The following is a 142669-nucleotide window of genomic DNA, read 5'->3' as shown; positions in this document are numbered from 1 at the left end:
CGAGCTAGAGGGTGAGAGAGGATGTGGGAGAGCATGAGACTTGGCTTGAAGACAGGCCGAGCAGGGTGACGAAGTGGATGTGGAGGTGACAGGAAGATTGTGATGTCGTATAGTAAAGGAGGTGATCCGAGGAGATGGGTGACCAAGACGAGCATGCCATATGTTAGGTGAGGTACGTTCGCCAATGAAAGCATGTCGTGGAGGGAGAGTGACATCCGCATCATCAGTTGGAAGAACATACAGACCATTCTTAACGGGGCCTTGGAGAAGTACTTCCTGGGAACGTAAATCCTTCACAAAAAAACTAGAAGAATTAAATTCAAAGAAAACTGAATTATCCAAACAAAATTGTCGAACAGATAATAGATTTCGAGAAATTAAAGGAACATGAAGTAGTTGACGGAGAAGAAAATTGCCAGAAGGTGTCGGAAGCAAGCCAGAGCCAGAGTTTTGAATAGCGAGGGATGATCCATCACCAATAGTTACTTGATCTGGACCTTGATAAGGTGAGGATTCGAGATTAAGTTTTGGAAAAGTCAGAGGTGAAGTGAGTGGAAGCAGCAGTGTCTGGAAACCAGTTTGAAGATGGTGCTGATGTATTTGAAAAATTGGTGAAATTAGCTGAGAGAGAAGGAGGAGGTGGCGACAGATATCCATGATCAAACCGATGATAACAAGAAATAACTGTGTGACCAATACGATTACAGAGCTGACATGTGGGTCGATTAGTCTGAGAAGACGAAAAGAAATTAGAGGGAGATGGAGAAAAATTTCGACCACCCTGTCCATGCCGAAAGCCATGGCCACGACTTCGATTTGGAGGAGTAGACGAGCCACGCACAGTGGTGGAGTTGGCAGAGAAGGAATTATGGGAGAGAAGAGATAGTGTTTGATGAGCAAGATGAGATTCATGATTGACAAGAAAACTGTAGACTTGAGAGATGGAGAGAGGATCGGGACGCGTAGTGATGGAGGACACTACGGACTCGACATCTGAGCTTAAACCAGTCAGGAAGTAGATGATGAACTCAGAATCAGGGAGTGGGTAACCTACGGCATTGAGGGAGGCAGAGAGTGCTTTGGCTTTTTGAAAGTAAGCGGAGATTGAATCAGACCCTTTTTTCAGTGTTGCAAGTTGAAATTTAGTGTGCATGAGGTGGGCGGTGGATTGAGCCGAGTGCAATTCATGTAGAGTTTCCCAGATTTGCTGGGAGGTGGAACAATCGAGAATTTGAGAGAGGATAGTCTAGGTGAGAGAAGAATAAATGGCCGACATTATGAGTTGGTCTTGGGTGCGCCAGGAGATATAGTTCGGATTAGGAGCATTATCAACGATGGAGGGAGGCATGGGAGTGGATCCATCGACATAGCCAAACAGTTGGTTGCCGTGGAGAAAGGTTGTGATTTGGGCATGCCAGATTAAATAATTGTCGGTAGAAAGCTTAATGGTGATGAGTTGTGCAGCGGAGTTGGTGATAGAAGGATTTGGAGAAGAATTTTTGGGTGGTGCCATGATGATCGGAGAAGGAAAAGTGGGCGTTGGCCCTATTCAAGCTCTCGATACCATGTTGAAACCTAAAACCAGTGATACAAGATTGTAGCACAGGTGCTCGTAAAAATGCCTCAAAGACAGAATATATTCATAAAAGTGTTCTATCAATTTCATTACTTCCTCAGTACAGTAGCACTAGTATTTATAGCAGAAATACACAAGAGTCTAGAAGGTTCTAATTTATTCCACAAGGGGCAGAGTTGGTTATGGCATTCTGTTGAGAATCAATAGCAGAGGAAATGGAAATGAGATTCTGTTGATGGTGCGCTGCAGATGCATCGGTCTTGACTTGAGAGGAGTTATCCTCTACAGCAGGTTCACATGCTCTAACAGTTTTGATGAGTACCCTACTCCGGCATTCAGAAGCTAGCTCCAAAAATCAAGAAAATATATCATAATTTTATGTGTTAATGCAATTATTAGGGATAACTAATAATTTTACATTGGCTATTAAATATAAAGACCGGCCTAATTATATATGTAGTCATATATATTCATTTATCAGGTAATGCAGGTTCTGGTGGCCGAGCCGTGGATCCCGACAAGCCTATAACATGCGGAAAGCCTGACAATCCCGCGTATAGCAAATGCATAGGGAAACTGAAACCGAAGCCCACCAAGTGTACCAAGAATCAATACAATAGGCGCAAGTGCGCGCCACCTAAAGGAACTTGAATATTAGAGTCACTACAAGAAAACTGCTTATTTGTAGCCATTTAATTCCAGCGAAATAACTATTTACAGCCAAAATGAGTCTGTTTTGATCACAAATAACCTTTTCACCGCAATTAAATGGCCACAAAAGCCCATTTTTCTTATAGTGAGTTTGGTTTGATATCAAAAGAATAAGCTTTTTGAGCTCACTCCAACTTTGCAGTACTCATGTGGGGATATGTAAAATCATGTTACTGTATTTTGATATGATGTACGTGTGCCAATAATAAAAGAGCCGACTTGATTACAGCGAGGAATCATATATATATATATGGTACTTAAACGACCTGATCATCATGGCATATCTCTGGTCTTTTTCTTTTCATTTTTCTTTTGAACATGGCATCTCTAGTCAATTGCTAGGTCTTCTAATTGCATTCCCTTTTTCCTCATGGAAAGTTTCATCTTATCTGCCAATTAAAGGTAACTTTTTTTATTTTTGATACGTACCATGCACTCAATAATGTTGGCCCGTACTGATTCATGTGCGTATATAATTAAATGAAGAAAATTCCATGCACCCACTTGCATGCTATTCACACACGTCAGAGCCAACCACAAATCCAGATCACTTGAATGCAGGACTATAGCCAATGCATATAAGGAATGGAGCCCAAGCACAAGTGTAAGCGACACACCTGCTTGAGAATAAACAGGTTTGGTTTAATATCATGGATTAATAATAGGAGCTTATTTGGATCGCTTTGCAGTGTGGAAATGTATCTATGTAAAATATGTATTTTGATATATATGATCATGTATAAGGTGTGCCAATAAAATTAATATAATATATATAAAAGGAAAAACCAACTGAGTACCTAGCTAGCTAGGTTTGGTCGGCTTGTTTTCCATCTTTATTAATCTTATGGAAATCCATTAATTTACTCTACTGATCTCTTTGAAATATGATCATACACTACCATGCATATGAAAAATATAAATAACCTTTATATAGTACTGAAAACGAATTAAATAACAGATGATTTTATTAATTAATAATATATCTTGTAACACTTTATTAATATAATTCTTGTTGAGAAATAAATAACAAATGATTTTGTTTACGCAAACTCCTCTTTAGTTTAAATATTATAAAATTCTTCTATTCATCCGAGTATAAATATATATTTCAAAGTTTCTTCTGCCGTGAAGATGAGAAACAATCATGTGTGAGCTTTTAGCTAGACAATTTCTCTATTTATATATTGGCTTTTGCAAAATACTAGTCTTTCAAACACTACTAAATCACAAAATATTCAAACATCACACATATACAAAATCTTTTTTAATTTTAAATTTTCATCTAAACATTATCTAATCATTACAATTTTCCTAAACTCACAAATAGAACACAAAAAATAATACTATATTTTCAAATTTCAAAATAAAAGTAATATTAAATTTTTTTTTTAACTTTTTTTTCTTCTATTTTTCAAAATCCAATAAATAAAAAATCTACTTGAAAGTTGTTGGTTCACCGCAGCACACGACACACCCTTGTACATGGCAAACCAGGTCATGTGGCCACGTCACAGTTCGGTGTAAGAACTTCCCTCTTCTCTCTCCCCCGGTTGCTTCCCCCTCCGTCGCTTCTCTCTTTGATCTCCATCAAGTTGCTTCCCTCTACTCTCTCCAACTTTATCATTTTGAAAACTATTACAGAATGAATATAAAAATATGATTACCCATGAAAAAACAGTATTGAAGTACTATGATAGAACAAATGTCCGACGCTACAAGTGTTTGATATTGCTAAAAATGAGTCGATTTACATACATATAATAAACAGAGCCTATAGGTCCCGTTTGGATGGTGAAAGTGTTTCATCTTTATTTCATCTCATCATTATAACTTTTTCAAATTCTCACACAAAATATAATAAACAATTCAACTTTTTTAAATATCAAAACAATAATAAATTTAAAATATAATATTATAACAATATTTTATATTTTCATCTAAAAGCATCTTATCTTATTTCACTATCCAAATCGCATCATAATGATATCTTATATCATCGATGTGGTCTCCAAGAAAGAGCGAAATGAAATTCCTGAACCAGACTGCCAAGATCATGGATTAGTGCCAAATGAAATGTAACTTGATAAAATAATTTAGTGACTACTCTCATGAAAACTGGTGCAAGGACTCAAAAATTCTCGATGTCTATAAAATATATAATAAAAAGAAAAAATAAAAGCAAACACGTGATTAGACACGAAGAAGCTCCCATCATGGGGTCCGGTACTACTATTACACGTACAATGTAACAATAGGGACGAAGGAAGCCGAATAAAGGGGTGTGATCCCTTGCGATATATGAACAATAGCCATGAGCTTTCCTTTTGATCATTAAGATATAATTTAAGGACAAAGTGCATGACACAGAATGAGATTGGCTTCACGCTTTCACACTCTATTCTAACTACTTTGTCGAGCATTAACTTTTATTTATTAGTTTATACAACTTGCAATTGATTTGGATTACTTTTGAATATATAGATTTCAAAAAAGTAAAAGATGTAATACCTAAAAGATCACTGATCAGTAGCACTATAAATATCCCATTTAATTTAAAATTAAAAGAGTAATAAACTTAAAAATTTTGGTTTTAGCAAGATCGAGCAAAATTTTGGTTTCAATAGCGCTATACGTTGTTATATGTATATAATTCAATGGAGGATCTACTAAAATATTTACTGATTTTACCCAAGAATGTTTTCGGTGGCAAAAAGCATGATCTTCGTGAGAAATATTTTTTTCCCACCGACTCGTGTCGGGGGAAGTTTGTGGAATAAAATTGGCATGAAAAGCTATATTTTTCCACAATAGCTTCAACTCATAGCAAAAAACTTGTTTTTCCCACGAGAACATCCGAGGGTAAAGCTTAAATACTCGCGGCAAATGGTCCAACAATTTCGATGAATCTTGTGGAATTTAGTACTATTTGCCACAAGCTCTATTTGTGGAAAAAAGGAAAATCCATGAAAATTGTTGGTGGTTATTACCGGAATGGGCTGCACTTTTTGCCACAACTGGTACTCATCAGTATTGATGACTTCCCATGAGTCCATCTCATGGGTAAAAGCCTTTTTTCACATAATTTTGTTATAAGAAAAAAAAATTTTAATTTGAAGCTTTTCCCATGAACTATTACCATCACTATTTGAGCCATCTCATTTTCTCCTCCATGTACCAATGAAGTACTAAATAACTTCAAATCTTGCAAATTATACATCTACATATAACAGAATGGACCATTGAAAATATGTCTAGTAATTACTGTTTTGAATCTCATTAATAACTTTTATTCATTCTACACCAGATCTTGTTCGTTGGAGCATTGGACAAGAATGGGGGCATGCTCAGTGTAAGCCTACGCCTACACCAGATCTTGTTCGTTCGATTCAGTCAGTTGCCGGTGTTCCTCCCCATAATAGGAGTACTAGTCAACAGCCGATGGGTACATATGCAGGGGATGTGCGTCTTGCTTGGCTCGATGCAATAGTCTCAGATATTACTGCACATATCGACCGACAAATCGTGTCAATACAATAGAGTGTTAACGAGGTTGGCTATTGTTTAAATATCTTAAACGAAAAGGTCAACACATTGACTGAGGAATTTCATATGTTTGTAAACAATTCGTTCTGAGCTTTGCTGCACTTTTATCATATTTTATATTTATATTTTAATATATTTATTTTTCTATACTTTATGTAATGAACAATATATTTAATCTATCTAGTATTTTTGTATTTCAATTCTCAAACTTTTTTAATTTGAAATTCCATTTTTAATTTTAAAACAATTTACGTTCGAACATTAATGACTATCATTCGAATGAACGAATAACTTACATTTTCGCACATAAGTGGGCTTAATGTTTGAATGTACATGTATTGTTCGAATGCAACATTTTATATGCATGTATTGTTCGAATGCAACATTTTATATGTAATTCACATGTATTCATTGTAAAACGACATCGTCTAAGTTACATTCGAACGAAACATTATTACAATTTAAACATATAACCATTTCTTGTTCACCTTTAATGACAGTTTCTTGCAATGTCCTTCACAGAAAATGAGTTTTAGTGATTGTTTCAAGATTGTCACAAATTCAAAATTGTCACAAAAACTCAATTATGTTATAGTGATCATATATCATTCACATTTCACATGACATAATTTAATTTGTAAGATTTAAACTAGATCTTTAAAATAGAATTATTCGATAAGGATGACGTACGAAAGCCAACTAAAGATCTAGACCGCATGCTCGATGCATGGTTCATTTAGCTCTCTATAAAAAAATGTGATTTATTTATTTAATTTTCATGATCATGTGCTACCCCACCAGCATTAACCTTTGTTTATTTAATTTATATGTTACATATATAAGAAGATAAGCATGACCATTATGGTCTCCGAAAAGAGATCGGTTGGGGCCAATTTATAGTAATCTTAATTAATATATAGATCTGTATCTTCATGCTTTTCACTATATCCGGTAGGCACGAAATAATTACAAGTTTTTTTTTTTTAGTCGCAAATGAATTCATGTGTTTTTATAAAAATAAATTCATAAATTGATATGATTTGATATAAATATTAAATTATAAAATTATTTTTATTATAAAATCAATGTAACATATCGTGATATGTCAAATTATGAATTTAATTTTATAAAATTACTCTTTATTGATATGCACTTCTCTTTGACCATTCCCATAATTTAAACTTGGCCTGTTCTGATTACGTACTGTATTATCAAAGAAAAAATCTTCTTGTAAGTGATTTCGCGTACTAAATTATGCACTAATATTAAATATAAGACATTCTTTTATTTATTTTTATAATAAAAAAAATTAAGTGAGTGTACCTAGCAAATCCCATTATCAAATGACGAAAACATGCATCCCACTCCCTTAGGCCTTAGCTTACTATATATGCGCACGCGTAAAGGTCAAGATGCACTTGGAATGGCCTATAAATAGGAGTGTAGGGAAAGGGTCTTTGCACATACAGATCATCAATCCAACCAACAATCCTAAAATGAAGGCTATCGTTATCATCTGCATTCTGCTGGCTTCCCTTCTTTTCTCGTCCCCTTCAATTATTGTGGCTCGCGAGCTGGCTGATCGGGATGGTGAGATCTACCTCAAATTTCTAATCTGGTTTGATTTGCATGACTCATTCATTAATTAGTCATTAATTAATTTTACTTAACAAGCTGTATGTATATAGTAGTACTTGTTCATCCTGATTCTAGTTAATTAATTAATTTTTAAAAATATTTATTTTAATTTTGTTTTTAATTTGATGTGTTTAAAATCTAAAAAATATTATTTTATTATAAAGTTATAGAAAAATTGTAAAGGGGTAGTAGTAAGGCTATGATTGCTGAATATAATAAAGAACTAATCTAGTTATTTTCGATCGATGCAGGAAGTTCTGTCGGAACAAAGAATCCCAACAAGCCAGGAATATCATGCGGAAGGCCTAGCGATCCTAAATATAGTTCTTGCGTAGGAAAACCAAAGCCCAGCAAGTGTGATCCAAAAAGTAAAGTATATAACCGTTGCAAGCCACCTCAAGGACCTTGAATCAGTACTAGTACTTATTGTGGGGGTGAAAGTATGAATAAATAGTACTAAAGTTACATGAAGTACTAGTAGTACTGTAATGCTTTGAGAATAAATTAATAGGATTTGGTTTGACACCATGATTAATATTGTAATCGAGCTCGATCGATCGAGCTTCCTTTGCAGTATCCATGCAAACATATATGTAAAATATGCTGTACGTGTGCCAATAAATTAAAAAATCGAGCCGATCACTGACATAGTTTTGGTCGGTTAGTGATCCTAATTAATACATCAAGTATTTAATAAATTTTCTTAATGTTATAGATCTAATATATATATATATATATATATATATATATATTAATGGTTTCTACTTGGCATTAATGCAATACATATATAGATTAATCATTTATCAATTATCAATTATGAAGAGCAAGTCATGTAGTATGGCAAAAGCTAAAGTACTTGGGCTCGGATCCGGCCATCTCCTCGGCACAACGATATACTATTTAATTAGTAGTATTAAAGCCCTGATCTAACGTCCCAAATCTGAGCCTAGTTCTGATATTTGGTAATTCAGAGGATATGAAGGATATAAAAAAATATTATTTATTTATAAATTGGTGTCGGACTGTGGAAGATGCAAGGCTTGAAAAATCATAATCGTGTTTGGAATCAGGTAGAGGCCAATTCAGTTAATCAAGCGATTCAATAAATTGACTCGAGTGATTCATGACAATTTTAAATCGATTGTTTTAATGTTGATAAAAATATTAAAACTCAAATATAATATAATTCAAGCATTTAATACCATGTATAAAAGAGTATAAAATGTCAATTATTGACACTTTTTGCCTCATATATGAAGAAGATAAAAACCATTAATTAGTTATAAGCACATGACAAATGTAATATTTTATGCACAACCACAAATTTAATACAAAACACTCATTCATCTCCTAATATTTTTGTTCAACTAAATAAAATAAAGAACTACATGTTTTATCTTTTAATTTCTCTATGATTCTTATTGAATACAATGATGAAAAAATTAATATATGTTTAGTTTTATCATATTTTCGTACAAGACAATTTTGAATCCGTTCAAATCGGTCTAAAGTCAGTTAGAATCGATCTAAAACGGCCTAAATCGGTCGATTGAAACAATTTAGTGAACGAAAGTTTAGTAAAATCGATCCAATTTCTTACCGACTCAATTTGAACCAGCCTAAATCGAACCATTTTTACAAAGTTTTGCTCTTGAAACATATATATTACTAACATGACATATTAAAATAATTTTAAAATTAAATTCTTTAAAGTACTAGTTCTTATTATATATCATGTCAATGGGGTGGAAAATGATGCTATTTGTTATGTAAATGCGTATGGGTAGTTTCGTAGTTAATGCTTGAAACGTACACGTACTAAAGCGATTGTTTACGTACGTGTACATTTTAACCTATATATGTGTGTAATATTTATATTATGCTTTGAAAAACTATATTCTAAGAATTATACACGTAGAATATATAATTTGATAAATAAAAGGGGACTCATGTATATCTATATAATTGAGATCGATCACAAAAAACTCGAAAGGGGACTCATGCATCGAGTTTACAAGATATACACACACATATACACATTTCATGGTCACGAAGCAAATTATTAGGTGTGATTAATTATTCTAAGAGGGAGTTATATATATATATATATATATATATATATAGTATATTATATACACACACACACAATTCAAGCATGATCTTGCATGCATATAATTAGTAGATGTCAAAAGCTTGATCAAATGCTGTCCGTTAAATTAGAAGTGTTTTGCCATTTATAATTTGGTGCATAAAATACACATTATTTATATTGTGAAATTTATTAAAGTTATAAAAAAATTCAAACACAAATATTTTTTATGCTCGATACTATAAATTTTTACATCAATAATTTATTTGATGTATCAATAAATGAGCTTGAAAATCAGTTTTTACGTTAAATAACTAGTCCCTTAGACTATACTGATCTCAAGATTGGCTCAATATATAATCAATAAGAGTAATCGGATGTAGGAGATTCCAGGTATGTATGAAACATTTAAAAAAGAGTCATTCTACAGCCACCGATGTATGTTAGTGTATTTTATTTATTTACTTTTTTTCTTTTTTTTCATATATTTTTTTAAAAGCGTTAAATATCTAAAAAAAATCACACAAGATCTTTAAAAAATTATTTCTAAATTATTAAGTAAAAAGAAAAACCATCGAGACCCACCATTAAAAAAATCCAGCGGGACACAGCATTTCTCTTTAAAAATATATATATAGGAAAGCAAACGCATGATCATTAGAGACGAAGAAGCTATATACCCAATAACGGGATGTCGACCGCTTGCGAATTGCGATGAACTTTCGTTTTCATTATTAAGATTATCTTCCACTTCTAGCTACTTCTGTACGTGGCATGCTTGTGCATACTGATAACTTAGATTTCGATCATGAAGTAGTTCCAATGCATGCCAAATTTTTTCATATAAATTTGTATCGATTGTATGTTCATTATAAAAAGAATAATGAGTATTTGAAACGAATTATTTATGATAACAATATATTTATTTTAAAAAGAAATAATTATTTTAATAGAAAATAATTGGTAACAAATTAAATAAGTAGTTTTCTTATTGTGGTTTAAAATCGGCGTCCCTCAATGGATGATCGGAATCATTCTCTATGCAGCTCGATCGTTACTACTGATCTAATTTATAATTTGCTTTAACTTTCATATAGCTAGTCCACGTACCAATCCAGCATTGATTAACTTTAGCTCAAATTTTGCATAATCTGAAAATTATCATATATATATATATATATATATATATGGCCTTCATATCCATGAATGCATGGTCATGTCGGTTTTACTTTAAGACTTGGGGTCAACTAAACTTATAGTCTTAGCGATAATATCTAGATATCGCATATACGTTCTTCTTTCTTTTCATGATGTATCATATATAATTAGGTAAGTGTGGATTCCTTCTATAAAGCAAGAAAGCTGCAGAGAACTTTTTTTTTTTTTTTTTAAATCATAATGACTTGTCAATAATCCATTTATTTCTTGGCCGGGTTGGGTCGATAGTTATTAATTAGAAAAGGAATATTACTAGCTAGTTTCGACTCTTTCCTTATTGAAAAAGAAGCAAGTAATAGTTAAAAGGAATAAAAGAACGTCATTAGATTTAAAACAAAACGCATAAAAATCGGTGAAAAAATTAATGAGTTAGCATGGACTGTTGTACCACCTCACGATCATGGCATCTTTTTAATTTCTTCTTGTTTTTCCCTACGTTTTTTTTTTTTTTTTAATCCCTCTATCTAGTCAATTGCTAGGTCTTGTTGCTTTCACTTTTTATTCATAGAAAATAAATTTTCCATCTTATCTATATACCAAACTAAAGGTAGCCTTTTTACTTTTTGCTTTTTACTTTTTGATATATTCCACTACTTGATGTCGGGTTGCTCGATCTGACTGTATGTGCGTGTTATCAACTGAAGAAATTTCGAACCACATTCACACACTAACTACACATGCATGCACTTGAATGGTATTCTATAAATAGGAGTGTAGGAGGAAAATGGACTCTCAATACAAACCATTAATCAGAAATCAACAAAATGAAGGCTATTATTCTTATTTGCATTCTCTTTGCTTCCCTGCTTATCTTGTCCCCTGCAATTGCAGCTCGCGAACTGGCTGATGAGAGTGGTGAGAGCACGTACACAATTAATTAGTCATCTTCTATATTTGTTTGTCATGTCTGCTAATTGATTCAGAGATATTATTCTACATTAGAAGTTGTTCATGATAACCCCAATTTAAATATTATCCTCTTGCTTTTATATAATAACAGTTTTCATTTGGATTCTCACAATTCCTAATTTGTGACTAATTGTTTAAATAATTTTACAATTATATGTGTACCAATTTTTTAAACATCATGTCACGTGTTTTATATATGCATGTTCTACATGGCATCATCATGTTAAATACATTGTTGAGATTATATATATATATAAATATATATTTATATTATAACACATACATGAACTAGAAGAGGGGGTTTTGAGTACCCCGGTTCGGTATTCAGAAGCTAGCATAAAAAATCAAGAAAATATATCATAATTTTATGTGTTGATGCAATTATTAGGGATAACTAGTAATTTTACATTGGCTATTAAATATAAAGACCGGCCTAATTATATATGTAGTTATATTCATTTATCAGTTAATGCAGGTTCTGGTGGCCATGCCGTGAATCCCAAGATTCCCAACAAGCCTATAATATGCGGAAATGATCCTAAGGATCCCGCACCGTATAGCAAATGCATAGGGAAAGTGAAACCGAAGCCCAAGTGTTCTAAATACAATAGGCGCGAGTGCGAGCCATAACGGAACTTGAATATTAGAGTTTGGTTTGATATCATAAGAATAAAGCTTTTTGAGCTCACTCCAACTCTGCAGTGTGGAGATGTGTAAAATCATGTTACCGTATTTTGATATGATGTACGTGTGCCAAAAATAAAAGAGCTGACTTGATTATTTGGGTCAGCTTGTTTTCTTACTATCTAATTAATGGAATTCCAATAATTAATTTACTCTCTTGGAATTATATACGAACCTAGAGAGACTGGTAAAAAAAAATTTATTTATACAAATATATGGTGAAGGGAATCTAAGATATAAAAAGAAATGACGTGAAGTACAATCAATGAATTCAGTCGAACAACGTAAGGAGTCATATAAAACGAAATGATCATACACATTATCAATAGTTATAAAAAAATAAAAAAAAAATAAAAAAGAAAAGAGAAAAAAAAAGTGAATGTTAGCTATTGAGAATTCAGATGAAAATTACAATTGTGCACGGTCCCACCTCATTAGTACTCTTGAAAAAAACATACTTCACCAACTAGAAAGTTTTTTTTATTATATTTATAAATAAACAACTTATTAATTATCAATTAGGTAATATTATATATAATCGTAGTGTACGTTAGTGTCATGTAATTATTTTTTTAAAAAAAAGTAAGGTCTATTTTTAAAAAATTAATTTTTTTATATGAGTTCTGTATTTACTCACTTTTTTTAAAAGAATTGTACGATGTTTGCACACCTTATGACTATAAATATCATTTTTTTTAATAATTTATTTATATTTTGGATTATTTCATTCTCTATGTCAATGCAGTACGTACATATATATGATATAGTCGCGTTATAATTTTGCAGAGAACGGATGAATTTTCTGGTTGTACTTGAGAAATAATCATCATGTATGAACCTTGTTGACAGCTAGCCTAAATTATTTGCAGTTGGGCTCTGAGAGTAAAGTGTTAGATGAAGCTTATAATATTAATAAAAAGAAAAATATTTTAATCATAAAAAATTATATAAAAATAAATATATAAATTGAGTGACTTTATATCATAACAATGTGAAATTACTTTTATTACTGATACGGCTTAGGAAGTTTGTTTAAACACTCTCCAACATCATTGACACGTTCATGTATTGATGTTTAATATATCAATAAAAAAAACATGTAAATAATTTACTACAACTCTCAAAACTGGTACAGCGACCCAATAATTCTCTGTCTCTATAAAATATATAATAAAAATAAAAAATAAAAAGCAAACACTTGATTAGACACGAAGAAACTCCTATCATGGGGTCATGCAATGGGGACGACGGAAGCCGATTAAAGGGGTGACGTCCCTTGCGATGAAAAATAGCCGATCTCTTCCTTCGTATTATCAAAGCTGGAAAGTGGAGAGCGAAATCACAAAGAACACCCCACCATCAATAACTTTTAATATTGATCATTCGATCTACATAATCACTAACTAATATATATATATATATATATATAACTTAATTATAAGCAGAAAAAATGGAGGTTTGTAATTGATGAGCACCAAACCGGCCATCAAATTAAAGACCTTACTATTTAAATTGGATTGACATATATCGATCTGATCATGTGGAAGCTTTGAAAAAAACTAATATTATTACTATTTTCCTCTCCAAAAAATTGTAATTGATGGGTTAAACAGCGAGGAATCATATATAGTTAAACGACTTGATCATCATGGCATGATATGATCTCTGGTCTTTTCTTTTCATTTTTCTTTTGAACATGGCATCTCCAGTCAATTGCTAGGTCTTCTAATTGCTTTCCCTTTTTCCTCATGGAAAGTTTCATCTTATCTGCCAATTAAAGGTAACTTTTTTGCTTTTTGATACGTACGAGTACTCAATAATGTTGGCCCGTTCTGATTCATGTGCGTATATAATTAAATGAACAAAATTCCATGCACCCACTTGCATGCTGTTCACACAGTACGTCAGGGCCAACCACATGAAATCCAGATCACTTGAATGCAGGACTATAGCCAATGCATAGGAATGGAGCACAAGCACAAGTGTAACCGACACACCTAGTCTTTTGAGCGCCGGCGTACGATGCAGGCCGCCAAGTTAAAGGAACTTTGAATAACTACGTACTTTACTATACTTATCATAGTATGTGGAATGAAAGTATATAATTAAAATAGTAAACTAGAAGTTGTATGCTGGGATCGATATTGCTTCTCCCGCGTGATCACGATCAGGAGAATGTACGCTAGCTTGAGAATAAACAGGTTTGGTTTAATATCATGGATTAATAATGGGAGGTTATTTGGATCGCTTTGCAGCGTGGAAATATATCATTGTAAAATATGTATTTTGATATATATGATCATGGATAAGGTATGCCAATAAAATTAATATAATATATATAAAAGGAAAAACGGACTGACTTAGCTAGCTAGCTAGGTTTGGTCGGCTTGTTTTCCATCTTTATTAATCTTAGGGAAATCCATTAATTTATTCTACTGATCTCTTTGAAATATGATCATATACTACCATGCATATGAAAAATATAAATAACCTTTATATATATACTGAAAACGAATTAAATAACAGATGATTTTATTAATAATATATCTTGTAACACTTTATTAATATAATTCTTGTTGAGAAATAAATAACAAATGATTTTATTTACGCAAACTCCTCTTTAGTTTAAATATTATAAAATTATTCTATTATTTCGGGTATAAATATATATTTCAAAGTTTTTTCTGCCATGAAGATGAGAAACAATCATGTGTGAGCTTTTAGCTAGACAATTTCTCTATTTATATATGGGCTTTTGCAAAATACTAGTCAATGAAACACTACTAAATCACAAAATATTCAAACATCACTCATATACAAAATATTTTTTAATTTCAAATTTTCATCTAAACATTATCTAATCATTACAATTTTCTCAAAATCACAAACAAAACACAAAAATTAATACTATTTTTTCAAATTTCAAAATAAAAGTAATATTAGATTTTTTTTTTTCTTCTATTTTTCAAAATCCAATAAATAAAAAATCTATTTGAAAGTTATCGGTTCACTGCAGCACACAACACACCCTTGTACATGGCAAACCAGGTCATGTGGCCACGTCACAGTTCGGTGTAAGAACTCCCCCTCTTCTCTCCCCTAGTTGCTTCCCCCTCCGTCACTTCTCTCTCTCCATTAAGTTGCTTCCCTATGCTCTCTCCAACTTTCTCATTTTGAAAACTATTACAGAATGAATATAAAAATATGATTACTCATGAAAATAAGTGAAGTACTATGATAGAACAAACGTTCTATGCTACAAGTGTATGATATAGCTAAAAATGAGTCGATTTACATACATATAATAAACAGAGCCTATAGGTCCCGTTTGAATGGTAAAAATATTTCATCTCTATCTCATCTCATTATTACAATTTTTTCAAATTTTCACATAAAATATAATAAATAATTTAACTTTTTTAGATTTCAAAATAATAATAAATTTAAAATATAATATTCTAACAATATTTTATACTTTCATTTAAAATTATCTAATCTCATCTCATTGTCAAAATCGCACCATAATGATATCTTATATCATCGAAGTGGTCTCCAAGAAAGAGCGAAAAGAAATTCCTGAACCAGACGGCCAAGATCATGGATTAGTGCGAAATGAAATATAACTTAATAAAATAATTTACTGACTACTCTCATGAAAACTGGTGCAAGGACTCAAAAATTCTCGATGTCTATAAAATATATAATAAAAAGAAAAAATAAAAGCAAACACGTGATTAGACACGAAGAAGCTCCCATCATGGGGTCCGGTACTACTATTACACGTACAATGTAACAATAGGGACGAAGGAAGCTGCCGAATAAAGGGGTGTGATCCCTTGCGATATATGAACAATAGCCATGAGTTTTCCTTTTGATCATTAAGATATTATTTTAGGACAAAGTGTATGACGCAGATCAATGAGATTGGCTTCATGCTTTCACACTCTATTCTAACTACTTTGTCGAGCATTAACTTTTATTTATTAGTTTATACAACTTGCAATTGATTTGGAATATTTCTTTTTAATATATAGATTTCAGAAAATTAAAAGATGTAATATATACCTAAAAGATCACTGAGCAGTAGCACTATAAATATCCCCTTTAATTTAAAATTAAAAGAGTAATAAAGTTAAAAATTTTGGTTTCAGCAAGATCGAGCAAAATTTTAATTTCAGTAGCGCTATACGTTGTTATATATATATATGTATATATTTCAATGGAGGATCCACTACAACATTTACTAATTTTACCCCAGAATGCTTGTGGTGGCAAAAGGCATGGTCTTCGTGAGAAATATCTTTTTCCCACCGACTTGTGTCATGGGAAGTTCGTGGAATATTAAAATTGGTGTGAAAAGCTATATTTTTCCACGATAGCTTCAACTCGTTGGAAAAAACTTGTTTTTCCCATGAGAACATCTGAGGGTAAAGTTTAAATACTCGTGGCAAATAGTTCGACAATTTTGATGAATCTTGTGGAATTTAGTACCATTTGCCATAAGCTCTATTTGTGGAAAAAAGGAAAATCCATAAAGATTGTTGGTGGAAATTATTGTCGGGAATACAATTGGGCTGCACTTTTTGCCACGACTGGTACTCGCCGGTATTGATGACTTCCCATGACTCCATCTCAAGGGTAAAAGCCTTTTTTAACATAATTTTGTTATAAGAAAAAAAAAAATTAATTTGAAGCTTTCCCCATGAACTATTACCATCACTATTTGAGCCATCTCATTTTCTCCTCCATGTACCAATGAAGTCACTGTACAGTACTAAATAACTTCAAATCTTGCAAATCATACATCTACATATAACAGAATGGACCATTGAAAATATGTCTAGTAATTATTGTGATGAATCTCATAAATAATTTTTGGCAATATGTCCCAAGTCAACCATATACAAGGAAATACATCATGTTCATAAGTGAGAAGTACAATAGGAAAGCCTACATGCATACTCAAGTATTTTTCATAACATATATTAATATGTTAAATATACGTTATGAAAAATACACTGCAACCCACTACAACATATATTGCCTGTAACTACTGATATACAAATTCAGAGCTAGCCTCTGCCCAACATAATCAAACGCCTATGGCAGCATCTCATGCAGGGTGAGAAAAGCCACCATCACTCCACCAACTGAAATTAAACAAAGAATGAATTATTACAAGAACCATCATTTTGTGATCAACTAGGATGATGAAGCAATATTGATCATAATGCTAACCAGATGCAAGTAGGCCCTCAAGAATTTAAAGTTAAAGATATTAATTGTTGCCAAGAGTCGACACAAACTCACATGGGGTAGTGATCTGTGATGATACTTGATTATTTTAGAGCTTTTCACACTACTCTCATCCTTCGTATCTATATATAAATGTGGAAAGTGGAAAGCAAAATCACTAAAGACGCCCCCCATTAATAACTTTTATTCATTGATTTACATAACTATAACCTCCTATAATGAGAAGAAGAATCGAGGTTTTGCAATTGATGATCACTAAACTAAACCCATCAAATTATTAAAGACCTTACTATTTAAGTTGGATTGACATGATCTCAGATTCTCATGCATGTGGAGGCTTTGAAAAATTAAACTAATATTACTATTTTCGTATAATAAAAATAGTAATTGATGGGTTAATTAAACAGCTAGGGAGAGTTAAACGACCTGATCATCATGGAATCTCTGGTCTTTTCTTTTCATTTTCCTTTTGAACAGATAGGCCTGGGAATAATGATCTCTAGTCAATTGCTAGGTCTTCTAGCTAATTGCTTTCCCTTTTCTTCATAGGAAACTTCATCGATCTTATCTGCCAAATATTAAAGGTAGCTTTTGCTTTTTGATACCACTCAATGTTGGCCTGTTCTGATTGTGCGTATAATTAAATGAAGAAAATTCCACCCAGTACGTACTAATTGCCATTCACACACCTCAGGGCCAACCACAAATCCAGACCTGAATGGACTATAAATAGGAGTGTAAGAGGAAATGGCCTCATCAGCACAATTCATTACTCTACAATCACCAAGATGAAGGCTATCCTTCTTATAATTTGCATTCTCCTGATTTCGCTTCTTTTCTCACCCCCTTCAGTTGTAGCTCGCGAGCTGGCCGCTCAGGGTGGTGAGCGCACAAATATCTATTTATTTTGCTTCCATATTTTTCTTTGTTTGTCAATCATAATGGTGATCTGTATACTGCAAAACACATTTCATGTCGGGAAAAAATGGCACTAGAAAAGTTTTTATCTGCCGGTGCAATTATTATAATCTCATGTTAATGCAGGTTCTGGTGCAATATCTAAGCATCCCAATAAGGGAGCAGCAGCATGTGGAAAGCCTGGCACTCCCGCTTATAGCAATTGCATCGGAAAATTACCAGAGCCTAAGCACAAGTGTAAACGACACACCTCCTATGGGCGTTGCGAGCCAACTTGAAGGAACTAACTAATTAATTTGAATAACTACGTACTTTAATTATGGTGTGATCAAAGTACGTATATCATGATTAAAATAGTAAGCTATATATAAGTACTGGCCGGGATGCTAATTCTCGTGATCACGAGGAGGAGTTGTACCTACGGTACTTGAGAATAAACAGGTTTGGTTTAATATCGCCTTTGAGAAATTAAATTTCTACAAACTATATTTTTGTTTTACTGTAATCTTACTGTATATGATGGGGATGATATTATTCATGAATTTTTATTTTATTTTTTGTTTAAAAAATAAAATATGATTCAAGGATACTGATGAAAAATGCCACACCTTATATATATAGTAGGATGAAAAGGGAATAGAAATATATATAGTTTGTAATATTATTCGTCATGTGAAAATATGTCAAATATATATTTCGATATGATGTATGCGTGCCAATAATATATAATAAAAAAGAGCCTGCATGTCGACTTAGGTTTGGTCAGCTTGTTTTCATTTTATCTCTTGGAATTCAATTTATATATAATTAATTACCGATCTCCTTGAAATATGACGGTACTACATATATAGCATGCAGGTAAAATAATATTACAGCTAGCTACGTACAGATTAATGTACGTATGTTATTCGACATAAATCGTTTAAAATTAGAAAAATGAACTTCGAAATGAAAAATGAAAATCAACGTGTAGATCAGGATCATATATAAGTGGGTTGCTTGCTTACAAGAAGAAAAAGACGAATAAGAAGATCAAGAAGAAGCAACTATATTTAATCAACACGAGAAAAAAAATTATCATGACATTAAACTAAATTACTTTATTAATTCGTAGACTTACAAGTACTCAAATAATATTATATTTTATGATGATTGAGATCCCTTTCTTTCTCACTGTCTATGAAATAGCCACATATATTTTATTTAATTAATAACTTTTATATATAGAAGGGAAATGATATTTCCGTGATAAAATCTACCGATTGCATTTTTTTAACTTAATGATTAAAGAATTATTTTTTAATAAGTTTGTAATTTTTTTAATTGTTTAAAGAGTTTAAAAAAAATGTTTGAAAAAAAAAATTCGAGATTCAGACGTAACTCCCCTCGATGAGTGTAGCAGTCATGATCAACCACTAGTCCAAATCAATAAAAAAAAAATGATAGTTGCAATCATGAGTGCACAACTGTCGTATAATTATTTTGAAAAAATTGAATAAATACGAAACTCACATGAAAAAATATTAATTTTTTAATAGTGAACCTCACTCTTTTTCAAAGCAATTATACGGCACTAACATACTTCATAACTGTACGCAACATTACTCATAATAAAATGCATGCAACGTCGTCGTCATTTAATCTACCACGATTCTAACCGTGACATTACAGCTCTGCACTTGTCCAAGATTAGTGGGATCAATTTATTAATTCTAAAAATTATTTTTTCAATTTCTTTTCGAGTTCATGTGCGAGTGTTTGTTAGGTTCTTAGGTACCGGCCGCCTTATCCCCACTCATATATCTATCTCGTAGCGTTATATTAATATAATTCTTGTTTGAGAAAAAAAAATAACAAGTGAATTTATTTACGCAAACTCCTTTTGAGTTTAAATATTATAAGATTATAATTCTTTCGAGTATAAATATCTCAAAGTTCCACTTCCATCTGCCATGAATATATAATATGAGAAAGAAACAGATCAGAACTATATATCATGTGTGGGCTTGAATACAATTTCTCCATTTATATCGATCTGGGCTAATTTGACAGCAAGTATAGGTTGTGAAGCCCAGGAATTAGTGAAAAACAAAATTATTTTATTGATGTGGAGACTAACATCAATAACAGATAGATATCAATGTAGCAAAGTGTTCAAACAGTCATCCAGCTTTTACCAACGACGTTAATCTCATATCAAATCGTGCGTTGAAACTTGTAGAATAATATGTTTCTGTATAATTCTATTCTCACATTTTGTAAAGTGTTTACAGTGAGCTCTATTTATAGAACTGATAGTAACGTAAAATGGTCCCACCTTTTAACAAGCATGAGGCGTGCATGAATCCTACAGCTACCTGTGCGAAGCTGTTATAACAAAAAGGTTCCCTTTTTGTACAAATAAGATCCCAAGAATATTCTAGAGAATTACAATAAAATCATTAAGGAGAATTGCTTCTAGAAGAGTCTTGTATTTGAGAGTGATTCATTTTCTTGTTGTTGTCATCGTGTGTTGCTGAGATGGAGCTGTGAGGTACTAATGAGCTGGAGTTCTTCATCTTGCTGTCACCCTCCCGCAAGTCTAACATGGGAACCATGGTGAAACTTGGACGTAATATTAAGAACCGAGGTGAAGGCAATGGCTTAGTAAGTATATCTGCAAGTTGATCACGGGAAGAAAGAAAAGCCACATGCAATATTTTTGCTGCAACCCGATCTCTAACAAAATGAAAATCAATTTCCATGTGTTTGGTGCGTGAGTGGAGAACCGGGTTGGCTGAGAGATAGTTAGCATCTAAATTGTCACACCATAAGGTTGGAGGTTGAGAGAGAAACATACCAAGGTCCTTGAGCAGCGACTGTATCTATAGTAATTCAGCAGTTGTGTTGGCAAGTGATTTGTATTCAGCTTCGGTACTTGATCTTGCCACAGTTCTTTGCTTTTTGGAGCTCCAAGAAATGAGATTGGAGCCAAAAAAAAACACAATAGCCACCGGTTGAGCGGCGGTCATCAGGACAACCCGCCCAATCAGCATTGGTAAAAGCATGAAGATGATAAGAACTGAAAAGCTTAATATGTAAACCGAGATTGGCAGTTTGTTTGAGATACTGAAGTATTCTCTTAACAGCTTGCCAGTGAGAAGTTTTTGGGGCATGCATGAACTGGCTAACTTTGCTAACAGCAAAGGCAACATCAGGCCTAGTGATAGACAGATATTGCAAGCTGCCCACAGTGCTTCGATGTAAAGTTGGGTCAAAAAATTCAGGACCATCAGTGAGAGAAAGACGTGTGGAAGAAGCCATGGGAGACTTGACAGGCTTGGCTAGGTCCATGTTTGTTCTTTTTAAGAGATCACATATATATTTGGTTTGAGATAAATGAAGACCACTGGAAATTTTATTTATCTCCAAACCCAAGAAATATCGAAGACTACCCAAATCCTTTAATGGAAAAGACACACTCACTAAAGTAAGAACAGAGGAAATAGCATTAGAACATGAATCAGTAAGAATGATGTCATCAACGTAAACCAAAATGTAAATAGTGACAAATTTATGAATATAAACAAACAAGGATGGATCTGCAATTGACGCAACAAAATCAATTTCACTGAGCCGATTGCTTAATTTTGAAAACCAAGCACAAGGTGCTTACTTAAGACCATAAATGGCCTTAGTCAAGCGACACACGTAGGTGGGATAATCTGGATTGACAAAACCAATTGGTTGACACATGTAGACTTGTTCTTGGAGATCACCATGGAGAAATGCATTATTAATATCTAATTGCCGAAGACACCATTTTTCAGTACGTAACAGTAATAGACAAAATAGTTCGAATTGTAGTGGGTTTAACCACTGGACTGAAGGTTTCTGAGAAGTCAATACCTACCTATTGATGGAAGCCCTTGGCAACCAAGCGGGCTTTGTATCTGTCAATGGAACCATCAGAGAGCCTTTTGGTGCGGAAGACCCATTTATTGCCGACAATATTGTGGACGCCAGTAGGAGGAACTAAGGTCCATGTTTGAGTCTGCAAAAGAGCTTGAAATTCGTCAAACATAGCTTTCCTCCATGGCTGGTGTTTGGCGGCTTCAGTGTAGGAAGTGGGTGATTCGGGAATTTGAGTGGTGGTTGTAAGGTGGCTGCGAGGAGGTGGCCATAATATAGTGCCATCAGTGAATTTGCGAGGACAGAGAGTGTTGGTTCGAGCCCTGGTGATGATTGGAGATGGGGAGGAAATTTCAGTGGAGGATATTGGAGAAGATTTGGGAGTGGGTGAGGAAGTTGATTTTGAGGAAGATCTAGAAGAATTGGAAGGAGCTGATTGAGAGGATGAGCTGGAGTGAAGATTCTGTGGTGAGTCACGAGGGGTTAGAGTTGGGATATTTTGCATAGACGGGTTGATTGGAGTGTGTTGAGAGTGAGCTGGGCTTTGAGGTGAGCTGGGCCTTTGTGAGTCAAAATGAGTGGGAGGAGGCCCAAGAATGGATGGTAGTGATACGGAATTTTGTTTGTGATTAGGAAGCTGTGAATTGATGGTTTGGGCAAAAGGAAAACGAAGCTCATCAAACACCACTTCCCTGGAAATATAAACACGCCCAGTTTCAAGATCTAAGCAACGATATCCCTTATGGGAATCACTATAACCAACAAACAAGCATTGTTTTGACCTTAGATCATGCTTGTGCCGATTATATGGCCGAAGATGAGGCCAACAAACCGAGCCGAATACCCTGAGAAGATTGTAATTGGGAGGTTTGGAAAACAACTTCTCGAATGGTGATTTGTGATGAAGTATTGGTGTGGGAAGTCGATTGATTAAGTATATGGAGGTATGAAAGGCATCAGCCCAGTAAATTTGAGGGAGAGATGCATGGGACATTAAAGCTAATCTCGTTTCGACAATGTGTCGATGTTTCCGCTCAACAGCACCATTTTGTTGGTGTGTATGCGGACAGGATAATCGATGGGAAATACCTTTGTGTTGAAGAACTTTATTCAGAGATCGATACTCCCCACCCCAATCACTTTGTAAGGAAATGATTTTAGAATTAAAAAGTAACTCAACATGTGCTTGAAATTAAAGGAAAACTTTGACAACATCAGATTTTTGAATTAAAGGGTACCACCAAGTGTAACGAGTAAAGTCATCTAGAAATGCTACATAGTATCGAAAATCATTTCTAGATACAATAGGGGCAGGGCCCCATACATTAGAATAGATAAGTTGTAAGGGCTTGGTGGAATGCTGATGTGAGTCACGAAAAGGTTGTTGAGAGCTTTTAGCTTGACAACATGCTAAGCACTTGTTTGAAGAGTCACGAGTTGAAAAAGGCAGAGAATGAGTAGAGAGTATGCGGTGAACGAGGAGAAGAGAAGGGTGGCCAAGACGGGAATGCCACTGAGAGGTGGAAGTACGCTCGCCAACAAAAGCTTGAGGAGTGGAAGTCGAAGCTGGAAAGGAATATAGATTGTCAATTGTGGGGCCACGAAGAAGAAGATTCTCCGTCTTTGAATCCTTCACAAGAAAATGAGAAGCATGAAACTCGAAGAAGACAGAATTATCAATGTAAAATTGTCTAACCGAAATTAAATTCTTAGTGATAGCAGGGATATGTAATAAATTTTTCAAATGAAAGGAGGTGGAGGAAGTAGGAAAAACAGAGTCACCAATGTGTGCTATCGGCAGAGCATTTCCATCACCAACCCTGATGTGTTCGTTGCCACCATAAGGAGAGGATTGAACATTGAGGTTGGATAAGTCAGAAATGAGGTGGTTTGTAGGAGCAGTATCGGGGTACCAGGACATATCCGAGGAAGAAGATGAGTTTGTATAGTTGGCTGTGAGAGTTTTAGAGGACTCACTTTGAAGAGCATGATCAAATCTATAGTAACAGCGAATGGCTAGATGACCAACCTTGCCACAGATTTGACAAGTGGGTTTGTTGTTGTGTGGGAGAGTAGGAGGAAAGGATGAAGGAGAAGGACTTGAGGGTGAACGACCTCGACCACCACCACGATAACCACCTCTAGAGGGGAAACCACGATTGAAGCCGCGACCACGAGAGTTGGATGTATAATTGGCTAAGAAATTAGTGGAAGTAGGAAGATGGTTGGAGTGAGAAAGACAAGTTTCATGGGTGAGTAGAAGACCATATAATTCTTCTGGAGAGAGTGGCCCAACACGAGCGGTAACAGAGGTTACAAGAGCATCATAGTCACTCTTGAGACCAGCAAGCAGATAAGAGATGAATTCTGGATTGGAAAGAGGATTACCCGAGGCACTCATGGTGTCGGATAGATGTTTTACTTTGCTGAAATACTCAGAAACAGAGCTCGATCCTTTTGAAACAGTGGTGAGTTGATATCGCAACTAAATGATGCGAGCATGGGATTTTGATGTAAAGAGTCTCTCCAGAGCAGCCCATACATCACGGGCAGTGGTGTGACCAACAACTTGAGCGATTAGATTGTCTGAAAGGGAGGAAATTAGGGAACTGAGAATGAGTTGATCGGTTTGGGACCAGGTAACGAAGTCAGGATTGATAGTTTTGTTATCAGGTAAGAGACGAGGAGGAGGTTGGACAAAGCCATCAACGTAATGAAAGAGCTGTTGTCCTTTGAAGTATGGTATCATTTGGGTGCGCCATAGGAGGAAATTATCATTGGTGAGTTTTACGAAAACAAGGTGAGAAAGATGAGGAAGAAGGGAAGGAGAGGGTGGGTTCGAAGAGGTTTTTGGAGGAGGTGTTTGTTCAGCCATGGTGAGATGCTAGTCTTCGAATGGCTCTGGATACCATGTAGAATAATATGTTTCTGTATAATTCTATTCTCACATTTTGTAAAGTGTTTACAATGAGCTCTATTTATAGAGCTGATAGTAACGTAAAGTGGTCCCGCCTTTTTACAAGCATGAGGCGTGCATGAATCCTACAGCTAGTTGTGCGAAACTGTTATAACAGAAAGGTTTCCTTTTTATACAAACAAGATCCCAAGAATATTCTAGAGAATTACAATAAAACCTTAAGGAGAATTGCTTCTAGAAGAGTCTTGTATTTGAGAGTGATTCCTCCTTGTTGATGTCATCGTGTGTTGCTGAGATGGAGCTATGAGGTACTGATGAGCTAGAGTTCTACATCTTGCTGTCAAAACTTGTCAAAAAAAAAAAAAAAAAATCCATTGTAAAATCATTCTAAAAATAATCCAAAATTATAATATCTAACGACCACGGATCATTCAATCTCACCTGTAGATTAATTCGATTTTCTGTTAAAAAAAAAAAAGAGGAAGTTATCCTCGATATCTTTAATTTCCATTTTATTGGAAATATTTTAATATGAAATTGACATCCTCATCTGTATATATATGTGTAACTCAAACTAATTATCATTCTACTCTTCGTTTATATATATATATATATATATAAATTAATAAATAAAACCCATCAATTATTTCAAATTATATTATCTATATAAGACATGATATACAAGCTGGGAAACTTGCATGGAATTCGTGGACAACCCAGCAAACATATGTTACATATTTGACCCATGGAAAGGGAATTATAATTGTATATACACACACAGAGGAGGAGGTCATTATATTCATATATGAGTCTCTCCACTTCATTATATTAATTAAATCTTAATTAGAGTTTGATCAAACGAATTATAGAAGCATGGATTTGTTCCTGGACATCCACATGGAGTAACGGGAAACAACGTCTATTTGACATCTTCCTGCAGCTAGCAGGGATATTAACATTTTCGGGTGAACTTAGCAGGGTCTTTATTTGTCCCGATCAAGCTTATAAATTAGTGACAGACTAACTAATACTATATATATATATAAATATATATATATATTTATATTTATATTTATATTTTTTCTTATTTATAATTAGCTTCTGTCCTTAATTAAAAATCTTGGAGAAACGAAAGCGTTACACGTGACAGGGCAATCTAGAGTCAACTTGTCTAATTAAAAGTACGTGGCCATCACGATTTTCTTAAATGAAAAATTAAATTCCCGCTTGAGTACGGCCTCTAATTATGACAAATGGGTACTGATCAAGGACAACATCTGATATAGATTATTATATATGCTTCCATATTATAGTTATTGCCCATATGTCCATTTTATAATATAAGCTAGATCGGAGGAGGAGTCGACCTATTTATTATTAATTGATCAGTTTGAGAATATTAATTTATAAAAGAGTAATATTAGATATAAGTTTAGGGTATTCGAGTTTTATGCATATTATTTGAAAAACTGTAAAATTCATCATAAAAAGTATACATTTTCCATATGAATTCTACTTTTTTTCAATAGTTGCACGAGACTCGTAGATAATTTAAAAATCATCCTGTTTGTGAAAAAAAAAATGATAAACTTAGTGTGTTGGTTATAACTTCAAGAGTTAGCACATAACATAAATTAGGAAACGATAGAAAGAGAAAGGTTGTGGGCATAATTTGGAGTTGGACCTCGTCGATCGTCTCATCTTTTGTTATGGCTAGTGTACGGTCCCCATAACTATATATATATATATTATATAAAAGAAATGCTAGGTCTTTTCCTCTTCGTTGTCCCTTGATCTGTCACCTAGCTAGCATGCACATGATGTCGTTTATATGTCTAGCTTGCTGATCATCAGGTGGTGGTGTTGCAGTACCGCATGCAGCCTACCTCACCTGGCCTTCAATTAATCTTTCCCTCTTAGCTACATGAAAAGATCAATTGCATGCATCCATATATACATACAGGAACCAGAATTAATTAGGTTTAGACTTTGATCTAGAGTGAGTTTCTAAGCTCATGTTATCGTAAGAATTACCATTTTAAGATTTATGAAACTTTGATCATGTGATCTTAAAACTAACGAAAAACATACGTACGGTTTTCATTTTCATGTAAATAATCTTTTGCATGTTGACATTAAATTGTAAGAGTTTTATTTAAACTCTATGTCCCACACACCCATATCCTGATAGGGTTTAGAATAGTTCAACACTTATCATCTAATTGATGAGTGACAATAGAATAAGATTAACTCCAATAAGTTAAGATAAACTCTATATCTAATCACAGTGAGACACAAAATCTTTAAATTTCTTGATGGTCAGAAGTCGATAAATAGTACTGAGGGGTTAAGGGTTCTCACCTATAACATTAGAGTGCCTCTAGCCATAGAGAGACACTTAAGAGACTAGTTGTTAGGGTGATCATTCTCTCATAATCAAATTATAAATTTATTCATCAAATAGAATGAGAAATGTACGTGTTTAATTATCATTATTTTATTATTATAGATCATGAAAAATTAAAGATCTAATTATTAATGTTCATGTTAAAATATTTAACATAAACTCCAAAAAAATTGATCTCTTCGCTAGCATGCAGCTCCAATGATCGAAGAGATCAAAGAATCTCAAATTCGGCGAGTTAACCAAAGAAGCTGGTTTTCTTTTTATTATTATTATTTTTTTTTTTTTAACTTTTGGAGATGATCAGCTGCATAGCTTGTAACCAATTGCAATAATATTTCACAATTAAGAAGATAGAAAAATGGAGTTTGTCCAGGAATGTCATCATCTCATGAGCAATGAAAAGCCCGTCAAGATTAAATTATAATAAAAACAGTACCATAGTTAATTTTATCATGCATTGGACTGATCATGATATATAAGAACATTAAGAAAGGGATATGCCATATTATAATACCCAATCTATAATAAAATATTTCTGATTGTTGGGTTTAGTAGCCTGGACATGATCAGCTAGGCTTATATTATATTGTGGTGGGGCTTTGAAAAAATCGGTTTCTTTGACTTTGATTATCAATGACAAAAGCAAAAAGATGATCATCATGATCAGAGACTCCTTTTATATGCATGGTTAATTATCCCAGAAGATATATATTCATCAATCTTAGTCGGGCATGAAAATGACTTGGAATAATTTTGCTTTTCACATTAAAGAGAAGAAAATATTGCTGAAAAAACCTATTTTTTGCAGCCATTTTTGTGACTATTTTTGCCCTCAAAGTCATCATGAGGGGTCTTTGATTAATTGTTTGTTAAGTTAATAATTAGAACTTGTATATTACGCGCTGCAAACGAGATAATATTCCAGGTCGCTTAAGCGATACATCTTAATATATTAATGAGATCAACGTACAAGACATTCCACTTGTGAATAACTATACATCCCATGGGTCGACATACGGTAATTAAATTAATTTTTCGTCTCTTATTTAATTAACTTCTTAATTAAACATATGATTACTCTTTTCTTTATGGATCGTGCAAGTCTTCCTTCTATTAGGTACTAATATATCATGCAAGTCTTCTTTCTCTTTCTATCTATATAACTCTTTTAAGTTTTTTTTTTTTTTTTCTTTGTATAAGATATTCCTCCGCGCCTGCGTCATAAATAAAGGTAATAAATAAAAAAGTTTTCAATATGTTGCAACCAAAAAACAGGTAATAATATATAGATTTTTAACGTGACCGACGTGCATATATAAATTAATGTTTAATTTCATAGTGATCATACTATGAAAAGTTACCTTGCTGATCTTATATATATATATATTAATTGTTGTTTCTTTCCCTTGGGTGATGACTTTTATGCTTTTGTGTCTCCAGCTTGATGCTCTTGCTGAAGGATAGGTCAATAACTTGTACGAACAGATCATTTAGCTAGGTAGGTTGTACAAATCATAAAAATATTATATATAATCGAATAAATTAACAAGAAAAATGCAATGACCCATTCAGACTTCAAAAAAGAAAAAAAAAAATGCGAACTCTTAAACTAATACCAAGAAAGAGAACTCTAAGGTACCTTGGGCTTGGTCAAATAAAAATTTCACTAAAATATTGCAGCATTTACATATGGATGACAAAAATCATGAAGAAACAAAGAAACAAGAACAAGTAGTAAGACCATTTCAGCTGATCTCCCCTCGCATGCATTTGACAGCATCTTCCAATCCGTTCATATAAATGCAACAGACCAACACGAACAGAAACACATAGTAACCAAACCTTCACTGGCCACAAGAAATATCCCCCTAAAGCTTACCTAGCTTGGAGAAAAGGAGAGGTATAGAAGAGAATTCCACATAGAAAAACAAGTATACATGGCTAGAAAGAGAAAAGCTGGTCATGATGCAGTGGAAGACAAAAGTTCTAGTGAGGGAACCATGGCTTGGGAAGAGATGGTGAAGGAAGCTGCTGCAGCCGCAGCTCTAGGTGGTTCTGCAAGAGCCCGGAAGCGATTTGTTGGTGTCAGGCAAAGGCCATCCGGTCGGTGGGTCGCGGAGATTAAAGACACCATACAAAAGATAAGAGTGTGGTTAGGCACTTTCGATACAGCTGAGGAAGCAGCCCGGGCGTACGATGAGGCTGCTTGCTTGCTACGTGGTTCCAACACTAGGACAAACTTCTGGCCTTGTTCCTCCTCATCATCTTCATCCCCTGCTCTTCCCTCAAAGATCACGAATCTTCTCCTCCAAAGGCTCAAAGCAAGAAATGACACTTGCGCTGCTTCACCCATTTCTTCCCCGCCAATCAGCCAGCAAGAAAATAAACAAGCAGAAGTATACAGAGAAGAAGAGACGGATATCTTAGATACCTCGTTCACGCATTACCTTAACGATCCTGAAGATTTCACCGACTGCAACAACATCGTAACGAGTACTAGTACAACTGCTAGTCCTGATTATATGACCACGAGTTTTGAATCCTCTATAACTGAAAAAGAAGACTGTGGAGGGAGGGAAATGGGCTTCGATTACAATTGGAGTATTAATGCAGCACAGACCTCTAGTGGTACTGAGGGTAATTTTGGAGGGGAAGGAGAGGAAGATGGAGAAGAAGCAACCACTGATGTAGGAACCATGGATTTCCAATTTCTGGATGCTGTTGGGACCTGTTTCTATTCTCCATTTGAGATTGCTGAAGAGATTAATGCGGAACCAGTTGAACCAGAGAACTGCACTGACGAGCCATCAATGCTTAGAGCAGCCATGAAGAGGATGAAATATGAAAGGAAGTTCTCAGCTTCTCTCTACGCCTTCAATGGGATACCTGAGTGCTTGAAGTTGAAGCTCAGATCAGGAAATTTAAATGTGAAAGGAAGAGGAATCTCTGACCAACTAAGCCACCTACAAGAGGCATGTCACAACAAAATGGAGAAGAATGCTGAAGTATTTGAGGAAATGATGGGGAAGAGGGAGGATATCCCACAAAGTTCAGTTGAAATGGGGTCGTCTTCTTCGAACAACGATGGTGAATTGTCACTTTGGAGCTCTCTGGATCTTCCACCCATCTGCTTTGTTAACTAATTGATAGAGCTTTTTTAGTCCATAACATTTCATGCTCTAATTAAGAAGTGAAAAAATTCACACTTGTTTTAATATTTAATGCTGATCTTCAGATTGTATGCCTATGCCCGAGGAAAAATTGAAATGTAACGCTATTTGTTAGCCAATACGATGAAGTAATGTCCCATTTTTTATTCTTCTCCAGCTTATAAGCAAGCAGAAGAGACCTAAACTGAGGTTTAAACCATCCAAGTTGCAATGGGACATTACAACTCACCTCTCTCGATACGTTCGTGATTCAACTTTAGAAGGACCAAAATCAACAAAGGTTTTTTCCAAATGCTTCAAGGGATTTGGAAGAATGTTGTAACATTGGCTGAGACGCACTTGGATCGGAAAAGGCTCCACAATTTAGAGAACAAGATATGGGGATCGTAGGCGCGAATACGATAATGCAGAGTCTCAACCGAATAAAATGGAGGAAATCTATGTAACATTGTCAGTCTTTTGATTGATTCCTTTTACATCTGACCGAGATTTCACTACACAAACCAACAGTACTTTTAGGTTATCTAATGAATAGCATGTTACAGAATTTTATGCTGGCATGAACATTATATATACAAGGGATCTGTCTTAACGTGTAGTATGATTGATGCGTAGGGCCACAAGCTCAAAACAGAACATTATTGGCATGAAATCTGAAGTTCGTGTCACGTACCTTCTTCTTCTTCCTCCTTAGAACTCAAGAACCAGATTCCAAAACTCCCACACAGAGTACAGAGAACAATAGACACTGAATGCTAGAGAGATTATTCCCAACGTAATGCACAGAATGAATCACAGAATTACTAAACTGAATAAGAGAGATTTTTGAGCAATCTCCAAGCTCCTTACAATGACATTTCATTGCCTTGTTTGCATTCAACACCCACATCAACTCATCTCATCTCATCATTGATTCATTACAACTTTCTCAAATTTACACACAAAATATAATAAACAATTTAACTTTTTCAAATCCCAAAACAATTTTCACAAATTTCCACACAAAATATAATAAATAATTCAACTTTTATTCTACTATTCACAAACCATCTTAACCCATCTCAACTCATCTCTGAATTCAAACTACTTCTAAGAAGTTGAATACCCTCCCTTACACGATTCCCCCTTTTTATAGAAACTATAACAGAACTAACAGACAGACTCGGGAAAAACTTCCCGACTTAATCAAGAAGGCAAAACGACGCCATCTAGGCTTATTTTCTATAATCTACCACAACTCAAAACGAAACGTTTCATTAAAACCTAATACCCTTGTAGCGCACCGTTTTATTAATTCCCAATGCACAGTATTGACTAGCTGTTAATACCGTTACTTACTGAACAGCTACTCCTTCGCTCCCTCAATGCAGATCCCACAAAACCTTCAACCCAAATCTCACATAACATTCTCCCCCTCTCAAAGGACTTGCCCAAAGGCCTTTAACCCAGATCCCATATAACATTTATAAAACAGTACCTACCAAATGGGGATAAAGTTGCCTCAATTTCCACAAACATTCCCAAGAAGAATCCTCAGGAGCAGCCCCCACCCAACTCACTAACACTTCAGTCATTGCATGGTTACTCCTCTTCTGCATTCTCCTTTCAAGTATCTCTCGTGGCTCATGTTGCAGGAGACCACTAGAATCAGTTGGAGGCAAGGTTGGTAAAGGAATGACATGCTGCCCCACCTTCTTTTTCAAACAAGAAACATAGAAAACGGGGTGTATTTTGGAAGATGGTGGCAAATCAAGTTTATAAGTTACTGACCCCACCTTCTGTAGAACTTGAAATGGCCTATAAAACCTTGGAGCTAGTTTCATGTTGTGACGTATAGCCACAGTCTTCTGCCTATAAGGCTGAAGTCTTAAGAAAACCCAATCACCAACCTAAAAAGATCTTTATGTTCTCCCTTTATCAGCAAAAAACTTCATCCTGTGCTGGGCCTTTGCCATATTATCTCTCAACAAACTTAACAGGTCATCCCTTGTTCTCAACTGCTGATCCACAACATGATTAGAGGAAATGCCAGGCACATAAGAAATGAGCTTAGGTGGACCATAACCATAAAGAGCCTCAAAATGAGTCATTTGAATGGAAGAATGTAGAGTAGTGTTATAACATCACTCAGCCATAGCCATCCATGAAGACCACACTTTTGGTTGTTGACTGCAGTAACATCTCAAGTAACCCTCCAAGCATTTATTTAATGCTTCTGTTTGTCCATCAGATTGAGGATGGTATGAAGATGTAAAGTCCAGAGAAACACCTTGCAAAAGAAACAGTTGCTTCTAAAAAGAACTCGTGAAAACAACATCTCTCTCAGAAACTATGGATCGAGATAGACCCTGCAACTTGAAAACCCCATCAAAAAAAATATGAGCTACCTTAACAGCTGTGTAAGGATGGGAGAGAGGGAAGAAATGAGCAAATTTAGTCAACCTGTCCACTACAAACAGCACTACAGAAAGGCAATTAGAAAGGGGTAAACCCTCAATGAAATCCATGGATATATCTAGCCATGGAGAGTCAAGAACAGGTAAGGGTTGTAAAAGGCCAGGGTACTTCACATTCTCACTTTTACTGACTTAACAAATTTTACATTCCTTGACTAATTTCCTCACATTTTTCCTCATACCTGGCCACCAAAAATCCTTTCGTGCCCTTTGAAGAGTCTTGTGATAACCCACATGGCCAGCTTATAGGTTTTCATGAATGTATTGCAATATTTTGGACAAAAAAGATGAAGATGGAACCACCACTAATTTTCCCTTTCTGAGTAGCAACCCTTGTTGAGCAGAAAAATGTTTTGGACCTTGTTAACCTTGCTGCAATTTAGGAACCAAATCAACATAATCAAGACATAAAGAATAACTCTGCTTGAGTTCTTCAATCCACAAGGGAGTGGGAAAAGAGATCATAGCCATCACAGCTTGTTCTTCCTCATCTTTCCTTGAAAGGGCATCAGCAACCAAATTCTCCTTGCCCTTCTTATAATCCATTGTGAAATCATAGCCAATGAGTTTGGAAACCCATTTATGTTGTGCCTCAGTACCAATTTTTTGTTCCACCAAAAAATTAAGAGCTTGTTGATCAGTCTTGATTTTAAAGGAATGGCCCAACAAATAGGGTCTCCATCTCTGAACAGCAAACACCAAAGCCAAAAGTTTTTTTCTCATAAGTGGATAATAGCAAAGCTTTCCCTTTCAAAACTTTGCTATTAAAAGCTTTGGGCTGAGACTCATGCATCAAGACTGCCCCAAGACCCATACCAAAAGCGTCACACTCAATGGTAAAGACCTTTGTGAAATCAGGCAACCTCAACACAGGAGGATTGCTAACAGCTATTTTTAACAATTCAAATGCAACAGCAGCCTTATCATTCCAACAAAAAGAATTTTTCTTCAATAAATCTGTTAAGGGGCTGCTATAGATCCATAGACTCTTATAAATTTCCTGCAATAGCCTATTAATCCTAAAACTCTTCTCAAGGACTTCAAGGTTGTAGGAACAGGCCAATTAACCATAGCTACAGTCTTTGCTGGATCTGTTTGTACCCCATTCCCAGATATGATGTGGCCCAAATATTTAACTTCTTGCACTCCAAACTTGCACTTAGACATCTTAGCATAAAGAGTATGTTGTCTTAATGTACTTAAAACAGTCTTCACATGCAATAAATGCTCAGCCATATCCTTACTGTAAATGAGGATATCATCAAAAAAAACCAAGACAAACATTCTCAAAAAAGGCTTGAAAATGTGGTTCATTAAACCTTGAAATGTGGCAGGGACATTAGTGAGTCCAAAAGGCATCACTAAAAACTCATAATGGCCCTCATGAGTTCTAAAGGCTGTTTTTGGAATATCTCCTTCCCTCACATGAATCTGGTGGTACCCAGCTCTTAAATCCAACTTTGAAAAAAATCTAGCCCCAAACAATTCATCAAGCAATTCATCTATCACAGGAATTGGAAATTTATCTTTAATAGTTTCATGGTTTAGGGCCCTATAATCTATGCACATACGCCAAGTGCCATCAGCTTTCTTAACCAACAATACAAGAAAAGAAAATGGACTTTGACTAGATCTAACCACACCATATTGTAGCAAGTCATGGACAATTTTCTCAATCTCATATTTCTGATAATAAGGATACTTGTATGGTCGAACTGAAATAGGAGAAACACCCTCCTTGAGGATGATTGGGTGGTCAAAAGCTCTTCTTGGAGGCAAACCAACAGGTTCAGCAAATACATCACTGAAGTCCTTGAGTAAGTCAGCCATTGGTCCTTCAACATCAACTTGCTCATGTTGCTGCTCAACAGGCATCAACTGTAACAACCAACCTTGTTTATTCACAAAATGGAACTTAAATCCTGACATACCAGACATCATCTGTATACTGGCACAATTTAAACCTTGTAAGCTCACCACTTGACCACCCCACTCGAATTGTATAGACATATCAACAAAATTTCAAATAATAGAGCCTGAGGTCTTCAACCATTGAACCCCGAGGACAACATCACATCCTCTCAATGCCAAAACATGGAAGGGCATAAAAAATCTTGAGTCTTGAATCTTAAAGATCTCCATTCCACAGCCTTGACTCAAAAGCTTTTCACCATTGGCCACTCTCACTTGCAAACTAGAGGCATGGTGAACTATCAATTTAGCATCCTGGACCACTAAAGGATCCACAAAATTATGTGTGCTTCTCGAGTCTACTAGGATTTCAACAACATAAGAACCTACACACCCATGCAATCTCATAGCATTTGCACCAATAGAACCAGAAATAGTATTAACAGACACTTCTCATCATCAATAGAAACATGTTCTGTATCTTCAACACACATAGGTCCTTCACCATCAGACTGGTGCAAATCCTCAACACCAGCTTGAATAAAGTAAACCTTGGTCTTTTTACAAACATGATTAGAATTCCATTTCTCCTCACAATGAAAGTACAAACACTTCATTCTCTTCTCATCCATCTGAGAAGCATTCACCCTCTTCCAGGGAACCACACTCTTGTTACCTTCATCATTTAAATCTTTAAGGCCACTTTGATTAACTGGCCATTTATCAGTAAAATGGCCACTTGGCCTCCAAGGTTTCCTTAAAGACAAAACATACTCTTCTTGTAACTTGGCCAAGCCAAGGGCAGCCCCTGAGTTCATTGGATTAAACATTTTGACAGGAATTCTAATGTCATCTTTCAATCAACTGATATAACAGCTCATTTTATGTCTATCAGATAAACCTTTCAACCTGTTAGACAATGCCTCAAATTGTGTGGTATACAAACTAACAGAACTAGTCTGTTTTAATCTCATTAATGTCTCTATTGGATCATCAAATGCTGATGGTCCAAGTCTATCTTGCATAGCCACCACCAAGGTCTCCCAAGAACTAAATTGGCCAGAATCCAAGACATTTTGGTACCATTCCAATGCCTCACCTTCCAAATGGTGTGATGCCAGCATTAATTTCTGATGAAAAGGTACTTTAAAGCAATCAAAGTATTGATTAGCTTTAAAGATTCATCACGTTGGATCAAGACCACTAAAACGAGGAAATTCCAACCTAAGCCCTCTCTGAAAACCACATCTTTCCTCATAATTCCTAGGGGCCTGATCTCTGTCTCAAGACACCTCCCTATCACTTCGAGACATTACGTTCATAGTTTCCACAACAGATCTCAACATATCAGAAAGTTGATCTAACCTTTATGTTATCCCCATGAAGCTGTAATTGTATTGCTTCATAATGTTTCTGAGATGCATCTTGCTAACCTTTAATTGCACCACGCGTTCCTTCTGCCATCTCAACCTTGGTTGTAAGGATTGCCTACTGCTGATACCAATTGTCACGTACCTTCTTCTTCCTCCTTAGAACTCAAGAACCAGATTCCAAAAGTCCCACACAAAGTATAGACAACAATGGACACTGAATGCTAGAGAGATTATTCCCAACGTAATGCACAGAATGAATCACAGAATTACTGAACTGAATAAGAGAAATTTTTTAGTAATCTCCAAGCTCCTTACAATGACATTTCACTAAGAAGTTCAATACCCTCCATTACACAATTCCCCCCTTTTATAGAAAACTATAACAGAACTAACAGACAAACTCGGAAAAAACTTCTCAATTTAATCAAGAAGGCAAAACGACACCGTCTAGGCTTATTTTCTACAAGCTACCACAACTCAAAACGAAACGTTTCATTAAAACCCAATAACCTTATAGCACACTGTTTTATTAATTCCCAACCCACAGTATTGACTAAGTGTTAATATCGTTACTTACTGAACAGCCACTCGTTCGATCCCTCAATGCAGATCCCACAAAACCTTCAACCCAAATCCCACATAACAGTTCGTTTCTCAATATTTAGTACTTCCATCTTTTTCTTTTGGTTGTATACGACTGGGGTTTAAAAAAATAGGTGCAAAGGTAGAACTCCAGTAGCAATCAGGGTAAGAATGCAAGATTAAGAGGCGAAGCATGGCAGAGCAGTCACCAAGCCAACTCTACACGAGGAAGCATTACCAAGACCGCAGGCAGCATGAAATGAAAAGAAGACGTGATCTTCCGCAATCATCAGTTGACAGGACCATTAAAAAAATCAAGAAACAAGAGCATGAACATACATTTTACAATTCAACTACAAAAGTGAGCTCCATATATGACTTAGACAAGGTAAACATCAAAGTCAAGGATCACAATACATCCTAGAGTGGAAGAAGCAGTTTATTTTTATTTTTATAAGTAGAGTGGAAGAAGCAGTTTATTTTTTTTTTTATAAGTAGAGTGGAAGAAGCAGTTATTTCATGTTAATTCATAAATACCCCAAACAGGGTTCATAACATTAAGGATAATCCAGGGGAACGGGCACACTGCACCAATTCCTGGATTGAAAGCAAGCCACCAATTCCAGAATCACAGTTTGGTGGCTCAGATTGGTGGCTGGAACCAAACATCGCCCGAGAAAAAAGAACGGGACGAAAGGTACCAAACTAAAAGGCTATTATATACATAGTAGATTTTATTCACAAGCAACAGGAGATTTGCTGGCGAAGTTGTGAACTTGGGAGCCTATGCTTCTTGCTTTAAAGGACTCGGAGCTGTGCTAGGAAAGCAGCACAAAGATCCAAGAAGAGAATATGTGGGCCATGGACCCTTTGGAGATCAAGCAGATACTTCTCCTCGCGAGTTTTGTAGAGCTGATAAGAACATCACATAAAAAATATATCAGGAGAAGTAACTTCATACTAATTGGTGTCCATCTAATTATGCTCGAGATGTTAGTAGAAAGGATTAAAAAAAATGGTCCTCTCAACGATCTCTCTCTCTCCCCCAGTCAGAAGAATTCTTCCTTGCAGCTCATTCTCACGTATCCAAGCACAGACAAACCACAAACGCAGGGAGGAACAATATAGCAGAGAAAATTACCTGCACTTCAAACTTGACAACATTTGTTGAGTTGATAACACCATCATTCTCAATAATAGCAGGTTCGTCCCCAAAATGGTGATTATGGTGCACAGGAATGCCAGGAATCCACCTGCATTTCATATTGTAGTGCCCAATCTTCTTCCAACACACATTCAGTTCTTGGAGAGCTTTAAGAACTTCTGTCATTATTTCCCGAGGATGAGCTCGCGACTGCCAAAATTAAGACAATACATAAACCAATATAAGAACAAGCAGGTAAAAAGAAAGAAACTATTCACCCTGCTTCCGCTGCCCACATGTTATGCAGTCAAGTGGGTCAAATAATTCACTAATCTGTTAAGGGCAGTAATGAATTCAACCAGACAACCCTAATCGTCGAGACGCATAATTGTCTAAGCATTGACCTTTTCAATATGCCAAGCAATCAACTTCTATTGACCTGATTAAAGGCTCGTTTGGACACTTAGAATATCTGTGAATAGAAGTAAAATGGTTTTGTTTTATTAGATTTTGGGAAATGTGAGAGAAAAAGTTGAATAAAAATATTATAAAGTTAAAAAAATTACTTGAATATTATTTTTTAATATTATTTTTGTTTTGAAATTTAAAAAAATCTATATTGAGTTTTGCGTTTAAATAATGATTAGATAATAATTAGATGAAAAAGTAGAAGATTTAAAATTGAAAGTGTTCTATGTTTTAGTGATGTTTGGGAAAGAAATATCTAAGAATACCTTGTTACCCAAACAAGGCCCAACAATATCAAGGATAATGCCCAAGAAGAAAACCAAAAAGAAACTATGTTGCAAAGCTTAATAACAACATATACATAGAAAGAGAGAAAGAAAGATAACAGAATAGCAACTTGACAACTTGAGTCCTATGGCCACGTCAAAATGACTTAAAACTTAAGTAAAAATGGCTTGAAATTAACCTGAAGTCCAAGAGCCCATTTCCTCTCAACTGGGAACTGTTTGCTCATGCCCATTCCTTGATACTCCATGTATCCCGGAAGGCGGTGCCCAACAGCTGAAGCAGCAACCTCATTTTGATGCATACGATTGAAACCACCATCCTAGCAAAAATAAAACCAAGATAGATCTACAGATCTCCTAATCTAATGGAAGTATGTGTTGTGGAAACACCACACCCACAAAAAACAATAACGAAATAAACAGTGAAATAAATGCCGAAACACAAGAATCAAACACGCACAAAAACACAACACAAGATTTACGTGGTTCAGCAACATGTCTACGTCTATAGAGCCGTAGGGGATTTCATTCATAGGAGATTACAAACATACAGTGAGTTACAAGAGCTTTCCTCTACTCACACAAGAATCAAGCACGCACAAAAACACAACACAAGATTTACGTGGTTCAGCAACATGTCTACGTCTATAGAGCCGTAGGGGATTTCATTCATAGGAGATTACAAACATACAGTGAGTTACAAGAGCTTTCCTCTACTCACAAATCTCAACTCTCTCTAGGGTTTTTTCGCTCTCTCCAGAATGCTCAAAATGCCGTTCCTCACTCTCAATATTCAATCTGATGTATTATGTAATCAAAACATTACATATTTATATTAAACAGCGCCATAAACCCTAAGACGGCAAAACAAGGTTATTCGCTTGAGTGGAGTGTCGAGTGCACCTTGAGCAAACTCTTTGTCCAACATTCGCTCGAGCCAACCATTAAGCGAGCCTCAAGCAAACTCTCTGTCCGACGTTCGCTCGAGCCAACTGTCAAGCGCACCTTGAGTGAACTCTCTGTCTGAGCTTCGTTCAAGCACCTTGTCGAGCGAGAGTCGAGCGAACTTTCAGCTTAACATCTTCTCAGCTCAAAACCAGGCTCCATAACCCAACAGTATGTATAACAAAGAAAAATACCCAACTACCATTAACTATAGACGATACAACTTCTAGAAATGATACACTACATTCTATAAAGAGATATCCAGGTCAACGACAAAAAAAGTTAACAAAGTATAATCATCTGTCATACCCAACAGGGAGTTCAAACCAGGAAACAAACAAGGTCAGGTCCATTTCATTTCAAATGGGTATGTACTTGTGACAAACCGAGAGAAATGCCATCCAATAAACCACAGAATCCAATAGACCACAGAAGGCTCCAAACAAATCACTTTCTAGAAGACAAAATAACACTGATAAATCTCTCCCAGCACAGAATAACTTCACAATAAATAGACATACCATAGTCTCTTGGAACTCAGCTCCAAGATAGCCACTGGAAGGACGGAACCGGTTATCCAACAATAAATAGTATGCAACAGTAGCCTGAATATATCACAAGCAATAAGATACCATTGGAAAAAAGTAGAAAAATATAGTCCACAAAATTCAGAACCTTATTTTGTATCCTGTTACGAAGAGATTCAATCAGCTGGTTCCTGTCAAATCCCCTATTAACCACTTCTTTTAGAATCTCCTCGTCAATCTGAAAAAGTGTGTCAATAGCAGAATTAAATACGACCAATGTAACAATAAAATCAAATACCACATTATAAACATGACAAGTATGTTGCCCAATTCTCAAGTAATTTATGGCTACATATGGGTCAATAAAGCAAGAACCCCAATTCCATACTAAGAGAAGGCCACTCTAAATAAAAAGTGTAGTTACTATAACTCAAGTTGACACATGCAATCAGAGAGAGAGAGAGAGAGAGAGAGAGGGGTGTGTGTGGGTTGTGTTTTTTTTTTTTTTTTGGGAGGATCATCAAACCTTTTTTGCTTGTTGCATTGTATCTGGTGGGGCCACGGCTAAATAACGTGGAAGACGAGACTGGAACCATAGGTGCTGGCGAATCTCAGGAATGGTCATTCGCTTCATTGGGTCAACTACAAGCATCCTTGGGATCAAGTCTCTTGCACCAGCTGATAAATGACTGGGAAGAGTGTATATCCCACCCTAAAGGAAAAAGTAAGGTCACTTCAAAGGACTGTTGATCTCTTAGCAATAGCATGAATCCAATTTGGATATGAATACAGAGCAAGGGAAAAGATTCAACAAAAACATTAGAAAGAAAAACAAGGCACAGAATCTGGACTTATCACTCAACCAGTGACACATGAAATAGGTCTTCAAGTAAAATAATGAAACCACTAATAGTGAGTTTCATGTATCTTCAACATAAAATTGAATAGTGTGATTACACATCAGATTCCCAGTCCTGTTTATGGCATATAAGAATAAAATCTTCCACATAAGATTGAAAACAACCAACTGGACTAGTAGATTCCAATCAGAGAAATATAACGTCCAAAAACTTTCTAAATTAAGATCTGCTATTTAATTCCACAAAAACACTGCAAAATCAGCCAATATGACGTGTTTTAATCATTGCAAGTATAGCAACACCTTTATCTTCTTAAAAAGGTTGGGAATGTTTTCATCATCAAAAGGAAGAGTGCCGCAGAGAAGGGCATACAGTATAACACCACAGCTCCACACATCCACTTCAGGCCCAGCATACAATTTCCCAGAGATAACCTATAAGAAATTGACATGGTAACCCTTCAGATTGAAACCATGAAAATGGGAGCGCATTAGTTACTTAATTTTACTATGCAAAAAATACCACATATCCATACCTCTGGGGCAGCATAGTTTGGACTTCCACAACTTGTCTTCAGAAAATGACCATCACGCATTATGTTGCTCAAACCAAAATCGGCAATCTTCACATTGCATTTGGAATCCAAAAGCAAATTCTCAGGCTTCAGGTCTCTATGAACCACCATATTCCTATGGCAGTACTCCACCCCAGAGATTATCTGCCTTGACACATAAGGATCAACCTACTTCAAATTATCTAAGTAATGAACGGTACGAGAAATCTGAGAATTATTAGCCAATCCTACCTGCTGAAAAAAATTACGAGCTTCATCCTCTTGCAACCTACCCTTTTCCACAATGTAATCGAAGAGCTCTCCAGACTTCACATACTCCATCACAACATATATGTCTGCTGGTGTGTCTACAACCTCATAAAGTCTTATTATATGAGGATGCATAAACAATCTCAATATTTTGATTTCTCTTCTCACTGCACCAATTTAAAGGGGAAAATGAATGAAGGAAAATTTTAAATAAAAGAGAAAAAGAAAAAATAATATCATCTCCAAGAAAATAATGCCGACCTTTTTCTTCCATTTCCATGTTCCTTATCTTCCGACGGTTAAGGATTTTTACAGCAACTTTATGACCAGTCAAGATATGCTCTGCAATTTTCACCTTGCCAAAGGAACCAATGCCAAGGGTTTTTCCAAGCTTATAATTTCGTAAAAACACATCCAGGTCATTGCCACCTGGCCCAGTTGAGCCAACCATCTCCTATTTAATAGGCATGGGTGCAAAATGAGACAATGGGAAAGAGATTACACGCACAAAAGCAAACAGATAGAATGGCAACATAAGTAGCAATCAGGCCAAGACATCCCCAGGAAAGGGGGACATCCCACTATGCACAACATTGAGCAATAATGTATGTTTACAGTCAACACAGTGAAGCTAAGTCCATAATTCAGAAGAATTTATCCAATCACAAGAAATGGAAACTTAAGGAGCATTCTAAGCATCTCTTAGTCAAAAGCGATTCACCAAGACATTTTCCTTTAAACTATTTTGTTGTTACAATCAAAATTTAGATTAGGACATTTTTTATAAGAAAATTTATAGAGGAAACACCACCTCATAGGATAAAGATAGTAACATGTGAAAACATTGGAGAATTTGGTCACACGCTGGTTTTATGTTTTCTATGATGGTAATCCAACAAACTCAACAGGAAAACTAAAAGTGAGAATTATTTATAGGGGAAATTTTCTATAATTGGCGGCTGTTTCAATGCTTTTTCAATAATTCACATAAAAATGCCTCAAAAACAGATCAGAATCACAATAACAGCTACAAAAGAAAGAAAAACAAATTTTATTAGCGTGGAAGGATCCTTTTCTGTCATAGTTGCAAAACAAAACTCAGCAAGAACACCTAGAGACCAAGCAAAACAAAGAATCTTATTTTATCAAAACAAATTTATCGCAGTTTTCAACCTTATGGTCCTTAAATGCTAGAATCCCTCAAGAAGAACATAGAAAACAAGCTCTGGAGATTTTGTAGAATTCTAGACCTAAGACGGCCATGGATCACTGAATAAAAATGTTACACCCAAAAACCATAAATTGCCTAATTCAAAGGTCCTCATGAGAAAGACTAATACTCGACCACCCAACTTTAGGATAAGCTTTTTTGCTATTTTGAAACCCAGAGACATCATTAAATCTCAAATTTTTCTTCTTTTTTTTTTTTTCATTTTTACTGTTCAAAATCGCATTTTTCAACATTCACAATCTTTGAGAAACAGCCCCAAACCAACTACAGTCGGAAAAGTAAATTTGAGAAGAATAACTTTTCAATCAATTCACTCAGCCATCTAAACACTAGTGAATCATATGAAAGAATTTCAAAGACAAATTGCCACTTTAAACATGTACTCTTACGGAAAGTTTCTAGGTGAAAAATTCACAGCAAAGCAAATAAATTAGAGGGGAATTACAATTAAACAGACCCATCAAACGACAACCCAATCGAAATTAGAGAAAATCCCCATATGGGAAAGCTTGAATCACCCAGAATTCCTCAAAGCCCAAATAGTAAAACAAAAAAAAATAAAGAAAATAAAATCTACCAATCCAAGCGACTATCTTCAACACTTGCTGAGACAGATCTGAGAACCCAAAAGCAAAAAAGACCAATTGAAAAAGAAGAAATCAGGCTACTGACTTCGATAATCGTCTTGGGCAAGGCACTAACGCGGGGCCTAACTCGAGCGAGAGGACCTGATTGGCTACGTTTCCGTTAATCCTTAGCTCTTCGTCTGTTTCCCTCTTCTCGCTCGCGCCGGAGTCACTTTGTCTGTTTCAACTTTCCCTCATCTCGTTCACGTCGGAGTTACGGGCTCGAACAAATGTTCTCTGAAATTACGTAGTTTGAACGGGTAACATTTTATTAAAAAAAAATTCTATACATCTCAAGGTGTATCCATTTAAAAATATATTATTTTAATTTTTTATCCACGTAATCAAAATAATTCTAAACATATTTATAAATAAAATAAAATAAAAATATAAAATAATATATTTTTAAATAGATTTACAGGATATAAAACTTATGGATAGCATTAATCTTTTATAAATAGCATTGCTAATTTGTTATTCATAAGCTTATATACCACACCATAATTTTTTTAATTTTTTTATTTTTTAAATATTTTTTGATTTTATTCTTTTTAAAACAATTAAATTCTTCTACTCATCATTCATATATCACACATTTGATAAAAAATAAAAATAAAAAAATTATAAAAAAGATGATGTAGTGTATGAAATTTATGAATAGAATTTTTTTTTTTATAAATTGGTGAGGATAATAAATACGGAGTCCCCTAAAACTTTGGGTCGTACAGTAAAGTAAAAAGAGTAATTAATAAGCAATAGAAATTATTAATTCATTACATTTCAAAATTATTTAGTAATGGTAATTCATCACATTTCGAAATTATTCAATAATTAATTCCATATTAAGGGCAAGTTTTTAGGATACACATCTAGTCAAGTTGTATAATCAACGAGTCACGAATTCGTAATGTGTTTGATTGGGATAAGAGAGAGAGAGAGAGAGAGAGAGAGTTAATCTATAGTTTGGTAATGAATGTTAATATTATTCCATATTTAAAAACAAATAAAGGTTCAATTTCATGTCATTTAATATTATTTTAAGAAAAATTTCTCTTATCAGTCACTATTCACCATCTCATACCACACTCTATGAAAAAGCTATAATAGATATGGAGTGTGTAATGTGAACTGATCTGTAACAAAATTCCAAAGAATCCAACCAATAACAAGCAGCCTATTGCGAGAGCAAAAAGGATCGGTAAGGCACTGTACTTCATCGTCCACCAAGATACTCATTATTGCAGAAATAAACCAAAACAATCCCTTAAAATATATGGAATTCAAATGAATAGGCACCTTTTTTTCCACTATATTTGAAATAACAAACAAATTGCATATGCATGTGGTTCTATACAATACGCCAGGACTAGAAGTGGCATCGATTTGAGGAACATCACAAAGACAGGTACTAATAATCAGGAATGGAAGCAAACCGATATCCCCTGGCGTTCCTCCATGCATAATATGCAATTCGAGTCTCATAAAAGCCTGCAGTCACAAGCGATTGATATAAAGGTGGTCAATTACTGAGAAATGGGTGGAAACCTTTTAGCAGATCCATACTCACGACTGCAACTATCATTTCTCATACTCAAAACACAACTCACTTGCACCATACACGCTTCTCTGTTGCAGGAAATAGTTACACTAGATGCATACCTAATTTGCGTAAAAGGTTGCAATGTATTACAAAAGAATTAACCAAAAACGAAACTAAAGACTATGACAAACTGGTTGCACTTCCACAAGGCATCAATGACTTGGTAACCTGGAGAGGGGAAGCACATACTCTTGAAGAGAAGATTGCTTCAGTAGTGGACTAATTAAGACTCTGCCAACGCATATAATAGGCACTCACCCCAAGTTCAACCTGGAAAGACTTCAACTAAGTCTCAAAAGAAATCAGGACGCCAGACATAGGACTGACTGCTACTAAATTGAGCATTGCCCTTTTTTTTTTTTTTTTTTTTTTGTGACTAAACTAAATTGAGTATTACTTGAAACATGAACATGCATTACATGCCATAGCACAAATGGAACAAGTCTACAGCAGACCACACAATATCTCGTGCCATAATGGGGATACTCGCTTACATTCCGTATGTGACAATTGGCATTTTACACCAATGCAAAATCCAAACCAAAAAGTATTAGCAAGTACCAGAGTATCCATTTCCCAAATACAATTTTATCTTACAAAGAAAATAAAGCATTGGATAGGTATTAAACAAGCTGATTACTTAGTCATGTCTTTGTATTGTGCAAGCTGATAATTGTGTTAATAATAATAATATGAATACCTGGGAGGAAGGAGAGACTTCCTAAGGCCAAAAGGCCGAAGGCCTGGGAGTGCTCCCCTCCCATGTGACCTGTGAAGATGAAATATGAAAGGAAGAGAAGCACTGATCCAAGAAACAGCAGGAAAAGGGCAAGGGCAATGGATTTCCATGGGATTTTATCTAAGGCTTTGGGTGTATAGTCAAACCGAGCGTCATACTGTCTTCTCGCAATACCATCATAATTATCATCTTCATCGGTAGGAAGAGCATTGTACTGAACATGGCGTCTTGATGCCATAGTAATCAAACTCAACTCTCAATTAAGCCTAGGGATGCACAAACAACACAATCAAATGAGTATAATAAAAATTGTGAAAGCAGAAAATGGGTAAAAAAAGGTTAGTACAAACTAACATGTTACTGACATGTTAGCAACTGCATAAAATTAGATTCACTACCCCACCCATTGGCATCCAAAAGAAAATAATCCTAAAACAGAACTTAGAAATGCCATGTTTCAAATTAATAAAAATTTTCTCAATTAAACATGCATGGCAACTTTGTTGGCTGAATACAATAAATGCACGGGAACTTGGTTGGCTGAATACAAGATGTAACACATCAGAGTAGTGCTTGTTCACATAATGACTGTATCTCATCTCACACCAAATAATGAATAAAAAAATGAAGATATGTATATGACTCAAACCGAGGCTTCAGATGGGGGGTGCTCCTCATCAGAGTATCCAGAGAAATTTAGTCTATTGCACCAGACCAGAGAAAAGATTGAAAAAAGAAATCCACCATTAAACTCTTCCCAATATCACACTATATTCATCTTCTGTACTCCAAATGATATAGAAGGATCAATGACTTCATGTCAGTGAAGAACAAATGGGTCACTCCACTATATACAAAAGAGCTGGTACTTTAACTTCCTAAGAAACAACTGTGCTTACTTTCTTGGATAAAAATTCACGTATATACAGTACAAACACATAAAGAAATTAAACTTAGCTTGGGATAGAAGAAAATACCATAAAACCAACTTTCATACAAGGATAATATATTAAAAACCTAAAGAGACTATTCTGGTCTCACCCATAGACATCAACATGTTCGTACCAAGCATTCTAAATAAACATGTACCCGGATTTTAAAAAAAAAAAAAAGAAAAAGAAACTGTAAGCCATGCAAATTACACAGGATGCCAAGCCTTTTTAGACACCAATAGCTCCTCCAGAATTTTGTAAAAATTTTATTTTGGGTGATTCCATTGTCTTTAGCCAAACAAAATAATGTTACAAATCAAACGAAATGCCAAGCAATGGAATATGAAAACCCATTATGATGAAAAGACTCAGGAAGACTAATTCCAGATCACAGGAAGAAAAATTCGGGATAAGACAAATTTCTCTGTTCACTCCGCCACCATTTTCAAAGTTAGTACAGGACAGATAAATGGGAACAGAGAAATATCATAGAGAAACCCTAGAAACCAAGATCAGGAGCTACAGATTAAATTCACAAAACCATAGCATCTGCCAGAGCACAAATAAAAAGGGTTAATCTTCCACTTAGTTCGATTAGAAGACCAAATTCCACATGTTGAAATAGAGAGAGGGAGAGACAGAGAGGTCTAACCTAAAACAAAGAAACCACTGGGCTTGGGAAGGTGAAAAGAGCGGCAAATATGTTATGAACCCACTAGTTAGAACTCACCCTTGAAAACTAGCTTACAAGGGAAGGGTGCCTAGGCGCTTATAAACCATCAACCAATCTCATACTTAGTTGATGTGGGATTGTAACAACCACCACGCTCTGCAGCCGACGTCCACGATGGTCCTGGCGGTCACATGGGCTAGCTGTGCGCTAAATCTTTTCCTAGCTCCAGGCATACAATGCCATGCCGGCATCACCCCCCGTGCAGCACGATTGCAACCGTCGCAACATGGTCTTAAACGTGGAGTGGCTCTGATATCATTTTTTATGAACCCACTAGGTAGAACTCACCCTTGAAAACTAGCTTACAAGGGAAGGGTGTCTAGGGGCTTATAAACCATCAATCAATCACATACTTAGTCGATGTGGAATCGTAACAAAATAATAGGGTTTTTGTGTATTTTTTCGGTCATTCCAAGAGGGAGAGAGGGAGAGATGGATCGATCTATCACATTTGCAGCTGAGGGTATCTGGTTCTAAACCCGGTACCCGCATCCTATACTCGTATCCACCTCCGGGCATGGGCGGGTGGGTAATTCACTTATCAGCCCAGATAAAACTGTAACCGAAAACCGCATTCAGATCCCGATTATCCAGATTCCAGATCGGGCCCGAAAAAGGGGATAGGAAGTAGGAACAAAAAAACTGGCCTCGATGAACAGTATGGGCTCCATCCCATTTTGCCCATTTTTGGTTAAAGTGCTAGCAGGTCTAAAATTGAACACGAGTCCGTAACACAGGCCAAAAAAAATTACTTCAAATTCTCAGATCCTGCTCAAAAGTTTATCACGGGAATCTAAAGAAGCTTATAGGACTGAGTTTCACCTGAAAACAAGAAAAAATGACTTCACTAAACCAATGACATGATGACCAGAGATAAAAGGTTGTTCAATTTAACGATCTCAAAGTCGTCGCCGCTGCCCTGCTCTCAATCCTCAAATTATTAAATTGGGAACTAACCCTCCAATTCGCATACACTGTAAAATCTTAAGAACTTCCAACAAGGTTTTGACCTATTCGAGTTGGAGGGACCAAAAGATAGATCACAATCATGCAAACGACGTTGGAAAGTATTCACCTAATATCCTCAAACATATCATGTTAAGGACCCGAATAGCCGATTCAGCCATACACAGTACGCATATGTTCAGCAAAATTGAATTTTAATACAGATTTCCAAGGCCACTAAACTGAGAAACATTACTATATGATAGCTTATGGATTATTCAAAATCCATTTAATGAAATCACAAAAAAATTATAATAATCATCAAAAGAGACGGTCGTTCAGATCATATGTTTATACAAAAAAATTAGAGCGGGAAAATTGGAAAGGCCATTAGAGATGATAGATTAAAGGGAATGACAGGGTAACAGAACTAGAAGACTTACCGAGAAGAGTAGGTCGCAGGGGATGAGCTTTCCCGGGGTAGAGGAGGATCAGGGAATCAGAAAGCGCGAGCGTATGGGATCGGAACAAAGCATCTGGGCAAGTTGTCTGTGACTTTTAGTTGCTCACAGTGCTAATCCAAGCCGTTGATGTGAGAGCACAGGTCCTACCTGAGACACATGTCTGGCAATTGGAAGCTTCAAATATGGCGACTGATGTCTATCCGACTTTCAGAGCATTAGGATGGGTTGGAATGTTGAAATGAGTTGAGTTTAGTTGAGTTGAGTTGAGATGATAAAATATTATTAAAATATTATTATTTATTATTATTATTATTTTAAGATTTAAAAAAGTTGAATTGTTTATTATATTTTATATTGAAATTTGAAAAAGTTGTAATGATGAGTTGAAATGAGCTCAACTTCCGAACGAAATATTTTTTTTTTTTAAATTTAAAAGCATTCAAGCCCATAATCTCATATTAAATTAATCAAAATAATAATATAATATTAATTTTTTAATAATATAATTTTAAATTTTTTTTTAATACTAACTATACGTTAATTAATAATTTTATTTTTATTTAAATTATTATTTTTCAATTAATTTTTTTTTCAATCTAATTATCCAATAAAAACATTTAAAGTAAAACTTAGGAAATAATAAAATAGTTAGGTTTAATATTTTAAAATAAAATAATACATTTAAAGATAAATAATATATCTTCAAATATGAAGAAATACTTAAAAATATTGTATAGGAAGCCACTAATATTTAATCATTCCAATACAAATTATTCTATTTCTATTTTTTAAAATTTTAAAGATGAATTGACATTTAGTTAAATATCTAAGATATTTAGATAAATATCTCTTAATTATAAGATAAATAGGATACGACAAAAAATATCTAACGGCAACGAGGTCGATTTGTGATATTGAGTAATTAACCCTTAAGAATCTGCTTAGACAAAGAAAAAAGTGTTTATTTCTTTTCACTGCCTGAAAATACTTTCAATGAAAAACTATTATATATTATTGTTAGAGTAATGTTATTCATCATTAAAATTCTCATCATCTTATGATGTGACATTAGATGATTGGAGACTTTATTATATTTTATTAGTGAACTTATCGTTTAATATCACATCATGAAATGATGAAAAAAATAATGATGAATAGATTTTTTCTAAATATAAATAGAGAATGAGACACAAATATACGTGATTCGGCATATGGCCTACGTCCACGGGTTATTTGGAGGGCAAATTCACTATATATGAAAGTATTTTACAGTCTCTCATAACTCAATATACAAATAGATTGATGACCTCTGCTGCCTGAAGAAAATAAAACTAAAGTTTCGAGGTTGAAGAAGCTCTCTTCAAGTCACCTAGAAGTCCCTGTATCTTTGATCTCATATTCATTTTACTGGCCCATGTCAGTGGTCGATGAAAAGCTCGGCTTTATGTCATTTCGTCGTCTTCTCCCGCATGCCCTATCCCATTTCTCTATCTTTTCCCTCGTTTTCCAGTCACTTCCTTTCTTTTCCTCTTACACATTTCTCTTCCTCTGTTGTTGTCCCCTCATTTCCTTCTATCTATTTCTTTCAGATGAGACTCCTCCTTTGGTTTGGGCTTGGGATGTCATATTAAGCCTACAGTATTTTTTACCCCTTTCAATTATACACTTATCTCCTTTTTGTTTTATACATTTAGTTTGTACAATATATCTATTCTTAAAACTAATAAAAATTAGACAAATAATGGTATTTAAGGCTTGGCTAAAGTTGACATTTGACTTCAACTAAAGTCAAAGACCAAGTTGAGCTCCGGCTCCAACTCAAAAACAGAGCGGATTCTGACTCCGATTGAAATTGTTGGAGTCGGAGTCACAAAGGGAGTCCCCGAAGTTGCGGAAGTGTTTGCATCAGAGACTAAGCCGAGGACGAGTCACCTAGTTGCTCTCTCTCCATTGCAACAGGAGACGAGGCCATATTAGGGTTCTGCACTGACAAATCGTGATCACCCTCTGATAGTATCGAAGAAAAATCCACATCCATTTACTTAATTTTCCGATTCGCGCTCTATATTCAAGATTGAAGCCAAAATTTTTGAAATTTCTCATTTCTAATCAACATTTCCATCCACAAGTAGAATCAAGCCCACCATCACCATGACCACCAGCAATACCTTAACTCATAAAAAGACACAGAAACAAAACCCTAGCTTAGATCCTCAACTCTTCAATTCAAGAATACAACTTACAAAACTTTTGGATAAAGATCCAAAAACATAGAAGATTGATTTCCTCTCTCTCTCTCTCTCTCTCTCTCTCTCTCTCTCTCTCTCTCTCTCTCTCTCTCTCTCTCTCTCTCTCTCTCTCTCTCTCTCTGGTGTATGGGAAGAAGAAGAAGAAACAAGTTGGAGGAAACAAACACATCAAACTGGTAGAAAATACCAAACGAAGAGACTTGGACGATTTGTAGAAGAAGAAGAAAGAAAAGGAAGTGACTAAGGGTTAGGGTTAGTGAAAAGAAAAATATATATATATAGGAATAAAAGCGGTGCCTTTTTTTTTAATAAAAAAAAAATTGAAAAAATTCGGTCTTGTTGTCGTGGGTACTCGAACGTGTCATGTGGGGTTTACAAATGAATAATAATACATCTACAACTCTTTTACAACTCTTTTATAACTAATATTCAAACAACCAATAAAATCATGCCACTCCATTAAAAATAAATTTTAATATTATAAAATTGCCTCCATTTCATATAGAGTTGTAAACTAGTTGTAAAATAGTTGTAAGGTTATCATTTTCCTTACAAAATATTGTTACAAATAATATTCCAACCATTAGCTACTCAATCTTCTATAATTTATATTACAATTTAAAATATATTAAGTATATTAATCGGAGTCGGAGCCAGTGTTCCAGAGTCTTGTTCAACTCCAAACTCCAACTCTAAACTCCAAATTTTTCGACTCTATTAGAATTGGAGCGGTGTCGGCCGGAGTTGGAGTCGTTGGAGTTTTTGCACATCCGTGATGGTATTTATAGTAGACCTTCTTCGTTTTTAATTTCTTGATTTCTAGTCTCAATCACACATATAAATGTAGCGAATTTCTTAATTAAAATACTAATGCAAAAAACCACTTAACTGATGTTTAAAAGTCGCATCGACAAATGTGATTGAAGACCATACATTCGTGATGAACAGTAAAATAATATAATCTAGACATTCGTTGTCGTTAAGGTAAGGCCACAAATGAAGGGACTGGTACATAAAAATCTTCGTTGTTTGCATCGATTATATGCAGAACCATCCTGTACCATTTCTAGTGCTTAATTACTTGATGGTTACATTTTTTAGTGAATGAATGTCCTTCAACGGAAATATGATCCACGAGATTTTAATAAAGTTAATTATTCCAATTGATCTTCGTGCAAGCTACGTAATCACCCACTAATGACTAGACAAAATGGTAGGATATATGGTAATTAACGAGACATATAGTCTCTCTTTGCATCAGCATTTTAGCACCAGTTTGTGATCTGAGAGCCTCTAATCTCATCTAAGTAGGCATGAAATTAATTGAAGCAGCAGTACCTTCGTTTGAAACTAGGAGCTCAGGTAACACTAGGCCATCTAAGCCATAATTAACCTAGAGAAAAGACGCCTCCTGCCTTTGGCTCGTGTTAGCTTGTGGTGGTTGGAAGTTGCAGGAAAATAAGAACCTAACCATTATAGAATTCTTGACAGCAAAGGTGAAAACATGTCACTGTAAATTTTGTCTCTCCTTTATCTCAATTCACTCGAGGTACAAAATCATTCCCCTGTCCACGAAAATGGAAGAAGCCCCATCTTTTATCATGGAAAGGGCAGGAAAAATCATCAGGTTGTCGATCCATACCTTTCTCAAAGAGTTTCAGTACTTCACCACCACCCCAGTTCTTCTTATGCTACCTTTCTCGGCCTCCGTTCTCCTATCACTGGCCGTTTTCCCGTCTTCTTCTTCCCCGCCTTTTTCGATAATTCATGCTCACCTCAAATCGCTTCTCCATGCTGCTGGAATTTCTCTCTCTTGGTTATTGGTTTCGCTTTTCAATCTGAATCTTTCACAAACCATTTGTAACTATCTTCTATGTCTCCCTTTGATACTCTCCTCCTTTGTGATCGCGAAAGCCTCTATAATTCAAGCTCTGAATGGCCATAGACGATCTCTTCCACTACCCTTTTCGTCTTTCAGATCGCTTTACAAGCCTCTCCTAATAACCCACCTGTGCAATTTGATCCTCAACATCACCATCAATATGGCTGCCATGAATACAATCAGAACTTTTGTGTTCTTATCCAACAATCCTATTTTTTTAATGGTTACCAGAACTGTTTTCTACATCATACTTGCCAACATGATGGTTGTAGGCAACTTGGCTTTGGTTGTGGCTGGGATGGAGAATTGCATCGGCATCTTGGCCATTCGTAAGGCTTTTTTGCTTAGAAGGGGAACAAATTCAATGGCTCTTTTGTTGGCTCTGCCTCTGAATTGTGGTCTAGCTGCTATTGAGGCCTTGTTCCGCTTCCGGGTTGTAAGAGCTTATTACCTTTACGAAAGGCTCACTGCATCTATGGCCTTGGAGGGGCTTTTTGTTGCTTACTTGTATTCACTCCTGCTTGTCCTTGAAACAATTGCTTGTTGCTTGTTTTTCAAGACCTGTACATCAATTTTTTGGACAGATGAAATAGATGGATACTACGATATCGAGCTTCCCAAAGAAGAAGACGAGCACCCCCTTGCAAAGTTAAGAACTTCAGAAGAACTTCCATGAATTGCTTCCGCAGTACTGCCAACTAGACTAGCCTAAACTCTTGTACTCACAAATGAAATGCAGAGTCCTGTGTATTAAAACGGACGGATCTAGTTACAGAAAGAACACGTCCGTTAGTTCAGCTAGGAGATTAAAAACAAGTATGTCACTCATTTAATCTCCATTTGTTGTTATTTATTTATTCTAGAGGCAGCTCTTTTATGGACTCCAATTTCTTTTTTTTGCTGTTCCAACGGAGTAAAAGTAATTGCAAGAGCAAAAATGGCAAGAATACCATAATTTGTATGATATTTCATGTAAGATGAACATGTAAATTGTAATGAATGATAAAGAGTTGCATGCACCATTTTCTGGGGGGTTTTGTTGGGACTTTTGTGGGCGCGTGTTTTTTTTTGGGGGGTTTGTTTTCAATTCAATTAGAGCAGATTCAGTTTATGGCTACAGATGCTTATGCCAATTCTTTGGAGTACAGTCATCGAAACGCTAACTTTTTCCCCGAATTAGCACTTGGCAGAAACTGATCGATGGAGTTAAAAGCTTGGCTTGAGCCTTGAGCCTTGAGCCATATCTGGCGGTGCTAAGAAAGCAAACCATCTCCAGAGGTCAGACTCTTTGCTTGATGTCAACGTTGATACAACCATGTAAAACCAATACTCAAGAAGTTTTCAACAGCACCCTCCAATATGTCACAGGCATTTACCGCCCAACTTATCATGACATGAAGTGATTGAAGTGACCATGGACACAGCCTCAGTGCAGAACCATAAACTATATCCGCTCGCATGCCAATGCATTGTTTGTAGGGAATGGGATGAATCGGATGATTAATACTTACATTTGTGTATGCTGAAACATTGCTCGATCAAGAACAAGTGGCCCCGGCTCTGATGGGTTGTCAGCTGAACATCAAAACCCCCTCACAAGCTTTCTCCTTTTTGGGTACACAAAGTCGCAAGCACTTCTGCGGTTATACTTACCAAAGGAAGAAGTCTGAGTTATGGGCTTGGATAAGGGCTGACTCGACCAAGCCTGATTTTGAGCTGGACCCTAATATGGCTCTTGGCGTTTGATCATGATTCAGTTCACCCAAAAAAAATCATCAAATGGATTAGTCTCAGAAGTTTTCTTCGTTACTCTGTAATGAATAAACAAAGTACAAAAATATTAGAAATTGACGAATTCATGAATTCTCTTTCTTTATGTTTGGATGAATCATGTGTTTATTGTTATAGGTCCAAATAAAATTCACACCCCCTATACCGACTCTCAATATTTACACAGAATTTGGATGGCAGCAACAATCATGGGAGCCAAGTTTGGGGGGGGAGATTTCACTTTATTTGGTGGAAGGTATGATGTTAAATGATTGCTAAGTAGTAGTACTAGCTACATGCATTAATTCACTTTTTAAGAGAATTATTTAAAAGAGAAAAATATATATTCAAACTCCAAACAGACAAGTTTCGTACAAACTTTTTATAAAAAAAATAGATCTCATTATAAGAAAATGTGATTTTTTTTTTTTTTTTTTAATATGGGTTTCACATTTTTACAAAAGCCTTGTATATTTAGGACCTGTAACTAAAATTACTCTTAAAAAAATCGTAAAGCTTCCCAGTTTTCACTTAAAAAACAAACTTGTATTTGTTTGTTTTATGGTTTGCTGGAAAGCTCCTCTCAAACATGTACAGTACATGTGTGCTGCTGCCATGCATTTTCCAACATCGAACAAGCCATTGGCATTGAGCCTGAAATCACTGTTTTTAAACTCGCTTAAAACACATATATAGCTGTTTTATGAATCAAATTGTCATGTCAACCGTATGAATGGGTATGTCTTGCATACCGATTAACAAGTAGAAACACTTAAATGTGGTGATTGAAATAAATGGTAATACAAAGATGTAAACACCAAAGGTATGTGGTGATTGTAATAAGCTATTTGAAACTGTATTATGGGGATCTCTTAGCGCATTGTCCCTATTATAATCTTAGCATCATGCTAATCCTAGATCCACTTTCTTCTCGAGGATTCAATAATTCATCTTAATTAAATAAAATAGAGTATATGTGTGCCCACGTGCTTGAATGTGCTTTTCCATGTTTACAGATCGAATTTCACTCTTCAACTTGAGAGTTGAGAACTATTAAGCAGTCTCAAATTCAACGAAACAATATATTAGTTGAATGTCATATGTACATATCCTGGTTTTAGTCAAGCATAAGAATAATTAAGTTATGTCCTAATATGGCTTTAATGTATTTGAACATTATCACGAGTTGTTTTAAGGAGACCAAAAGGAGGTAAATGGGCCCCCAGTCCCAACGTCAAAATTCTCACACCAAAAATATATTCTTCCCTTCTCCATTCCCCACGCAATATTCCAACTGAATTGCCCTTTGGGTGTTTTGGCCCTTTGGGTGATGAAAAAGTGGCACAAGTATCATGGGTTTGATTCCGAAAATTTAGGCTTTATCCCCTTGTAAATGAGACTTTAACTATTTATCATATTTATCTACTTAAACCATATAACAGCATTTTTGTTGGAAAAGGGGAAAAAACCCCTAATTTACATTTTTTTTTAATCGATCATCGCTTGGGTTAATTATAAAAATAAAGGACCCTTTGGGTAATTTGATTTTTTTTTTTTTTAAATTATCATCATTCATTTATCAGAAAAATTTACAACCATAACCGAATATATTTTGGGATAACTACATATTGAGTAATGAGCACCAAGAGTTTGACAGAATGCCAAGGAGAAATATTCTCTTAGTATTGAAGAGGAAAAGTATTCTAACTTCTACTACACTAAGGCAGCGCGTACAGGAAGGAATATATAGAGAAAACAGAAAACAACAGAACCCTTATGATTGGGACACGTCACACAATTAGTTACAATGCAAATCTTCTTGAATCTTCTTCTTGCTTCTGGAAGCCTTTGGTAATTCCACTGCCTTAATATCCCCCCGCGAGCCAAGCATCACTGGAACAATGGTGAGGCTTGATCGAAGCTGTGTAAACCGAGGTGCTGAGAGAGGTTTAGTCATGATGTCTGCGATCTGATCTTTGCTGGAAATGAAAGAAACTTGTAAAGTTTTGGCTGCAACTCGTTCCCGAACAAAGTGATAATCTAACTCCACGTGTTTTGTTCTTGAATGCATAACTGGATTAAGTGAAAGGTATGTAGCTCCGAGATTATCACACCAAAGAATTGGTGGAGCTGAGAGCCGAATACCAAGTTCTTGCAATAGTGACTGCAACCAAATAACTTCACAAGCAGTATTAGCAACAGATTTATACTCGGCTTCCGTGGAAGACCGAGCAACAGTAGGTTGTTTTTTTGAACCCCAAGAGATTAAATGACTACCAAAGTAAATACAAAAACCTCCTGTGGAGCGACGATCATCTGGACACCCGGCCCAGTCGGCATCAGAGAAGGCATCAAGTTTATATGATGAAGATGAGGAAAAACAAAGACCAAAAGTGCGGGTATGATTCAAGTAACGAAGAATGCGCTTGACTGCCTTCTAGTGGGGAAGACGAGGACTATGCATGTACTGACAAACACGATTAACAGCAAATGAGATATCTGGTCTAGTAAAAGCTAGATATTGAAGACTCCCTACAACACTTATGTACCATTGAGGGTCATCAAAAAGAGGACCATCTAAGGCTGTTAATTTTTCAGTAACAGACATAGGCGTATTTACTGGTTTAGATTCATGCATGTGAGTCCGTATCAGCAAATCATGAATATATTTGGATTGAGACAGACATAAACCAGATTGTGTGCGGGACACTTCTATACCAAGGAAAAAAATTGAGGAACCCTAAATCTTTAACAGGAAAAAATTGCTTCAAGGAAGAAATAAAATCAGCAATAAGAGTGGAACTTGAACCAGTCACCAATATGTCATCAACATATATCAGAAGATATAAACAGTCAGAAGCAGTACGCATAATAAAAAGGGATGAATCCGAAGTAGAACACGTAAAACCAAGATGAAGCAGCTTGTCACTTAATTAGGCAAACCAAGCCCTAGGGGCCTGTTTTAGACCGTATAGAGATTTTTTCAACTTACAGACATGTGCCGGAAAATCAGGATTCACGAAACCAGGAGGTTGCTTCATGTAGACAGCCTCCTCAAGGTCACCATGCAGAAAAGCGTTCTGAACGTCAAGTTGATGCAGCGACCAGTTTGAGGTAACAGCAAGAGAGAGCAAAAGCCGAATAGTAACTGGCTTCACAACCGGACTATAGGTTTCATGATAGTCCAATCCGAGTTGCTGATGAAACCCTTGAGCAACAAGGCGTGCCTTGCGACGCTCAAGAGAACCATCAGCGCGGCGCTTGGACTTGAGAACCCACTTGGAGCCAAGGAGATTATAGGTCGGTGAGGGAGGAATAAGATCCCAAGTTTGATTATGGAGAAGAGCATCAAACTCAGTAGCCATGGCAGCACGCCATTCAACATATTTAGAAACTTCTGAGAACGAGGTTGGTTCTTCAGGAACCGAAAGAGAAGAAGAAGTTTGGGGAATGGTGGATGTGGTAAGGGAACCAGATGGTTGACGAGAAGGCCACGGGATCGTTCCATCAGTGCGACGGCGAGGACACAGAGTATGGGTTTTGGACCTTGTAACCATGGGATGAGTGGAAGAAGAAGGATGTGGATCATGAGAAGAAGAAGAAATATCAGCAGACACGAGTTGTGAAACCGTATTCGGCAAGGAAGATGTGACGGCAGCAGGAGAAAAGGAAGATTGAGACGAAGGGGAAGAATTTGAAGACAAGCTAGCGGCAGACGAGTGTGTAGGAGAGAATGAGATGGAGTTAGGGTTAGATGGGGACGTGGGCTGGGTTATAGGAGACGTGGGTTGGGTTATAGGAGAAGTGGGCCTTGAGACGTGTATGGAGTCAGATGGAAGAAGGCTAGAATTATTTTGAAAGGAGAAGATGAAAGGCCGGCGCTGTTGGGTTACGGGAGGGAGATCAGATTGAGACGCAAAAGGAAAAACAGTCTCATCAAAAATTACATCACGAGAAATATAATTGCGACCGGTGGAAATATGAAGACAAATGTACCCTTTGTGATCTGGACTATAGCCCATGAAAACACAGGGTTTGGATCTATAATCCATTTTATGTTGATTAAAAGGCCTGAGATTGGGCCAACATGCAGACCCAAAAATTTTAAAAAATTTATAATCGGGAAGACGGCCCATTAATACCTCAAAGGGCGATTTATTTTGCAAAAGCGGAGTTGGCATAGAATTAATAAAAAAAGTGGCGGTTTGAAAAGCCTGTGCCCAAAAAGAATGCGGAACCGAGGCATGAGATAAAAGAGATAGTCCGGTTTCAACAATATGACGATGTCGACGTTCCACACTGCCATTTTGTTGATGAGAGTGTGGACATGTGATCCGATGAGTTATACCACAAGACTGAAAAATATTTTTAAGGGGGCGAAATTCGCCACCCCAGTCAGTTTGAACTGAGACTACTGTGGTATTAAAGGTATTACTCACATATCGAAGGAAAGCCAAAATTAAAGGAGTAACATTAGATTTCATTTGCATAGGAAAAAACCAGACATATTTGGAATAATCATCAACTAAAGAAAGATAATAGCGCATGCCATTCATGGAAAGCTCAGGGGCAGGACCCCAAACATCAAGAAATAACAATTCAAATGGGCGAGTGGAGCGGGACGAGGTGGGTGGGTGAGGCAGAACATGAGCCTTGGCGTTGCAACAAGCAGAGCAATTTTTTATTGATGCAGAACTTGTAAACGGAAGATTGAAACGACGAAGAATAAAAGCAGTAGTGCGTGGAGAAGGGTGACCCAATCGGGAATGCCAGAGTTGAGCTGAAGTTCTAACACCAAGAAAAGCACGAGAAGGTGAGGAGGTCACTGCACTAGACTGGAACGCATAGAGGCCATCTTCAACGTGACCCTGAAGGAGCACTTCCCGGGAACGTGAATCCTTCACAAGAAACAAATCAGAGTGAAAGTCAAAGAAAACTTTATTATCATTGCAAAATTGACGTACAGAAAGAAGATTTCTAGAAATTGAGGGAACATGAAGTAAATTATGTAATAGAAAATTGCCAGCTGTGGTCGGTATTTGAGCGGAACCGAGATGATGAATAGGAAGTGATGAGCCATCTCCGATGAAGACTTGGTCAGGTCCCTGATATGGCATCGACTCCAGGTTGAGATTATTAAACTCTGAAGTGAAGTGGTGAGAGGCAGCGGTATCAGGATACCAAGTTGTGGTATTGGGTGATGGAGTAGACAGAGATGTGTTATTGGCTTGAAAAGGTGCAGGAGAAGATGATGGGTATGGAGTGGTAAGCCGATGGTAGCAGGTCAAGGCAGTGTGACCAAATTTCTGACACAATTGGCATTGTGGACGAGTATCAGGAAGTGGAGAAGCAGGATAAGACTGGGGTGAAGTGGGACGTGGAGTGAAAGGACCACGCCCACGACCTCGTCGACCTCCACCGGATGGTGCACGAGAGGATTGAGGAGAAGGAGGATATCGAACCGTATGATGGGCAGCAAGAGAAGTGTTAGCAAGTAAATTCTGGGTTTGATAAGAAATACGGGACTCATGATTTAGGAGGTAACTATAGAGCTGAGCAGAAGAAATAGTATCAGCATGAGTGGTTAGAGAAGTAACCAAAGATTCATACTCAGTGCCTAGACCCGCGAGCAAAGAAATGGAAAATTCTGAGTCGCTGAGAACATGACCAGCAGCAGTTAAGCTAGCGGCAAGAGACTTGGCTCTGTTATAATAATCAGAGACTGATTCAGGACCCTTTCAGAGAGTGGCTAACTGAAATTTTGTGTGGCATACATGAGCGGAAGATCTCGCAGAAAAGAGATTCTGGAGAGTGGTCCATATGTCAGCAGAGGTATGACAATCCAAAACTTGTCCGAGAACTGAATCTGAAAGGGAGGAATTTAGAGTAGAAATAATGAGTTTATCTTGTAAAACCCATTTTTTGTGGTCTGGATTAGGAACATTGTCAATGGAGGAAGGAGGCATCGGTAGGGAACCATCAACATGCCCGTATAATTGATGACCCTGCAAGAAAGGAACAATTTGAGCTTTCCATAGAAGGTACTTATCTATAGTAAGCTTGATTGTAATGAAGTGAGATGCAGTAGTGAGAATATTTGTAGTTTTATCGGATGGAGCCATTGTGGGAGAGAAAAAAAAAAAAAATTTAGAAACGCAGGAAGGGGAAGGACGTGAGTCCTGGTCTGGCTCTTGATACCATATTGAGTAATGAGCACCAAGAGTTTGACAGAATGCCAAGGAGAAATATTCTCTTAGTATTGAAGAGGAAAAGTATTTTAACTTCTACTACACTAAGGCAGCGCGTACAGGAAGGAATATATAGAGAAAACAGAAAACAACAGAACCCTTATGATTGGGACACATCACACAATTAGTTACAATGCAAATCTTCTTGAATCTTCTTCTTTGCTTCTTGAAGTTCTACCAGTATATTATTTCTTTTTGTGATTGATCTAGTCTTTACTATTATTAATATTTTCTATAGACAAACGTCTAAGAGACAACACTATCTGCCTAAACAAAAACTCAACTTCATATTTCATAGAAAGAGATGACTCAATCTCTATAGATAAATGTCTGAGAGATTTTTTTTTTTTTTAATTAACAATAAGGAAACAAAATCCAAAACATGAGTTGGATTATGAACTCAACACATGAGATTTAAATTTGACAATTTTTATCACAACTCGCAAATCGGACATACGAATACAATATAAAACTAGTAATTTATTATCGAGAAATTTGATACGTTTAATTAAAATTATAGGATTAATAATTTAACATATGCAATTTAAATCCTATTTCACATAACAAGGCATCCTTATCTCAATACGATGTTGTAGATGGACCCAACGAGGACGTCGGCTACTTTCACTGATCATACGAAGTCGATTGACATTGACATAAAAACAGGCATGTGAAAGTGAAACAACAATAAAAATTAAGCATTTACAAATATCTATATCCTCATGTTCACGCGTGAGTCTGCGTACGTGTTAAATAATGCATACACATCATGTTGCCGTTGAAGCCTTTGCTACACGTACAGTGACTTAATGTCTAGACCTTCCTTTTGTCCCTAATCATATGTACAAGTTTGTGTTCAATTTTTCAGGGATTTTTTTTTTTTTTTTTTTTTTTTAAAAAAGGAGGAAAATGGAGAAACAAACGCAGGTGTAATCAGCTGCACTCTGCTATTTAGACAAGTTGTCACTGTATTTGGGCCATCTCACGACAACGTGGTAAGTAATGTGGCCCATGTTATCTCTCAAGGGTTGACCCATTTGAAATTTCAATTGGCGTATTTGTTTGTGGCCAACTCACAATATGCTGTGAAAATAATAAATAATAAAAAATAAATAAAAAACTGAAAATCGACTGATATGGGTAATTATTTTGAGAAATATTTAAGTTTAATCTATTTGGAATTTATAGTATATAAAGAGAAAGGATAAATAATTCCTCATGATATTAACGCCCCAATAATCCCACAGGCTTTTGGAATTTTCTCTCTCACTATGTAATTAATATGTATATGTGTGTGTTTGTATATTGGATTGTGGACATACCATCCATCCTTTTTGTGTCCTGACTCCTAATCCCACCAAACTATCTCCCACTACCAACTTGTTTTGAAAGATGTATTATTATAGAGTAATGTTATACATTATACTCTCATCTTATTTTAATAATGAGAAAAAACTTGCAATCAGATGGGTATAAATCCCTTTTTCACATTAGCCAATCACAACATGACACGTAAGACATCCAACAAAAGAGAACTTGCATCTCAAAACATCGATTCCCTCTTTTACTTCATTTCTCCACACGTAAACGTCTCTTTCTCCCTCCCATTCTTTCCCTCTCGTTGCACCAAACTTAGTCATGCACCAAAGAAGCGACTACATCTCCCTCTCCCTTCCTCTCCCATGGAACGCTACCAACCCAAAAAAGAATCTATGAAAAACCTCTCGCTTCCTCAAGTCGACCAACCCAGACGCATCGTCGACTTTGAAGTTGAGTGAAGGTGGGGCTTGTTTTTTCCCTATATTTGCCTTAGAAGTTGTTGTAGTACTGGTTTAGTGGTTTATAAAAAAAAAAAAAAAATTGTTTGGTTCATGTGAAAAACGAAGGAAGAAAATGAAGAATAAAGCTAGGTCCAAGCTCAATCAGTTTTTTAAAAATGAGGCCATCTAAAAAAAGTATTTTTACCCTTAAAAATTTAAAGGTATGGTCACATTTTTTACAAAGTAATTCGGTGAGGATTTGTCTAGAAATAATCTCCCAAATAAATTATGATTGAGTAAAGAAATGAAATTGTCACTCATGGAGAGTGTGTGACTATTTGTTAGTCACGAATTCATATGCTTATTTCACTTCGTATATAACACTTTTTATATGGATTGATTTGTATGCTTTGGTGGTTCTTAATTTGTATTGGGTTAAGACGATTCATAACTTTCTGACTTTTGCTTGCTATATGTCTTAACTAATCTCTTGCCTGCTGGAAACTTGTACATGCCCTCTAACTACTTATATATATAGGCAGGCAGGCTCAAGCCAGTTTTAAGTTTTCGTGAAGAATATTAGTAGCAAAGCATAGTGATGGATGTTGAAGGAAAAGCTTTGAAAGTAGGTGGATCGAGTTCAAGCCCAAGTTCGGCTTCATCTAGGAAGTGCAGAAAGACTTGTTGTTTAGCGATGATCGGCACTACAATTGACATCGTGATATTGATTGTCATATTGGCTTTCACGGTGTTCAAAGCCAAGCGTCCGGTGACCACTTTCGACGACTTGAGCATAAAAAACCTCGACTTTTCCATCAACATTGCCAGGCTTGCCGTGCCCTTGAACGTCGCTTCTTTGGTGCAGGACCAAGTTTGGTGCAGCGAAAGGGAAAGAACGGGAGGGAGAGAGAGACGTTTACGTCTAGAGAAAGAAAGTAGAAGAGGGGATCAGGTGTTTTGAGATGCATGTTCTCTTTTGTTGGATGCCTTACGTGTCGTATTGTGATTGGCCAGTGTGAAAAAAAGATTTATACCCATCCGGCTGTAAGTTTTTCCCTTTAATCATACTAGGTAGTATATGACATATTCACCATTATTAGATGATAAAAAAAGATACAATAAATAATTATTTAATAGTAATAAATGTATCACATCTTATTTAATGGGATAAAAATGAGATGTTAATATGGTGTATAGAAATTTCTATTACTATATTAATTTACACGAAAAGTGTGAAAATTGTGACATGTTAAGTACATTACTCTCTCGCCTATTAATTGAGGTGGAATAAAATTTTAGTACATTGGTTGGTGATTCATCATTAAAGTCAGTTTTCTGTTCTAAGATTACATGGAATTTTTTGGGAGAGAATATATATATTTTTTTCAATTACATAATGAAGAGTGCATGGGGAAATGATAATAATGAATTTGGAATTCCTAAAGTTTTGTCCGACCTAGGATTAAAAAGAACACATAAAATAATTTCATGATATTTATTAATTATTTAAAACAATTCGAGAAATTTAGAATTTATTATTATTTTTATATAAGAAACAGACCTTCATATAAAATGAAATATGAATACATAATTCAGTTATACTATTACATCTAATAAAACTTGAGACATAAGGAAATCGGGACATTGACGCTACTATTATATTGTATCTTCCACTAGCCTAGAATGACAAACCAACAAGCGAGCAGCTTCATTACTTTGTCTTCCAACATGAAGCACCTCGTATGCCTGAAATCTTCATTACAAATGCTGAATTTCCATAACCAAAGGCCGCAAAATAGTGAGATTTTGTTCTCTTGAAATCACAGCTTCAATAATAGATAAAGAGTCACCTTCCATAATTAAATCATGTATACCAAGATGAAGAACCATGTGTAACCCTCTAAGTGCCGCAAATCTCATCCACTTCAAACTCACCCACTTCTCTCCTACTCAATGTAATCAACACTTCATCATTGTCATCCCACAAGATAACCCCAATGCCAGCAGTTGCAAAGTTTTTAAAAATAACCCCATCAAAATTCAATTTAATCGTTCCCAACGGTGGAGGCTTCCAACAAAGTACTCGCTCCTTATGCTTCACTAACTGATTAGCCTTGATGGTAATAAAGATTTCAACATGCCCAATATAATTATCAACAATCTCTTGAATATCAGAGTCATAATTTTCAAAGAACAAGAGATTTCTATACTACCAGATATCCTATGAAATTGTGAGAAAATGAGAAACTATAGAATTAGCTTCCTCCAGTAATATCCTTAACAAAGCTTGAAACTCCAAATTTTCATGCAAGAACTAAAAAATGAAAGGGCATCGAAATTTCCATACCTACCACGAATGTAAGCATCCCCAAATAACATGACTACAACTTTCATCTTGCATCTTACATCGATCACAAGTTGCTATAGGTAGAGTACCTCTTTGCAACAAATTCAATTTGGTGGATAAACTATTAGTACATGCTCTCCATGTAAAATTATTCACTTTATTTGGTAACTTTAAATTCCACAACCTTTGCCAAAAATCAAATGGACTTGTGCATTGGAACATTCAGCTCTATTACAATGTAATGTATTCATTGTAGACATCAAATTAGAAACAAAGTGGTAACACTTTACCGTGGATACCCCACTTTTATTCTCATTCCATACCAATTGATCATCATTTCTCAAAGATGAAGGAATCTTCAAAATCTGAGCAGCAACATATGGAAGAAAAACATTATGGATTAGAACCTCATTCCATGTACAAGAATCCCTCTTAAACAATGCACTAACGGTGGAACTTTCTTGTAAGCTCGAATCAGCATTTGGAAAATAAGAGGACAACTTTGTTGTGAGCCACTTGTCATGCCAAATATTGATAGATTCATCTCATCCTATTTTCCAAATACAACCTTGAGCGAGAAAGTCCTTGGGAGCAAAGATATTTTGCCAAACATAGGATGGACGGTTGCCCAAAGTTGCCTTTTAAAAAATAGAACGAGAAAAATACTTTGCCTTAAAAATTCAGAAAAACAATGATTGAAAGTCATACATAAGCGCCTCCATTTATGTTTTTCTAACAATGATAGATTAAAAATTCCTAAGTTCTTAAAATCCATACCACTTTGAAATTTAGAGGTACACAATTTATTCCAACCCACCCAATCCATCTTCCGCTCCATACCATATTGGCCCCACCAAAATCGAGCAAACTAACTCTTTACAAAATAATTTAGGTAACTGAAAACAACGTATTGTATAAGTTGTAAATTTCTACACAATTGCCTTAATTAGAATTTTCTTACCAATTTGTGAAAATAACTTCTCTTTCCAACCTTGCAGTTTATTTTAAACTTCAGATTCGAATAACAAATTGATTTTAGAATATGCGTTATCCAAAAATATAAAAACAGAAAATACCATTCTTTTATGGGAAATGCTTATCCCATAGATGGTGGCCATTGATTGGGTTTTTTTATTTTTTACTTGATAGTTAAGTAAATATTTTTTAAATAAATTTTTATTTTTATTTTTTTAAAATGTTTAATAAATTTAAAAAAATGTTTAAAAAAAAAAAACAAAAAATTTTGCCGGAAGCCTCTCGGTGGCCTCCCTATTTCTGAAGGTTTTTTTTTTTTTTTTAAATACTATTTCTGAAGACATGTATGCAAAGGCAGTTCTGGACAAAACGTGGATCCAACGACCGGAAAATATGTTGTACGGATATTTGTGAAACGTAAGCGTTCAACTTAAGATCAACGACATCAACGACAACCACGCACGCACACTCTCCTGTCTCTCCCTCCCTCTGTTTTCGGCAGCGAAATCTCGGACGGAAAGCTAAAGTCAAGGAGAAAAAGACGACGAAGAAGAAGCCCATTAAAGTTCGTTTATTACATTTCGTATTGGAAGCCATTCCCTTTCTCATCCGCATCATCACCTTCTTCTCCTTTCCAGATTCTCGTAAAGAGGACAAAGTAAAGGAGGAGAAGGTTTGCATTTACTTTCTCATTGCCCTTGGACCAGACATTCTCGGACCCACCCATTTAATCTCTCCGTCCGTCTGTGTCGGGTTCTTGCGCTGGCGGGGGTGGTATCTATTGCAGAGAAACGGAGAGAAGAAGAGGATCGCCTTCTTCTAGATTTGTCCTACGTACATTTGGTATGACTTTTCTTAATATTCAGGTCGTCCCTCATTCACTTTTCTGAGTTTTGCTCCAGCATTTCTTTTTTAGTTTTGTCTTTGAGTTTTCAAATATATGTTTTATAATCTTAGTTCTTGTAGATGTATCTGTCAATGATCGTTTTTTTGTTTTTTAGTTGTCCCTTTTTTTCCCTAACTTGTTGCGTTCCCAGAACACCCTGTTTCTTATTGCATTGCAGCCTGTAAAAATTTTATGTTTTGCTGCCTATCTGTTTTCTTTCGAGTTTAAATATACTTATCCTTCTTCTAATTGTTTTCTATTATTTCTTTCAACCTGTCCGTGTACTAAAAAAACCTCTCATTTTTCACTATTTTCGTTCTCATGCTGTCAATTTTAGTTCTTCTAATTGCACGCTCTTGATGTGGACAAACTTCCGGTCTTTCTCTATCTGTGTATATATATTTTTTATATAGATTTCCCATCGTTTTTATTATACCACAATGGATGTGGTCCCTTCGCCGCATTTTCTCCCTTTCTTAATTTATACTTAAGAAAGTAGAACCAGGAGTTTCTTCTTTTAAACTGAATAGGAGGGGACCTCTCAAGAACGAAGTATGAACTGAAAAAAAGAAGAAGAAGAAGAAGAAGACGAGTAAAGGAACTCTCTCTCAAAAACAAACACAGACTGGAATATTTGAAGGAAAAGTGGTGAATGCTTTCTGGGTAACATATTATGCATTTCGTTTTTTCCCTCAACGTTTGATTCTCTTTCTCAACTTTTTTCCCCTTTTCGTTTTTGGGCTGTTTTCCATTTTTGAACTTCAGAAATGTTATTTTTTAGTTTTAGATCTGCAATCATTTTATAAATGCCCCCCTGTAGTCGCCTTCATTTGTCTGAATTCTCTCTGAATCGCCAATATTTTTCACATCATCATCTCTATCTATCACAAGACCCTAATGGATTTTTACTGAAGCTTGTTGGTTGATCCAACTTGGGAAGATTTTTCTCTACCGACTAAGTGTTCACAAGGTCATGAAGTTTAGCGTACAGTGTACTAACTGTGTTTTCTAGGAATACAAATTCAGGTGGTTCCCTTACATTCATTTGTTACTTCGAGCGATTTATATTCTAAACTCCTCATAAAAATTTATATCCTAAGCTATATTGTTCAATATGTGGTACTAGTTGACTGCTGAGATATTGTCTTTACTGGATTACGATGAGACTAGATGTTTTTAACAATGCATTTTGTCAATGGAAACTTTCTTTTTAACATTTTGGTTAATTCTTTCTGATATACCAAGTTTTCGATAATTTATTTTTGTAGGAACATCAGGCTTCTTGCAAGTTTTTCGGGAAATATTTGATTCTTATTCTGAGTAGGGAACACCAGGCTTCTTCCAGGAATACTATCATTATAATATTATAATGGGTGCTTGTGTATCAACATCCTCTAGAAACATACCATCACAGAAAAAACACCAAAAATTCCATGGAAAGATTTCTAATTCAATCCCTAAATTCGCAAAGAAAAGGAATAGTTATGAAGGAAATCGGGTAAGAGATTATGCTGTTAGTAAGTTTGTTCACATGGACTTTGAGAATGGTGCAACAACTACTTGCAGAAGATCTGAGGTCTCCAATTCGACATTCCATCTCACCCAGCTACAATGGCACCACAGTCAGTATGATGCGAATGGTGTGTCCTTTTATTCTATTTCCTCCATATTGGATGTCATTAAACCTTTTCAAAACCCTTTATCTTTTGGTGGCTACACATAGCTGTTTCCCCGTTCCTGGTTTGAGATTTCTTGTTCTATTTCCATATTGGATGCTCATTAAACCTCTTCCAAACCCTTTATCTTTTGGTGGCTACACAGGAATTGTTTCCTGTTCCTATTTTGAGGATTTTCCTCCTCTTTCTTACTTCTTTTTAGATGTTTCTCCTCTATACTTCCTGTATACTCGGCTACTACCATTTTTAATTTTTAATAAAACTTCCACTTATCAGGAAAAAAGAATATTTAAAAAAAGGTTATGGAATATAGAGAGATGATGTATTATTGAAAGAAAGGAGTCCATACTTCAATTTTATCATCATGCATTTCACACTTCAATCTTACTGATTTGTTTTTTTCTTTCTTTCTTTTTTATTGCTCAATTTTAGATTATGTATTTAGGATGTCTCAAAATTCAAATGTGATTACTTATAGTGGATTGTTGCCTATATAACATGCTTACTTCAATCACGGCACAGACAATAACATGAAACTGTTTTTCTAATTGTCATATTTTTTTGCCATTCTGGATTATGAGTATGTGGCATTATGTTTTGCGTGGGTTATTGATTAAGTGTCTTATGCCATTATTAAGAAGGTCATATTTTTGGTACTTTTCAGCAAGAATTCATTTTTAAATTTTCATGCCTTGTACCTTCTATGAACCTAAAAAAATTGTACTTTTGTTTCTATTCTTTTCAAGTGTTACAATTTTTATGTGCTGTAGCCCTATGATGTAAGGAAAAGGTCCAATGACTTATGCTTGTCACGGTTTATAAACATATGCATCCTGTTATTTAATCTTAGTAATTGTTTTGCTTTCCCATTGATGTCAATGTTTTAATGCCATTTATTTCAGTTTCTGCCGCTGTTTTATATCAATATATAAAAACAATGTGCTTGGTTTATAAGTAATATGACTTTATAAGTAATGTGACTTTAATATGACTTTATAAGTAATGTTGTTTGCAGTAATTTGCCAAGAGGATGCTTGGTTTGACTCAGTTAGTATTCTGGAATCTGATTCAGATGATGACTTCAGAAGCGTAAATGGAGGTAAGGAACAACCAGTGTGCTACTGAGTTGGTGGACAGCTTGATATGGGACACAACTTTTGTTATATTTTGTTAGTAAATGTTCAACAGACATACTGGCTAGGATAGTGGTGTGTTCTCTTGCCCCATGTGTTCTGCACCAATGGGATCGTCAGAACCTTGGGGCCAATAAATCAACTGCTTTTGATCTCCTAGATTTTCATTTTTGTGCAATTCTTGGTGGTTTATTAAATTTTTTACTCAGCTATCTTGACAATGGTACAGAACTGACAATTTTGCTCCCCAACTATATAACTTGTATTTCTTATGAAGTATATGGAGTGCACAATTTGGCTAATTTATTTATGTTTTATCTTTAGAAGCCGCAGATGGATTTCCCTCTGTAAGCAATGCAATTGGGAACAAATCTAGTGGCCAAGTGCTTCAGTTTGAAAGATCAGCATGCTTTATGGATAGTAGGTGTAACTATGAAGAGTACCACGAAAGCTATCTCAAAATCGATGGAAGTAAATCAGAGAAATTTCGTAGCCAGGGTTATGAGCTTTCTTGCTCAGGGAAGGCTGATGAAGTTTGCAGCAAGAGGAAGAAAATGTTGGATCATTCTTATGGAAGCTTCAAAGGTCTTCAAGAGGATAGACGAGATTCTGAAGAGAAAATTCAAGGGTTACCTCGGTTGGTTTCTTCTATGAGTTTCAATGACAAGATTCTAAACCCATCAAGTACAGGTCGACTGTCTCAGCGGAAGCACTCAGCAGTTTTCAGGCTTTCTTTCAAGAGAAGATCCTGTGATGGAGAAGAAACCATAGAACACTGTATGTGTCAAAATAGTTCAATTAAGCATTAATGAAGCAATATGCAATCTACTATTTCTAAGGCATGACCTCACTTTATGCCTTTCAATTCAAGTAACAGTCCTTTGGCATGTTTTATGACAGGTTACAATTCTGCTTGAAGGTTTAAATTGGTTGAGATATATAAGATTGTATTTCGTAGTTTGCATTTTTTGTTTTCTTCTAATTACAAACTGAATTATAAAATTCCATTGTACAATTTCATCCACGTTATGAATGGGAATCTTGCTGTTGTTCTCTGACTCATGCTTCATGATAAAGTATTGCATAACATAAGAATTTTGTAGCATTATAAGCAAAATTTTCTTATATATGCAGGTCAATCAAAAAAGTACATGTATCGTCCCAGAGCGGGACATACAATTCCACATTGTGCAGGGGAGAAGCCGACCCCAGGATGTTGGTCTGAGATTCCACCCTCAACCTTCAAACTCCGTAGTGAAAGCTATTTCAAGTATGCTCTTGGGTTTATCTAACCAACGTCAACTGCATTTGTAAATTTGCGACAAGTAGTTATATTTGTATGTCTTTGTGTTTCCTCAATGGGTATATAATTTTTTTTGTCATCATCACCTGTGCAGAGATAAGCGGAAGTCACCCTCTCCAAATTACAGTCCATATACTCCAATAGGTGTTGATTTATTTGTCTGCCCAAAAAAGATACACCACATTGCCCAATATCTTGAGCTTCCTAATGTGAAAACAGATGGCGAAGTGCCTCCACTTCTTATTGTAAATATCCAGGTACCTTTTTTTCCTTTCTAACTCGGTGAATTCGATTTTCTTTCGTCAATTTTGTATTGATGGTGGGTTGTGAACTTGTGAGGCTGTCAATTCCAACAGTGTATGCAGAGAGAAAAGAACAGTTTGGACAGTATATGGTGATACTGAACAGTTCTCATGCTATATTTAATTATCTCATCGTGCACCTTGTGACAGATGCCTACTTATCCTGCTGCAATGTTCCTTGGTGATAGCGATGGGGAAGGGATGAGTCTTGTGCTATACTTCAAAGTATCTGAGAGTTTTAATAAAGACATCTCTTCTCAGTTTCAGGATAGCATCAAGGTATTCATTTTGAATTGTAATTTGCTTCATGGACCGGCACTTTGTTTTGTTTTATTTATTTTAATGGGCTCATACTGCTTTTAAGCAAGAGACTGAAGAAGTGAATTCTTTAGTTTGTATCTTTTCAGCTCATCTTATTTATGGCTATGATTTTAAATTATTTTTTTAGTTTGTTGTCTCCATTTCTTCTGAATTGGTAGGTTCCACTACCTTCCCTCTTTGCGCTTTGCCTCTGAACCTATGCACCTAATTAGCCTTCATTAGGTTGGCAATTTTTCTTCCATGCATACACTCCTGGTAACGAGTGGGACATCTTACCTAAATATTGTCCTATGTGTTATCTATAAATGCCTTTGCTTCTGAATCATTCCTGCTCTTCCATCTGTTTATGGATACCATACTGTAAGTGGGAGTTGCCTGCCCTCTCTGTCCTGGCCGGCAAAGTATGCTTTCCTTTCTTGGTTTTATAATATAATAAGCTGATGCTAGAGATTTTACACTCACTGACTGGGTTATACAAATTAAACTAGACAGCTGCTCTTAATAGATGTTATCTCTAATTTTGCATTAGTTTGAATTCTTGGTGTTTCTCTACATATTGAGATCATCAGAATGCTTGCATGTTGCTATTCTATTTAATCTTAAAGGAGCTGAATTATTGCAAAGTGCTGTGGACAATCTCTACCACAGAAAGGTTTTTAATTGAAAAGTTTAGGGCATTATGTGTTGATAACTTGTCCAAAAATGTCAGAAGGGTTTTTGTAACAAAACATAGTCTTTCAACCTTTGTGGTTTTTTTTGTACAACAGATCAGTTTGAGCTTTTCTGTTTATGTTAACAGAAAATGGTGGAAGATGAGATGGAGAAGATTAAAGGGTTTACAAAAGACTCCACTGTTCCTTTCAGAGAAAGGCTGAAGATCATGGCTGGTGTAGTTAATCCCGAGGATCTTCACTTGAGTTCGGCTGAAAGGAAGCTTATACATGCATATAATGAAAAACCAGTCCTTTCCCGCCCTCAGCACAATTTTTTTAGGGTAATGAATGAACTTTATTCACTCCCGACATTCCCATTGCAATGCTTGATTTATGTTAAAATGGTCATGCTATGCAAAATTTCATTTAGGATAAATCTTATTACATGCTAAGGTGGGTATGGAAAATTGAAGTAGATGAGGCCTAATAGGATATATATATATGATTTTGTTGAATTATGGAGTCTCTCCATCATGGATAAATTACTGCCACATGAAATCATGGACTTTCTGTCAGCTAATGCTATGCGTTTTTGTTAGTAGTTCTTTCAAACCATGAATTTCACTAGATCTTTTACTCCACCTTAATTCTGCGTTAAACTTTGTTAACCATATTCAAGCATTGCTGGGCTTCAATAAAAATTAATGCTCGAAGTCTTGTTACTCAACATTACATATTGCCTGTAGAATAAATTTTGGTCCTAACACTGCCTATTTTGGCTCGGCTACAGGGTTCTAACTACTTTGAAATTGACCTGGATATTCATCGCTTCAGCTACATTTCAAGGAAGGGGCTTGAAGCATTCCGAGAGCGCTTGAAAAATGGAACACTTGATTTAGGTTTAACAATCCAGGTAATTCAATAATCTCGTTACATAGCCCGATGTTGGGAATACTAGGTTAATGTTGTTTTGTGTCATTTCACAAGGAAAAGAACTGTATTCATGATCCGATGACGACAAATTTTTTTCTGAAACTCGACATTTGATGTCGTTGCTTAATCTCAATTTTACTTTAAACATGTGGCAGAATACCATGTACAGTCATGTGGAGCTAGTATGTGTTACTATTCTCTGATACCTTGAGATATTCTTCAAGCTTTGCCTTTATGGTTCTACACTTCTACATTTTGATGGATTTTCCTGATCTTCTAGTTATTTTGAATTATTGAAATTTGACATTAGAAATGGGGTGAAGAAGAAAATTGGAAAAAACAAAAAAAAAGGTGGACATAAATGAAAGAAAACTAATCGCTCGGTTGAGTTAAACCAGCATTTTACGTACTCTAGTTATTTACTCAAGCTTTGAACTCATTCTAAACTTGACATGCTCTTGACATCACTTTTAACAGGCACAAAAGCCGGAAGAACTGCCAGAGCAAGTGCTGTGCTGCTTGAGACTAAACAAGATAGATTTCATTGATCAGGGTCAAATACCGACACTAGTGACCCAATGACTTGTATGAATGCTGAAATGCAGGGTTCGGCGTATCAATTTGATGTTGATGGACACGACACCTATGTAATTGGGGATCATCGGGATATCCATTCTGTGCGCACCAGCCTTCAAACGAAAATCCAAAATGACAGAGTGTTGTGTTTAGAATCAATAATCATGCTAATATCAGCATGTTTGTGCAACCGTGTATATGTTATATATCGTGTTACTATGACTATGAGCCTTGGCTTGTCTTGGAAACAAAAACCCATTTAGGACAAAGATTTGACATTGGATCACATATACTTGTACACTACGGCTACATTTGATTGTAAGACTCAACAGAGTCTAGTCTAATTTTAAGCTGAGTTTAACATTCAAATATCAAACTCTTAAATTATTAAATTCGTTTCAATTCAAAACCTCTTTACACGTGAGATCTACAATCTTTTTTAACTTAGCACATCTTTATAAGTGGGATTTATAACTTTTTATAACTTCTCATAAAAAGTATTAAACTCATCTTAACATTTAAACACATTTTAAACTTAGTTTAGATAGGTCATATATAATTTTTTTCACTACTCAACTTATTAATATTCATAAATAATTGAGTTCAACTCAACATCCAAACGGAGCCTACGTCTCACAAAATGTAGCATGTTTAAACCTTGTCTGTCAAAAATTATTATGGACCCGTAAATACTGTCATTAATATAGGAAATGGTGGCTAAAGATTATTTTCACCAAATTCTATATATTCCCATGATGAATCTTCATCCAAAAAACATATAAAATGTGCTGCAATAATGACTGAGCTCAATACTTTTAATTTTCTATATATTCAGAATCCAGATGTTTAGAAATAAATATTACTGCTAAGCTTTTTTTTTTTTCTCGGTTTAGTAAAATAAATGTGAAATAACAGCAGGGTTTTATTTTCCCCCCCTTTTGGGTACAAATAGATATGAAGAGGCGTTAATGCTTTCTTAGTTACAAATTTTAAATAGAAAAGTCTTGTACAGGTTTTTTTTTTTTTTTTTTTTTTAATAAAAAAGTGAATTCTACTAAAAAATAATTGTTTTTTTTTTTACACTTTTATGGTGGGATCTTTATATATATATATTTAGGGATTATGCGGTACTTGTTTATTTAAAATTTGTATAAATTATTATTTTTTAAAGAAAAATATTCCTCAAATTCCGGCAAAAACTTAAAAAGGAGACTTTGATCGCAAATTTGAAGGCCGCCAAGCTATCTTTTTGCAGAACAAATCGGATTGTTTATTTCACTATTATTTATGCCCTATTTAATTTATCAGGCAATGCTAAAAATTACGTTGTTATCCCATAAATATTGATCGAAGTGTTATGAGACACCGTCGTATTACAACATGAAATAATAATGAGATAGCGATGCAGTTTCTACATTTTCTCTGTTTTTTAATTTATTTTTTCTGATCTGTATTTTATTTAAATTTATCTTGTGAAAAACGCTATTGGGATTCATAGACAATCTGGACTAATGTGACTGTAACCCTATTCGACTAATGTGACTAACTTTATCCTGAAAAATCATTAGGTAGTCTCAAAATATGCATGATGTAGTATTTTCATCCTATCATAATATATTAATTAATTAAAATTACTTATGTAAGTATCAATTTTAATTAATATGACATCATGTGATAGTAGGAATACTAGATATGCATATATTGACAATTTTGAATAATTACTCCTGATCACTAGGGTTGTAAAGGAATTGGCGAGACCGGCTATCTCCGACGCAGACTGGCCACAAGAATCCAGAACCCGGCAAAGAAACGGTCAGCCGACAGTATAAATTAAGAAAATTGATGCCTACAGGTTCAATTTCAGTCTGAACCAAACCTAAATCATCGAACCGGCAGATCATATATATATATATATACATTTTATATTATACATATACAAACTACACTGTTTCACTTTAATTTTAATAAACCCGAATTCTTCTTCTTCTTCCCTTTGCAACTACAACTTCACAACCCAATGCTCACCTCCTCCTTTACAGCCACAACACCAACAGTAGACCGACAAACCGCACTGACTCATGCCAACATTGAAGACGTCGATTTTCTCCCTCCTAATCGGCCAGTTGCTTTCCAGATACCGTCGGTGCAGCGTTGGTTTTGAATCGAAACCGCATCGAATACGTCGGTTTTCAACCCTATCGACCACTACCCAGATTATACACGTTCCTTGTATCGTCTTGCAACGGAGTCGCTATTTATTTCAGCATTTTCAGTTAGGATTGGCGTTTTGGTTTTGGACCACGAATGCCATTGCCAATCTGGGTTCAGATGGGCCCAAAAGTGTTCAGGTGGGTTCAAGTTTTTAACAATTTATCAACTAGTTGGGCTTGGCATGGGCTCAAATTGAGCCTAGCCCATATTTCTTTTAACTTTTGGTATTCCCCCCACCCAGAAAATGTAAAAAACAAAAATACAAAACTGAGGGTTCAAATTAGTCGTTTGAACTTTGAGATGCAGTTTGAATAGTAAATTGAGATGAGATAAAAATTAAAAATTAAATAAAATATTATTTTTTAATATTATTATTGTTTTGAAATTTGAAAAAATTGAATTATTTATTATATTTTCTGTAAGAATTTGAAAAAAATTGTAGTGATTAGATGAAATAAGTTGGAGTGATTCTTAAATCCAAACCGCAAAACATGCATTTCTACATCATCAAGGCACGTGTTCCTGTTTTTCTTTTGGCATAGAATGGAAACACTGTTAAATGATACAAGGGGTATGAGCACATCATTTGGGTTTGAAACTGAAGCGAGGTAGCACCGTGTCAGCAAGATTTAGCAATTTGAGCTTGTAAGAGGTGTTGGAAGCACTGATGGAGAGCTCACTCATGGAGATGACTCCAGCATTCGCTTGGAAGTCCACAACACAAGCATTGTCATCTCTGAACCCTAGAAACCTTCCATCATCAATCTGTAAAAGCAAGTTAAAATCAAGTATTTATTGATGCAATTGAACATATCTCTTAGTGACTCTTGGTCTTTGCTACCTTAGAACATGCTTGATGTGAACAAATTTAGGTATCTCTAGCAAAGTCTCTAATCGATATGGTAGAGTCTAACAGAAGATAAAGACAGCGGCTATCTTGATTAACTGATGTTATACAGTAAAAGTGGAAATTAATTTGCCAGTACCTCTTTCAAACCTTGATCTGCGATCTGCTTGCCGTATGTGACTTTCATTCTTTTGCAGAAGTTCGTCAAATTTACTTGGTTGGGATAACAATGGTCCTGAGAATTCAATATGCTTGCCTCTGCTTTTATAACCCTAGTAAATCGTTAGAAGAGTAACTAGTTTCAGCCCAACACGTGAAGAAAATTAAAATAGGATGAATGAGTTCTACACAAATTTGAAACGTATCTTGCTTTTTTTAAAGCAATAGCAAATTAAAGATCGGTTTCCAACTTTAAAACCAACCCAAAGAACTGATGTTAGTCAAGTACACAGATTTTGCTTTGTAGAATTGGAGCCTTACCACATTGTTTGTCAAAGCACCTGTTTCTTCCTTTCGTCTAAATGTCATCGATACATCAGGAGAATGAAATGCATCAGATGCTTCGGAAAAATCTGGCCTATCAAGTTGGTGTTGCTCCTTCTTCATTTCATGCTTGGCAGTCTCAATCGAATTGGTAAGAACCCTGCTCAAAAGATCATTCTCTCTTTTGGTTATGTAAGACGATTTTGCAAAGGATGGATCTAACGCACTAATTTTGCTTTTTGATCCATCTGATATTGTGGATGCAGCATCCTCTTTTTGCCTTTTTGCCCATGCAAAGCCACTTGACGCCGAGACTTCTGTTGGGCCTGAAAACGTACTGTCTCCTTGAAATGCATCCATCACTTGGGATGTCTCTGACTGTGTATCAAATGATAGCTTTAGTGGTGCTCTACGCACAAAACCATCTTTTCCTTTAGGAGTATGTGCATAAATGTCATTATTTCTATCCGCAAGTTGAGTAGAATCTTGCATTTTCTGTATAAAGGACAAACAAAATGTTAAAAGTCCTTTTCTTCAGTTAACCACCCACTCACCACACACATAACACACACATAAAGAGACCTCTTTTGGCGCTAATTTACTGATACGGTTTGTTTCTTGCAAAGTTTTACGGAGTCTTCTAGGCTTTCTCGATGCTGCAGGCTCTCGCACTTTAGCACCAGACTTTTTCCTGAAAGTACAATGGCTACTCAGAAACTTATGCTGTAAACATAAAACATTTACTTGGAAGGTAGCCACACCGTGCATATCCAACTATCCAGATTGACATAATAGCATGGCTTATAGACTCAAACCCTGATTTCATCTAGCAATTTAGGCCTCTTTGATTTTGTAAGTACTCAATCATGATAAGTTCACTAGATTATAAAGACGGGATTTTCATTTTTGTTCCATAATCAAGGACCAAGTCTTTTTCAGAAAAAAAAAATAAAAATAAAAAATAATTAGTTTTAAGCATTATGGCTGCGTTGCATATATAAATAAGGACTAACTACTGAACAGGACCCCATAAACTAGTTCTAATGACATATAAGATAGACTTATATTAGTTTCAAGCAGCTCCAAGAATTTGACTAAAAAGTGCGAAAGCAATTCAAATCAAAGCTGCATGAGCAGTATACATAATTAAGTTTTTTTTTTTTTTTTAAAAAAAAAAAATACCTTCTTCCATCCTCACGATTTTTAGCATCAATTTCCTTGCTTGGGGGATACTTTGGTAAGCTTGATGGATCACATGCAAAAGGCTGTGTGTTGAAATACTGAAAAATAGGAGAATGGCATAGACATCAAATCAGACAGTCCAAGCTAAAAAAACAGTAAAGGTTTTATTGGAAATAACCACTTTCCACCATATGATAAATGAGAATTCTCGGAACTAGTTAATTTATAGGTGTATTAAGGAAATACTGTGTACAAACAACTACCAAAAGCTAACTCAAGAGACCACATAACAGCAATGCCCTAAAACGGGTTAAAATTGCAATCATCGAACTTTACTTAGAAGAACCTTACAGAGACTACTTTTGGTAAAAGTCACCTCAGACATAAGGGCAGAGGACGCAGTCCCACGCTTTTGAGGTTCTATGGAAAGTAGAGTTTCAATAAGCTTCACAGCAGTTGTAGGAAAATCTTTACACTTCTCCCCAATTGAACTTTCATAATTATGCAGAGGTTTAAACATAGCTGCATGAGGAAGTTCAGACTTCTTCCAAAACTCATCAGGTGGCGAACCACAAAGCTTGAAAATTTTGTGTAATTGCTCAACCTGCAGATTGGAGAGGAACACTCGTCTAAGTAACTGCCATATAGAAAAAATGTTTTAACATAAGCCAATCAACAAGTTAACTAATTGCAATTCTCAAGTTCTCTTTATCCCTTTATGATGCTAAAAAGCCAGTCTCAAGGTTTATCTCTAAGTCAAGAAATATTTATAGTTCACTGCAAGATCAATGAAATTAGATCAGAAAATATTACCATATGTGTATACAAGCAATGAGGCATCTTGAAATTTTGAATACCATAGTGATAATGGGGGTATAGAGTGGAAAAGTTTCACGTGTTACAGGGAGTTCTTTGTTTACTTCAAAACTCTTCTATATGTGTACAGGGAATTTAAAATTAGTCATTAGGTATATTCAAGAGACCAAGTCTGATACAAAGTGAAAATGGAGAAGACACTACACATCTACTACTCTTCATCAAAGCCCCATTAGACTCTTGCCATGAGCTATTAGATTATTGAAAACAGTTATGAATCGTGTGGATATGGAAACAAATTCATTTCACTAGTGTTATCACCTCAGTTCTCCCTTTAAGGATAGGCTTTCCAATAAGAAGTTCTGCAAATACACAGCCCACACTCCAGAGATCCACTGATACTCCATAATTCGTCGACCCCATCAAAAGTTCAGGAGGACGATACCATAAAGTAACCACACGACTGGTAAGTGGTTGCCTATTCTTTGGGCTAATGATATTTGCAAGTCCAAAATCCCCCACTTTCAGAATTCCTTCGTTGTTTACCAAGATATTGGATGCTTTAATGTCTCGATGCATTATACCTCGTAGGTGGCAGTGCTCAATTCCACATAATAGCTGTGTCATATAACACTTGACCTACAGAGAAGTCAGCCTAAACTTATTTAACTTCCGGAGGAAAAAAGTGAAGGAGACAAACAAAAACACAACTTTTATAGCTTTTGCATTGTACAACAATATAATATCTCGATAACAAACCTGCGCTTCACTAAATTTAACGTCAGGGCTGGATATCAATCCTGATAGATCATGTTCCATGTACTCAAATACGAGGTATATGCTACTTGATAACCGAGAGGTAATAAGCCCCTCCAACTTTACGATATTTGGATGGTCCAGCCTGCGGAGGATCATTATTTCTCGAGCCATAAACCTTATGCTCTCTGGCTGAAAATTGTCAACTCGAACCTTCTTCAGGGCAACCATTCTCCCAGTTTCAACTTCACGTGCTCGAAATACACTGCTGTATGTACCTTGTCCAATCTATACAAATGGAAAGAAGAGGGAAAAAAAACTTTTATAAAAAAATGGAAGCCAGGAATTTAGTAATATATGGCCAAGAAAACACCTAATACAACAACATAAGAAAAATATTAAAGAGTGAAACAATCAAAGGAAATGCATTGAGCCCCAGATAGGCAATAAATTTGAAAACAGAAAACTCCTTGAAAGATTTTAAGCCTAGATGTAGTTGTCGGATATCTGCACATTGAACCAGATAGGCAGAGGTTCCTACTATCCAGAAACTGATATCCAGTATTTCAACTGGGCAAGGTTCACATTCAGGAAATACTCCAAGTCCAATTAAGGTTCTTATTGTTTAAAAAGGAGGATCCTATTGAGCCTGTTATTTGAGGCTCATCCCAAGGTAATGCTCATGGAAAATTCCTTAAATTCTTTGTTTCTTTTCTAGTTCCTGGCTTGTAACTAGGTTTCAACATTTGTATACTTCCTGTGTAATTGGGCTTGGCCTTTTTACTTGTCTTAATAAAATTTTCTTATTCATAAAAAAAAATCCTTAAATTCTTTCTACATAATAGTCAAAGGATGTGCCATGAAACTTTTCCTAAGCTAAGTAATCAAATATCAATTAGACCCTTTATAGAAAGGGTCTAATTTGGTCTTCTATAAAGCTCACCTTACTGCAGTCCAACTCTAGAGTCTAGACTGCCTCAAAGATCGCCATGGGGTGATCCTTTCTTGGCATCTGTCCAAGAAATATGCCATATGGGACCAACTCGGCGAACTATTTCTTAAACTATCTACTTTCAACTTTTTGCTCTATATTAGCTGCATCAAAACGTTTTTAGGGGACACGTCCCCCGCCGTTTGTAACTGTTATTCATTTTTATATATTCTTGGTTGCCCAAAGAAAACCCTCCAAAAGATGGGTTTCTCCCCCCATTCAGTCCACTATGTTAGAAATTAGGACAGCGTGCGGTACCTGTAGTTGACATTAATAATGAATATTTTATTTTATTATCTTTAGAACTATCTTGATATTCTATTTTACATATCCAAATGGATCACATGATCAATCAATCAATTCAAATGCTTTGGTTCAAGCATGACGTATCATCTCTCCGAATCATCCATCCCCAAACCGCCTTCCAGTTCTTGTCCATTTTCCATAACCTTCAGCTTGTACCAGTCCACCATCCACATCTTCTCAAAGCGAGAAGGCCCTATCAGGAATCGCTGTCTCTTGGTTTTGCTAAAAATGCTTGTTGAAATGGAATTCAAGATATACGACTGAAATTTCTAGCGTACAGCTTGTTTCTTCTATGTGATCTGATAGGTATTCATATACGCATTACCATCTTCCTCCCTGTGGAGGATAAAATATACAGCCCATGGCTAGACCCAGCCCCATCAGGCCAAACTCGAGGACAAAATAGATAGGAGGGGAGTGGAAGACAATAGAGGACCATGGGTCAGGAGGGTAAGAGAAAGGGTGTCAAAAAAAAGTGAGAAACATGCTCAGACACGCAAAGGGACCAGTCACCTCCTGGCAGGCAGGCACGTGCAGTCGAGGGTCAGAAAAAAGCAAAGAGTCAGATGACCAACGGACAATCTCTTCTTCTTCTTCAACCTCTCGAGGAAGATATCTTCTCCAACAAGACGATATTCAGCTTTCTTTGTACAGTGAGAAATGAGAGGCCATGAAAGACTGTAAACAAGTATATTATAGTAGATTTTTCCTCCTCAAACGCCCGTGGACGTAGGCAATATGTCTAATCATGTAAATCTGTGTGTTCCTTTCTCTTATTTTCTCTGCACTTGTTTTTCATTCATTGTCATGGACGTACGCATCGATACTGTACAGCTGCACCGGAACACTACCAAGGGCTCCAAACAACACCGATCAAGGCCCAAGTCAACCAGTGGGCCAGGAATGACTCTTTCTCTCTTGACCTGTTGTGCAATTTTTCCAGCATCAACACTCACTTTTTCTTCAAACACATACAGACCCGCACACTTGCCCCAGGAGAATCACTCTTGAAAACCTTATTTTTTTTATTGGCAACTCTTGAAAACCTTATGTTATTATGGTACACGGCATTGTATTTCTTTCTCGTCATATAATAATATAAGGTAGCAAATGGATAAAATAAACACGAGAGGTCCCTAACAGGCTACCCTTACGTTCTTCCCCGTATGTTTAGTAGATACTACTTTCAATTCTCAGATCAAGGTCCGACACGAACAAACAAGAAGAATGAATTGGACACCAGCGTATATAAAAAAAAATAACCTAGAAAGGAGACGTTGAAGTTTGTAAACGAATGAAGAAAAAAAATGACCATGCTTACCTTCTCCAATTTCTCAAAAGAATCTGCTCTGAGAGGGACCCAACCAATGATGGCATCGCCGGCGACAGAGCTGAGCCAGGTGGGCCACCCGGCGGCGGTTTGTTCTGCCTGAACGTACCGTTGGGAGAACCCGATCTTGAAGCTGAACGAGCCTTTGGAATTGGAATGCAAATGAGAATGGGAGAGGGAATGGGAATGAGAGCTCTCCTTCCTGGACTTCTTGAGGTCACGGCCACGATCCGGGGACCTATTCTCCTTAGTACTTTTACCATCGTGATTACTATCCAAATCGAACTTTCCGGATCGGTTCTTCTTCAACAAGTGTGGCTCCAGAATAATAGCGGAACCATTGTTGTTGTCAGCCGGGTGGACGAAAACAGAGGACGAAGCAGCCCCCGCCGCATGCTTGGAGCTAAAGCAACCCATTGAGCATGGATCGAGCGGGAGAATTCCAGATGTCCCTCACATACGTTTATGAATGAGATTGCATCCTCTCTCCTGTGTGTATGTCTCTATCTGTATCCTTCCCTCCCCTCCTGGCAGTCAAGAGAGAAATGGGGCTGCTCGCTTAAACCCCCGAAAGACAGCCCAATCCTAAACTTCGCTTTGCTGTTGGTCTTTTCGGCTGATATTATCGTTTATTTTCTGGGTCTCCGCGAGATCTGCGGGAGGATTGGAGAATTGGGTGGTCTTCCTGGGACAAACGGTCCGAAAGCCAAGGAAGAGAGAGAGAGAGTCGTAGGTCCGAATCGGCACATATTTTCCTTGGGGAGTATGGATGGGATGTATGTATGGGTGTGTGTTTCTTTCTTGGCTTTGCAAAAGAAGCAAAAAGGTGAAATGTAACCGTTTGGAAGCTCTGTCATTGTTTTCCGTTGGTTGCTTGCTTTTGTTTGCACAGAGAGAGAGAGAGAGAGAGAGAGGCCTACAGGGTGACTGTGGCGGTCGCAACCCTAACTGCCCTACAGCTCCACTGCAACCTCTTGTGTTGTGGATCAGGCTTTCAACATTCATTTTTATTTATATTTTTTATGATTTCTATATTAAAATAATTTGAACAAATTCATTTATATGTTTTAATTTTAGAATTGATTTGTTTATAGATAAAATAAAAGTTAAAATTTGAATAAATATTATTAAAATATTATTTTTATTTTTATTTTAAAATTCTAAAAAAATTAAATTATTTATTATATTTTATATAAAAAATTATAATAATTAATTACTACTCTGCACGAGTTATTTTGCACGTACTGATATCATTTCTGACTCAAAATATTTAGTGAACATGTTATTACTCTTTTGATAACCTTCCAATAATTTTATTAAATATGTTTACGTGGAGTGTTGCATGCAAGGAAAAAAGAATTCAAAAGCTTTCAAACAGTATAAAAATTTAAAATCTTCTAAAAACCAACCAAAAAATTAGAAAATATATATAAAAAAAAAACCTGAATATATAAATATATATATATATTAAAAATATGAAAACTAAAAAATATTATATAAATATAGACGAGAAATGAAAATATTGACTAGCATTTTTAATATATATAACATGTTTTCTGGATCATGACAATTTCTTTGTATGTGCTAGGACGGTTTGGAATGGAATCCAAAAGGACCAAAACCAGCAACGTTCCCCTCCCCTCCTACTGTTTTTTCAACTGAAAAGTAAGGCTACGACCACGCATCAACTAATGAAAATCTCATCTTTTGTAAGAACAAAAATAACAAAGCAAAAGCAAAAGCAAAAGTGAAAATCTCTAAAGGAATCCATAAACAGTGAAAATTCATGTTCATTGACTCTGTTCAAACATCCATAAGTAACCATTGGGTCCTCCACAACAAAACATATATTCAACATCTACCTTTTTTTTTGCCAATCGATGATTTCAAATAATAATTAATTTAAAAAAAAATCTGAAGTGTAGGACAACAGAACTCCATCCCTGAACTCCACGTGGGGTTTTCTCAGTGCCTAAATTCATCCCTGAACTTATTATACACAGTGAACAATAGAACTTCACGAAGGAAGATTGACTGCCATACATAAATATATCACTATGGTTCTTTGCTTGGACCTCAAATTGCCTGTGAGAAGAATTAAACAAGACCAATAACAGCCAAGGAACTTAAAGCTACAACCATATGTAACTACTTCAAGTTACCTCCTATTTTAGGTGTTAACAAAATCACATGGGAGATCAAATCTGAATCTCAATTTACAAAAGCAAGCGGAGGAGAGTATAAACAGGAAGTGTCGTCAGCCAATTACACAGGAAGTACCTATGTTAGTCCACTGGAATCAACCGCTGACCTGATGGTTGCAAAAGAGATTTCGGCAGAGCCCTTTACACAGTGATTTGCTCTTCTTTTAGCCGTAGAGGTACTGGTCTTTGGTCATTATTTCCAAAACCTATATCTTTGAGCAGTGAATGTTTCTCAGACACCACCTTCTGCTGTGCAATTCTATTGGCTGTGTTATGGCTGTTGTTTCTAGCTGCTGGGATATCGTGATTGTGCTTCCCCTCATATGTAGTTACGACAGCTTTGGGATCTGTTGAAGCTCTCTCAACATGTTTACGGACATTGCATCCAGAATTAGTGCATTTGTAATAGCTCCTGTTACAGATTTTGGGGCATCAAAATGATTCTTACAAAAGATAAACATCAATACCATGATCAAAATTATTAGCACCAAAGCTGACAGAACTAAGCATTTAATTTATGAAAAATATAACTTTTTTGTCTATTTTTTAATAATTTTTTTTCTTATAAAAAAAATTTATTAAAAAATAGAGACAAAAAAAGTTCATCGAAGTCACCACTAATAATGTAATCACCATATAGAAGGTAAAACAATATCTCAAAATGAGAAATTAACATTGGCTTATCATAATCGTCTCAGCAAGAGAATGGGGTTAAACCAATAATGTGGCATACAAACCCAGACAGAAATTGACATGTATCTCAGACATGATAGCATTGAAAAATTGAGCCACAAATTGATGCAACAATGAAAAAGCATCTAGATTCTATATTGACTCATATAGCGATTATTATGGTGTACATTTTATCAAGTATTTAGGACACAAAACATAATGATTAAGAGAATTTTTCTACAAGATAAATTGAAGGTTATATCTCATACCCCACGTGAATGCTCTGATCTCGTGATCCAAACACCTACATGTGGGGGGATGAAATTTTGTATTGGGTAACTAAGAAATAATAAACAGTGAGTCAGATTTGTGTCGCCATAGTTAGGATGTCCAGTAGATACAGCACAGCAAATGTGTAAAATGGCAAAAGCATACCTTTTTTTATTTATCTTGGATTTCCAACTTTCTAGTAAAAATCTATGTTCACAAGTGAAGTATTAGAGTAACACCTGTATCAAAGTCATATAGGGTGGCCTAAACCAATAATTTTTTGTAGCCGAACTTCTAGCATAGTGATCTTGGCCAAAGTCAATGCAACTATGTTGCTTGATTTATGCAGTTTTCACAATGCCAACTCAGAAAGATAATTAGTGCAATATTCTAAGAATCCACTTGCACCATGCAATCATCGGAACAAAACACAAATGAATAGAAATGTAGATGATGTTATCACCTTGGATGAGGATTGCCTTTTACCACCTTCTGGCCATACTTGCGCCACCTATATCCATCATCTAAAAGATCAACTTCACTTCTTGTTTGCACAATGATTTTAGGTTCTGTGACAGTCTTGTGTTGGAAAGGTATCTCAGATGTGCCAGCATCTGTGACCCTGCATGCCAAGGCAATGATTATTCAACATTAAAGAAAAAAAGAAAGGAACCAAAACATAGTTAAAAGGGTGATTATAAGGTACGGTACTAGATTGGGAACATGCCTTCTCTTTGGATTTGGCTCCGTAAGATCCCCCTCTTCTCTTGCTTCCGCATCACCTTCCTCCTCACTGTCACTTGATGCAGGTAACTGAAGGGGTCCTGCTTGAGTAGATTCCCGATCACTCTGAGGAACTGAATGATCTGGTACCACATCGCTTGCTGGGTTCCAATTTCCAGCTTGACTTTGCAAATCCAGATTTGGTTTAGCCTGAGAATTCATATTTCCATTCACATCACCACCTTCTTTTGCACGCCTATTGGGTAGAGGCAGTTCATGATTATGCTGGCCTTTGTAGATAATTTCAGTTATTTGGCCATTAGGAGAACGCTCAACCTTTTTTTTGACAGGGCAATTCAGATGTGTACATTTGTAATAGCTTCGTGGACATTCACTGCCCTTTACCTGCTTCTGCCCGTATTTACGCCAATTGTAGCCATCATCAGCAGGCTTATCAATGGCACTGGAAGAGGGTTGGTATTTCCTATCAGGATGAGAGGCCTCTGATGATTCCATCACTGAACTTCTGGGATCCGCTGTGGATGGTGCCATGTGTTGTTGTGAAGCTTCATTCAGAGTAAAGGATGGATTATGTGTCAGTGACTCTGTAGGAGCTGCCACTGAAGAAGGCTGATATTCAGCTAGAATTTGGGATTGGGCAAATGCAGCTTGAGCTGTAACCTGTGCCAAGGCCTGCTGATGGGACATTCCAAAGGGGCTCTGCATGGTTTTGAGGAACAATAATATGATAATTGGTACAAAAAGGCCACTGCCTTCAAGAAAATTAATAGTTACTGTTACACTAAACAATAAGGTGGCAAGCAGATCGCATGCTGCGATGACAGGCATATTGCCAATATTTTATCCACTGGGATGGTTCAGGTAATTATTTCGTTCTCAACTGCAAGATCTCCGAGATGCAACTAAATCTTAATCCATCCACAGAGTTCTCATTTCTCAACAAAAAATCCAACTTGTCTAGAAGAAAATAGGGACCAAAGGAAACTTCCGTTTTTCAACAATCAAATAACGCATAGGTAGCCACTAAACTACTTCATTTACATCAGTAATAGTTCCTTAAGTTTAATTTGTCATTTCAGATGGCCATAACACGAAAATTTGTTCTCAATGGATTACTGTAAGCACCACAAGCTGAACCAAACTTGATTAAAGAAACAGAGGAAATCAAGTCCAAGATTCTGGAAACCTATATGCTTGTTTGGTTCCAGGCTTGATATCTTGGATTTTACAGGCAGGAATAAATGAGATAACCTAAGGGCCTTTTGTTTGCCACACAGAACTTGAATTTATCGATGTTCTTAACATCGTCAGTAAGCAAGATTTGCATCTATCCAAACCCCATCACATCTCTTCACCACCAGCGTGTCAAACTTAAATTCCCTCTAGGAGTACATATCTCAATAAACTGCATTACATATAATACAGTTCTTGAACTGACAAACTCAAATACATATTCCTAAGAGACAACATCCACAGCCACCCGCATCTTATCCTTAGCTCTCAGCCTCGACACAATACTCTAAACAAAACAAGCATCATGCAACTCCTTACAACTCACTTTCCTAGTTTCAGAAACCATCTAATTAATACCAAATTAAAGAAAATACGGGAAAAACCCAAGAATAATTCAGGAGAATAGGTTCAAATTACCAGCGGCGAAAAGAACCCTGGCGAGTTAAGCAAGCCAGAGGGGCTCAACCCAGGTGGAATTGTGAACATTGGCGACCGCGCAACCACCAAATTCATTGGCCTACTCTGCTTAAACCCAGAAGGCGTATCAGTACCAGGTTCCTTGGCCGAATTACCAGCGGAATTGTCGGTATAGAAGCTGGGCCTGGCGAGCGGAGAGGCCATGGCTCCGGCGAGGAGCTGAGAGAAGGAACGGCACTCAGCGTCCGGATAGTTATCAGAGAAGAAGCTGGAGACCAGAGTCATGGGACCGGGGCTGGCTCCTGGACCACCGGTGAAGAAGGTCTCCAAGGATGGACGTGATGGGAGCGTTATTGTAGGACGTAGTGGTGCTGGCGCCGAAGAGACTGTTGCAGAAACTTCCTTCTTCGACATAGTCCCTCCCCCCTCCCTCTCTATGTTGTGCGTGAATCAAATTCTACTCCTAACTCTCTGTTTCTCTCTCTCTCTCTCTCTCTGCAAATCTCAAACCGACTCTAACTCGCTCTGTGCAATGATCTCGCAGCGTTAAATTCCCTCCAACTCCCTTTCTCTCTAAGCAACCTCTCTCTCTCTCGATAGATGACTGCAACTACTTTGGTTTTTCTTTGATGCGTGCTGGTGAGAAATCGGCTAATCACTTTCCCAAATAATAGAAAGAGAGAGAGAAAAAATAGAGTAATGACGTCGTTTTTGTTTTCTTCAAATTTCGTTTCCATTCCCCTCGAAAGTCTCGAGACTACTACTAGAAGCCGACATCTACCATTTTTTTTCTTTCTTTATTTCTTTTCCAGTTGCCCATTAAAAAACAAATAAACAACAAATTTTTTTCAGTTCATTTCTTTTTTCCCTTTTTTTTTTTTTTTTTTTTAGGAATGAATCTCTTTTGCTATTCAGTTTTAACGTTGTCTTTGAAACTATAGTTTTTTTCATTATTATCTTCGCTTCTTATTATTTTCTTTTATATTTTAGCTTTAAAATATGTATAAATTACCTGTAAATTGCGTCCGGATGACATGTGAGCATACGTGGACTTTTTTAATTTGACTTTGTTGCCCATCGTGACCGGCACTTTGACGAAATGGACAACCTTTTCCCATCTCAAACACGTGCTTCCCTCCTGTCTCAAGTCTTAAAAGTTTATATTCTCTCTTCTTTTTTTAAAAAAAAAAATTTGCAAATCATTAATTTCAACCAATTTGAAACCTCTAAGGGATCTATTGTTATTCTTTTCTCTCCTCTATGGATGTCAACAAAAGTATGTTAGTTGAATCGTGAATGTGTTCATCCCAATTTTTATGTCTCCTTTGGATAGTTAGATAAGATGATTTATAAATAATAATAAAATAATTTATAAATAATAGTAAAATTATTTAAATTAAAATACTTTATATAGTTTTGATAAATGAGAGAAAAAAATTGAATAAAAATATTATAAAATTAAAAATATTGTTAGAATATAATTTTATTTATATTTAAAAAAGTTAAGTTATTTTTTATATTTTATTTTGAAATTTAGAAAAATTATAATGATTAGATAAAAAAAACTAAAAAATTTGAAATAAAAAAATATTTATATTTATGGTGTTTGGATATTGAGATGAGATGAGATAGAAGGCTCTTACTATCCAAACCAGACCTTAATGTAAGTTTTGAATAACTATACTCTTCATGAAAAATTCTATATTCTTAAGCTAGTGTGTAAAACATAATTAATAAGTGCTTATATGACATTATTTATTTAGAATGTAAATTTTAAAATTTAAATTTTACAAATTAAGTCTTATTATTTAAATTGTGTGCATACCGAGTTAATAATAGAATAATTATACTCTTCATATTTTGTAGACATGTTGAGGTTCTTTTCAATTTTATCGAGTTGAGAGATAGATAAATATAACAATTGGATACTTACGTGTAGTATATGTTGTTCAAAGTCTTAAACAATATTAAATATTGTAAGACACGTAAAATATTTTAACACCTTTACTATTTGTGTACGTGTCTCCTTGCTGGTTTAGCAAACTATGTTTTGTCAAGTGGTTTTGCAATGGGATTTGGTTCCTTTTCTTGTGATGGATTTTAATGGGCCATGTTCTTTCTCGTGATTGGTCTCTTTCTTTGTTAGTGATGGTGATTCAAATCATTATCATGCTAATACTTAATAGTAGTAAAAGAACAAATACACTCCAACTGTTTGCAAAGTAGTATTAATCTTCTTATTTACAAGCAAAATTTTTATTTGCAAGTAAGAATTTATATCACAATATTGACATGGTATGATTTGAGTTACAATAAAAAAAATATATATAAGATTTTGATCTTAAAAATTTAATATTATTATATTAACAATGTAAGAAATGTACACACTAACCTATAAATATAAGAGTTTTATTACTCATTCTCACACGTATCACAAACGGCATTTATTTTTATTTTTTTAAATTTTATTTTTTATAAAATAATTGAGTTATTCTACTCATTATTCATATATCACATATTTTATAAGAGAAAAAAATTAAAAAATTATATATAATGTATTGTATGAAAATGATAAATAAAATTTTTCGTAAGTATAAAATATTAAAAGATTACTTATAAATGGTTAGAATGCGTTCCTAATCTTTTACAATGAGATTATTTTCTTTTAAATCTAAATATTCCTTCCTAAAAGGTGTTTTTATATTAATACTTTTCAAATTCACATTTTATAAATTAAATTTAGGGTGATTATATTTGAAAAAGAATAAAGAAGAAAAAAATGAAGAATATTAAAGCCACTAGGATTGGCAACAATAAATATTGTGAGGTAAGTGCAAGCTGGAAGAGAGAGACGTGGTGGGAAGTTGAGAAGATGGGGGGAAAAGTACGTGGATCAGTGGATGCACTGAACGGGGACTGGATAACAACAAGTACACGTGCGTGGACAAACTACAAACCACAACTTTAACAAATCCACTTGCACCAATAGCGAAAGGACACGATTGCATTACGCGCTGGTGCCGTGTACGTCGCTCAACCCTAAGGTTTCCTTTAATTTTTAAATTCATCTCAACTCATCTCAATTTATTATTATAATTTTTTAAAATTTTAATATAAAATATAATAAATAATTCAATTTTTTTAAATTCTAAAATAATAATAATATTTTATCATCTCAATTCAACTCAACTTATTTCAACGTCCAAACACAACCTAACTTACATCAATTTAAATTGCAATGGGTCCGGTCATCCATCTCAGGCCTACATTAATGTTTCTCTTCGTACCCACTTATTTATTAAGAAAATGATATTTACAATTTACTAAAATAAATTTTATATATTTTTTTGTAAAAAGTTATTTAAATTTAAAAATTATTTTTTAATAATAAAATTATTTTTTCAAAAAAAAAAAACAAAATTTATACATTATAAAATTATATTTAGTATTACTTTATTTATTGGCTTCAAGCACAATTTATAATTTATGAATATATACTGCCCACCCTCAACAAAAATATAAGATTAATATATTTATAATTTCAAAATATATAAATCTAGCGTATTTTTTTAGAAAAAGATAAATTTAAAATCTATACAAAAAAAATGATTTTTTGAATGATAAATTTTATTTTTTTTTAAATATGTATGTGAAATTTATATATCTTAAATTATGTGTAGAATTTTTAAAAATAATAATAATAATAATAACAACCGTGTAAAGACTATAAGATTTGTTTCCACGTCACCAATGATAGGTGCTTGACTAGAAAAGATATTTTAGAGAGAGAAGAGTGGGTCCATCTCCATCTGTTGGATAAGGATACATAAAAAATAAAAAATAAAAAAAAAACTAAGCAAAAGAGGCCAGCAACTGAGGCAAGGCAGAAGTTCAATGTGCCCACCATTCCAAACGTAGTAGTACCGTGAGATTTACCTGAGGAATTCAAGAATCGTATTAAAGAAATGAAATGAACCGACGTGACGATTTTATACGGATTGCAGTTTTCAAATCAAGGAATACTAACTTTTTATCTAAACACGGTCACATGAAACTTTGTACATAATTATCCATTAGATGCAGCCTTAGTTCCACTCATAAATGGTTTCTCTAATCTTGTACACTGCCCATTCTGGCCAATAGTCGTATCTTGAATTGAAGTGTTTGGTGGTTGTTTTATGTATAGGCTATATTGTAAAAGATGATTAAGCCAATAGAGGATCATACGTTGATTAAGTGAGTAAGATCAACAACTACGTTTATTTGCAGTGATATTAAAGGCGTTGGTCTTTGCACCAAATGGCATGCATGTTAGAAGACATGACTCACATAGTTTCCAAAACAAATTAAACTCAATTTTACTTACCAACTCATCCAAAACTTGGCCATCTACTCTTATTTCACTATAGAAAAATAATAGTCGCAGTCTTGAGTGCGTAAAAGTCACACAATCACTTTAAAAAAAGTAAAAATACGGGACTACATGAAAAAAAAATTAATTAATTCTTTAACAGGAAATCTCACTCTTTTTCAAAGCGACTGCACGACACTTGCATACTCCACGACTGCATATAGCATTACTCTTTCAGGAAAAACATAATCTTATTCAATTACCTGTGGTGCTAGATTCCTTGTTTGAAGCCCAATTTGGATGAAATATTTTCACTTTAGTTTCCAACTCTCTATGTTGGACACCAAAAAAATAGCTAGTTCCCTTTTCATTTACAAATGCGTTAACCATCATCATCATATCAAGCTCAGAATTTTAGACTTTGGTATCATTCAGCTAGGAAATTTGCAACAAATCAAGCAATATAAAATGGTGATTATTTGTTATTTGGGAAAGTTGTTGGTGATTAAATTTGCAGTTTTCAAATCTTTCCATGTTAGTAATTGGCGGTTGAGGACTTGTCTACACTAAAAACTTGTTCATTGTTTTATGGACTAACCATTAATCCATTACTATTTGTAGAAGCAGACGCGATTCCATTAGTGTTGTGTTACTATCAACATGGAGGGTGGGGACTTGTCCTAACAAGTTGATGAATATGTATGTGTACTTATTTATGTTCGCACATGCTTATTTTAAGTTTATGTATACACACATAAGAGTTGTTCTATAAACTGCACTCACGTCTCGTTTTATTGAATTATCAGTCAACTGTTAGATTAAGAAAAAATCTATTAATCATCCAAATTCTCATCATCCCATGATGTGTCATTAGATGCTAGCTTTACAAGTGAAATGTAATAAATAATTTTCAATCACCTAATGCCATATCATAAAATGATAGAAAGATGATAGATTGAACTTAGATTACTTCTATATTTTTAACCAAAATTAATGGATTGAATAGTACCATTTCAATACACCAGATGAATAGAATGAGAATGTAATACATAACATTTTCCTTATAAACAATGGACCAATTACAATTACAGAAATACACAGCACTACAATAGAACTTAAGAAGTGGTAGATAGATCCAAAATTGAACCTGAATATCAGAATAAAAGAAGCAAGTATAAATTAACACCGCAATTTGGGTATTTTTCTTAATCATATGTAAGTTAACATGGGTAAAAAACCAACTCTGTGTTCGACTTAAAGTACATGTAGAATAAAATTGAGGTATTCATAATTTAATCTCGAAAATATAAGTTGAGGAAACAGCCAAGCCTTCTACATCGTAGGTGCGAATCAATCTTTGTCTCTTGGTAGGTGATTCAAGCCAACAAAACTCCAAATGGAATGACTTGGAATCTGCAACACTTTTAGCCACATCACATGGGCATCCCATGTACATGCCACCAGGTAAGAGCATCATCTGGTAGCCTCCATTAAACGTAACCAAGTTGTTTGTCTGGGTGCCTGTCCAGTGTACATTTGTGGTAATTTCACCCACAGAAGATGTTGAAGTAATATCCTGATTTTTTCATGTAAGACAGTGAGAGAAGGATGAATAAAAAGGAATTTAGAACATGAGTTTCATAAATTCTGCTTTTTTCGTGTTATAACAGTCATTAGCTAGTCATATAAAGTATCAGAACATATCACTGTAATATCACTAGTTAATTGTATTCTCCCTTGCATAACTTGAGTTGTAGTGAATGTGCTTTATCCTCCCAAAACAGTAGGTAATGAGCATGCCGATCATATTAAGATTGATTGACCTATACCTGTATTGTTTAACTTATCATTGGGTATGACCTTATTATTTAAGACTTCTCCAAATATTTTAAGTTTCAATTCATCCAACGACTCATATCTATTGTTTTATAATAGAAAGGGGAGGTAACTTGTTTAAGTGTAGGATACCTGAATAAGGTGACCCTTGTCATCTATTTCAAGTGATGCAACTGTATTGGCTTCAGCAATTGTTGCTCCATACACACCACTACGTTTTGTGATGGAGCGACCTTTCCAGTTACCAAGGTATGGTACAACCCTGTTTGCATTTCCTTGCATCTGATAAAAGATATCTTATGTGACTATAATCACAATGGATATTCTCATTGCAGTGCCAACAGAAAAGAGAAAAGAGAGAGTCCGAAGAAAAGAAAAAAATTTATAGAAACTTCAATCAATGGTCAATGAGAACAGCATAAAAGTTTCTCATCATCTAATGATAAAAAAGGATTGCATATCAAACTCACCATTGTGGTGTCAAGTGAAGGTGGAAAACTCAATGTGTCACCTCTTTTCTCAAGGAAGACGATGAGCATTTCTATGATTCCCTTTGGGTTTATAATATGGAATGCTCTTGCTCTTATATCTTTCTCCAGTGAATAGAGGCAGCTCTCACAGACGATAGAGGGAAGACGTGAGGGAAGCTTAAGATCCCTACATTGTGAGAATAATTGGAAGGAACAAGTAAGCATATGGAATGATAAATAAATCTAATTAGAAAATAGATAGGAGCTCCACATAGAGATATAAAGGTGATCCACAATAACGCAAATGATAAATTCCAAAACTCCAAACAGGATATTAATTGAATTGACTATTATAATGTTTTAAACAATAAGGTCTTTCTATTAGGATCTCCTTTTATTATAAACTACTAAACTAATTTATGTCTTAGGACATAAATAGCCAGCTAGGCCATTGTTGCTATAATTCATCGTTCCAAAAGTCTAGACAGTTGTAGAGACAATAATACACCAAAAGCCTTTGCTAGCATCTACCCTCTCGTTTTCAAAGAAGCTAACTTTTGGCATATGTGCATGTGTACGAAATCATCCAATCCTGTTTTTTCATACTTCTAAGCTAAATTTAAATGGATTCAGCACTACAGAAAATTTTGAAAATGAACTGTATGAAATAATTACATATCCATGGAATGTCTGGGCATGCCTCATTAAATGCAATAGGCAATTCTAAGCAGTAGAGGTTGATCCATTAAATACTGGCTGCCTATCAGCCAGGTAATATATCTTTTAATGACTATAGCTATACAAACACGGTCACATGAAACTCTGTAGATAATTATCCAATAGATGCAGCCTTAGTTCTACTCATACATGGTTAAAGTCACTCTATTATTTATATATGCACAAATCTTTACAACACATGATTAGTGTTGCTGCATAGTCCTATTAATTATCAGCAATCCATAAAGAAGTCCATAATAAGAAATAACTTACTTTGGTGATTCTTCACCAATGTCATCTTCCCCTAAAACCCCCTGTCTTAAGACGGTTTCTAACATTCCAGCTGTCTGGTATCTCAGAGCAAATGCTCTCTCCTTTGGGAAATAACCGATCTGCAGACTAGTTGCAATGGATATTCAGCATAACAAAAATGGGATCCTAAAAACCTATTTTTTTCCATAGATAAAAGAAGATAAATAAACTCAAAATTTTTTAAGGGTTATAATACTCACCTGTTGATATTTGTCTACAGTGAACATGTTGGTTTCTTTAATTTTGTACTCTGCCCATTCCGGCCCATCATCGTATCCTGAAATTGAAGTGCTTGGGGGTTGCTTTATGTATAGCCTATATTATAAAAGAGTATTAAGCCAATAGGATCATAAGGTGATTAAATGAGTAAGATCAACAACTAAGTTTATTTGCAATGATATTAACGACATTGGTCTTTGGACCAAATGGCATGCATGTTTGAAGACATGACCCACATAGTTTCCAAAACAACTCGAACTCAATTTTAATTTTCACCCAAACTGTCAACCAAAACTTGGCCATCTAATCCAATTTCACAATAATACTCTGCAAAATCCTATTACCAACAGCCATCATTACAAGTTGTAGAAATAAAAATGCAACATCGGGATTTCATGAAAAATATAAACTTATTCAATTACCTATGGTGTTAGATTCATTTTTTGAAGCCCCAATTTGGATGAAATATTTTCACTTTAGTTTCCAACTCTCTGTGTTGGACACAAAAAAATCACCATATCCATTTTCATTTGCAAATACGGTAACATCATCATATCGATCTCAAAATTGTGGGTTTCAGTATCATTCACGTAAGACTTTTGCAACAAATCAAACAATATAAATAACATTTTTAATATGATCAATTGCCCATAACAAATAATCAAAATAAAAATATTTCTTAGCAATAACTGAACCTTACGTCTGAATGAGACTCATGAGTTCATCTTCCCCATAGGAACTCACTGCAAGCTTTGTGCTCACTTTATGCAACAGATTTCCAAAAGCATCGAATTGCTGGAAGATTAATTTATTTATTAAAAACTCTATCAATCAATATCCCGAGAACTAAAAAAAATACATTTTTGTAATGAAAATAAAGATACTTAAACTAAACATAATTCGACATAATACTTCTCATTTAGAATCAATATGATAAATTCTTAATACTTACAAAGAAAGAACCGTTCCAGTTGCCCAAGTTGAGGTCGAAGAACCGGCGAAGATTTTCGATGCTCATGGGTTCTTCGTTTGGTTTCTGAGCTCCTGTTTCGACAGTGTTGAACGAGGGTGAGTTCATGGCTTTGGTTCTTGAGCTCCGGAATGTGGGAACGGCAATCCGACATGGGTTGAAGTTGGAGAGGTATACGGGGAAAGGTCGAGTTCCCTTCGAGTTTTGTGATTTGGGGATGGGAGGGAGCGTAAGTGAGTAGCAAATGGAAGCCATTGAAGCAGGATTATGTGCTGAGGGTGCAGCTACAGATGAGAGGTTCTATGGGTGATATCTATCGGGGCAGAGTACAGAGCCCACACTTTCCAATGGCATTTCTAGTGAATCGATTTGTAATAGACCCGTTTCAGACGTAAGAAGCCCATATCATTTATCAATCATGGGAAACCCGTTTTAATATACTCTGCTATCGTATTGACATTTGTTCGGAGTCAATATATTATTTGGGTAAAATTATTTGAATGATAAATTTTTAAATTTAAATATGATAAATTAAATTTTATTATTTAAATAATATAAATGATATGTTGTACGTACTAGTTTCAGAACTACCATTGTAATAATCATTACTGCCCAAAGCCTTTATAAATAGTCCCAAATTGTACTGCGTCCGAAAATAATATACATAGAAAGACCGTCAATGCTAATTCCTTCACTTTCACAAATCTCGCGGATTTAAAAAGATATACTAAAATGGAATCGGCGACATTTTTTACCGTTGCGGCATTCATGGGGGATTGGAAAATATAGGAAAGAAGCCACGGGTTGAGGTGGATAAAATAGGAGCAAAGTTCATCAAAATGCTAATATTTTATTTTTTGTTTTTGTTTTTGTTTTTGTTTTTTTGCATTAAAAGGCTAACACTTCTAGAATTAGATATGTTATATGCAGTCGTGAAGTGCGTAAGTATCATGAAATCACTTTGAAAAAAAGTAAAATTTACTATTAAAAAATTATTATGAGTGCACAGTCATGAGTGCGCAAGCAGCATGCAATCACTTTTAAAAAAGTAAATAAATACGAGACCTACATTAAAAAAAAAAAATTATAAACTCTACTCTTTTTCAAAACGACTTTATGACGCTTACGCACTTCATGACTGCATATAATATTACTCAACGTGATAAAACTAACGAGTAAATTGTAAATATGCCCATCTTATTTAGAATTGTAAAATAAAATCGTAAGTTGTATAAGAGGTATGCCACTATGACTACTCTTGATAGGTAATTGTCTGTCACACGTTCTATTTCAACAAGCCATTCTCAAGCTCTAACTCTTTGTGATTAACCCAAGAGAAATAGATGAATATGCATATAAATGAGATATATACACTACATTTACAGAAATATGAGAGGCCATGATTTCCCCACAAAAAATTGATACGGTAAACAAGCACATGGTTTAAGGCCCCACATATCCACAACCCATTTGCCTCGAAAACTCACAAGCAGATCCACAAATTACGCGAATAAGAAAATCCACAAATTTCACAGTTGAATCCTCCAATAAATTCAAAATAAATAAAACCCATTTCGTAATGTTACAGTCATCCACATTTGCAACTCAAAACACCATTCACTCACCACCTAATCAGTACACCACCTAATTGCAGGTCAACTACCATGAAGAAAGCACCACAAAAGAAAATAACTCAATTCCTTTTACCAACTGATTAAAGAATGTCTAAAGTAATCTTGACACTCTTGCGATAAACACCGAATCTTGAATATCAATATTGTTACCAGAACCGGAGGAATGTATCCCATACTGCACCAATGGCAAATACCATCGGCAAAACAATCTTACCTCTGGAAATCAATCTAGGAGAGCTGTTGGTATTGTTCAAAGGGGAAGATGGTGGAGGTGGGGGGTTTTCCACAAGTATATCTAGTTTCATACCACCAAAGCAGAACCCCTTGCCACTAATAATGTAATAATGCCGAGTCACATTTAGTGGAATCACATCCCTTCCAGCTCCGGTAGTCCAATTGTGAAGAGGATGATCAGAATTGCACGTCTCGTAGTCTGTTTTGTTCACCTCTAGCACGTTCATCTGGTTCCTATCATACACAAAAACTGGAAAAAACAACAAAGAGTCACCTGGCAGCTTTAAATGGCCAGGTATAGCCAAATCTTGGTATAGAGTAATGGAATTCAAATTAAAAAGAGTCCTGGATTTAATGAGAAACAACATTGTATGTGGATCCCTAGCTTGCCAGGAACCACAAGCCATATGTTGACCTTCAAAATAACAGCAGGATTTCATGGTTGTGCTACAAATAGGGGTGAGCTGACCAAAAGATTCTAGCAGAACAGGAAAAAGAGCAAACAACATATTTAAGAGATACAAAATATAAAATATCCTCTAACCCTAAAGTAGCATCATTAAGTTAGCTAGGGGTACATCAGCAGCAGATGGCAAGAAGTGTTTCTTGTGTAGCTTAGTAAAGAACTTGGCATTACCCTATCAGAGGCATCACTCACCCAACAAAAGAAACCATTTTTTTTATACGTAATCAAGAAGTTTTATTCATACAAAAAGAAGGCTTAGCCCAAGTACATAGGATGCATACATGAGAAGTACCTAAAAACCCAACAAAAGATACAATTCCAATGGCATGGCAAGGGAATGCTATAGTAAAACTTGTGAGATAGAGTTCAGGTTTTGTTTCATTTATTTTTCAATTGTTTTGGGGACCAAAACATTTCATTGTCTGTCTTGGCTTAAACCTTAAAGTTAAAGAGTACTGGCAGCACGGTCGACTTTTTCTCCCACTTGCCTATCATGCCCACCAAGCAGTTAATAACCGAATCTTATAACTAATAAAATCAATAGTGAAAGTAACATCAAGATCCAAAAATAAAGGTTTACAATCAATGATCAATAAAGTAAAGTACCTAAAAAGAACTCATAAGAGTAGAGTTGAGCCCTTTATACTTTTGAAACAAACAGAAACCAAGAGAAAGTTCGAGAAAGTAACGAGCTGCACCTCACAGTAATCCTCAACTAAGAATCCGAATCCGTAGATCTGAGGAAGCACAGCTAAATAGTAAAGCAATGAAGAAATCAAAATCCAGACAACAACTTCAATGAAGTGTTCATTTTTTCGTATTTTATCAGCAGGGATACTGAGCCTTGAATGCAACTTTCATAGATTAAGAGACAATAATTAAGCAGAAACTGGCTGTTAAAGAGCCAAAAAATCAAAAATCAAAATTAGCAGCTCAAGATAAAAAAAAAAAAAATGCAAAAGTTCCCCCAACCAAATTAGATCAATCTCATTCACCTATAACATCAAGCCAAACCGCACGAAAATGTGCAGGACGTAATATGAACTAGGAACTACTGGGAGTGGAAGCAGAGGAAGCTGTACTTGGGACAGAGTAGATCTAAACACGTGCATGGGCAAAGAGAGAGAGAGAGAGAGAGAGAGAGAGAGAGAGAGAGGTAGAGGGCTTACAGAGCCAGTCGCCATTGTAGAAGTGTTTATCCTTAGCCCAAGTAGTGTAGTTGACATTGGTGGTCCAACCCATGTTGGCTCCCACGGTCCACCGCGTAGCTGAGACTCCCGGCACCATTACCACCGCGGCGCACATCAGCACCACCACCACCATGGTAAGCGACAGATACCCAGTCCCTCTTTTCACTCCCTCCATTGGTCTCTCTCTCTCTCTCTGGAACTCGTCTATTAGAAGGTGAAGGTCTCTACTTTTGGGCTATATTGGGTTTGGCTTAATTTGCTTGTTACGAAGAATGTGTTGCCTGTAGATCCGCTTTGGATTAGTTTTGTTAAGCTGTTCATTAGCAAGATTTAAAAAGCCGACGACTACGCGTTTCGTGGGGAATTCCCGAATCGACAAACTTCTAACATTTCCAGCTATCAGCCATGTGCGCGTCACTGCCCAATGGGCTAATTTTTCTTTTAAATATACATTATGCCTTTAAATTATTATAAAAAAAATATATTATATTTTAATTCCGAGAATAATTAAATTGTCATATTGGATCCCACGTCAAGTATTAACACAATTTTAATAGTAAATTGTCATATTTTAAGTGTTGTAAAACAATTTTAACAGTCAAATATTTTACAAAGGGTATAAAGTTTCAGTTTTGATAGTTTAAATGATCATATGCGAAAATTCTAATAATTTATAAATATAAGTGTATCTATCTATTTTTTTTCAGAAATGCTTTGGGACCCGAATTTGGGTCCCGAAAAAGTTCCGAAAGCCTTTTTATTTTTTAGTGATTAATGAAGTATTTTTTAATGATATTGTGAATTTTTTATTTTTTTAAAAAATGTTTATAATAATTAAAATAATAATAAAAAAAAATAAAGTACAACGTTCGGGATATTTTTTCGAGACAAATCTTCGGATCCCGCAGCATTACTCATTTTTTTTAAAATCTTAATGAAGATCATAAGATAAGATAAGAAACATCTTTTCATTGTGCAGTTAATGGCATCTTTTCAATGTTTCTAGCAACATCTTCCTGATAACGGTCAGTATCGCTGAACGAATAATGTATGGGGTTAACAAATCAAGCACAAAACGCTATTAACTATCTGATTGGCTTTTACTGTGATCTTTAATTTATTATTAAGTTTGTCTCTTAATTTGATACAAACTTGTGCTCATAGAACCTAAGCCACACTAGTTGTTATCGCACGCCCACAGAAGCTCATTGTGGTTGTCTCCAAACGACAAAAGATGGCCGGAAGAATCACAATAGGAGTGAAAAGAGAATAGCATGGGACACATTTACTTCTCACTAGAAAAAATGAGTTTAATGTTCCAAAAACCAACATGGGGAGGGAGGAGTTGATCTCGATGCAATGGATTTTCACTGATCAGATGTCAAATTCGCGAGAATATGTAAATCCAATAGATAAAAGGATCTATTGCATTTGTACTATCTTCGAGATTCGTCGTCACAAAAAATATGGAAAGAAAAAGAATATTTGAATCCAATTTTGTTCAGTTTGTAAAATTATAGAATGAGTTACACTTGAATCCCCTTTGACTCCAACAATCCTTGCTATTTTAAAAGTATGTCTCCCAACACAACAGAACCAGAACACTTCAGAGCTTCCCATGTCTTATAAGAGACAAGGGAAGATTTACAGTAATAATAAAAGAGCAAACAAGGGGTGTCAATTAGGAACACCCATTTCAAATAATTTATGCCATATTTCATTTAAAAAACGCGCCTCAAGAGGCAAGAACCTGTTACCTATAATACTTACAAAGATATTCATCCAAAGCCTCTATCCACTAAGTGCTTTTATTCTCTGTGTCATCCTGGCAGTGGCAGACCGTAGAGCTATATTCATTTAGCCAAGGTGGGACTGACTGTAAACTCTATATATCCTTTCTTGTTGGAGCGACTGTAAAGTCTATTCAATCCAACCTTCTAAGCAAATACTCAACTTGAACTTCCTTTGTCAACGGCATGATCCAATCACCATATAGATCAGCAACCAAGCTTGGTACAATTTTGTATACTGGTTCAGCTTCATCCATATCTTCCTCTACATTTGCTGTCACCTCTCGGCCATAAGCTTTGGCTTTCATTTCTACTCTCCTTTTAATGGAGTCTTCCACTTTTGGATATGTCAGCATATCCATCAGTCTTTGCCCATCCTGCAAGATTGAACACAGCACCGCAGAGGGAAAAAATGAGCGCGAGATTGAGAAAAAAATTTGTGATATCCAATAATAGCATCACATAGAAGAAGTACAGCAATGCGTCTAAGAAAAATATGTACCTGTGCTCTGATGGCGAGTTCATAGGTATCCGGAGAGGCTCGAAATTTGGCCTCTGCTACAAATTTACCATAATGGATTCGTTTTGAAAGAGCCTGCAATCACAATCACAATAAGCCTACATCAATGCAGAGAGAGAGAGAGAGAGAGTATTGATCATAGAGATGCAATGATGATTCATTAATGTCCATTGATTTAGACTCTTGGTTTACCCACAATAAAATGCTATGAACATAGAATTTGCATAAAACATCGTGCAGAAAAGAAATACATATGTGAAGATTAAACATTCTACATAATTAGGCATCACAAGCAAACGATGTCTTTAATGGGATGAAGAATAAGTTCCTTGGGCCTACCCAACATCATTCTAAATTTTCCATAAAGAATGTTTCTAGAGGACGGGACTAAATCAAAATTGCACATTTTTTTTTCAAAAATTTACATATAATGTACATCTCTATCCATGAGGCATGTAGGTAGATAATATGTCAATATATTGATCTTCAAAAATGAATGAAAACAAGGAGCATGCATCATGAAGAAAGGTTTCACCAGAAGGTGGACAAGCAAAGGGACCTATCCTGATGGTTCCGTGGTCTAAAATAAAAATGGTCCGAACTCGGGTAAAAGTATATGCAACTGCATTAACTTGCAGTTTGACTTGCAATGCTTGATTTACCAATGTAATGAAGCGGTCACAATTTCTTACACGAATGAAATTAATACCAAATGCAGCATACAAGGGTACACAAGGGAGAAAAAAAGGGGGGGGGGGGGGTGTTAATATACAAGGGGGCAAATATCGCAAGAGACCCAAGATATGATCATTACTTCAGAGGACAACAAAGGCAGAACAAGTCATACATGATTTGTTCTTACTACAGATTTCATAACAACTAGTCATCCAGATTAATTTTGAAATTTGTTAAAACTTGAGCGATTTTAATCAAAATGCATACCTGCAAGCACATTGTGTCGCAAACAGCAGCCGATCCACAGTTTCCATCATCTCCTTCCTCAACCAATCTTGGGATAAGATCTCTAAAATACATGTCCCACACTTTGTTATTTATATTAATTGAGTCAGCAAAAGGATGTAGCACCTGTTTGAAAGTCAGAAAAAGGTTCAAAATGGAGGAGAATAGGGAGAAAAGACAAAAAAAAAAATCCATTTTATTGACAAAAATCTAACTGCCGAGAGAGAGAGAGAGAAAGGAGAAGTATGTTAGCAGGGTGAAATCTTGGGAAAACTTTCATCAATTATCCCTAATAGAATAGAATAATTTACTTATCTTACATCTATGCTACTAACTAAACAGAATAAGGTTGGTTGACTCTTCATTCAGCAATCAAATCTACATGTTTAACTCTATTGTTTTCCCTTCTTCCTAAGTAATACATTTTATTGGCTCCTTCATACTAAGCTGATCTAAAAGATATCAAGGACAAGTACCCTTAAATTCTCCATGTTACAAACTTAAATAAGATAACCGTTGAGAAAGGATTAAATTTTCTGGGTTCAAAATTAAAAAAATAACTGACTGTCCCCGTTCCCCCCTCCCAACAACAGGCTCATAAAAAAGCATAAGAAAAATAAAAAGCTTCTATTACCTGTGGGTATTGCAAAGGTGGCAACAATGGGTCTGGCAGCTCATCTGGGAAAAAGGGGTGTTCATCAGGACTCTTGTATCTGCCCACCTAATGTGCAATGAGAAATTAACCAGAATGCCTTCACTAATCATTCCTTTATCACAACCATTCTTTTTTCCAGGGGTTTAACATACCTGCGCGTGAAGCTTTTCAGTTTCTCTGACCATGTATTCTACTAAGGAGCCTTGAAACCCATCCATGGAGAAAGCGCTACGGTCATACGTCTCAACATTAAAACAATACTGAGCTCTCTCCAAAAGGCTAAATATAATACTATCCTCTTGTCGAATCAAGGAACTCCTTATACTCTCTAGTGTCAATTTCTCGCTCTCATCCACCCTTTTCTTTATTGCCAATGACCTACATTAAAAGACGGCCTAATTTAGAATTCGAACCACCAAAACAAAAAGGCAAAGTGCTCTAAATCCTCTCCCTGGACAGCACTAATGTATTCTACAATACGTTAGATAGACTTGACTTCCAAAAAAGATTTGGTATGTACGATTGCAGGAAGATGAGCAATAATATCAACAAAGTGAAGCAAGAAAAATTGCTACCTGGCTATCAAGAAGTCCCGCAAACAAATCAGTGACCCATTAATAAAACTCAAGCAAGTACCGATCAAAAAATAAATAAAACTCAAGCAAGTAATTCAATAAGAGTTTAAACAATCAAGGCCAAATGATGAAGCCGCTTTTTTTCATGCATTTTGAGTAACGTTTTTCTTACTGATAAATTATAAGTGAGCTGCTGTATTCTACTTGATAAGATCCTATCTTGTACTCTCTTTTTTTGCGAACTAATGAATTCGTTATGAAAACAAAAGTATATGAAGTAACCCGAAAATAACGAGCACCTGCTGCCTACAAGAGACTGAATTACATCCATATCTACTTACTAAGAAAAAATAGTTAGAAACAACCAAAGAAACAAATTAAATCAACCATAAAGCACGCCTAAAGTATCTAATGTAAGTTCGAACACAAAGTCTTATTGAATTGGTACTTTCTCAGCCATTCAGGATTTCGTTTTTCTTGTTTTAAATTAATGCAACTAATTCGGATGCAGATCTGATCATTCACCATAATGGTTGGTTGCTACTTATGTATGCAGGCAGAAACTTTATACTGTAAAGGTGCTAAAGCAAAACATGCAAGTCAGATTATAAGGCAAATATACAACTATTGTCATGAACCGTACTACAATAAATCCTCGATAACCAACGCAGACAACATAAAGAAATAATATATGCCTGTGTAAATAAAGGTAACAAACCCGGAATTAGGAGCAAAAACCGAAAGATACAAAATGAATTCGAAAGACCCACAAGCAGGATTTTAATAATTAGCAGATTTAAACAAACAAGGTTGCTTTTTGGTACCCAAAGGAAGTAGCAGTAGCTTGTGCTGATTGAATGCCTCTCTTAGTCAAGCTTGAACCTCTGGACCTGAAACAAAAATCCTGCCTAGTATGGAGGACCAAAGGGGGAATGGGTCTTGAAAGTCTGGAAGCATGAGGAGATGTAATGGCATGCGAGGCAGGTCCTAACAGCTTCGCCTCCATTGAAACGAAAGAGAGAGCTTGGACGACAAGGAACAAAATAAAAAAAAGATAGAGAACCCAAGAAGGAACTGGAAGCAAGCAAACGTAACTGAGAGATTGGGCGCTTTGGCACTTTTGAGTTGGTAAATGTGCGGAGGGTGGGTGGGTGGGCATATATCATGTGTTGGAAGTGCGTAGGTCGAGAGTTTGGAAGCCATACGCTACGTGAGCCGTGACCTTGACGCACTCGTGTTGTACGTCACTCCTGATGAGAGGATTGATTTGATTCGTAAAATCAAATAATTTTATTTCATTTTATATAATTATTATAATTTTTTTAAAATTTTTATATAAAACATAATAAATAATTTAATCTTTTAAAATTTTAAAATAAAAATTATATTATAATAATCTTTTAATCAACATTTTAATAATAATAAAAAAAATCTTATCTTATCTACAATGCGTAACCGCCTAAAAACTTTGGATCGTGTTGTGCGATTTGTTTAGTGATAATGAAAAAGGTGGCCCCACCCCACCCACCCCAACAACCTTATGACCCCTTTTTTCCATTCAACGCCTTTCGTGACCAGTTCTGGAGTGATGTTATTGACTATTTTTTTTATATATATTTTTATCATTTAATATTAATTACTTAAAAATAATTTTTAAATTTAACTTACCTATCAATATGAAGAGAAATATGGTTAAAAAATAATAAACAACAATTTTCAAATGGATTACAATTATTTAAACTTCCACTTGTGTTCAATTTGTATATATTAATTTATTTTGAATTCATATGTATATATTAATTTAATAGATGAAATTGTAGACTCGTTTGTTATATGAGATGAGATAACAGTAAAACCACTCGATTCTCAAAACAACCGGATAAACCAGCTCATAAACAAACTAAATCTCTCCTTATTTAAAGTTGAATTACGTGGATGATGATGTGTTCATGCGGATAAGATGCTTGTTATACATTATATTAAGTTGTTTGGTATGCGTTAGCATATTATTTATGTATGTGTTGTGTTATTTACGGTTTCTATACTACTAAGTACAATGTAACCAAGAACCTAAGATTCCTGACCGGCAAAGACTTTGACTTTTCAGTTCTGGGCGTTCATCTTTGACTTTGATTTGTTTTGTGTGACTACTTCTATAGCTGACACGCAGAATATCAATGTTCTACTTTATTCATGAGTCCGTACTGCTAATGTTATGACATAACACGGGCCAAAAATTTATAAATCATAGTATTTTGTACGTAAATTTAAAAACTCAAATGAAGACAAAAAAGCTTAATCTTAATTTCTAAGGAGAGATGTGGAGTGGATGGATGGATGATGCTATTCAGAGGGAATGTGCGGCACTGGATTCTCCAGCCACGCCATTGCCAACTGCCAATAAGACGCGTTACTTAAAGAGGAATCAAAAACCCAAAAAAAAAAGAAAAAAAAAATGAAAAAATGAAAAAATGCCAACGAGGCACGTTTCAGTTACAGGACAACCATCATCATCCACAAAAGGTCGAAGTAGGAGATCATGGATCAACAAAGTGAATTAAGAGACAAAGATATGGTATAAAAAAAATTGTCCATAGAAAAGTTAATGTGAAGTTGAAGTAAAAGAATGTGAAACTGAATTTGAAAACGCTGTAAACATGGATTGCATAAAGGCTCTATCATTTTCAAATGAATGTAAGATAGCACAATAAGAGTGTATGCACCTTAGTTGATATATGATGTTGATGAAGCTCGCGGATGGAATGAGCAAGGGGAACGAAATTGTTGTTGCAGTTATTCGACGTAATGGGCAGAAATTTCTTGATATTACACATAGCAGTATACCAGTTGACAGTATAGACTTCCGATTAAAGCCATATAAATTAAAAAAAAAATGAAGAGAAAAGGGCTGGAGTTTTGAATTAGGGATATTTTTATAAAAGTAACATTATTTTATAAAAATACCCTCATTTTATAACAGTTGCGCAATTTATAGTGTGTATATTACTCTTTGAAGAAAGGCAAATTAGAAGGAGGCGATAAATGTTAAGGCCAATGCAAGAGATATGAAACGAATAGAAAATCGATGCAAGTTTGGAAAAAATTTTGTAAAAGAGACTCGCTGCTTTAGGAAGATAAGTCGATGGAATCATTTTTAAATGCAATAACATTAGCTACATGAATAGGGATGGTAATATGTTATACGACCTGTTAATCTAATACGAACGCAATGTAAAATTAATGGATTTGAATTTGATGTTAATGGGTTCAGATCAAAACGGGTTGACCCGTTAAGACACGATTAATTAGCAAGTCATTCTACTTGACCTGTTAGTGACCCGTTTAGATCCATTAAATTTTTTACTAAAAATTATAATTATATCATTTTTAACCTAAAACAAAAATACCCTAATCCTATTTTGTATTTCCTAACTCTCTCCCAAACCCCCACTCTCTCAGTTCTCAATTGAGTCATTTCTTAAAAGTCACAACTGCCTCCAACGCTTCATTTGGATTGTAATTTTGGTGTTTTTATTGTTTAAATTGTAATTTTGGATTTATGTAATTAACTTTATATTTTTTGGAGATATTGTAATTTTAACTTTTATGTGAAATTATATTAATCAGATCAAATTGATTATTTGGGTCAATTCAACCTATTTACATAAATGGGTTATGTCATGTCCATATAATTTTAATTAATTCATAACGGGTCAAAACGTTTCATGTCATGTCAACTCATTATTTTAATGGATCGTTTTAGGGTTCAGAAATTTGACCCGTTAAGCTTAACGGATCATGTCCAAATTGACCCATATCATATAATATACATGACTTGACATGACCCGTTAACACAATTCGCCACCCCCGAGCTATATCCTATATCATGATAAATAATTTAAACACCCAGATAAAATTAAAAAGAGTAATACTAGGTACAAACCCAAAATAACAAGTCACATACAAGTCTTTTATAAAAAATTTAATCCCACTAATAAAGAATAGTTGTTTTTACACTTTTTTAAGATAGAATACACTTTTAAGGGCTTGCATTTCTCAATTAAAAATTGATGGTGTCTACAATTCTAACAAGTGTACATATATGAACAATAGATCAAACATGACCCGTTAACACGATTCGCTACCCCCGAGCTATATCCTATATCATGATAAATAATTTAAACACCCAAATAAAATTAAAAAGAGTAATGCTAGATACAAACCCCAAATAGACAGGTCACATACAAATTTTTTATAAAAAAATGGATCCAATTAATAAAGAATAGTTGTTTTTACACTTTTTTAAGGTAGGATACACTTTTAAGGGCTTGCATTTCTCAATTAAAAATTGATGGTGTCTACAATTCTAACAAGTGTAGATATATGAACAATAGATCAAACCATCCATATCGTTTCTTGGAAAGGAAGGATCTGTGCCAAAATACACACAGTAAATAAAGTCTTTTTGGGAACTATTACTGGAAATGTTCCCCAAGGCATCCCCTGTCATTGGTATGCTTTTGGGACGTATCCAACCTGCTTAAGGTCCTGAACCAATCTGTCAATCATCTGATATATTTTCTCAGATTTAGGGTGTGATCTATCAAATACCGTAAATTCATGGAGCTCATCATCGACCTCTATAGAACTAGCCCCTGATGGTTTTTGGATTCCTGTATTCCTCATTCGCAGCCTTACATTGGAAACGCTATCCCAATCTCCAGCTGCAGCATATATGTTTGACAACATAGAAAAATTTCCAGGATCTGATGGTTCTAATTGAATCAGGCGATCCACAACCTGCCTGGCAAGATCTACATCATTATGCATACGACACGCTCCCAAAAGGGTTCCCCAAATAATGGCATTTGGTTCCATTGGCATGCTACGCACAAGCCTAAAAGCTTCCTTAAGACGCCCCCCACGACCCAAAAGGTCGATCATGCAACCATAATGCTCAACTTCGGGAACTATCTTATACTTACTCTCCATCGTGTAGAAGTATTGAACACCCTCCTCCACAAAGCCTGCATGTGTGCAAGCACATAAGACACCAACGAGGGTTACTTTATCCGGCTCAAACCCTTCGTGTTTCATTCTAGAGAAAAGCTGAAGTGCTTTCTCGCCATGTCCATGCATAGCAAATCCTTGAAGCATGGCATTCCAGGATACCACCTCTCTCTTTGTCATTCCATTAAAGACGATGTATGCCTCGTCTAAGCTACCACACTTTGCATACATATCGACCAATGCATTTGATACTGGAGCACTACACTTATACTTAGTCCTCTTAATAGAGGCGTGAACTTTCTGACCCAATCCAAGCAAACCAGACTCTGCACAAGCAGCCAAAATGCTAATAAGGGCCCCATCATCAGGCTTCAACCCAGCCTCCTCCATTTTATTGTACAAGCTAATGGCCTCATTTGCGAGCCCCTTTTCAGCATACCCAGATATAATAATTGTCCAAGGAACCAAGGTCTTAACTGGCATCTTATCAAATAACATTCTTGCCATATCCAAATCCCCATCTTTACAGTAACCTGATATCATGGTAGACCAAGATACAACATTCCTCTCAGGCATCTTCTCAAACAATTCAAACGCCCTGTTCATTTCTCCAGCCTTTGCATAGCCGTCTAATATTGTATTCCAACTAACCGTATCCCTCTTTGGCATTTCATCAAACAACCCGCGAGCCTCCCCCAACTCGCCGGCTCTAACCAAACCACCAATCATGGAATTCCAAGACACGATATCTTTCTCCCCCATCACCTTAAACAACTTCCTCGCCGCGTTAACACCAACCGGTCCACATTTGGAATAACAATCAATAAGCGAATTGGGCACAAAAATGTCGGAACAAAATCCAAATTTTTCAATATGGGTATGAATCATTTGGATCACGCGCAAATAAGATTGGCCAGAACACGCTTTAAGAAGAAATGGGTACGTGAAATTATCAGGATAAACCCCACTACACTGCATTTCGAAGAAAGTGGCAAAGGCTTGTGACGACTGAGAGTTCTGAACATGGGCTCTGATCAGCGTATTATACAAATGCACATTGGGTTCCTGGACTTGATTGAAAGCATTGATTGCCAGCACCATTTGGCGGCACAAAGAGAAAGCCGCTATGAGCTTTGGAGCTACAAAGAGGTCCCTATGAAGATCAGCTTTGAGAATTTGGGCGTGGACTTGTTTTATCTGGTCGAGGTTGGCGCACTTGTGGAGGTCCGAGAGCTTTTCTTCCAAGAGTCTTCGACCAGAAACCCATGTTGGGGTTCGGGTTGGCGTGAAAGTTTGCATTTGGGTTCGACGAGGAATCAAAAAGGGTACCTGGAGTTTCTTAGCAGAGGCAGGTTAAAATTTGAAACAGGAATGAGAGTGCAGCAAGTAAAAGGATAACGAAAACGCGAGAGAATTTGGTGGTTAAGGTTTACAAACAAAAAAATAGAAGATAAGCGCGGGAGTTCTAACATATAAAGTGATATTTACCAAGGAGTCTGTGGGAGCGGTAAAATTAGAAGAGCCTGAACGCCGATGGATTATACCAGTCTTCTACTTGTGTTGAACTTCATCGCCCATGTTGACTTTGATCAATGGAGTTTTGTGAAATTACTTCCAAACAACGTTGTTTATTTATGAGTGCCCAAAATTTATCGATTATCTGTTGTCTTGGTTTTCTCAAGAATATGAGGTGGGCATGGATAATGGTAGCATGTGAAAAGTTATATGGTTGATTTGCATTTCTGTAGTTTTCTTCTAGTTTTATTTTTTTGGGGAATCAGACACAAACGTTTGGATAGTGAGTTTAGATAGAATGAATTGAGATGAAAGTTAAAAGTTAAATAAAATATTATTAAAATATATTTTTTAATATTATTATTTTAAAATTTTAAAAAATTAAATTATTTATTATATTTTATGTAAAAATTTAAAAAAATTATAATAATAAGACGAAATGAATTGAAAGTGTAGAGGTATACAAACTTTGGAGGATTCCAAAATGAGGATCTTATTGTTGTTACTGAGCACCGCTTCCTATGGAGCTGTCGTGCCATGTTTTTTTTGTAGAATCACACGAGGGAGCAGAGACATTTGAGTTATGCTGGTGTTGTGTGTTTCTCTTGTCGCGGTGGTTTATTTAACTTCGCCCAAACCATGAGTCATTTTTGGTTTTGGTTTTTCACTTTCAGGGTCATTATCTGGGTTCGGGTCTTGGGTAGTAGCACTCAAACTCTAATAGGTTATGTTTGGATATTAAGATGATCTCAGATAATCTGTGAATAATAGTGAAAAAATAATGAATAGTAATAAAAAATAGTGAATAGTCATGAGATGGTCTGACTTAGATTACCTCACTAACCAGACATAGCCTTATTTGTAACTAGTTGGGGGAGTTCTTGGATTTTCCACCAATCCAAAACTTCAAATGGTGACCATTGCCCCACCACCCATGACACAGAGAATCAATTTTTTGGTACCGCTTCAGGCACTTTGTGGGTCAACATATAGTTTCAAACAAGGTAGTGACAACAACAATGGCGTTATTGAAGAGGTGCAAGATTTGTTTGAAGGAGATGGTGTGGAGGAAATGATAGGGGGTTGTTGGTGCCTTGGGAGGAATATTTGGAGCCTAGTGTACAGTTTGGAGCTAAGTTTGCAGAAGATGTTGTCCCCCTGACATCTCCTCCACTAATCAACAATATAGTTGGTTCTTCATTGAATTGACTTGCAAAAGGTTAACGAGATGCAACAATGTGTGGGGATTACATGCATAGGATTTGAGAACCAGTTCACAGTACTACTCACTACAATTGAGATGAGTTACTTATTTGAAACAAAATCAAGATCTAGAAGAGAAAGGAATTAAAGCGTCTTACTTGGACAAATAACTACAACGTTAAGGGTGGTAGTGTTAGACCCCCACGTCGAGTTACCTCTAGAGATGCCGCACATGCGAGCCAGCAAGGTTAGTAGGCGTCTGCCCCATGCGCGCAGGCATGCGCCGCACAGCCTCAGCGTGCGCGCTGACGCACAGCACAACACAGCACTGCCAGCCCACCTACCGCACATCAACGAGGTTAGTGACATGCCTCACAGACATGCCATCCAACCCGTGCCTTGCAGGCTAGGTCAATGACATGCCCACCAAGCATGCCATCCAGCGCATGGCTCTAGCCTATGCCTTACAGCCTCAACACCTAAGCCGCCAGCTTGGGCCATGTAGAGTCACTACCTAGGCCACCAGCCTGGGCCATGCAGCGCACCAACATGGTTCACCATCAACAAGTCATGCCGCACCACTTAGTCATGGACCAGCCCGAAGACCACCATGCACCATCCTAGCCCACCATGGGCCCATGCATGCCACGACCAAGCTTAGTCCATACCACTATCATTTTTTTTATTTTATTTAATTATTTATTTATTTCCAAGAGACCTATTGGGAGTTTCCAACTTGTATTACTTATAAATAGGACATCTTTCCATTGCTTTAGAATCTTTTGGCAAATACCCTAGAGAAATGATTATTGTTTGAGAGATCATAAACGGTATCTTTGCACTTTGACTTTTTGGGTGAAATTCATAAATCCCAAAGAGAGAATCACACTTTGCAATTTTTTGAATAAGTGTGATTCAATCATCTTGTTCTTGCAACTTGGTGCAATTCGTGAATACAAATTGTATTTATCAATATATGAGGTTTATTCAACACTTGTGCAATCTGTGAATCAATTGTCAAATTGTTATTGTTATTCATTTGTTCATTCAAGTTCTTAAGTATTTTTTTTGTTTTTATTCTTGAGTGTTCATCTTTTGTTCTTGGTGTTCTACATCCAATTGCTCTTCTTCCAAATTCCTTAAACCCTAAAAGTCGACCAACACTTGTGTTTGTCAACTTTCCATAATTGTTGCCTCATCTTTTTGTGCCCTAGCCGAGCACATCACTCTTGTTACACTCATCTCAATTTCGACAATCACTTGCCATATTGGGATTGACCTAGCCACCCACTCTCATTTCCAAATTAGAGTTCCCATAATTTAGGAACCCTAGTTGACCCAATCAACTCCCCATATCCGGCCATATCCATTCCATATTGATTCCCAAGGTTTTAGGAAATTTTCCTAAAATCTCTCACTAGCCAGACTCGTCCAACCCTAGCCGCCCAACTCCAAAACCCTAAACCTAAACCAAAGCAGTCCACCACCATCTTCCAAACCCTAAACCCAAAGTTCTAAGTGGCGCCAACCCTAGTTTCTCACTAATGTCATGCGCCCTTACACCCATTGTAGCCCAAATACTTTACCACCTTTTCCACCATTCCATACACCAATTCAAGCCTAAACACATAACCTCACCTTACCTAAGTTGTCATCTTTGTGATCATTGTTCAAGAATCAAGCAAGAGAGGGACAAGCTTTCAGTCATCTCAAAGAGATCCTAGGCGTGGAGATCATAATGTTTAAAGACTTGACCGAGATCTCTAATAGGTAGTCCAAGGCAACGGAGGATTAGAAGGAGGGCAAAATGAGCTGTATTATGAAGCCCAAGATTTTAACTTGCAATGTCCAGGGACTAAGATATATTTCATGTAGGATCGGTTTAAGTTTACAGGTATTGAAGAGTGTGTTGGTAAATTTACAACGACTTGTATTTTTATAAATGGTGGTAGATGATTTTGAATTGGCCTTTGCATATAAAAATCTCAAAGTTGGAATGCGACGCTTAATTTTCTTCAAAACCTCACAATTTTATCTAAGGATGTTGAGAGTAAGTTGCTTCTAACAATAGTGGGAAATTATACTCTCAACATCCTACATTCATTCGACCTCCCTCCCTTGAACATAGATCGTGAAATACCTTCATATAGACAGTTCATTCGAATGGTGCAAAAAGTAAAAGCATGTTCAAACGTGCATCATCAACTGGTAAACGTTCGTTATTTTAAGGTTTTGAGTATGGATATGTGACAGCGTCCGTATCACTGATTCAGTTATTATATTTGTCATCCATATTTCTTTTCCACAACGTGTAAACACTTCTTTCAACCTACGTGTAAATGTTAAAAACCACTAATTTCTCATGGGTCAATATCCTATAATGAGATGAGTAGTGCTAATATGTACTTATAATTTTACTTACAAAAACTTATTTTATTAATTCTCTTTGGAAATTCAAATTTTGAATTATAAATTTCAATTAATAACCGACACGTGGATCATTAAGTTTTTACAAATCTCTTTAAATAAAGTTAGCATTTCTCATAAAGCTAAGATGGCTAACTTTACAGAGTGTGTTCGTGCGTGCGAGAGAGCGAGAGATACATGATACATGCGTAGTTTCAATGAAAAAGCATAGGAATCCAAAATCTGAGCATTCTAAGATATATCATCCTACAATTTTTATGCAACAAGGCTCAAAGAAACCTATCGGGAACAAGGTCAAAGACAGTCGACCATTTAGAACATGCATCTACATAATACATAACTTATCTACAAGCAGCTTTTGACATTTAATTAAAAGCTTCTACCTGAACATACATAGCACTTAAAAGCAAAATAAAATAAATGCAGGACGGCGATCAAGAACGTGGAGCCGCCATGTGCTGCTTCTTAACCCGCTCCCCTTGTTTTACCATGCTGTATCAAAAGTACCAGAAAGTATTACTAGATTTATCATACGGATTTTAGTTGGATTTTAGTTTTGTTAGGCTTCTGAACATAACCAATTCATGACTTCCATCAGACTGAAACCATACGGAACAAGGCAAATATAAATAACCACCAAATATTTTCAATCGAATTTAGGCATTACTAGCATCGAAACTATTTCTGCCATGCATGGCATAACTCAAGGTCGGACGAGGTTAAAGACATTTGCTCAAATATCACGGGTCAACAATACCATTAGTAAATTCTATGGCATTGACAGGAGAATTGTGGCACCGGATACCCACCCAGAAGTACTTTGAGCAGCTGAGATGGGACTCCTAATATTTTCTCACATTCAATTAGCTAATGATGTGGAGTTGAAAGATGAAACAAAACCCTAGATATACTTAAGAATTTTCCATGGCAGACATCAAAGAAGCCCCAAGATCAAACCATAAACAAAGACAGCAACAGTTATGTTGTTTGGCAGTGCACCCATGCCCAAAGCAGAGATTTTTTTTTATATATAGGTATAAAATTTTATTAATATGATAGAGAAATTTTATGTATACATACATAGATACATATGATTTTTAATATAACGAACAGATGAATCATATTTGGACGTATGTCATTCAAGCCTATCATTTTCTGTGGAACTAGCAGCATTCTTGAACCAAGGCTTTACAATGGACAACTGAAATAGACTAACTTGAACACAATAAACAATCCAAGCCCAAAGCAATCAACCGAGTAACAAGATGGTGATTGGAAGTATGCAGAAACACCAAATGTTAGTATGCAAAGTGCAAAGGGACATCAAAAGATTCCTATCATCAAGTAATGACATCAAATCAGGTATCCATCAGAAACCAATACCTGACATCATGAGGGGTGATAAATACCCACTGGGATCCTTGTGCCAATGCAAAATCTACAAGGGTGTCCAAGCTGATTTTCCTACTTACGGCATCCTGAAGACCGAATGTGAAGCACTAACATTGTCAGAATTTCCCAATCATTCACATTCTTTTTCAGGATAAATAAAAACCTTATTACAAAAATTGGAAATATAAACTGTGTTGGGTGTGTATTAGAAGTACTCTGAAATAACTACAATCCTAAATTAAAAAAATAGTAAAATCATCACTTCTGAAAAATGTTACGGGTTTCTTAGTTAAATGGGCACTGCCTAAAACAATCATCCAATCATACAGTGGTCTCAAAAATTAATACTAGATCTATTGCCAAGGAATCACACTTTCTGTATACCCAACAAAGCAAAGTGATTGAAATTCTTATGCCCGGTGAGAAGAAAAGAAAATATGCCAACAATCTTATAAACAAATGAAAATCAACTTTACCATAAACACATCAAACTCATCCATTGCTCGAAAAGGGGCTTCTGTCATTTCATGGAGAGCTAATGCAAAGCATAGTGTTGAAAACGAGCGTTCACCCCCTAATTAATAATCAATTATCAACGTCAGAAAATTACTTGCTTTCAAAGAATGCTGGGTTAAACCTGACTTCAATTAAAAAAAAACTATTGATAAAATATCCTAAATATAGCGAAAGGAGTCCTAAATGAATATCCAAGTTATTCTGACATCTGTAAGAAAATATTTCCACTTTCCACAAAACTTTTAGTAATTAAAGAAACCTGTAGAGTTATGTTCTTGAAGCTTTCAAATGAAAAAGAAGTTTGACGGTCTAATTTGAAATTTTATGTAGGAAAATAAAACCTGAAAGTCCTCTAGTGTCACGAACAGTGCTGCTCGAAGCATCTTGAGGCATTTTAACCTACCAAAGAGAATAGGACAGCGAGATATAAGAATTTCCCACATATCTAGATGCAAGGTATGTTAAAGTGGTTTAATAAAAGATGTGCCACTAAAAAAATTAGTTGTCCAAAGGAGTAATTCAATACAAAGCAAGCTGCTAACCTCAACTGAGAGGGTCTTTTCTTCATAGCTAATTTTAATTTGTCCGCTGATCCCTTTTTTTCTCAAATGGCCATTGAACCTAATTGGGGAGATATTAAAAGGTAACTTCAGAAAAACAGAACAAAACACGTTTAAAGAATGCAACCACATTTGAATCAGTGCAATTCGTACTGCCAAGTCAGCTGGCGCTTCAAAAGAGTTGCATTCCTCTGAAACTTGCTCCATCGCAAGTTTAATGCTTGCTCACAAGCCTGCAATTCAGCACATTTTTTAACAACACCCCAAAAAAAAAAAAAAAAACATTATGGCAAGGAGTTAAAGAAGAGTCAAGGACAAGGAACAATCATGACAAGTTTAAATTGATGGAATATGCTTCCAATTGCAGAAGCAAATAAAGGGAAGACAGTTTTAGAACTTACGTTCAATTTTTCTCGAAATGCTTGATAAGTTTGCTGCTTTCTTCGAATCTTACGTTCTTTTTTCTCACACAACATCCTAAGGTCATCAATTGATTCAGAATATCTGCAAATGCAAAAAAGAAGGGAAGATATTTCACCAAAGGCTGGCACTTGGCTGTTCTTCAAGCGATACAAAGATGCCGGTTTCCTTACCGCTGGCTCTCATGTCTAAGTCTCTGACTTAGTCTAGTTAGCTGGGCACTTAGTTGCTCTGGGGTGCTCCCATTACAACCTCCTAATGCTTCAATTTCAGCCTCAGGACAAATAATGGAAGCCTTTTTACAATTCTCCTGTAGTTTCACCCAGTGTATAATACATCAGCTAAATTGATGCTAATATTTTTATGTTATATAATCTAAATTGTTATTCAAGAAGACAGAGTACCGCACAAATGCTAATAATGACAATGCTACTGGCATTCCACTTTTAGCTTCATGCACTTTAACTCGAAAAAACAAAAACTCTTGTGTTGATCACAAACAAAAACACACGAGAGAGAGAGAGATCTAAATAGACTGCATCTTCTAACGGTACATTTATTTAAAACCCATAAACATTTCTCCCTCTAGCTTATTGGAATTTACAGAGCACACACTGTAGCACCAATGGGTATTAAACTTCAAAGAATATGAAATCAGAAGAGAATTTAGGGGGTAGGGACGGTGCTCATAGCATCATTGAAATAATTCACTACAACATCTTGAAAAGGGCATCAAATCTACCAGCCGGTCCTTCTCAAGCTCCTGGAAATGTGCCTCTGCCTCTTTGATAAGAGAAAGGACCTTGTTATTCATTAAGCCTTCATAGTGCACCTTTTTCTGAAATAGACGTTCATTTTAAATATTAAAAAAGGTACAGAAAAACATTGTACAACTGCAGTTTTAAGCTTTGAAAAGAAAAGGTTCATGGAAAATGAGACGGGACCGATTCTTCATCAAGAAGCGCTTGTTCAAGCGTTATAAGATCATTCTCTGATTTGTCAAATGCATCAATGTCCCCTTTTGCTGACTCTACAATTTATTAGGAGATACAGATGTATAATTGCAATAGTTTACAATAAAAACCATATATGAAACATAAAAGCCTTGTTACTATACCACAGAGATTCTCAAATGATACTTTAAGTTCATTGGCCTTCATTTCAGCTTCATTCATTCTGATTCGGAGCTTTTCCAGCAAGACTTCCTTCTCTTGCATCTCCTCACAGACTTTCTAGAAATTACTCCCAACAGGACCATAAGTAAGAAAACATAAATACATAGATTTATATCAATAAATGCAAACATGATAATCAGTGAACAAACTGAGATTTCTTGATGAAGCTCGTCAACATTTGATGCAGCTGATGAACTAGCTTCAGCAACATATGAATTCTGTACATCTTGCAGGGTGAGTTTCTTCGCCATCAGATCACGCTCTGCATCCTGACGTCTCCTCTACACAAACAGCAGGAGCAAATGATGATGAAATTCCAGTAAAAAGGGAATATATAGCCCTACTTTGATCATAGTTTTATATTTTTACTATGTTACACGGATATCTCAAATAGACAATTAACAGAATTGAACATGCAACATGATGCAGTTTGCCAAGCCAACTCAATTAAACTCCTATACAAAACTTTAAACAGTTTTTAAAACAAAATTTTATTAAAAAGAGTGCTAAGTACAAAGGAACACTCTCAATACAATGCTAATAAATAAATGAAACTATGCCAACAAGGCACGTTTCAGTTACAAGACAACCATCATCATTCACAAAAGGTCGGACTAGGAGATCATGGATCAACAAAGTGAAGAGAAAGAGATATAGTATAAAAAAATTGTCCATAGAAAAGTTAATGTCAAGTTGAAGTATAGCAATGTGAAACTGAATTTTAAAAAAAAAAAAAATCCGTGGGTTCCCAATTTTGAAGAAATCCCTACTCACAAATAGTAACTGTCATTAACATGTGTAACTATTAGCACCTTTACACTTCGTAGATGCCCCTGAAGACCCTGCATACTCTCCTCTGCATCCCTTTTTCTCCTCTTACGCAGTTGAGCTTCTTCATTTATATTTGATTCATCTCTTTGAAGGTCCGTAATTTGATCATCAAAAGAACTACAAAGACGGCCACTTCTTAGCTTCTTGTTTGGGGGAAGAGTTGTCTGGACTGAACCACGAGAAAACCTAGACAGAAATCATAGGTCAAAAATTGTGCCATAATTCATATTTACATTGTACTAGTTAGGGAAAGATTAACCAGTTGAAAATTTTCTTTTGATAAGTAAAATTTTTTTAAGAGTTTTGAGTGCTACTACCCAAGACCCAAACCCAGGTAATGACCCCGAGAGTGAAAAACCAAAAAACAAGGATCCCTCTTGTGATTGTACAAAAAACATTACACAACAGTTCCATAGGAAGCGGTGCTTAGTAAAAAAGTCCACATTTTGGGACAACAGATAATTGATAGATTTTGGGCACTCATAAATAAACAACATTGTTTGGAAGTAATTTCACAAATCTCCAATAATCAAAGTAAACCAATTGGCAATGAAATTGAACTCAAGTAGAAGACTTGGTATAATCCAGAGGCGCCCATGCTCTTCTAATTTTACTGCTCCCACGGACTACTTAGAATGATCTATTCTATTAACTTGTGCTGATAAGATGCATTTCCTCACTCTTGAAAGCTCCATGTAATACTGACACCAAGAGCAAATGCGAAAAGTAAACTGAAAATGAATAAATGACCTAATTTTTGGCTTACATTTTATATCCATCTAAAGTGTAAACCTCCTTCAGATTCAAGATCCTTTGCTCAAAAGCCACTGCTTTTCCGGCATTATAGTCCCTAACAAGCACTAGCCTCTCAGCATCACCCTAGAAATGTATCATGCACGTTATTTAACTTTTTGGAAATAAAGAGTATGCCAAAAAGGGAGGAAATTAAAAACAGCAAACCAAAATATGCTGATGAACAAAGAAATTAAGATCACAACAAACAAGAATTCAATAGGAATCACGTGAAAGAGTGCAAGAAGATGCACAAAATTACCACATCCACCAACACGTTAAAGACAATGTGGTTTTCAGTATGTAGAACAGAAAGAGTAGTTGGGTGACTTGTTTGAGGAAGCATGTGAGGTGGTATATTCAACCTACACCACATGGTAAGAAAACATCAAAGAGAATTAATGTAGTCAAACACATAACATCATCCATATGAAGAGACTGTTCATCAAAATAAAAAAGTTGTGCATCCACCTTGGTCTTGAAAAGTCATAAATGAGAATCTGGAGATGGTTATAGTTTGCTTCTCTAGCACATCCTCTCAGAACAAGAGCATCTTTATGGTTGGTTACGATGAATGCATTAAACAACCTCCCAACGGCATTTTCAACAGCACGGGCCCATGTATCACCATTAATTAAGGACTGGAGAATATAGTCGTTATAACAAGAGATTTTAGTCAGCAAAGATAATGTGACTGTTAATGGGAACAAAATTGATCTTCAAACATGACTAAGCTAATGTACAAAAATTAACAGGATCACAATCTTACTCCCCAACCATAAAACCATATTAATAACAAAATAATTTCTAAAACAGGTGCTTCGATATCAACTATTTCAGAAAATAAAACTCTCAAATGAGATGAAAGATAACACAGCAGAATGTACCTTGAATTGAGAAACTGTATCAGGGTTATTCAAACAGCTTCTTTCTTATAATATCAAGTGCCTAAGTTTGGTAATTTTGATAAGCATCGAATTCAAAACCAAGGAACCCAACGATCAGACATACAAAAAAGGCATAGTTTTGTCTACAAACAATAGCTAACTCCGTTTTTGAAGTAATAGCTTACAAATGCCAATTTAAGAGATATTTGACGAGCACAATAGAGACCTTATCTCAGATCTAAATCAGGAATAATATCTTATGCCTATTTTCACAAAATTATGTATATTAAAAAGAGAGATGCATTATAAATCAGAGCTGTATATCCTTAAAAATATAGAACAAACATTCCTAGCATTAGCATGCATGCACACTTAATCATGTTTGTATACAAGATATTGTAATATTTTCAAAATGCCGACAATTTTTTTTTTTTTTTTTTTGATCGATCAAAATGCAGACAACTATCATCAGTCACTCACCAAATGGGCTCCAACTGGACCAACAGGCGGCTTTTTGAACCTCTGTTGATGTCTCTCAATTGCACGTAATAGATTAATAACTCTATCTCCACCGAAAGCTGTAATCTGTCAATAAAGAAAAAAAAAATCATTATTAAACAATATGGTGATCTGCTCTCAAAATGTTGTCACTAATATTGTTTCAGAAAAAAGAAAAACGCCGTAAACATGGATCAACAACTGCATATGCCTACATTGGAAAGGCTATATCATTTTCAAATGCATCTAAGATAGCACAATAAGAGTGCATGCACCTTGTTGGTTTGATGTTGATGAAGCTCGCGGATGGAATGAGCAATTTCACGACGCTTTTTTTCAAATTCTTCAATCTAAAAATACAATAGTATGATAACTTATTAAGGAATGACAGGATATTAAGCCAACTAAACAAAGCTAGAATACTCTTTTACATCCAAGCAAAAATTGCATCTGTCCAAAACCTTTACAAGAGACATGGCACATGCTTAATGGTCAAAGACTCACCAGTTAGACCAATTAACATATTGCCCTGCCAATGTCCAACTACAAAGTTATAGAAAAATGAGATTAAGAATATCATAAAAACTAAAGAGTTTGGTCTAGCATAAGGCTGGCTTAATCTAACCAATCCATGAAGACAGAACATTTTGCATGTAGTTTTAAAAGACTCGAAGCTTTCAAAAAGTTGAACTAATCGTTACTGGATGGCCTTTACAATTTTTAAAGGACCCCATCCCCCAAAAGGTTTAGGGTAAGAAAAGCTATGTTCTTAGGGTTTAGTATGGCGAGGAAAAGGTTTTAGGGCATGATGTTTATGGTTTGATAAGGAGGATATATTGCAAAGGCTAGTGAAATTAACAAACTGAAACAAGTTGCGGGATTTCCTGGACAGCAGCAAATAATCAAACTTTACGACATGAGAATTCAAACCATTTTTTTCAATAAACTTTATATTAAATATTCAATAACCTGTATATTAAAAAAATATTCTATAAGGGCATGATAAAAATACCCTCTCCAATTAACTGCCTGAATTGGATGGTCAAAATAGGGTAGAGAGAGAGCATATGAGGCTCATTCAAGACCACCCAATAATCCCAAATCATGTTAAATGTAGTAAAATTCACATACTGTGTTTATAATAGGATATATCCTCCCCAACAAGACAGTATATGACGAGTGTCTCTTACCATGTTTGTAAAATGAAAAAGGAGCCACTTGTTCCTTTTAACAATAACAAATTTGATACTTCTCAATTATTTGAAAACGAAATTAAAACTGTTTCAATATAAGGACACTACTTGACCCTGTATGATATTCTAAGCTCACACAAGATTAAAAAAATACTTCAACCTTCTCTCAACATGTTATCGGTACATACAAAATTCCGAATGGGACAAATGAGCCCAATCAAATGTCAATTTGATTACTAGCCATAGGAGGCACTATGAAATTCACTAAGTTAATATGGAAATCCTAAAACAAGGTGTCGCATATATTGTTTTTCTAGAACTAAGCTTACAAGATGAGAATTGTTTAGCCTTCTAACCAACACAAGACACCAAAACAGCTCTCTACGCAGCATAGACACATTCAACCAAAGCCCAAAGCATCATGATCAATATGTAGAATATCTCAATTAAGCAAATACTTGTGTCATTAACAATTCCCTAATTGATAAGATCAACAAAGGGAAGAAAATTAAGGCCCCGTTTGGTTTCACAGATGATCTCAACCCATCTCATCTCATCTTATCTCATCTCATCTCATCTCAATATCCAACACCATTCAAACACAAACACATTTCAATTTCAAATTTTCAACTTCTCAGCTTTTTTATCTAATCATTACCTAATCATTACAACTTCTCTAAACTTTCAAACAAAACACAAAAACAATTCAATTTTCTCAAATCCCAAAAAAACATTATATTAAAAAATTATATTCTAACAATTTTTTTTCTCAGTAAATAGGAATTTTATTAAATATAGGCAAAGCCAAGTACAATTTACATTCTAACAATATTTGAACTTTACAGTATTTTTAATCAACTTTTTCTCTCCTTTTCCAAAACCCCATAAAACATATTAACTCCAACCATTTCAGTACTATTCACAAACTATTTCACTACTATCACAGATTTATCATCTCATCTCAACATCCAAACGAGGCCTAAGTAAGAAGAATGGAAGACATCAAAAAGGCTTTCATGTGCAAAACCAACAAAGCATTGGAGCAAACAAAAGAAAAACAAATTAATGAGGCCTGCTTTTTCATGAAAAATCTGATAAAAAACAGGGTTTTCAAAAAGTGCAAGTACTAGAACTTTTTCCAATGATTCTATATGCAACTTCAACAAAAGGATTGGGGACTCGGGCAAAACATAAAACAACTAGGTAGTCCTAAACACAACCATAAGCCTAATCGTGCAAATCCATTCATGCATATATTCCATCGGGGGCGTCACCACATCTAGCACTGTGTCCATGAAAACTTTTCTAGATTATCAATTGATTGCAAAAATGTAAGCAAGAGAATCAAGAATTAAAGTTTAATAAAGAGAAAAAAAAAAAAAGAAAGATTTGTCAGGAAAATTTATGCTACATCTCCACACCTCATTACCAATCCTTCCAATCTCACTTGATCCCATGTTTATGCTTTCTAACAAGGCGCTTTCTTCTTCCTTCAACCTGAAAGATTGTTGGATTTACAGGCTCAAGTGTACATTAAAAAAACTGATTTGAAAGCAAGGTACAAAAAACAAATGGACAAAATCATTTAAAAAAAAAAACCATAACCTTGTAAGAGTTGAATTAGCAGCATCAATTTCATGTTGGAGTTCCTTCACCTTTTCCTCAATTTCAGATTCTTCAGCCTGCAGCATATCAGAATGAGAGGTCTACGCCCTTTTTTCTTTTCTTTTTTTTGGAGGGGGGGATACGACATTAATTTTTGGCAGACATATGGAACTGTAATTTTCAAGGCCCGCTCATAATTCAAAGACTTGTGTGGTAAAGAACTAGAGCCCATAGAGCCTCTCGTTATCTTTAATTGTTCACACCAAAAAAAAACAGGAAAAGCTCATATTTATATATGGATGGCTTTAAATGGCAGATCCCGCAGGTTTGAAGCTTGGGACAATCAATTAGATATACAAAAAGCAGCAACATGTTAATATTATCTTTTATGTAGGACCCTATTGAAGTTAGCTTAAACTTATATTAAGGTAGTATGGCCAGAAGCATCTTTAAAAAATTCCTCCTGGAATAATATAATAAGATTGTGAGAAATAAAAGTGCAAGGGAATTTCTGACCAAAAGAGTGATGACACAGGAGTCCGGTACCAAAATGTTTCAGAGAGATCATTGGCCTTATAAAAAAATATATGTTTCTACTAATGTATCAATAGATTTCACATTACTTAAGAATGCAAAACTCATTAAATCTCACATGAAAAAATGTCATGCAAATGAGTCTTTAAGAGATTATTATTCACCTGTTCAGGAGTGGCCACATATCAAACTATATGTTTATGTCAAACAATTATCACATCAATAGCTATGCCCTAGTAAAACAAAATCTTAGGAACAACAATGTAGATGCATGGCAAAAAAGGTATTACTCATTTATAAAATAAATAGGAGTGGGCTTTAATTTCTTTAAATATTAAAATTCATTGCTTTAGGTTGGGTACAGTCCAGATTATCTATTCCTTCTACAGACAATCCTTCGTTCAGATCCTCAGGGAGCTGTTAATTCTGCGCTAATATCACAAAAACAAAAAGTAGCAGAGATAGAGGGTCACGTTGTCTCAAGCCTTGTGAGCTTTTAAAGAAGCCTTTTGGCATTCCATTCACCAATATAGAGAAGCAAGCCGTAGAAATAAAAGGATGATCTAGTGTGCTCATCTGGAATGGAATCTTGATGGTTTGTTGGACAAGATATGGGAGTAGGTTAGTGTTTTATAGTTTTCTCTCCGTACACTTCTGATTTCGTAAACCAGTACCACGTCGCCGATGGTGGCTGTGGGCTTTTGACGGTGGGATACCTGGTAATATGGTAAGGAAATGAGTTCCTTTAGTTCTTTAGCCATTGAGTCAAAGGTGTTTTGCGGTGAGAAGAGATGGGTGTAAGGTGTGCATTATGGAGAAAGGGTGGAAAGGTGTGAGTTGTCTGAGGTTGGGGTTAGAAACCATCCGATGGGTGGCAAATACGTTGGAGGAATGTTTGAAATTGGGAGCAAAGGGTACTACTTTGCTCATCGGGAAGGTAACAGAGGCTTCATTGCCCAGCGATGTTCAAATCCTCGTGGTTCCTACATGGCTTTGGTGGAGTATAGTGGGGGAGGTCGCCGGAGTTTCATCCTCATACCTGAGGATAGGGCTGGAATGGGGTGGAGGAAGATGGCGGCAGTGTTAAAGGATATGGGCAGAGAAGGTGGTCAAAGGAGAAACTCAACACCAATGATGGCGGCAGCCTTGCCGTCGAGGTTGTACAAGGAGGTCTTGGAGATACCTCGAGCCGCACAACAATCTATTATGGTATACCTGCAAAAGGGTGGTAGCTGCTTAGAGTCGAGGAGTTGGCAAAGGGATGGTTGGGCAAAAAGAGGAAAGACTCTTGCAGGAGCTGCATGATATGCAGAACTCGTTGGGGGAGTTAAATGATAAAGTCCTATGGCTAATACGGTGTGTGGAGGGAAATGGCGTGGTGGGTTTGGGCTTGGGTGGTGAACTAGGCTCAAATGAATTGAATGGAGGGTTGGGGAGGGTTGGGCAAAGGGCCTAAAGGGAAGGGTCAGGCCAACAATAATGGGCCTCAGCCCAAGGAGAGGCCCGCGCAGGTTGGTGGCCCTTTCTGGAGGAAGAAGCCTCAGGATGTTGGTGGCCTGTCAACGAGTGGGCCCGAGCCACCGTCACCGGCAAAGCCTCAGACAACCTCGCCGAAGGTCGTAAAAGCTCCGATGGAGGTCCCGTCGCCAGAGGTTGTACTATCTGAGCTTGGAGGAGGGATTTCTTCCGTCTCTCTTGTTCACAACGATCCGGTAACTGCACAGACCACCTCAATGGAAGTTGCCAGCGCACAGACAACTGCGAGAAGGCCAGAGGAGACGTCTGCAAGCAGTGGTAAGGCTGTCGTTCCCGAGGCTGTCTCGGCCAATTCCTACGAGGTTGTCTCGACCACTGTTCTCGAGCCGTTGGTTCCACCCCAGGCACAGAAAGTCCCGACGACCTCTGAGGAAGCTTCGGGAGGGTTAGAGGTGGTGTCCTATGCGCCGGCAGTGGAGGAAGGGAGAATTATGGAAAATGCAGTGGGAAAAAGTCTCGTTGGCTCCTGTGGGAAAGGCGACAAGTCTAGTGGATGAGGGTACTAGTTTGTTGAAGTATTTCTTGAATTTTGAGGGCATCGATGAGGAGGAGATGGGTAGTCCGTCACCTTTACAGATGTTTCCCCCTCATATTGCACCTAGAGCATCATGAGGGAGAAACATCATTGAACTATCATGTGATGGCTATGAAGAACAATTTATGGCTCTCCTAGTAGCCATTGAAGCTGGTCATTCCATGGCCATGAAGTCAGATGTTAGAAATGAGAGAGCCATAAATTGTTCTTCATAGCCATCACATGATAGTTAAAACGACTGCAATGCTCCATTAACTATGACAATAAGGAGGGAACTTCGGGGAGAGACAGAGCAAAAGGGAGGGACCCTGCTTTTGTTAATGAAGCCTAAAATACTGTCTTGGAATATAAGAGGGATCAATGACGTGAATAAACGTCTTCGCATTAGATCCCTTCTCCATAGCTAGAAAGTTGACATTGTTTGCTTACAAGAGACTAAGTTGAGTGGCATTGATAGAAACATAATCTGTAGCTTGTGGGGTTGTTCATTTGTGGGGTGGTGCTATTTAGTTTCATCGGGGGCTTCGAGAGGTGTGTTGGTGATGTGGGATAAGAGAGTGGTGGAGACGGTAAAGGATTGTATCGGGTTTTTTTTCTATGGTTGTATCTTTTAGGAATATTGAGGATGAGTGGAGATAGGCTTTTGCGGATGTGTATGGACCCAATGTGGATAGTGATAGAAGCTCTTTGTGGGAGGAATTGGCGGGTTTGTATTCTTTATGAGATTTACCTTGGACGTTTTGTGGTGATTTCAATATTGTTCGGTTCCCTAGTGAGAGGGTGGGGGCAACTACGTCGACAAGAGCAATGGAAGACTTCTCAGAGCTGATTTTTTAGTTGAATATTGTGGATCTTCCTTTGGTGTGTGTGAGTGTGTTTGGAGGGGCGGGCTATACTTGGTCCAACAGTCGAAGGTGGTCAAGGTTGGATAGATTTCTAGTCTCTTCTTCGTGGGGGCTATACTTGGTCCAACAGCCGAGGGTGGTCGGGTATGTTTCGATTATTGTCCAATTTTGCTTGATTGTGGTGGCATTCATAGGGGTAGGCGTCCTTTCAAATTTGAAAATATGAGGTTGGAAGTTTAAGGATTTGTAGAGAAGGCAAGGGCTTGGTGGGAAGCTTACTCTTTTGATGGTACACCTATTTTCATATTGGCGGGCAAATTTAAAGCTCTAAAGACTGATTTAAAGAAGTGGAATGAAGAAGTCTTTAGACACACGGAAGTACAAAAAAATATTCTTTGGGATGAGTTGCAAGCATTGGAGGAAAGGGACGTGAATGAGGAGGATTCTTTGTTAAGGAATAATGTGGTTGTGACCGAAATTGAGAAAGTTTTGTTGATGGAAGAAATATATTGGAAGCAAAAATCAAGGGTGCTTTAGTTGAAGGAGGGGGATAAATGCACTAAGTTCTTTCACAAGGTGGCTAATTCTCATAGGCGGAACAATGCTATTGACGTCCTTCATTAAGGCTCAAATGTGTTACAGTCTCCCGAAGAGATCCAAGATCATATAGTGCAGTACTACGAGGAGCTCCTAGCTGAAAAAGTAGAGTGGCACCCCAAACTTGACGGTTTAATTTTTGACCAAGTAGATTCGGAAGTAGCAAGTTGGTTGGAGAGGCTGTTTGTGGAAGAAGAGGTGTACCTAGTGGTAAGAGGTATGTGCAAAGATAAAGCCTCGGGCCCGGATGTTTTTTCTATTGCTTTCTTTCAAGAGTGTTGAGAGATAGTGAAGAAGGAAATGATGCAGATTTTCCATGCTTTTCATTCTAACCTTAAGTTTGAGAAGTCATTAAACGCTACTTTCATTACTCTTATCCCAAAGATAGTCGGTGCGCATTATTTGAATGACTTCCGGCCTATTAGCTTGGTAGGTGGGATCTACAAAATCATATCAAAGGTGTTAGCTAATCGTATGAGTTTGGTAATGGACAAAAACTCATTTCCAACCCTCAAAATGCTTTCGTTCAGGGTCGGCAAGTTTTGTATTCAATTTTGATAGCGAATGAGTGTTTGGACAGCCGGTTAAGAGAAGGCATTCCAGGGGTCCTTTGTAAACTAAACATGGAAAAGACTTATGACCATGTGTTTGGACTTCCTATTTTACATGCTTAGAAGATGTGGCTTTGGGGACAGGTGGTGTGAATGGATCAAACATTGTGTTCCGACCGCTCGGTTCTCGATTTTAGTTAACGGAAAATCTTGTGATTTTTTTCAACCTTCGAGGGGTTTGCGACAAGGGGATATGCTATCACCTTTCCTCTTTGTTTTAGTAATGGAGGCAATGAGCCGCATGGTAGAGGTTGTCGTTAAGGGGGATTTATTGCTGGTTTTTCGGTAGGCAACAACAGTAATGGAGTCAGTTCCATTTCACTTATTGTTTGCGGATGATACACTTATCTTTTGTGATGTCGTTAGCAACCAGATTCAAGTTCTAAGAGCGGTTTTGTTGTGTTTTGAAGCTATTTCGGGACATAAGGTAAACTTGGAAAAGTCAGCATTGGTACTAGTGGGGGATGTGAGTAATATTGCTTCTCTAGCAGAGTTGTTGGGCTGTATAATTGCTTCCCTTCCTATGAAATATCTTGGACTTCCCTTGGGGGCGTCATTTAAAGCAAAGAGTATTTGGAATGGGGTGGTAGAGAAGATTGAGAAAAGATTATCAGAGTGGAAGCGGCTATATCTATCAAAAGGGGGAAGGTTAACACTTATCAATAGCACCCTTTTCCAACTTTCCCACTTACTATCTTTCTCTCTTCCCATTACCAATGGGTGTGGCAAACCGAATCCAAAAGTTGTTTAGAGCTTTCTTGTGGGGTGGCATGGGAGAGGAAATTAAATTTCACCTTATAAGTTGGCAAAAGGTGAGCTGTCCGATTGTGAATGGTGAATTAGGGGTGCAAAATTTGAGCATGTTCAACAAGGCACTCTTAGGAAAGTGGTTGTGGAGCTATCAAATGGAAAGGAACTCATTGTGGAGATAAGTTATCGATCACAAGTATGGTAGTGCGTCGAGAGGATGGTATTCTAAGGAGCGTAGGGGGTCGTATGGAGTAAGCCTATGGAAATTCATTAGAAAGGGGTGGAACACCTTCGAAAAACATATTATGTTTGAGGTGAGTGATGGAGCAAGAACCCGCTTTTGGTTCGATGCTTGGAGTGGGGAGAGCCCTCTTTCCATTGTTTTTCCAATTGCATTTAACTTAACTGGAAATTAGCAAGCTGCAGTTTCAGACTTGATGAGATGGCAGATTTTTATAGCTATTTGTATTCAGCAAAGTTAGGAGGAAATGGGGGTGACCGTATGTTGTGGATTCACACAGGGAGAAAAAAGTTTACTGTTAAATCCTTTTATAAGGCTTAGACAGTCCAACAACCCACATTCTTTCCGTGGAAGAGTATTTGGAAGGTCTTAGTGCCGTCTAAAGTTGCATTTTTTACTTGGACAGCTACACTTGGGAAGATTTTGACGGTTGATAATTTGAGGAAGCGGGGTATGGTGGTCACAGAGTGGCGCTACATGTGCAAAAGGAATGGAGAATCAATAGATCATTTGCTTTTACATTGTGAGGTGGTTGGGGAGTTATGGGATGGTATCCTTAATAGAGCCGGGCTGAGCTGGGTCATGCCTAAGAGTGGTGGAACTACTAGCGTGCTAGAACAGGAGGCATAAGAGCGCTCAACTGGCAGCTGTGTGGCGAATGATACATTTGTGTTTAATGTGGTGTCTATGGTTGGAAATGAACGATAGGTGTTTTAACAACAAGGAGCGTGCAGTGGGGGAAATCTGAAATTTTTTTATACTCTCTTTTACAGTGGTTTTCTGCTAGTGTATTGAAGGGTGGGAATGTCCATGAGTTTCTATCTTCTTTTCAGTTCACTATAATGTAATTAGGTGTCTCACTTTGTATACTTCCTGTGTACTTGGGCATTGCCTAGTTTCATTCTTCAATAAAGATACTTATTTACTTATCAAAAAAATATTAACATTAATGATAGCTAGGAAAAACTGGAGAAAGAAAATTCACAAGCAAAGATAAACTGAAGAAAAACTATTCTCTGTTTTTTGGTAAGTATATCCGTGAGAATGGAAAAACCTGTGTAGATTGAACATGCTGCTCATGGATATCCTGAACTTGTTGTTCAAGAAATCTAACCCGCTTCACCATCTTTTGCACATGATTGGTCTTGCGGCCATACTCTTCTTCTAACTCAAGCTTCTCTTTAGTTGCCTATGAAAAGAACTTTACATCAAGAAGTTATATATTGAGAAAGTCAAACAACTAAAATACAGATTACTATAATCTACTAAGGAATATAAAAAAAGTGGCTATAAAGGCAAAAGAGGGCAAGCATAGTAAGTTCCAGAAGCCTTGAATTTGTTTCAAGATTTCTTCCCATTCTCTGTATTTTTTTTTCTGTTGTAACATATTACAAGTTTAGGACAGAAAATACAGAGCGAAGGAAATAAAAAGGTAAAATACACAAATTTAAAGCATGGCAATAATTTGGATAAATTTCATCAAGCCACCAACCATATGCCATTTACAAAAATAACAGATATAAAAATTTCAACTTACCATGGAAAGCATCTGCTGCAATTCATCCTTCATTCTCCTCACTTCTGATGTCTTTTCCATCATACATGCTATTTGAGCTTTCTTCTTAGATATACGCTCCTTCAGCTCCTCCAGCACACTCTGTAAAAAACAACAGACCAATTATCTCTCCTTCCCCATCACAAAATCATTCTTGATCCTTTTTCATAGCGTTTTAGTAAAATAAATATTCAATTTATTCACTATGTTTATTTGATAATTTACAAAATTCACTATATTTCAACCAAACATGTTTTACATAAAGACTAGTCATACTTTCGAAAAGTATTCCAACAACATAGTTTTATTGATGAATATACTTAAAAGGTGATGTGACAGAATTCAAATATGAATTCAGCATTCTTGTGGAGCTAAGAGAAGTAGAAATTTTCTGTACAACAATCACTAGGTCTTCAACCAATCCTAGTAGGCAATTATTAAAAGGAATTAGACAGAATTTTCAACTTTGCAGGAGTTCATTACTTACTAGTTGCATATCAATCTTAGCTTGGCAAGCTGGTATGCGATCTTTTAATATCCCAATCTTTGCATTTTGTTCCACCAGTTGCTTATCAACGTCATATACCCATGACCAAGCAAGCTTCTTCTTCAACTGTTGTACCTGTAGAGAGATTTCCTCCACATGCTCCATGTTTCTAATCTTTCCTTGCAGCTCTTCAATTTCCTTTTGAATGGGTTTTATTGATTCCTCCAACTCACAAACGAGTGCAGTTGCAGACTTCAAGTGTTCGTAAATGTTTTGTAAAAGATCATTCACTTGTTGAAGAAGTGTGGCCTTGAAAAAGAACTGAGTGATCAAGTGTCAGTATTTTTTTTTTATAAGTAAACAAATTTTATTGATCAAAGAATTAGGCAAAGCCCGATACAATACAAGAACACCTATATGCCCTAATTAAGAGGGCGCAAAAGAGACAAGAAAGTTATGTATGTCCATGTCGTTGATCAAGTGTCAGTATTGCATCCATAAAGTACTTCTTCATAGATTCAAACAGCTGCAGAAATTACCTTAAATTTGTCTTTGTCGTTCCCAGAATGCAAAAACTCTCTGCTTTTATCTTGACTCATTATTACACATGGATTCTCAACATCAATCTGCACTGCAAAGCAGATCATTAATAAATGTCCATGGAAAGTGTTTAGTTCCATTTCTTTGGATAAATAAATGCAATGTACTTGAAAGCAAAGAAGGGCACAACCCAACTAGACAAGAAGCATTACCAAAGCATACACCCAACTAGTGAGAAAAATAAAAAGAACAAAAAGCCTTGAAATCTAGAAAGCTAGAAAAATGAGAGTTGTTTATTTTCCAAAAGAAAAAAACAGAGAATTTCTAAATGTAGGAAAGGACAGAAGAACTTTACAAATACAACTTCAGTTACACTGCTCTCTTGTTATGACTGCATAAGTTGATATTGGAAACCAGTAGAAGTAACACTTGGCAGCCTCACGCCAACCTACAATGCCACTTTGCTAGGCCTGAGGCTTCAAATTCAAAAGTTAGTTTATATTTTTCTAAATTTGTACTTGGGGAAAATTTAAGAATCTTCTTTATTTTCTATAAGTGGAGCTTAGTGGGCTCTATTTTAAGGGTTTATTTCCTTATAAAAGGCTGGCTTAATTTAGTTTTGGGCAAATAAATGGTTCTAGTAAATTTGAATGAATTACATTTCATACATTATAACTTGAAGCTAAAGTTATTTTAAGGTTCAGTGGTCAAGTTGTATATATTCGTGTTATTTCAAGGTCTGTTTCTGCAATCTCACTACATTCTATTATTTAAAACTAGGAGTTAAGAGTTCGTTTAAGGTCTAGTAGTCAAGTTCTATATATTTGCTGTCGGAGATCCTAAGCAATTTCAGAAAGAGAAACTAAAAAATGGGTATCATCTTCTTGAAATTCTTTTGATTTTAGCCTATCAAGGCTTCTATATAGGCCCCAAAGTTCATGGTTTTCAAGCCTTATATACAATCAAGAAAATAATAGAAAATTCAGATCTGCAACTTTAAGCCTTTAATTCAAATATGTTTCAGTTCTCTAGCAATCTATAACAGTGGAAACCTTAGCCCACTTGCATCAGTAACCAAACCTAAAAACATAGGGAATACAGGAATCATCTATTATGAGCAAACAAAATCATCAAAAGCCCACTATAGTATAAAAACAACCCTGGAACTTCAATCACTTTCGGCAAATATCAATCTAAATTAACTACAGTAAAAAGATGTTTAAATGAATGCTACTATGAGAAATAAATGCTAGGACCCGTAGACTAGCTGGAAAAGAAGGAAAAAGAACAATAAGAGATGAAAATGTCAGGGTAAAATAATAAAAAGGATAGATATCAAAGCACCCACCTCAAAAGAAAAAATTTGGAGTCAAAGACATACAAAATTCCAGATCAATAGAATTTCAAACTTAAAAACAACCACAAATTGAAAAAATGTGCAACAACATAGGGAAAACCAAAATCACATCTAGACTTATTTAAAAAAATACATGTTACAATGAGAACTCCTTGGAATTATATTAAACTGCAATAACTCCTTCCTCCTACGCAATGTGAGATCTCATTCACCACCCTCTCTTACTAAATATGGGGTATTATAATCTCTTCGCTTAAATTCATGACATTCTCGTTAGGCCATTCCATTGTAGGTGGCAAGACTAAAAGTCCACATTTTTGGCTGTGAGCTGGTTCCAATACCATTTGTAACAATCCAAGGAAATTTTTTTCCAGTAACAACCTAAGGATATTCAAGCCACATCTAGACTAATACTCCAGAAAGACTAGTCAATATACCATAATTGGGAACTCCTAGAAAATCATTATAAACCCGTAAGAGCTTCTCCTTCTCAGTCAATGTTGGATTTCATCTACCACCCTCTCTTACTAAATAGGGTACCGGATAAATCTTGATTTGAATTGCTGCCCTTCCTTTGACTGTTTCTTTTTAGTTATCCGAGAGACAATCCAAAATAAACAGGTATGGAAGCTATAATTGTAAACCACAATCGAATCTATGTAAGCATTGGTTTATACATTCCTCTTAGTCTCAACTTTAGGAATAATATTTTTCACTATCTTTTTTAGAAAACCGCCTAAAGTTCCAACTAAAAATATGAAATGATTTTTTACTAAAAGTAGGTGTAGAAGAAGAAGCTGAAGTCAATAAAGAAAGATGAATCAGGCTAACTAGGAAGGAGGAGAACAAAGGCCTTTCATCACAAGCTTTTTTCACGTCTCCAAAGAAATCATCCCTTAACATGGTACTATATCACAGCATAAGGACATTAGATATCAATTTCTTCCAGCTTCTGGTGATCCTATATTATCACATATCAAAATGTCATGAAAACTTAAGTTGGACATAGCTGCTCCCTAAATCATAAGAGCATTAGCACAGAAACAAAAGTTACCAAATCATTACAACATAAATAAATAAAGAGAACTGCTACATGCACAAAGAGATGCCACAAAATAAACCCACAAACTGATGTGGTTTTATGGGATCCGTTAGATCTACTTTACAATAAAAGTAACTTTACAATATGACGTACCACATCAAATCACATCAGTTTGTGGATTTACTTTTGTGTAATCCCTTTGTATCTAAAGTATTTCCCATAAACAAACTATACATCAAAAGATGGAAACTAAGAATAATGCCAAATAGAAGCAGGTTCAAAATGATTATTCCTGATTATGAGTTAGAAATTTCTATAAAGGTAGTGTTTTGTATTTTACCTAAAAAGTTTGTGCCAGGTGCACCATGTATTTACCTATAAGAACTTATAAGCTCCAAATATTAACGCCTAGATTGCTAGAACACAACATCAATACTAAGCATTAAGTCCTGTAATTATCAAAAGAATTTACTTCTAAAAAATTATCAAAGGGATTTATAATATATACCTAGGAGGCCCAATATATGTGAACCAAACCCAAAAACTGTAAATCTTTGTCCTAGTAATAGGAAAAATACTTACATTAAAATGTTCTACAAGCTCACGAAGGTCATCTCTCCGACTAGCAACCTTCCTTCCTGTCAAATTCCTCAAATGAAGAACAAGATCAAGTGAATAACACAACCTCATCTACCTTTTTGTTTTTGTTTTTTTTTTGATAGGTAAAGAAGAAAAGGGCAACAACAAAAAATAAAAGAGATTATTAGAAATATTATTTACATAAATATGTCATCAAGGAGAAGCAAATGATTTAAACCTTGGTGATCCTTTAAATTAGTGGAGCTGGTAGAATCAGAAATTCTGCGTTCTAAAATTATGATATCACCAAATATTTCTGGCTTGAAGGCATCTTCCCCTTCATTTTTTATTTCAACATACACAAAGGCGTAACTGCAAGAAAACAAATTGACAAACTAAGAAACTTGATAAACTAATATAGTCTCAACAAATATACTAGGGGTGAACACCAAATCAAAATGCATAGTAATTCTAGGCAATATCTTCTTTTTATAAGTAATTCTATGCAATATCTTCAATACATGATATGAGATAAAATTGTAATGGCTCGTATGGAAATAAACATCATAGATACATTTTCCATTTTGACTTTAAAGGCTCTTTTGCCTTCTTATTGAGACTTTAAACAACCTCAAAAGCAAATGCTTACATCGTTACAGTGGCTACAGACAATTTAATCCTATTTTCCATGAAAGCGAAAACAAATTGACTAGTGAACACTATGATCCAAAAAGTCCCACGCACATGTGTTATATACAACTGCATGAGTGTGAGAAAATATGCATCCAAAATCCCTATATTTGGCCAGCTTGTATACCATATTTCTTTGTAGATAAGATGTTATGATCTCTATCAAAATTTCCTCAAACTCGCTAGACCTGGATGAAGTTTCAATGAAACAAAAGAAGCAGAATATTGATCACGGTTCTCCATTATCATAACCACGTCCTTTTTCTAGCATCGAGTCCATGGACATAAGCTTCCAGATAGATATGTCAATCGATTCTGCAGATCATCTCACCTATTTAGGAACACCAAAAACGAAAAGAAAAAACCACGCTCACAAACCTGCAACCAGTTTTTATAAAATCCTTCAAGGAAGACGCTCTTTGCGTCCCTTTAGCTCTGCAACCGAATGCAACACATAGTGCCGTCAGAACTGCACTCTTACCACCTGTAAACGCCAGAATCAGGCAACATTACACGTGGATTAATCCAAAAACCGTCTTAACACTTATAAAAGACTATTAATCCCAATCCTAAAACCCACACAGAACCCTAGTTCAGAATCAAATAATAATTTACTAATTTGTTGCATTATGCATTCAGTTCACATTTGAAATAAGCACATGGAGTGGGGGGAGGCGCGTACTTCCATTTTGACCGCTGATGAAATTGACCCACTCGCCGAGCTCGATCTCAAGATTACTGTGGCACATGAAGTTCTCCAATCGGATCCTCTTAATAATACCCGCGTTTGACCGCCGAGATAGAGTGAATATGGGATCGGGGAAAACCCTAGAATCGCCCATGGCTGGATTAGACCTACGTTTTCCTCTGCGAACCCTAACACAACGCACGGAGAGAGACACAGAGAGGAGACGGAGTTTGGGTGGCCTGATACAGGGGTTAAAAGTAGGAGCGCATATATGGCGGGAAGAGGGGTTTGCTGCGTGCGAGTGAGGAGTACGACTAATCCAGGGTTCCACCAATAGTGGTAGCGTTTCGAGTTTTTTATTTTAACCATATGCGGACAAAAATTACAGATCGAAAAGGATCTTGGCAGTTTTTTTTTTTTTTTTTAAAGCAACGTTAAATAAAATTTTAGAGAAATTACTTACATCGGCTTATTGTTAATGTAATACTCAACACACTCAATGTGTTGAGTTTTAAAAAAAAAATAATAATCACAGTGTGTAGAGAGCAATGTTTTTAATATCGTATCAGACATTGTACCGGTCAAAATACTAAAACAAAATATTTCGATAACGGTACTATTTCAGAATAGCGTTTCTAGATAGTATTTCGAAATAGTCGATAGATAAATAAATTATATATAAAAATTATATTCCAAAATAATAATCTATATATAAATAAATTATATATAAATACATATATATAAATTATAAATAATTTAGTCTAAATTAGAGGTTAAAAAATAAGCTTGTAGTTAAAAAAAAAAACTGGCCGAAATATCAGTCGGTACAGGCCGAAATTGAAGCCGATACGTCCGGTACCGGTCGGTACGGCTAATATTTTGATCGGTACGAAGTAGATATAATATATATACCGGCCGGTTGGCCGATACGATCGAAAAATTTCGACCGTACCAGCCAGTATGGTACAAAAAATTTCGATCGTACCGGCTGGTATGGTACGAAATTCAAAACTATGATGGAGAGTGCTGACTGATGTATAGTCAGACTCAAAATTTTACGCATAATATTGAGTATTTGTCCTATTTTATTAATTTTTTAAATTCGAATTTAAATTTTTCATTATCTTAATAATTTATACATTAGCACTTATGATTATGTAATTAAACTTATAAGTATAAATATCGTTTTTCTAATTTACTATCATGATGGAAAGCATTTTCAGAATGATTTACTAATTACAAACGATTATAAAATCTCTTGATAAAATTTCAAGATATATCATTCAATTCATTACCCTATTATTTCTAAAATCATATTTTTATTTATATTATATATTTTTATTATAACCATTGTTATTAATAAAAATATATATATAACGAAAAATTAATTTGAAGAGAATACGCTTGACGATTGAGAAAAAAATGAGTGTTAGGATATATTATTATTTTTTTAATATGTCTTAACAGTATCACGCGGTAGTGGTACTGCCAAGTTAAGTGATACATCTGCAGTAAACTCGGATGTTTTAGTAGTAATTTTTTTCTTAAAAATATACATATACTTATTTTGTATCCATCTAAAAAATGAGAAAATACTTCTCGGGTTTATTTATAAGGTAAATAAACCTTGACTTTTTCCATTCCTTAATTAATTACTGGAGGTTTTTTTCTTAAGCTATCGATAATCTAGGGAGGAGAACCGGATGCGGTGAATAAGACAGTTTTATACCTTCCAATCACAACTCGACACGTATACATTACAAGAGAAAAATAATAGAACAACACTCAGAGAAGGAAATCTCATCCAAACACACTTGAACTCTGCTTGTTCGTTCTCTCTCTCTCTCCCGCGCAAGTCATCGCAGATCTACGCATCTGTCCCTCAGTATTTTCATTGAAATGGATGTGTAGCTGCATCATTGTTGTCTTCTCCGCTTGAGTTTCTCCTGGAAAACTCATCCCTTCCAGCTTATTTGCACTTTTCTTTGCCTCGTTTACTTCGCTAGCTCCTACATAACAAGGCTATACTTTGTTGCTCATTTTATTTACCATAAAATCGGGTGGTTTTTTATATTGCAGTTGTTTTTTTAAGCATTTTGATTTCTGAGTTGTGTTACTCGTTCAACACCTTTTGGGAGTGTGTTCTTTGTGTTTGTGATTTTGGCTTACGAGGTTGTATTGTTTCATGTTCGATGCTTAGTCGTCTTGTTTGATTAATGATTTATTGGAAAAAACCGTGTTGGTATATCGCTGATTCAAGCTTGAGAATGCTTGGAATGGGTCGACGGGGAGATCACGATTCATGACCAAGCAGATGGAGGGGAGAGAGAGAGAGAGAGAGAGAGAATGGGGAGAAAGAGAGAGCAACGACGGGATGTTTGAATGAGATTTGTTTTCATACGTGTGGTTTCATTCTTCCTCTCTTGAAATGCATACGTGTTTTTTTTTTTTTGAAAAGAGATATCCTTCATTTCATAAATTATCTGATACAAGCCTTATCGATAGCAATATTAGAAAGGACCACACCTGGTCCCTCCTCCATCCAGACTAACTCACTCTCTAAAGATAAACCGAACTTTGCCATAACATGGGCAACTTGGTTGCCTTCCTACGAATAAAATAAAGTTTCCATGTTTGATGTGACGCCATTATAAGCCTTGCATACGTGTTAAATTGTGATTTAAGGGTGTAAAATCTCTTATTCACCACATTGGGTTTGAAGTTAAAATAATCCTAATTATCCTATTATGATAAAGAGAAATTATTTGTACAAGTTTCAAATAGACAAGTCACATATAAGTTCTTGTAAAAAAGTAGACTCCACCTTAAAAAAGTGTAAAAAAAATTATTTTTTATTAGTGAGACCCATTATTTTATAAAAGACTTATATGAAACTTATCTATTTCGAGTTTGTATCTAGCATTACTCTATGATAAAACCTCCAAACCGGTCCGGTGACATTCCTTACTTTATACGACTAATAAAATCTCAACATATATAAGATTTATACATTTTATAGTATGGTCTAGTTTATTCAATCATTTCTCTCCCATCTCCTCGGTGCCTCTTTCCCCTGGAACGAACACATATATCTCTCTTTTGACAACTTCTTCTAAAGCTCTTCCACTAAACTTCAAAACAGGCACAATGCCCCCTTTCACTTTTTTCAAACTAATCTTTTCTTGATTTGGATTTAGTAAATTATAAAATATTCATGTTCATTGCTAAATGACTTACATTATTCTATATTTTTTTATTAATCAAATGCAACCAATTACATTTTTAATAGAGAAATATCACGCATGTAAGTGGCTCAACCGGTAAAAAAAAAAAAAAGAATACTCAAAATTAGATCAAGAACAAATAAATATCGTATTAAATACAAAATTGATCTCTATACAAAGTACTCAAAATCTCTCTCGCACAACTCATTAAAAAAACAAGAAATAAAAATATATATAATAGAATAAAATAGAAAAGTCTTTGTCTGCATGCCTCTATGTAGCTTTCCCTAATCCTCATAAAAATACAAAATGAAAAATAAAACTAGGCTGTGTTTCGATCTACTAAGAGAATTCCTGAGCTCTAAAAAAAGCATCCAACCTCATCTACTTATATTTTTCTCCAATAGAAAAACCACTCTGATGGAAACTTTGGACAGTGCAGCATCAAATGCCAGCATAAAGATAGGAGTATTGAGGGCTTGAGAGAGAGAGAGAGCAATAATCGTAGGAGAGGGCGGAAGAGAAAGGGGTTTCAAATGAGAGATTATTTCAAATGAGAGAGAGAGAGTGAATTTTAGAGAGAAAGACGGGGAAGGGAGAGAGAGAAAGGGGAATAAATGATAGAAAATAAAAACAGATAATCAGCTGTATGCAGGTGTATTGTCTATTTTATTACAATTCATATGTGGCAACCCCTCGTTTGCTGGTGAAAAAGCAGATATTACACCCCACCAACTGGTGTACATATGTTTTGTATTGAATTTTTGTATTTATTTTTTACTTAATAATTAAAAACATATTTTTAACAATTTTGCGATTTTATTTTTATCTTTAAAAATATTTAAATAAACAAAAAACTAAAAAACAAACTTACACCATTCGTGAA

General features: G+C 35.8%; 13 protein-coding genes and 3 long non-coding RNA genes across 26 annotated transcripts; 6 read left to right on the top strand and 10 right to left on the bottom strand.

Moving 5' to 3' along the window:
* Window positions 1-7265: 7265 nt before the first annotated feature.
* Window positions 7266-8156, top strand: LOC109006303. The gene is made up of 2 exons (XR_001998634.2): window positions 7266-7420; window positions 7720-8156. It is a non-coding gene; the product is annotated as an uncharacterized LOC109006303 (long non-coding RNA).
* A 3350-nt stretch (window positions 8157-11506) lies between these two features.
* On the top strand, window positions 11507-12494 carry LOC109006301. 2 transcript variants are annotated; one of them, XR_001998631.2, is made up of 2 exons: window positions 11507-11630; window positions 12160-12494. It is a non-coding gene; the product is annotated as an uncharacterized LOC109006301 (long non-coding RNA). The 2 variants fall into 2 exon arrangements; XR_001998632.2 differs by having other exon boundaries at window positions 11515-11630; window positions 12151-12494.
* Window positions 12495-18289: 5795 nt separating this feature from the next.
* Window positions 18290-19307, top strand: LOC109006304. The gene is made up of 2 exons (XR_001998635.2): window positions 18290-18506; window positions 18669-19307. It is a non-coding gene; the product is annotated as an uncharacterized LOC109006304 (long non-coding RNA).
* A 2139-nt stretch (window positions 19308-21446) lies between these two features.
* Window positions 21447-21875, bottom strand: LOC109006215 (uncharacterized mitochondrial protein AtMg00240-like). Its single transcript, XM_018985425.1, has one exon. The coding sequence runs from the start codon at window positions 21873-21875 to the stop codon at window positions 21447-21449; it is 429 nt and encodes a 142-aa protein (XP_018840970.1).
* A 7819-nt stretch (window positions 21876-29694) lies between these two features.
* Window positions 29695-30900, top strand: LOC109006231 (ethylene-responsive transcription factor ERN1-like). The gene has a single exon (XM_018985441.2). The coding sequence runs from the start codon at window positions 29695-29697 to the stop codon at window positions 30898-30900; it is 1206 nt and encodes a 401-aa protein (XP_018840986.1).
* Window positions 30901-37713: 6813 nt separating this feature from the next.
* LOC109006307 (SNF1-related protein kinase catalytic subunit alpha KIN10-like) lies at window positions 37714-44433 on the bottom strand. Of its 3 annotated transcripts, XM_018985531.2 has the most exons (11): window positions 44207-44433; window positions 42565-42757; window positions 42286-42470; window positions 42016-42198; window positions 41783-41914; window positions 41147-41332; window positions 40769-40858; window positions 40615-40698; window positions 39328-39468; window positions 38391-38603; window positions 37714-38161 (listed from the first exon to the last, which is right to left on the bottom strand). In XM_018985531.2, exons 2-11 carry the CDS (start codon window positions 42752-42754, stop codon window positions 38048-38050), a joined length of 1518 nt encoding a protein of 505 aa, XP_018841076.1. In that variant the 5' UTR covers window positions 42755-42757; window positions 44207-44433; the 3' UTR covers window positions 37714-38047. The 3 variants fall into 3 exon arrangements, 2 of the variants coding, with proteins under 2 accessions (XP_018841076.1, XP_035548114.1); XR_001998637.2 differs by lacking the exons at window positions 37714-38161; window positions 38391-38603 and adding an exon at window positions 40052-40249 and having other exon boundaries at window positions 39360-39468; window positions 44207-44422; XM_035692221.1 differs by lacking the exons at window positions 37714-38161; window positions 38391-38603; window positions 39328-39468 and adding an exon at window positions 39475-40249 and having other exon boundaries at window positions 44207-44422.
* A 920-nt stretch (window positions 44434-45353) lies between these two features.
* LOC109006308 (transmembrane protein 230) lies at window positions 45354-49746 on the bottom strand. The gene is made up of 3 exons (XM_018985539.2): window positions 49553-49746; window positions 46461-46765; window positions 45354-45648 (listed from the first exon to the last, which is right to left on the bottom strand). The coding sequence occupies exons 2-3, from the start codon at window positions 46735-46737 to the stop codon at window positions 45569-45571; spliced, it is 357 nt and encodes a 118-aa protein (XP_018841084.1). The 5' UTR covers window positions 46738-46765; window positions 49553-49746; the 3' UTR covers window positions 45354-45568.
* A 3453-nt stretch (window positions 49747-53199) lies between these two features.
* Window positions 53200-55559, top strand: LOC109006309. Of its 2 annotated transcripts, XM_018985544.2 has the most exons (3): window positions 53200-54520; window positions 54885-54982; window positions 55073-55559. In XM_018985544.2, the coding sequence occupies exon 1, from the start codon at window positions 53400-53402 to the stop codon at window positions 54378-54380; it is 981 nt and encodes a 326-aa protein (XP_018841089.1). In that variant the 5' UTR covers window positions 53200-53399; the 3' UTR covers window positions 54381-54520; window positions 54885-54982; window positions 55073-55559. The 2 variants fall into 2 exon arrangements, with proteins under 2 accessions (XP_018841089.1, XP_018841088.1); XM_018985543.2 differs by having other exon boundaries at window positions 54895-55559.
* Window positions 55560-67272: 11713 nt separating this feature from the next.
* Window positions 67273-74996, top strand: LOC109006312. Of its 6 annotated transcripts, none has more exons than XM_018985549.2 (10): window positions 67273-67647; window positions 68959-69330; window positions 70382-70465; window positions 70824-71276; window positions 71634-71769; window positions 71897-72059; window positions 72255-72383; window positions 73225-73419; window positions 73869-73991; window positions 74489-74996. In XM_018985549.2, the coding sequence occupies exons 2-10, from the start codon at window positions 69060-69062 to the stop codon at window positions 74591-74593; spliced, it is 1659 nt and encodes a 552-aa protein (XP_018841094.1). In that variant the 5' UTR covers window positions 67273-67647; window positions 68959-69059; the 3' UTR covers window positions 74594-74996. The 6 variants fall into 6 exon arrangements, with proteins under 6 accessions (XP_018841094.1, XP_035550304.1, XP_035550307.1 ...); XM_035694411.1 differs by having other exon boundaries at window positions 70833-71276; window positions 74489-74957; XM_035694414.1 differs by having other exon boundaries at window positions 67273-67670; window positions 70833-71276; window positions 74489-74957.
* A 2298-nt stretch (window positions 74997-77294) lies between these two features.
* On the bottom strand, window positions 77295-84467 carry LOC109006311 (protein IMPAIRED IN BABA-INDUCED STERILITY 1-like). The gene is made up of 9 exons (XM_018985545.2): window positions 83501-84467; window positions 80886-81170; window positions 80448-80765; window positions 79687-79914; window positions 79311-79408; window positions 78711-78819; window positions 78126-78623; window positions 77785-77917; window positions 77295-77563 (listed from the first exon to the last, which is right to left on the bottom strand). The coding sequence occupies exons 1-9, from the start codon at window positions 83924-83926 to the stop codon at window positions 77559-77561; spliced, it is 2100 nt and encodes a 699-aa protein (XP_018841090.1). The 5' UTR covers window positions 83927-84467; the 3' UTR covers window positions 77295-77558.
* A 923-nt stretch (window positions 84468-85390) lies between these two features.
* Window positions 85391-89773, bottom strand: LOC109006313 (probable WRKY transcription factor 3). The gene is made up of 4 exons (XM_018985551.2): window positions 89050-89773; window positions 87383-88098; window positions 87119-87277; window positions 85391-86125 (listed from the first exon to the last, which is right to left on the bottom strand). The coding sequence occupies exons 1-4, from the start codon at window positions 89461-89463 to the stop codon at window positions 85855-85857; spliced, it is 1560 nt and encodes a 519-aa protein (XP_018841096.1). The 5' UTR covers window positions 89464-89773; the 3' UTR covers window positions 85391-85854.
* Window positions 89774-94538: 4765 nt separating this feature from the next.
* LOC109006314 lies at window positions 94539-98299 on the bottom strand. The gene is made up of 7 exons (XM_018985553.2): window positions 97907-98299; window positions 97655-97749; window positions 96936-97050; window positions 96697-96815; window positions 95707-95893; window positions 95369-95518; window positions 94539-94976 (listed from the first exon to the last, which is right to left on the bottom strand). Exons 1-7 carry the CDS (start codon window positions 98177-98179, stop codon window positions 94686-94688), a joined length of 1230 nt encoding a protein of 409 aa, XP_018841098.1. The 5' UTR covers window positions 98180-98299; the 3' UTR covers window positions 94539-94685.
* A 1152-nt stretch (window positions 98300-99451) lies between these two features.
* On the bottom strand, window positions 99452-101796 carry LOC109006315 (lamin-like protein). Its single transcript, XM_018985554.2, has 2 exons — window positions 101428-101796; window positions 99452-100042 (listed from the first exon to the last, which is right to left on the bottom strand). The coding sequence occupies exons 1-2, from the start codon at window positions 101621-101623 to the stop codon at window positions 99705-99707; spliced, it is 534 nt and encodes a 177-aa protein (XP_018841099.1). The 5' UTR covers window positions 101624-101796; the 3' UTR covers window positions 99452-99704.
* A 1119-nt stretch (window positions 101797-102915) lies between these two features.
* LOC109006316 (chorismate mutase 1, chloroplastic-like) lies at window positions 102916-107078 on the bottom strand. Its single transcript, XM_018985555.2, has 6 exons — window positions 106773-107078; window positions 105526-105751; window positions 105353-105439; window positions 104701-104844; window positions 103741-103833; window positions 102916-103615 (listed from the first exon to the last, which is right to left on the bottom strand). Exons 1-6 carry the CDS (start codon window positions 106952-106954, stop codon window positions 103373-103375), a joined length of 975 nt encoding a protein of 324 aa, XP_018841100.1. The 5' UTR covers window positions 106955-107078; the 3' UTR covers window positions 102916-103372.
* A 3164-nt stretch (window positions 107079-110242) lies between these two features.
* On the bottom strand, window positions 110243-112595 carry LOC109006317 (pentatricopeptide repeat-containing protein At3g29230). Its single transcript, XM_018985556.2, has 2 exons — window positions 112447-112595; window positions 110243-112287 (listed from the first exon to the last, which is right to left on the bottom strand). The coding sequence occupies exon 2, from the start codon at window positions 112255-112257 to the stop codon at window positions 110455-110457; it is 1803 nt and encodes a 600-aa protein (XP_018841101.2). The 5' UTR covers window positions 112258-112287; window positions 112447-112595; the 3' UTR covers window positions 110243-110454.
* A 3700-nt stretch (window positions 112596-116295) lies between these two features.
* LOC109006319 (structural maintenance of chromosomes protein 6B-like) lies at window positions 116296-138876 on the bottom strand. Of its 2 annotated transcripts, XM_018985557.2 has the most exons (28): window positions 138554-138876; window positions 138250-138355; window positions 137420-137553; window positions 137185-137240; window positions 134203-134289; window positions 133664-133984; window positions 133159-133278; window positions 132676-132810; window positions 125973-126049; window positions 125789-125864; window positions 123450-123524; window positions 123157-123261; window positions 122261-122430; window positions 122052-122154; window positions 121764-121876; window positions 120979-121183; window positions 120316-120447; window positions 120109-120223; window positions 119936-120021; window positions 119734-119829; window positions 119165-119301; window positions 118973-119075; window positions 118725-118804; window positions 118554-118632; window positions 118353-118410; window positions 117972-118069; window positions 117487-117581; window positions 116296-116595 (listed from the first exon to the last, which is right to left on the bottom strand). In XM_018985557.2, exons 1-28 carry the CDS (start codon window positions 138711-138713, stop codon window positions 116538-116540), a joined length of 3180 nt encoding a protein of 1059 aa, XP_018841102.1. In that variant the 5' UTR covers window positions 138714-138876; the 3' UTR covers window positions 116296-116537. The 2 variants fall into 2 exon arrangements, with proteins under 2 accessions (XP_018841102.1, XP_035551108.1); XM_035695215.1 differs by lacking the exons at window positions 137420-137553; window positions 138250-138355; window positions 138554-138876 and having other exon boundaries at window positions 134203-134294; window positions 137185-137223.
* Window positions 138877-142669: the final 3793 nt, after the last annotated feature.

Source organism: Juglans regia, chromosome 1 (assembly GCF_001411555.2).
Source record: "Juglans regia cultivar Chandler chromosome 1, Walnut 2.0, whole genome shotgun sequence".
Lineage (NCBI taxonomy): Eukaryota > Viridiplantae > Streptophyta > Magnoliopsida > Fagales > Juglandaceae > Juglans > Juglans regia.
The sequence above is the reverse complement of the archived record's forward strand: the minus strand, read 5'-3'. Positions and strand labels throughout refer to the sequence as shown.

Excerpts from the sequence above, each read along its gene's own strand:
- LOC109006215 (XM_018985425.1), bottom strand. The coding sequence starts at position 21,875 with ATGGACCTAGCCAAGCCTGTCAAGTCTCCCATGGCTTCTTCCACACGT.
- LOC109006231 (XM_018985441.2), top strand. The coding sequence starts at position 29,695 with ATGGCTAGAAAGAGAAAAGCTGGTCATGATGCAGTGGAAGACAAAAGT.
- LOC109006307 (XM_018985531.2), bottom strand. The coding sequence starts at position 42,754 with ATGGTTGGCTCAACTGGGCCAGGTGGCAATGACCTGGATGTGTTTTTA. Across the intron at positions 42,199-42,285 it reads CTCGTAATTTTTTTCAGCAG|ATAATCTCTGGGGTGGAGTA; the intron begins GTAGGATTGGCT and ends GTGTCAAGGCAG. Across the intron at positions 41,333-41,782 it reads ACCTTTTTAAGAAGATAAAG|GGTGGGATATACACTCTTCC; the intron begins GTGTTGCTATAC and ends TTTTTCCTTTAG.
- LOC109006308 (XM_018985539.2), bottom strand. The coding sequence starts at position 46,737 with ATGGCATCAAGACGCCATGTTCAGTACAATGCTCTTCCTACCGATGAA. Across the intron at positions 45,649-46,460 it reads AAGTCTCTCCTTCCTCCCAG|GCTTTTATGAGACTCGAATT; the intron begins GTATTCATATTA and ends TTGTGACTGCAG.
- LOC109006309 (XM_018985543.2), top strand. The coding sequence starts at position 53,400 with ATGGAAGAAGCCCCATCTTTTATCATGGAAAGGGCAGGAAAAATCATC.
- LOC109006312 (XM_018985549.2), top strand. The coding sequence starts at position 69,060 with ATGGGTGCTTGTGTATCAACATCCTCTAGAAACATACCATCACAGAAA. Across the intron at positions 71,277-71,633 it reads AGAAGAAACCATAGAACACT|GTCAATCAAAAAAGTACATG; the intron begins GTATGTGTCAAA and ends TTATATATGCAG. Across the intron at positions 72,384-73,224 it reads AGTTTCAGGATAGCATCAAG|AAAATGGTGGAAGATGAGAT; the intron begins GTATTCATTTTG and ends TTATGTTAACAG.
- LOC109006311 (XM_018985545.2), bottom strand. The coding sequence starts at position 83,926 with ATGGGTTGCTTTAGCTCCAAGCATGCGGCGGGGGCTGCTTCGTCCTCT. Across the intron at positions 79,409-79,686 it reads CCTCTGCCCTTATGTCTGAG|TATTTCAACACACAGCCTTT; the intron begins GTGACTTTTACC and ends CCTATTTTTCAG. Across the intron at positions 77,918-78,125 it reads GTGCTTTGACAAACAATGTG|GGTTATAAAAGCAGAGGCAA; the intron begins GTAAGGCTCCAA and ends ACGATTTACTAG.
- LOC109006313 (XM_018985551.2), bottom strand. The coding sequence starts at position 89,463 with ATGTCGAAGAAGGAAGTTTCTGCAACAGTCTCTTCGGCGCCAGCACCA. Across the intron at positions 88,099-89,049 it reads CAGGGTTCTTTTCGCCGCTG|AGCCCCTTTGGAATGTCCCA; the intron begins GTAATTTGAACC and ends AAAACCATGCAG. Across the intron at positions 86,126-87,118 it reads AAAGGCAATCCTCATCCAAG|GAGCTATTACAAATGCACTA; the intron begins GTGATAACATCA and ends AATCTGTAACAG.
- LOC109006314 (XM_018985553.2), bottom strand. The coding sequence starts at position 98,179 with ATGGCTTCCATTTGCTACTCACTTACGCTCCCTCCCATCCCCAAATCA. Across the intron at positions 97,051-97,654 it reads CTCATGAGTCTCATTCAGAC|GCTATACATAAAGCAACCCC; the intron begins GTAAGGTTCAGT and ends TTTATAATATAG. Across the intron at positions 96,816-96,935 it reads CTGTAGACAAATATCAACAG|ATCGGTTATTTCCCAAAGGA; the intron begins GTGAGTATTATA and ends ACTAGTCTGCAG.
- LOC109006315 (XM_018985554.2), bottom strand. The coding sequence starts at position 101,623 with ATGGAGGGAGTGAAAAGAGGGACTGGGTATCTGTCGCTTACCATGGTG. Across the intron at positions 100,043-101,427 it reads CTACAATGGCGACTGGCTCT|TTTTTGTGTATGATAGGAAC; the intron begins GTAAGCCCTCTA and ends TGTTTTTTCCAG.
- LOC109006316 (XM_018985555.2), bottom strand. The coding sequence starts at position 106,954 with ATGGAGGCGAAGCTGTTAGGACCTGCCTCGCATGCCATTACATCTCCT. Across the intron at positions 105,440-105,525 it reads CTGAAAAGCTTCACGCGCAG|GTGGGCAGATACAAGAGTCC; the intron begins GTATGTTAAACC and ends ATTGCACATTAG. Across the intron at positions 103,834-104,700 it reads GCGACACAATGTGCTTGCAG|GCTCTTTCAAAACGAATCCA; the intron begins GTATGCATTTTG and ends TTGTGATTGCAG.
- LOC109006317 (XM_018985556.2), bottom strand. The coding sequence starts at position 112,257 with ATGCAAACTTTCACGCCAACCCGAACCCCAACATGGGTTTCTGGTCGA.
- LOC109006319 (XM_018985557.2), bottom strand. The coding sequence starts at position 138,713 with ATGGGCGATTCTAGGGTTTTCCCCGATCCCATATTCACTCTATCTCGG. Across the intron at positions 134,290-137,184 it reads AGCTTGTAGAACATTTTAAT|ATTGATGTTGAGAATCCATG; the intron begins GTAAGTATTTTT and ends TTTGCAGTGCAG. Across the intron at positions 120,022-120,108 it reads ATCATTTGAGAATCTCTGTG|AGTCAGCAAAAGGGGACATT; the intron begins GTATAGTAACAA and ends AATAAATTGTAG.